General features: G+C 35.6%; 13 protein-coding genes, 1 non-coding gene and 2 pseudogenes across 28 annotated transcripts; 7 read left to right on the top strand and 9 right to left on the bottom strand.

Moving 5' to 3' along the window:
* Positions 1 to 8,835: 8,835 nt before the first annotated feature.
* On the top strand, positions 8,836 to 10,262 carry LOC147555692 (syntaxin-124 pseudogene; annotated as a pseudogene). Its single transcript, XR_015235026.1, has one exon. The product of XR_015235026.1 is annotated as a syntaxin-124 pseudogene (transcript).
* A 248-nt stretch (positions 10,263 to 10,510) lies between these two features.
* Positions 10,511 to 11,379, bottom strand: LOC147555691 (vacuolar protein sorting-associated protein 28 homolog 1 pseudogene; annotated as a pseudogene). The gene has a single exon (XR_015235027.1). The product of XR_015235027.1 is annotated as a vacuolar protein sorting-associated protein 28 homolog 1 pseudogene (transcript).
* A 1,232-nt stretch (positions 11,380 to 12,611) lies between these two features.
* Positions 12,612 to 18,011, top strand: CCDA (cytochrome c biogenesis protein family). Its single transcript, XM_086663365.1, has 13 exons — positions 12,612 to 12,863; positions 12,961 to 13,078; positions 13,965 to 14,096; positions 14,325 to 14,367; positions 15,123 to 15,257; positions 15,495 to 15,580; positions 15,701 to 15,732; positions 15,946 to 16,107; positions 16,360 to 16,432; positions 16,588 to 16,688; positions 16,803 to 16,895; positions 17,165 to 17,211; positions 17,730 to 18,011. The coding sequence occupies exons 2-13, from the start codon at positions 12,988 to 12,990 to the stop codon at positions 17,803 to 17,805; spliced, it is 1,071 nt and encodes a 356-aa protein (XP_086519491.1). The 5' UTR covers positions 12,612 to 12,863; positions 12,961 to 12,987; the 3' UTR covers positions 17,806 to 18,011.
* On the bottom strand, positions 17,279 to 17,350 carry TRNAQ-CUG (transfer RNA glutamine (anticodon CUG)). Its single transcript has one exon. It is a non-coding gene; the product is annotated as a tRNA-Gln (tRNA).
* Positions 18,012 to 18,191: 180 nt separating the features above from the next.
* LOC147555688 (ADP-ribosylation factor GTPase-activating protein AGD5-like) lies at positions 18,192 to 23,735 on the bottom strand. 3 transcript variants are annotated; one of them, XM_086663362.1, is made up of 11 exons: positions 22,691 to 23,735; positions 21,982 to 22,040; positions 21,770 to 21,860; positions 21,310 to 21,364; positions 21,120 to 21,210; positions 20,706 to 20,952; positions 19,885 to 20,092; positions 19,537 to 19,709; positions 19,029 to 19,289; positions 18,879 to 18,937; positions 18,192 to 18,536 (listed from the first exon to the last, which is right to left on the bottom strand). In XM_086663362.1, exons 1-11 carry the CDS (start codon positions 22,739 to 22,741, stop codon positions 18,392 to 18,394), a joined length of 1,440 nt encoding a protein of 479 aa, XP_086519488.1. In that variant the 5' UTR covers positions 22,742 to 23,735; the 3' UTR covers positions 18,192 to 18,391. The 3 variants fall into 3 exon arrangements, with proteins under 3 accessions (XP_086519488.1, XP_086519489.1, XP_086519490.1); XM_086663363.1 differs by having other exon boundaries at positions 20,718 to 20,952; positions 22,691 to 22,950; XM_086663364.1 differs by having other exon boundaries at positions 21,982 to 22,150; positions 22,256 to 22,895.
* Positions 23,736 to 30,674: 6,939 nt separating this feature from the next.
* LOC147555687 (uncharacterized) lies at positions 30,675 to 33,019 on the top strand. The gene is made up of 4 exons (XM_086664526.1): positions 30,675 to 30,794; positions 31,114 to 31,330; positions 32,650 to 32,711; positions 33,001 to 33,019. Exons 2-3 carry the CDS (start codon positions 31,127 to 31,129, stop codon positions 32,704 to 32,706), a joined length of 261 nt encoding a protein of 86 aa, XP_086520652.1. The 5' UTR covers positions 30,675 to 30,794; positions 31,114 to 31,126; the 3' UTR covers positions 32,707 to 32,711; positions 33,001 to 33,019.
* Positions 33,020 to 33,878: 859 nt separating this feature from the next.
* LOC147555686 (uncharacterized) lies at positions 33,879 to 36,728 on the top strand. The gene is made up of 4 exons (XM_086663360.1): positions 33,879 to 34,089; positions 34,907 to 34,977; positions 35,169 to 35,255; positions 36,435 to 36,728. Exons 1-4 carry the CDS (start codon positions 33,975 to 33,977, stop codon positions 36,456 to 36,458), a joined length of 297 nt encoding a protein of 98 aa, XP_086519486.1. The 5' UTR covers positions 33,879 to 33,974; the 3' UTR covers positions 36,459 to 36,728.
* Positions 36,729 to 36,823: 95 nt separating this feature from the next.
* LOC147555685 (uncharacterized) lies at positions 36,824 to 37,675 on the top strand. The gene has a single exon (XM_086658515.1). The coding sequence runs from the start codon at positions 36,824 to 36,826 to the stop codon at positions 37,673 to 37,675; it is 852 nt and encodes a 283-aa protein (XP_086514641.1).
* A 48-nt stretch (positions 37,676 to 37,723) lies between these two features.
* On the bottom strand, positions 37,724 to 40,674 carry LOC147555684 (uncharacterized). Of its 2 annotated transcripts, none has more exons than XM_086663358.1 (6): positions 40,035 to 40,674; positions 39,378 to 39,455; positions 39,043 to 39,077; positions 38,882 to 38,937; positions 38,530 to 38,631; positions 37,724 to 38,029 (listed from the first exon to the last, which is right to left on the bottom strand). In XM_086663358.1, the coding sequence occupies exons 1-6, from the start codon at positions 40,476 to 40,478 to the stop codon at positions 37,971 to 37,973; spliced, it is 774 nt and encodes a 257-aa protein (XP_086519484.1). In that variant the 5' UTR covers positions 40,479 to 40,674; the 3' UTR covers positions 37,724 to 37,970. The 2 variants fall into 2 exon arrangements, with proteins under 2 accessions (XP_086519484.1, XP_086519485.1); XM_086663359.1 differs by having other exon boundaries at positions 38,530 to 38,628; positions 40,035 to 40,668.
* Positions 40,675 to 42,733: 2,059 nt separating this feature from the next.
* On the bottom strand, positions 42,734 to 45,907 carry LOC147555683 (uncharacterized). The gene is made up of 5 exons (XM_086663357.1): positions 45,585 to 45,907; positions 44,683 to 44,961; positions 44,479 to 44,601; positions 43,869 to 44,159; positions 42,734 to 43,215 (listed from the first exon to the last, which is right to left on the bottom strand). Exons 2-5 carry the CDS (start codon positions 44,944 to 44,946, stop codon positions 43,015 to 43,017), a joined length of 879 nt encoding a protein of 292 aa, XP_086519483.1. The 5' UTR covers positions 44,947 to 44,961; positions 45,585 to 45,907; the 3' UTR covers positions 42,734 to 43,014.
* A 4,256-nt stretch (positions 45,908 to 50,163) lies between these two features.
* LOC147555682 (protein ULTRAPETALA 1-like) lies at positions 50,164 to 53,299 on the top strand. Its single transcript, XM_086663353.1, has 3 exons — positions 50,164 to 50,801; positions 52,105 to 52,429; positions 52,842 to 53,299. The coding sequence occupies exons 1-3, from the start codon at positions 50,564 to 50,566 to the stop codon at positions 53,014 to 53,016; spliced, it is 738 nt and encodes a 245-aa protein (XP_086519479.1). The 5' UTR covers positions 50,164 to 50,563; the 3' UTR covers positions 53,017 to 53,299.
* Positions 53,300 to 55,038: 1,739 nt separating this feature from the next.
* LOC147555681 (katanin p80 WD40 repeat-containing subunit B1 homolog KTN80.3-like) lies at positions 55,039 to 65,373 on the bottom strand. 6 transcript variants are annotated; one of them, XR_015234949.1, is made up of 20 exons: positions 64,927 to 65,373; positions 64,608 to 64,738; positions 63,183 to 63,300; positions 62,587 to 62,813; positions 62,338 to 62,440; positions 61,582 to 61,652; positions 60,898 to 60,972; positions 60,664 to 60,807; positions 60,344 to 60,434; positions 59,171 to 60,022; positions 58,982 to 59,038; positions 58,756 to 58,895; positions 57,533 to 58,219; positions 56,764 to 56,838; positions 56,550 to 56,662; positions 56,190 to 56,306; positions 56,024 to 56,092; positions 55,393 to 55,542; positions 55,250 to 55,304; positions 55,039 to 55,080 (listed from the first exon to the last, which is right to left on the bottom strand). XR_015234949.1 is itself a non-coding variant. In XM_086663347.1 (18 exons), exons 1-18 carry the CDS (start codon positions 64,949 to 64,951, stop codon positions 55,482 to 55,484), a joined length of 3,156 nt encoding a protein of 1,051 aa, XP_086519473.1. In that variant the 5' UTR covers positions 64,952 to 65,373; the 3' UTR covers positions 55,378 to 55,481. The 6 variants fall into 6 exon arrangements, 1 of the variants encoding a protein (XP_086519473.1); XR_015234948.1 differs by having other exon boundaries at positions 55,039 to 55,304; XR_015234950.1 differs by having other exon boundaries at positions 55,039 to 55,304; positions 59,180 to 60,022; positions 64,927 to 65,367.
* Positions 65,374 to 67,277: 1,904 nt separating this feature from the next.
* Positions 67,278 to 73,700, bottom strand: LOC147555680 (protein STRUBBELIG-RECEPTOR FAMILY 3-like). Of its 5 annotated transcripts, none has more exons than XM_086663349.1 (16): positions 73,352 to 73,700; positions 72,747 to 72,832; positions 72,406 to 72,535; positions 72,230 to 72,301; positions 71,860 to 71,925; positions 71,632 to 71,703; positions 71,356 to 71,427; positions 71,201 to 71,269; positions 70,963 to 71,028; positions 70,149 to 70,486; positions 69,709 to 70,037; positions 69,313 to 69,584; positions 69,022 to 69,160; positions 68,506 to 68,639; positions 68,200 to 68,356; positions 67,278 to 67,714 (listed from the first exon to the last, which is right to left on the bottom strand). In XM_086663349.1, the coding sequence occupies exons 1-16, from the start codon at positions 73,423 to 73,425 to the stop codon at positions 67,628 to 67,630; spliced, it is 2,163 nt and encodes a 720-aa protein (XP_086519475.1). In that variant the 5' UTR covers positions 73,426 to 73,700; the 3' UTR covers positions 67,278 to 67,627. The 5 variants fall into 5 exon arrangements, with proteins under 5 accessions (XP_086519475.1, XP_086519477.1, XP_086519476.1 ...); XM_086663351.1 differs by having other exon boundaries at positions 72,747 to 72,937; positions 73,352 to 73,676; XM_086663350.1 differs by having other exon boundaries at positions 69,709 to 70,046; positions 72,747 to 72,937; positions 73,352 to 73,663.
* A 7,907-nt stretch (positions 73,701 to 81,607) lies between these two features.
* On the bottom strand, positions 81,608 to 83,296 carry LOC147555679 (serine/threonine-protein kinase Nek2-like). The gene is made up of 6 exons (XM_086658514.1): positions 83,265 to 83,296; positions 83,154 to 83,211; positions 82,864 to 83,023; positions 82,630 to 82,748; positions 82,402 to 82,413; positions 81,608 to 82,318 (listed from the first exon to the last, which is right to left on the bottom strand). Exons 1-6 carry the CDS (start codon positions 83,294 to 83,296, stop codon positions 81,644 to 81,646), a joined length of 1,056 nt encoding a protein of 351 aa, XP_086514640.1. The 3' UTR covers positions 81,608 to 81,643.
* A 323-nt stretch (positions 83,297 to 83,619) lies between these two features.
* Positions 83,620 to 91,603, bottom strand: LOC147555678 (uncharacterized). Its single transcript, XM_086658513.1, has 6 exons — positions 91,528 to 91,603; positions 90,720 to 91,075; positions 84,747 to 84,795; positions 84,599 to 84,661; positions 84,447 to 84,511; positions 83,620 to 84,362 (listed from the first exon to the last, which is right to left on the bottom strand). Exons 1-6 carry the CDS (start codon positions 91,601 to 91,603, stop codon positions 83,751 to 83,753), a joined length of 1,221 nt encoding a protein of 406 aa, XP_086514639.1. The 3' UTR covers positions 83,620 to 83,750.
* A 17,920-nt stretch (positions 91,604 to 109,523) lies between these two features.
* Positions 109,524 to 111,374, top strand: LOC147555677 (sterol 24-C-methyltransferase ERG6A-like). The gene has a single exon (XM_086664555.1). The coding sequence runs from the start codon at positions 110,221 to 110,223 to the stop codon at positions 111,100 to 111,102; it is 882 nt and encodes a 293-aa protein (XP_086520681.1). The 5' UTR covers positions 109,524 to 110,220; the 3' UTR covers positions 111,103 to 111,374.
* The last annotated feature ends 5,376 nt before the right edge of the window (positions 111,375 to 116,750 follow it).

The following is a 116,750-nucleotide window of genomic DNA, read 5'->3' as shown; positions in this document are numbered from 1 at the left end:
ACCAGAGCTAAGGTTGAATTTATTGTTCAGAAATATGGAAGTGAATACTAATCGCATGATTAGTTTAGATGGAGAAAACTACTTGATGTGGAAAGCAAAAATGAAAGATTTGTTATACTGCAAAGACCTAGCTGCACCCATTGAAAATCACGGTACAAAATCGATGAAGATAGATGAAGAAGACTGGAAGGTATTAGATCGTAAGGTTGTTGGATTTATTCGACAATGGGTAGAACCCAGTGTTTTTCATCATGTATCGACGGAGACTTCCGCTTATAGTCTATGGAGGAAATTAGAAGAATTGTATGATCAGAAGACAGCTGCCAAAAAGGCTTACTTTTTCAGAAAGCTAGGAAAATTACAATATAAAGAAGGAACCTCAATTGCTCAACACTTGAATGAGATGAAAAGTCTAGTAAACCAGCTTTCTACAATGAAGTTAGTTTTGGATGATGAGTTGCAAGCCTTACTTCTTCTAAATTCTTTACCAGATAGTTGGGAGACATTGGTGGTGTCTCTTAGCAATTCTGCTCCTGATGGCATAATGCGTATGAATCACGTAACAGGTAGTTTGTTGAATGAAGAAACAAGAAGGAAATCGTCGTCAGACGAGTCTCATTCAGAGGCACTTGTTACAGAAAGACGGGGGAGAGGTAAAAGTAGAAAACCTCATAACCGTGATAAGTCAAGGGGGAGATCAAAACCAAAGAAAGAAGTTAGATGTTTTGGTTGTGGAAAAATGGGTCATTACAAGAGTGATTGCAAGAAAACAAAGAAGGAAAATAAAAAGGATGATGAAAAACAAGATAATGTTGCGGCAGTTGCCTCAAGTGATGACATTATCTTACTCTTAGGTTGTGGAGACACTTGCTTAAGTATGGCTGAGTCAGAACCAGAAACGACATGGTTGGTTGACTCAGGTGCTTCGTATCATGCTATTCCATGTAAGGATTTCTTTAACTCTTACAGAACTGGTGACCTTGGCAAAGTCAGGATGGGAAACTTAGGTTTCTCAAAAATCGTAGGAATTGGAGAAGTGAAAATTGAGACGAGCACAGGGAGTACATTGATTCTTAAGAATGTTAGGCATATACCAGATCTTCGATATAACCTAATCTCTACCGGAGTATTAGATGATGAAGGGTACCACAGTCACTTTGGTGATGGAAAGTGGAAGCTCACAAAAGGGTCAATGGTGATAGCAAGAGGGAAGAAGTGTTGTACTTTATACAGAACTCAAGTAAAACTGTGTAAAGGAGAATTGAATGCAGTTGAAAAAAATTCTTCCACTGATCTTTGGCATAGAAGACTCGGGCACATGAGCGAGAAAGGACTTCAAATCCTTGCTAAACGACAAGACTTACCGAACGTAAAAGGTATAAATTTAAACACTTGTTCTCATTGTTTAGTAGGAAAGCAACATAAAGTATCCTTTCAAAGGAATGCATCTGAAAGAAAATCCAGTGTTTTGGAGCTTGTTTATTCTGACGTTTGTGGACCTTTAAAGGTCAAAACACTTGGTGGTGCTTTGTATTTTGTTACTTTTATAGATGATGCTTCTAGGAAAGTTTGGGCATATGCCATAAAGACCAAAGATCAGGTACTTGCAGTTTTCAAAAATTTCCACAACATGGTAGAACGGGAGACAGGAAAACCATTGAAGTGCATTCGCACTGACAATGGAGGAGAATACATCGGGTCGTTTGAAGAGTATTGCAAAACCCATGGTATTCGACATGAACAGACAGTTCCCAAAACTCCACAACAAAATGGTGTAGCAGAACGCATGAACCGCACTATTGTGGAGAGGATCAGATGTATGCTCTCAGAAGCAAAGCTGCCTAAAAGCTTCTGGGGTGAAGCAATGCGTACTGCATGTTATCTGATTAATTTATCACCTTCAGCACCATTAGATGGAGATGTAGCTGAGAGAGTGTGGGCTGGGAAAGAAGTCAGTTATGGACACCTAAGGGTGTTTGGTTGCAGGGCTTTTGTGCATATATCTAAAGATCAAAGAGCAAAGCTTGATGATAAAGCCAAGCAATGCATCTTTTTAGGATATGCAGATGAGAAATTCGGGTACAGGTTATGGGATCCAGTCGATAAGAAGATTATTAGAAGTAGAGATGTGGTCTTTCTTGAAAATCAAACTATTGAGGACTTCGAGAAAGTTGAGAAGCATGAGAATCATAATAATGATCTCATTGATCTAGATCCACATATCTCTTCTAAGGTTATGCATGATAATGCAGGTGAAGAACAAAATCATGAAGATGAAGCTCATGAAGATGTTCCTATGGGTGATGATGTTGAGCAAGGAATGGAAGTTCAACATGAACCACCAGTTGAATTGAGAAGATCGACTAGAGATAGAGCACCATCTACCAAGTATCCTCCACACGAGTATGTGATGGTTACAGATAGTGGAGAACCACAGTGTTATGAAGAAGCCCTAGATGATGAACACAAGAAGGAGTGGTTGAAAGCTATGCAAGATGAGATTGAATCATTGCATAAGAACAACACTTTTAAGTTGGTTGAAAAACCTAAGAATAAGAAAATTCTTAAAAATAAGTGGGTTTTCAAAATCAAGACCGAAGAAAGAAATTCACAACCACGGTATAAGGCACGCCTAGTGGTGAAAGGATTTGGGCAGAAGAAGGGTATTGATTTTGATGAGATTTTCTCTCCGGTGGTGAAGATGTCCTCTATACGGTTAGTATTGGGATTGGCTGCAAGTATGAACCTAGAAATTGAACAACTAGATGTCAAGACCGCTTTCCTTCATGGTGACTTGGAGGAAGATGTGTATATGGAACAACCAACAGGGTTTGAAGTTAAAGGTAAGGAACACTTGGTTTGTAAGTTAGAGAAGAGTTTATATGGGCTGAAACAAGCACCAAGACAGTGGTACAAAAAGTTTGAATCATTCATGAAGGATCATGGGTATCACAAGACGACTTCAGATCATTGTGTTTTTGTTCATAAATTTCCTAATGGAGATTTGATTATACTTCTACTTTATGTTGATGATATGTTGATTGTTGGTCAGGATGCTAATAAAATTAGCAGGTTAAGGAAGGAACTAAACAAATATTTTGATATGAAAGACTTGGGTCCAGCAAAACAAATTCTTGGCATGCATATCTCTCGTGATAGGAAAGCTGGAAAACTTTGGCTATCACAAGAAAGATACATTGAGAAGGTTCTAGAAAGGTTCAATATGGACAAGACAAAACCAGTGAGTTGTCCATTAGCCAGTCACTTTAAGTTGACTCGTGATCAGTGTCCATCAACTAGAAGTGAGAAAGAAGAAATGGAGAAAATTCCTTATGCTTCAGCTGTAGGAAGCTTGATGTATGCAATGGTGTGTACAAGACCGGACATTGCATTTGCAGTTGGAGTAGTAAGCAGATTTCTTGCTAATCCAGGCAAAGAACATTGGTTAGCAGTGAAGTGGATTCTGAAGTATCTTAGAGGTACGTCTAAAGCTCGTATATGTTTTGGTAATGATAAGCCAGTATTAGTCGGTTACACAGATGCAGACATGGCAGGAGATGTAGACTCTAAAAGGTCCACATCAGGCTACTTATTTACATTTTCAGGGGGAGCAGTGTCGTGGCAATCTAAATTACAAAAGTGTGTAGCTTTATCTACTACAGAGGCAGAATATATTGCCATTACAGAATGTTGCAAGGAGATGTTATGGATGAAGAGACTGTTAGAAGAACTTGGTATGAAACAAGATAATTATGTCATTCATTGCGACAGTCAGAGTGCCATCCACCTCAGTAAGAATTCTAGTTTCCATTCCAAGTCCAAGCATATAAATGTGAGATACCAGTGGATCCAAGATGTTCTTGAAGAAAAGGTGTTGAAGATCGAGAAAATCCATACTGAAGACAATGGTTCAGATATGATGACAAAACCATTACCCAAAGGCAAACACGAGCTATGTAGCAGTGTTGCAGGTTTGGGGATGGTAGGTCTCTCTTCATAAGTCGGGAGGGGGAGTTTGTTGGGGTCCCTCCTTATAATTAAAGGACTCCTAGTTGGAATAGGATTTCCCTTATTCCTTGTTTGGGGAAAAAATAGAAGTTTCTATTTTTTCAAGCCTAAAAAGGAATTCCTATTTCTTTTGGTAAACCTCCCTATTTATCATTATAAAAGGGAATGAAAGGGAAGAGATTATACACAACAACTTCCAGAACAAAGAGAAGTCAGAGAAAGAGAGATTTCTGAAGTAGTTCTTTCAAGAGAGATTGAAAGAGCAGAATATTGGTTTGAAGAAAAGAAGATTATTAATCTTGTGAAGCAATTTAGTTTGTGGTTATCTTCTTCAACCTTTAGTAATCTAGGATTTGTTCAAATCCTAAGGAGTAAGAGATTTTATTTCTTTGTTTCTTTGTTCAGTTTATCCACCATAGGTTTGGTGAAGAGTTGTCCAAGAGTGTTTCTACACATCTTGAAGAATTGTGTAAACCATTATTTAATTATAGTGGAAGATTTCTGGACTAGGTCCCGTGGTTTTTTACCTTCTAGTTTGGAGGGGTTTTTTGTCACGTTAAATAATCTTGGTGTCTCTACTTTTACTTTCGCATCGTTTATCTTCATATTCCTGAACAAGTTAATTAGGTTATTTTTCCTAACAATATCTTCAATCTCTCAAAATATCGTTTCATGTCCGGTGGTTTAATTAAGCTCTAGAATTATCATCATTCAAGATATATTAGACAACAAAGACCATACAGAGACACTTATGGTCATACTACAGCGTCTGGAAATCTAAGACTTCGTACCTTTATTTTGTTGGTATTCTTATAATGCACATCAATAAGCAGTAGATTTTCACTTCCATAGTTAACTGACGATAATAACATAATAACTATAATACTCATTTATTCATATCTGCAATACAATCTCAAAAGAAACAAATATCTTAAGTACGATGTTATTTAAGTTTTATTTATATACAGTATAACTTTTACATTTTGCTTACTTCAATTTATTAAAAACCAAAACAATAGTTATTGATTTTTATTTGCGAAATGAAGAACTTTATTAAATTTCTAATCATGTCTATCATTTTTATTTATTAATGTCTAACAATTTAAATACTACAATAATATTAGTGTTTTTGTTCAAAAATTAATTCACCCAGGGAGAGCGTTAAACTAGAAAAAAACGAAACACCCACAGTAGTGATGTGCACGAATTATCAATTTAAGATATTAGAAAGCATGGTCTTTCTTAAGTTATCTATATTTTAAATAGTCAAATTTATCCATGTGGGAAGATGCTTCATTTTTGTTCGACTTGGTTCGAAGTGTAACCTCCATTTAATTAAGGTGAAATATTAAGTTAGTTTTATAGGTTTCTCTACAACTGTTAAAAGAATTTTCTTTTAATTTAAAAGGTTTGTTTTTCAATATTATGTATGAATTTTAGCATTGGTTGCGTGTTCCATGAAACCCGATGTTCTAGTGATTAAAATGGAGACATATTAAAACAGAAGACACATGGAAGTATAGATAGCGTCGTCTTTTTTCTTCTTCATACCTTAACGATATAAAGTCTAGATGTATAGAAATTGTGTAAAATAGATTTAGAATATTATATTAATAAATCGAAATAAAATTTTAGTTGTACTGTTGACTTTTTTTTTATTGAAAACTAGTTAACTAGATTAATTTTGAGATCTATTGATTCCCAAATTTTCAAAAGCCCTACCCCTTTTCTCTTTTTTGACTTTATTGGTTTTCTTTGATGTAATATTAGTCCACTAACAATTAGATTAGATGTGACCCCCTTAAACAATTAAAAATTTGAATCAATCATCAATCAAAAGTATCCGTTAAAATTTGAATATTGCAATTTCATCAAATAATTCAACTAGTCGTACAAAGTTTTAAAAATTTTACCTAAAGTTGTCGTTTGTCATCTGCGCTATATGAAATATTGATTTTTATTCTACAAATTGTGTAGTTAATCTAAATAGTTTGGCTTTTAACTCAATTTTGGCTTACTTAAGTGGTGAGGGGAAATAAGTAATTAGAACTTAAAAAGGGAAAAGATAAGACGACCCCTTGAATACAATACATGTGAACATCAAACGTGACTAACGCAAGTTAAGGTAAAAAAACACAGAGTAGTGAGGAAGACCGAACAAGAAAGAAGAAAGGATATCCGAGTTACCAAAAGGAAATAAATGGAGCATATGGTTGCTCTTTTTGTACTCTAACCCTTTTAATAGGACATCACATGGGGGTTCTATTTGTGTTTCCACTCCATTTTGAGTATTCATTCTTGATTCTTTTGTGTAATTTGGCCTCCTACTCTCTTATAATTTTTGCTTTCTTTACTTTTATTTGTGGATGCCCACTGCACACTAGGGTACCCCATTAGGGCAATCGTTTGCCAAAATTCTCTTTGTTTTTATTAAACTTGGATCCAATTTTATGTACGTGATGAGACACTTATTTGACTAACTTAGACCAGTTTTCGCTGCCACTTTTCATTATTTATGTCGGTAAGTAGGTAGAGAGAAAATGCGAGAATTTGAAAATAAAACTGATGTATAAAATGAGAAAAGTGAGACCACAAACTTGTCAATCTACTTACAACTTACTAACTTATATATAAGCTCTTTGAGAGGGACCGGTTTGCTTATTATTTAAATATTTTTCGGATCACCCGATTGTCCCGGCCTTTGTAGTAAATGAATACAAATACCTAAAAATGATAACATAACTTGAGCTTTTTCTGAATAAAACTGAGAGAAAAAGGAAAACTGAAAAAGCAAGCATAGAGAATGGGAGACACGAAGACATGCACCTGTGTATTTATAGGAGAGGAATAAAGAATTAAGAGGGAGTGGTTTGACACCCATAAGAAGAACAAGACACCCCCACCAAACAAAAGTCAAGTAGGAAGACTTGGAGATGAGTCTGCCCTTTCCATGTTTCTAATCACCGTATATACTTGAATAGTCATTCTTATAAATGGCCCACCATGATCATGCATAAATCTATACATAATCCCATCCATTTTTTTAATTTTCAAAAGAGGGATGGATCCCATTGAAAAGTTCTAACTTCTAAGCCGGCTAATTTGTTCCTAATGGCCATTTAGAGACTTCCCAAGTACTATACTTAGCACTAATGTTTAAAAGTCAAAATGGCGTAGAGACTTTACTAGAATAACGAATATACGAGCCCAAATCTTGTAATGTGTATAACAGAGATATGTCTCTATAAGATTCAGTAATATAATGTTGACTAGCTATATAAATAAAATATTGAACGATAGATCAACAGAAAGCTAGTCTAACCCTCAATCTTAAAACTCCCAAAACTTACATATGGGGATTTCATCCACCCAAATCGAAGTGGAATAGAAAGGGAAGTCTAGCATGATAGAAGCAAGCTAAAGTGCTAAACCCCTTGCTAAGATAGTATGGGTGGAAAAATCCTTCAAGCTTTAAAGCATTTTTGGTGTTATGGTATGATAAAGTAAGTGTAAAATAACATCAAGAATCATGGAAGATAAGATTGATGTGATGAGAATGATAAAAGCTCATAATGCTATCAGGCACCAGTCATGATGGTAGTAACCATGAATTTGGAGTTCTAAGCTTAATTAATCAATTCCTAACCCTCTTTTGATAATAAATACTAATAATATAATGCAGACATCTAAAATCTTCTTGCAAACAATCTTCTAATGAGTGCCCTATAAAAGCTAGAACTGGCTTATTAGTCATTACAATCCTATTAAAAGAATACTTGAAAGTTTGTTGAGGGGCTCTAGATATAAAATTTAGATTTCAAATTGATGGTTTTCGAAAATAGAATAAAATGATAGCATGGTCATGAGTATTCAGATCTTAGAGATATTAAAAAAAAAATGACCACAAGTATGAAGAGGGTGAAGTGTCTACCTCTCCCCTTATTATTTTTGCCGAAGAGTATTTGTAAGCAGGTATTGTGCCAATCAGAAAATGCGAGCGAACTTATGTTCATAGGTATAGAAACGTAGAATTGAACTTCCATCAAATAAATGGACGATCCAAGGGGAAGTATTAGAAGGCTCTTATGAAAGCCCTAGTTTCTTCTTGATGCCTTCAATTGAAATTTAGGTGCACATTTAGGAAAAAGAACAAAGGAAAGACTATCATTTTTGGGTTGTTGAAGTTACTCTTTTCAGACCTTCTAGTCTCTCAAACTATAGGCAAATAGGCATCCTCATTTTTATACTGGACAGGCTCTTTCCCAATTCATTACAAATTCCCACACTTCCCCTCTCTTAGTCCCACTATCTTTTCCCCAAAGAACCCATCTTCAAAATGGATGGAGGCAAAAGAAAAAGAAGAGCTAAAATATGGTTTACCAAACCCAAAAAGGGAAGTTTCAAATACAAACACGAATTGTATACCATGTTACAATTTTGACTCAACTTGATCATTTTACTAACCAAGTCAAGTATTATGCACGCACAAACCAACAGATCATCTGTTCCCCCCATTTTCTCCTGCGACCCACGAACCTCCTCCACCACTACCATCGACTACATCACCCCTTTCTCTCTCTCTCTCTCTCTCCCCTCCTACTCTCTATCTATCCCTTTCTATGAGAGCAGTTTGAGAGTTTTTAGTTTGATACCCACGTCGAGGGCAATGAGAGAGAGTCTTAGAGTTTTTAGTTTGACACCGATAGGTGAAGCCTTTGGCAAAAATGGGGAAGACACAAGTGTGTGTGTGCATGTATATTAAGGATGTGTTTGAGTCTTATTTGCTTACATTAATTTTCACATTGTATAATTGTCCAACCTAAAATTGGGTTGGGGTGAAAGGATGGGAAAATGGATTGACAAATTCAACCAAAGCACCAGTTTTAGAGGTTAGAAAAAATGAGTAAGTCAACCAAACCAATATAGAGATTTGCCAAAAAAACAGGAGGTCTTCATCTCTTTTTCATTTCTCCTGTTTTGGAGGCCATTCTTAGGTTTGTTTAGCAGTTTGATTGGTGCTAATGTTTTTAATTAACACAAGCCTCTATATTTAGTTCTACATAAAGACAACATTATGAGATTTTCCATTTTCTACTACAATGTACTTTTCTTGATGATATCTTTGCCTTCATCACCTTTTCATCTTCTTTCTCCTCCAACTCAATCAGAAAAACACAACTGGAGGAGAAGAAGAAAGAAAAGGAGAAAAAGGAAAGATCATTCATTCTTCCTAATTAGCTAAAATGAATGATTTATTCTCAAGTTCATTCAGGAAGTACACGGATTTACGACAACAAGTCGAGCTCGATGACATAGAAGCAGGAAAAGAAACAGTAAATCTCGATAGATTTTTCGAAGATGTAGAAAATGTAAAAGATGATATGAGAGTTGTGGAGAAACTGTATAAGAAATTACAAGATGCAAATGAAGAAATCAAAACAGCTCATAATGCGAAAACAGTCAAGGAATTACGTTCGAGAATGGACTCTGATGTTTGTCAGGTTTTGAAACGAGTGAAAATCGTAAAAGCAAAGCTGGAAGCACTCGAACGATCTAATGAAGCACATCGAAGTCTTCCTGGTTGTGGACCAGGTTCTTCTGCTGACCGAACGAGAGTTTCGGTTGTGGGTGGGATGGGAAAGAAATTGAAAGACATGATGGATGAATTTCAGAGTTTTAGAGCAAAAATGACAGTTGAATATAAAGAAACTGTTGAAAGAAGGTATTATACTATAACAGGAGAAAAACCTGATGAAAATATGGTCGAGAACCTAATATCAAGTGGGGAAAGCGAAAATTTCTTACAAAAAGCGATTCAAGATCAAGGGAGAGGTCAAATTTTGGACACTATATCAGAAATTCAAGAACGACATGATGCTGTAAAAGAAATAGAGAAGAACCTGATTGAGCTTCATCAAGTGTTCTTAGACATGGCAGCTCTGGTTGAATCTCAGGGACAACAGCTGAATAATATTGAGAATCATGTTGCTCATGCTAGCTCATTTGTGAGAAGAGGAACCGATCAGCTTCAGGAGGCACGAGAGTATCAAAAGAGCTCGAGGAAGTTCTATTGCTATGCTATTCTTCTTTCTATTGTTCTAATCTTTATCCTATTGCTGCCTATCCTAATTAATCTGATACCCATGTTGCTCTAATGTCTCAGAGTCTTAATATTTTGTTCTAATTGCTCTAGTTTCACTAAGATGAAGTCGTTTTCGGCGAGTCTAATAAATTTTGGTGCAGTTTTTCATGTATAATTAAGTTTTTCGATCATGTATGTCTAGGTTTCTCAACTACCCAAATGATTTTCAGGATGAGATTCTTCTACTCCTCTTTTGAACACCCAAATCAGTTTTGTTCATACTATTCATATAACAAGCGAAATATATTGATAATTCACATCGAATAGTTCTATACTTGCTTTAGCATCAACTCCTGAACAGAGATCAAATATGAAGCAAACGCCAACAAAATGGAAGGATTAATAATCACCCAAATCAAATTCAACATGAACTATTAGGTTTAAAAATCCGAAAAGTAGGTACCTTTACAAGACGAATTAACAAACTACTTCTAGCAAAATGCAACCAATACTATAATTTCGAACAAGAAGAATGAACACAATAATGGGTAGTTTTAGGTTTTCAGATACAAGTTTATTACTATACCATAGTTGTGTGATTCTTGAAAAAAAAAAAGAGATCTTGATTGTAAAATAAACAAGCTTACCCACCAAATGGATCAAGACCCAGAATTAGGCAATGCAGCCATGAACAAATTGTAAGATGATTCAAGATCAAAGTGAAGTTGTCTAGATTGTTGTTCACTTAGTTCATCAGAAGCACTCATATTAGATAACCTAGAAATCCATTCTTTCATCTTCACTTTCCCTTCAAAATCAGGTGGTAATATATTAAGCTTATTAAGAGATCCAGATAAATCATAAAGTATTGGATGAACTTGATCAACAGCAACCATATTCAGCTTCAAAGTATCCATGGCTGTGATGAAATTCTGAACACATTCAGCAACAGTAGCTGCTGAAGAAGTAGTAGAAGCAGCAGCAGCTGCCCTATGTTCAAAAGTGGCTGGAACACCAGATGAAACTAAACGGTTTAGGGCAGCAGGACAATCCATCTTGTAAATTTCAGTAAAACGTTCGATACTAGGGATTGTGCCGGCAAGAGAAGAAGTTAGGGTTTTGAACTGTGCTATAAGTTTTAAACATTCAGGTTCGTATTCAGATGAAGTGATTATATCACGAACATAAGATTTTTCAAGTTTTTCTGTTGCTTTAATGATTGCGTAGAGATCAGCGAAGTTTTCATACATCTCTCTTTCTCTCTTGTCGTTCCATAATTTGACCTCCATTAGAATACAATTCTCTCTCTAGACTTTCTCCTAATCAAAGAACTCCTTGAAATTATTGATGGTGGAGAGGCAAATCTGAACCAATTGAATGAGTGTACACAAATTTCCCCAAAAGTAGACCTAGAATAAGAAGATTCGTAAAGCTTGGATCTTTAACTAAATCAAGCTATGAGATGGAAGTAAAAAAATAAAATTGAAAACCCTAAAAGGAGTTCTGCTTTTGCAATATGATTCGGACTTTATTAGGGTTAAAGAATTGAGCTTGATTGAAAAGGAAACCCTAGAAAGGTTTTATCTAGATGAGAAAGTTAAAGAGAATAATAAAAAGAAGGTGAAGAGAGGTAATTTATGAAAGGGAAGGAGAATGGAAGAGGAAGAAGTTGTACGGAAATGAGGCTTCGTCCGGCCGTGTTGGTTCCAGGAAGGTGTTAACGGGTCGGGTATCACTCTACCCGTATTCGGAGTCTCCATCCATAAAGACAACCCGAATCAATCCAACCCGACCGGATTGGCCAAAAGTCCAAAACCGAATATTTTTCGGGCAAATTTTTTATTTTTAAATTGACTACGATGTACGATAGTCATGACAATGACGTTGATACCTCAAAGATGTGATAAGCACGATAACTGTCAAGTTTAACAAGAACAGGCTTAAAGGCCAACAGTTATGGTTTAAACCCCAACTACATTATTTATATCCTAGTAACCCTAAATTCAATAACCCAAGGATTCCACCTCCCATGGAAGACCAAAACCCGGGACCTCCAGGTTTTTTTTTTGGAGTTTATGTAAACACTTTGAACCACTCGGGCAACCAAGTGTTGACATTTTTCGAGCAATTAAACCTCGTCGATTTGGTTTGACGGTAGCAGAATCTACGAATCTCATGTTATAAATGATAGGGAACAAGAAACACCATGCAGATTCTAGACACATATTTTATGTGGATTGTTTGTGATACATTTTTTCGATGATTCTGGTCCACTAAACAACGGATCACGACAAACCACACTGTCTGAGAGTCTTCATAATTTTTCTTGTTTTCTATCATTAGCCTCACAAGCCAGAGATTTAATTGCTTCTGATTACCGTTCAGGAAAAATTGAGTTTAGAGTTTTGCATTGGAGACAAAAAAAATTGAGGGTCTCTATTTTCACCACCTAAGAGGGAGAATCTCAATTGGAACTTGACACATGGGATGAATAAATTAGTATCAAATGAAAGATCTGTCCACCACTCTTTGGTGCAGCGGTTGGACAACCCTCTTAAGTCCATAAGGTCGTGGGATCGAATCTTGGTGGAAGCAGTTCACCTACCAATTAGTCGGGATTTAGATTCGTGCTAGAACGGTTTTATAAATTTAAGTTAACGGTATAGATGTGGCTTATAAGAATCAACCAAAAGAAAGAGGAAAAATCTCCTTGTGGAACTAACAATTTTTGCAGAGTCTAAACCTGAAGATCAGAAAGTTCCATTGAATAAAAGTATGAACCCATTTTTCAATTTTGTTTGTTAATTAATTTGTTCGTATTTTTGTTAATTTCTCTAGTTTTGTTTCACTTTCTCTCTCTTAATTTATAGGTTTGTCTGATAGAAATTCTGTCAAAGATGAGTTTGGTATTTGGTCATCAGATTGGTGGATTCAATCTCAATTCCTCCAAGATTTCGACTTTCAGACCTACCCAGATTCATAGTTCCAGTAAGTCCCTCCCTCTCTCTCTCTCTAGAAATCATTTCTAAGTAGTAATATGTATCAAATCAGTTCTATACAAAAAAGGGTTTTCTCTTTTCAATCTCCTTTCAGTTAAAAATGAAATTTTGAAATGAGCCATCTATTTGATTGAAATTTTCCTTTTGGTGTAATTCAAGTAAAGTTGACACAAGAAGAAGTTGGTTACTTCTCATCCATTGAACTATTCTAAATGGTAGTGATAGTAACAGACTGAGCATCATACTGTGGATGAAATTGTAGTTTAGTTTTTTAATTTTGGGTAAGTTTCATAAACTCATGTTAGGTATTGTTTAAAGAGGTCAAAATGGAAAGGGTTATTACATATTTGTGGATAGGGTTGAATTTAGTTGTTTAAGTAGTGTTACGGTGAAGATCTAGAGAACCAAAAAAAGCAATAATGAAAGTGAACAATCCCACAGAATATAATAGACTTTGGTTCGGTTGGAAAACCTACTCCACAATGAACAATAACATGATGGTTTTCGCTATGTATGAAGAACAATATCACAGATTTCTCAAGGATTTTAGTATGTTGGCCCACTAAAACCTAGCACTCCGCCTCCACGAATTCTCTCCCAAACTGAAGAAAGCAGGAAACTCTACTTACATTGATGATCACCCTTTTTAAGACTAGGCCGTAACGTGAATGGGTCGGGCCAAAAATTTCGGCTAGGGGGCTTAAGCGTTTCCCACTTGGTTTTTTGGGGTTATATGTCGACCCATATTCAAGGCACTTTCAACAAGTAGGCATGGAAATTTTATCTATTTCAATGTTTAGAGTTCCTTTGTTGTTCAATACTTATCACACTTATTTACCATTTTACCTATCTTTGTTTTTACGCGATTCCTGAAGGTGGGAAATTTAAAGCACCTAGTAAGATGCTTGTGAGATCCTCCATCGATGACGAAACTGGCCGAGATACGACATTGGAACTCAGCAGAAATGGCAACTTTCATTTCAATGCGCTTGTTAGTGCAATCGCGGGTAATTGATGTTATTTTGTTTTGCTATAGACATATATAATCTCTTATTTATGAGTCCTACAACTGCTGTTAGTAGAAGATACTCATTGGTGTTGTTATCTTGAATACCACATTTGTAATGACAAACAAATGGATGACTTAGTTAACTAGTCTTAGTTATCGTTTATTTCTTTGTTGTTAGGAATATGATACCATAATAAGCTTTGGATTTGGATTCTACATATTTCAGGTGCAAATCTGGTAGCAGCTGATACAGCAAAGGCAATAGTTTGGTGAGATCTTAATTGTATTGGAGTTAATGATAATAGTAATAGTTTCTCCTACTGATTTTGAGAATTGCATATTTACCAGCAGATATATACTGTACTGATTGTTAGTGGTATTGGGCTCAAACCTAGCGATGTTGTCTCTGTGTGAGAGTAGTCCTTCATGGGAAAAGAGTACCCTAGTAACCAAAAATATAATACATAGGTCATGTCCACTCATCGCTAATTGATTTTGAGTTACATGACCGCAAACTTAACATGGTGTCAAAGTTAGGCTCACACGTGATAGGCCCACCGTTCACAAGTGTTCCACGTCACTCAACATAAAGATGTGTGTTAGGCTCAACGGCTGCCACGTGTGAGGGCGTGCAAGAATATTCCTAATGGGAAAAACTTGGCACTATGGTTGTGTTCGGCGTAGCAAGGAAATCTTTTCTCCTTTTCAAAACTTTTTAAGCTAAATGTTAAAGCTAAGCATTTTGAACATAATAAGAAGTTTCTTTAGCTCTCATATGTAATATGTTATGATTCGGGATGCAGGAGTTAGTTTTGTTGTAAATTTTGTTGCAACAGTTCCATTACCGTGTATATGTGTGATTTTGTGAGGTGTGTATTACTCTGCTTGTCTAAATATCAGTGTAGTGCAATTCAATTTGCTACTGATGCCCAATTCCGTTTTTAGGTAGTACTTTATTTACTAGTTCTTGGTATTTACATTATACATATATATAATCCGAGGCTTGGGTTAACGTTCCTTCTAGTCAGGAAGGAGCACAATCTATCCCCACCTTGGCTGACATAGGCGTTGGAGATTGGTTTGGAGGCCTTTTATTTTCAGCCGGACAAACAGCTAATGAAGCAGTTCAAGATCAGTTGTCAGCTCTCAGTTTTACTAGGTTTGCTTCTGAACTATTTTGAACTTTTGAGATTTTCAAGTAAATGGTGATCCTGGCCATCCTGCAAGCACCTCTACTAATCCACTGAGCGTTTTGCATGTGGGAAAGACACGTTCTTTAGACCCAAACCTCAAGTCAGGACTATCCCACCACATCCTGTCCTACATCCCTGTGTTAACTTTCGAGTTTTATTCACTATAATCACATTCACGCTGATATTGCTTTCTTCTTCCTCAGTTTAGCAGTAATTTTCGGTGCAGGGCTTGTAACAAGCCTATCTCCTTGTACTTTGAGTGTTTTACCACTTACTCTTGGATATATTGGTAAGTTTATTAAACTTGAACCTGTTGCAGTTTTCATTTTTGTCTTTCAATTTTTCAGTTGATAGTCAGATAGTCTTTTTCTAATGTTCGGTGCTGATTTAACGCTCTTTTGTCAACCAGGAGCTTTTGGATCTAATAAAAGCCGAGGTCAGGTAATGTTTCTTACAAAATGGGTTCTCATCAAGTTTTTGTTTCACATGATTAGATGATTTCGTGTAAAACTCAAGTTTAAATTCACACGATCGGATGCCTAAAATGAAGAATGACCACTTTAAGTTCTTATGTTTCTATGCAAGAACACGATTTCATTTATTGGTTTCTTTCTTCTTTTTATACAAAATTCGATGTGCTACCTTTGTGGTTAGGTTGTTGGGGATTCAGTGGCCTTCTCTTTAGGATTAGCAACAACCTTAGCAATCCTAGGCGTAGCTGCCTCGGTCGCTGGTAAGGCTTATGGACAGGTAGGACAGGGGCTACCCGTGGCTGCTTCTGGCTTGGCTATTCTTATGGGCTTGAATCTTTTGGAGGTAACTAATCATAGTACTTGCAGTGAAAGTTTTGTTAAGGATAGTTTGTAGCTCTTCAAGTTCCATCTTCAATTTTACCACTGAGACGCCGCGAAGTCTTTCTCTGTTGAAGCCCAAATTAGATGTCCATTTTCATTGGCTTCTTTTTGCATTTCTTTTGCATCTAGCTCTGTTAAATGGACCCATTTGAAAATTTAGATATTGACAAACTTGATACACTTTACGTACTGATATGGGTCGTCATTGTTGCAGATAATCGAATTAAGACTCCCCTCATTTTTCAACAACTTCGACCCTCGGGCAGCAGCTGCTAATTTCCCTTCAAGTAAACACCTTACGCCCTACTTTTCCACTACTTGCTTCACGCGATTCTCTGAAGCTGACTCTACCCGGCCGAGTCTAGACAACCCAAAACACTCTGAACTTTACAAATCTCTTTTTCTGGTGTCACTCTGAACTTTAAAAAAATCTCTTTTTCAGGTGTACAAGCATATCTAGCTGGCCTAACATTCGCATTGGCCGCCTCCCCTTGTAGTACACCCGTGTTGGCCACTCTACTTGCATATGTCGCCACATCCAAGGTACCGTAGTTCTTGCTTGCTACAAATAACCCGAGCCATGATCAAGTGATTTTTCAATCATTTTGATTGTTTAGTGGTCTTAAATTGGCATCCGATATTTGTTGTGGGCACCAGGATCCAGTAATAGGAGGTAGCTTGCTTTTAACATACACGACCGGCTATGTTGCTCCACTTCTTCTTGCTGCATCTTTTGCAGGAGCATTACAGGTATTGATCCCTTTAGCCGATATAAAAGTATAAATACGAAGATATCTGATATCCTATCATAAGTCTGTTGATTATCTTATGTTCTCGGCAAACATGGTCAAGTTTTTCAAAGAATAATTTTTAGTTTTTTTTTTTTTTTTTTTTGTTGAACTAGAATCTTTTTTCTTTTTTTTTTGTTGAACTAAAAAAAAAGGATTTTTTTTAGTTTTAGATCAAGACAACTATAACTCAAAATTAACATTTCATTTGTATATTGTTTTTGTGTGCAGAGTTTGTTATCATTTCGAAAATTTTCGGCATGGATTAATCCAACTAGGTATATTTTATGGACTTCGACGTATTCTTTTTATGAGAATTTTGGCAGAAAAAAGAAAAGAAAAGATAGGTCCCACCGAGACTTGAACTCGGGTTACTGGATTCAGAGTCCAATGTCCTGACCACTAGACCATGGGACCATTTGTGAATTTCCAGGACCCAATTACTTATTAAGTGTATTTGAACCAGCTACAACTCCATAGTCCTATTGATTAGTACTAACAATAATCAGGATGCCGATTCACCTAATCAATGGCTAAATACCATGCCAGAAGAGACTAGGCCGCTAGGGTGGCTAAACCAGAATCAAGTCTAACTGATTGGAATCTGGGTTAACCCTGATATAGTTCAGCTGGTCTGGTCGTAAATTTGTTAACTCACAATAACTGCCAATTTGATCCATTTGTACCCGATCTTTTTCACTTTTAAAGATCCACATACATTTAGATCAACTTGATTTCGGGTAAGGGCTATGAAATATTTTATTTACATTTTTGATTTTCGATTTGGTTTTTGCAGTGGAGCACTTCTCTTGGGAGGAGGCCTTTATACTTTTCTGGATAGACTTTTTCCTGTCACAACAATGGTCATGTAGTGATCTCCAATAGACATGCTCAATGAGTGATCACTGTTTCCATATTTCCCCCAACACTTTATTTTTCCATACTAGTTTACCAAGTTATGGCATTAGAAATCCATGGAAGGGATCTTCTTGGATACCATTGTATATATGTATACAGTATACAATTTCGAAACTCATTTTCGTGTATCAAGTGCTATACCGATCCTTAGATCTACAAATGTTTGTTTTGATATAGATCATTCTCATTCGGAATGGTAGGGTTATTTGGTATCAAACACCTTCCGGACAGATCATTCTCACAAAAAATCTTTCCCTCACAATGTTGTAAGCCGCTATTTGTTTACGTTCTCGCCTGTTCTCTCAAATGGAAAGATAAATCTCTGTGAACACAATCGATGTAGCTAGGTTGACCTAATCTTTTATTACTCATACAATTGAAACACCAAAGTATTTTGAAAAAAAGAAATAAGGAAATGAAAGCTAGCTCTAGAAACCACCCTCTCATCAAGTTTGATTTATATTTCCTTTAAAAAAATGTACTTTTCTTGTATGAGAATACAACACCAATATACTGTCTCCGGACAACTCTCTGAACCTTCTAGGGTTTTGAGAACATCCCTTGTGTTAGTGATGAGAAATCAAAATCTTTCCCTGACCTGGATGGAGTTGCCGAGGGGTGAGGTCTAGTCATGCCAGTGGTGGATGTGCCATTGGTAGGAGCAACTGTCCCCATAGTATACATACTGCAATAACGAAAAGGTGCACACGTTCGTTAATAAGGTTAGGAGGCTAGGGTACATAATACTTAGAAAACATGGATGCTATAATAACGCTTATACTGTATAGTGAACAGAGAATAATATGACCAGGCCTATAAGCAGATACTCCATGTTTAAAACTTTAGCTGCCGATCTTTTTGCATGTGCTTTGATGTGGTAGTGTTGTAGTGAAGATTCAGTTGTAGTGAAGATTCAAACGTTTGAACTAATCGGTGGGGACGTTAATAATGGTACGAGTACACTAAGAAGTTGCAGTTTTCTTAACGAATTACTCCTATATTCTAAAATCAAAAGAAAAACGAGTACCTGGGTGTAGAAAAATTAATCATGTTCCCAGATGCTTCTACTGGTCTAATATTCCCCATCTGGCAAAATAGCGCAAATTTACAAATAAGAAATCATCTCATTGATCCAAGGTCACAGCTAGTTTCCCGAATATTTTTCTTAAACAGTTACCTGCATTACTTTCTGAAGATCATTCTGCCCACCAACTGGCATTCCCATTCTGGGAACTTGATAGCTGAGATTTGGCCAGACCTGGGGGTTCATGCCACCTCCAACAGCATGAGCACCATTAGAACCAGGTTGCAAGTTATTGCCAGGAACTACTGGGATTCCACCTCCCGACTTAACTGCCGCAGCCATCAAAAGAGACTGTTGGTGTGCCAGCATTGCTAGTTGCTGTTGATGGATGGCGAATGGTGATACCGTATTGCCCTGCATCAAGGGGTAAGAGAATACAACAGTTTCATAATTGTTAATAATAAACTGATCAATCGAATTTTTCACATGAAGTGCTGAATTTTATTGTATGTGATACAGCAAGTCATGTTCTTATAGGCCACCCACGTTCATGTATTACAGAAAAATGGAGGAAGATAATGTCGAATAATTCAACTATCCTATAGAATATATCAATCGCTAATAAGCAGCTCTCAGAGATGGACTAGTACACAGTAATTACCTTTTCAAATAGGCTCATAATGTCTCCTTTTACATCTTTCTGGGGTTTTTGTGGAGATGGCATGATTGATGGGGAATCCTTAAATAAATCCTCAATCCCCGTTGCAGTCTGGGTTTTGCTATCAACTGAGTTGGCGGAACCAGTTTTCTCTGATGAAGTAGTTGATTCCGCAGCTGCAAGTTTTCAAGATTTAAAGTCATCACTGGTTGAAAGTGGCTGGACATAATTAAAAATTACGATGCACTTTCACGTATCTGGCGAGACATAGATTGGAAGGAAAAAAACAAATAAGAACAAAAGGATAACAATATGAATCCAAAAGCCACTTTTGGATAGTGAATCACGTACCCTGAAATCCAGCCCATGAGTTGTCATCAGCAGAAGATGCGTCTGAGCCATTTTCACTAGGTCCATCCATTGATAGCATGTTGAAAAGATCAGTAGCAAAATCAACCTTTGGAGGCGATGTAACTGATGTAGCAGCAATTGCCGATGTTCTTGACTGTGTCGGTTCTGGTTTCTGCTCGACTGGTGATGGTTTAGGTTCAGCAGGTACCTATGTATCAGGTCATGTAAGTTATAAAAGAGTTGCAAAAACTATCAGAACATTAAACCAGGTAACTTGAAAATACTACATGTGTGTTCAGACTCTTGAATTTCTTTATTAAGTAACTAAGAGGACACATCAAACCTTTGGTATTGAATTTATTCACCACGGCTCATTTTATATAAATCCACATATAGACAATAATGGACTCTCTAAACATTAACATGACTCTCTTCGTCTTTGTAATGGAGACGGACTGACGGAGTGCCTTAAACATCTAAGATTGTTAATCATAATAAAAAAATGATCATTTCGTGAAGCCCTAAATAATTTAACCTTCTGTTACAAAAATGATTAGACATTCAGCTTGAGTAATGACCAGTTGACCACGTAAGTTAATACAAGACACGAGAATAAAACACCATACTAAGGATCGAAAACTATGTCTGTAACACCAACTTCATCCCAATTCAGACAGCAGTTTCTAGATATTAATCTCTGCACGGGCATCTCAAAAAGTTTCTCATGTCACATATAACAAAATGAATAAGATCTAAGTGGGATTCTGCTCATAAAAGATTAAACAAAAAAATTGGTACAACAAAGAAAACACAAAAATTACCTGGACTGCTACTTTAGGAGGAGGACTACTGATTCTTGTAGCAGGAAAATTGACTCTAGTAGCAGGAACCCTGTTCCTCGTAACAGGGGTGGCGTTCCTTCGCTCCTCAGAAATGTCTGCATTACTGGTGTGGACATGGTTACCTCCGTTCGCGGGTCTCTGTCTATAACTAGAAGCTTTCTCTTCCAACATATTTGAAGGTGCCTTTGATTTTCCATCCCTGGGAATCCATCTTTTCTCTTCATACCTAACAGTTAATAGAACTATCATTCTTTAGTAATACACTGTATACACACAAATTACCTTCTTCATTCGCAATAAAGCAGGTACCCTCTCAAAGTTGAGTAAAAAATATAAAACGAGTTTGTAGGGCACACTGCAAGTATTTGGTGATAAACATCTACAGGAACATACTTTGCACGAATGAAGTTCTCAATGCCAACTCTGTCGTAATTAGGAGGTAGGTCTGCTTCCCAATAGCTGTTTGACTTCTCATTCCCCATAGCTGCAGAACAACCACAAATGGCATTAAGTAGGTAGTTGCCACTAATATCAACTCAGGAATACACAGTAAGAAAGGCCTGAGAACATATGTAATTCTTACATTGGATAAATGCAACCTGCTCTGGAAGCCATGTGTCTAGCGTTGCCGATCTCACCTGCATCATGGTTCACATACAAATTAGGAAGGCTGTAAAAACCACTAGTACTAGGGAACAGCCAAATCTCTATTCATCTTGAGAACAGCATATGGAAGACGAAATGTATGAAAAGGAAGTGAACAGACAGACCAAATATTGATAAGACAAGACGAAGAAAGAGCTGCTCTGTCTAAACAAGCACAATTTTCTATAAATGAGTGAACCTCTTTTCTGAGGGTAATATAGAATATATTTATTCATCTAACTTAGGTTTCAAGAATCAAAGAGAAATAAACTCATGCATGACTTTTATGGCCAAAAAAATCAATTTAAACCTATCTTGATGCAATTTTCATGCTTGGTCCGATACAAAGCATGCAATCAAAACTTTGCCAAGTATGTAAGTCATGAAGAAAATCTCACCTTCGAGATGTGTACACCGAGGCTTCTATGGATTCCAGAACACTGCATGCATATGAAGATTCCCAAATTCACACTAGCCCATCTTGGTCCTCTGTAATGAAGCAAATCACATTAACATTAGCCAGATGGACACCAAGAACAAGCTAAGGTGGTTCTAGGTCAAGTTCCACTTTGCTATACTATGACAGTAAACAAGTCCTCCGGGTACTTACTTGCTTTTACAGTCAGCGCATTCCCTATTCTCTGGCAATTTAAGAAGCCCCTCCAATATCTGTACATGAACATTTTTAGTGGAGACAAAGCTTAATAAAGGAAATACCTCCCTTTGAATTTTTTTTAACCAAATAAACGATGAAACTTAGTTTTAGTTCAAACACAGTCCTTTAAACCTCATTTTTTTGCCAAATAAAGCAACTTTTGTAACAAAAAAATCAACAAAGATTTTAAGAGAAAAGACAGTTATCCATTTGGTGATACCCTAAGCACTTATTTTGGTCAATAATGATCACTTTTGCCTCAAATTCAATTACTAAAATTGATGCCTTCATAATTTTCTAACAATTTAGATGTATAATCAACATTAGTGTACAAAAATGGAAGTATCAAAATGACCCACAATTTGATGGTTCAGACTGTCAAACAAAAACTACAAATTTCAATTTCAACAACGAAAAAGTAACAGTTTTTATAACTCTATGAAACAAAAACCCTAAAAAATATCAAATTTAACCATCAAAACCCCCCAAATCATAATAAAATATCTGAAATTTTCAAGCTTTTGTTCCTTCACAAAAATTTTGAAATCACAAAGTTCAACATGAATCAATCAAAACCCAAACACATAAAATCTCCAATCCAAAAACCTAAAGTTTTACACAGTGAAAATGAATTGCGAACAAATTAAGGAGAGAGAAAATCAACCTTTTTGTGCCTGGCATTGAGCTCTTTGGAGACTTTAGCCTTCTCATTCATGGTGAAATTAACACAAAAACTGAATAAATTTTAAGAACAGATTAGAGAGATAGAGAGAGAAAGGTGAAGAACGAAGACGACCCTCTCTTTCACTTTCTTTCTCTCTCTCTAGACGTTAGATTCCGATGAAAGAGAAACAGTCGAAGAAGAACGTGAAACATAAATAACAGAAGAACATTTTATTTTATCAGACCCATCTTTCATCTCTCATTCGATAAAACGTATACGATACGACATTTGTTTCAGAAAAACGGCGTTATTACTACATGTTATAATGACAGTGACACGATGTTACATCCCCGCCCCAAATAACAGTCACACCATTTCTCATGGATTAACGTACGGGTGAGCAGTCGCCCAAACCGACTAGACCGAACTAAACCAAATGGTTTTTAGGCCGAGCCGAATATTTCTATAAAAACAATCAACCGATCATTATTTAGTTTGGCTTCAACTTGGATATTGGAAAACTGAACTGACCGTACTATACATATCGATAATAGTTTAAAGAGTGACGTGGAATTTTAACTTTCATTCATCTTACTTAAGTTCACTGTTTTTCCTCATGTTTTATTTGATTATGTGAGTTCGGTTGGACCGACCAATCAAACTCAAGTCGAACAGTACTTAGTCCGAATCAGGTCGAAAGAAGTCGGTTGACGATTTGATCGGTTCAGCTTCGACCGATGATTTAGCCGAACCGCTATTGATTGGTTTAGCTTCTGCTTGACATTAAATGGTCGGCAACCGACCGTTGCCCACCCCTAGATTAACCACTATACTAATTTTTTTGTTGACGACAACTATACACATCGTGTTATTTATACTTCGAAAACTTACTGACGAGAAACAAAGTTACAACAAATTAAAAAAAACTGAAAAATACAACTCGAAACTTTCCTTGGTTTCCTTTTTGAAACAATCAAAATGACATGAGCATAGTAGACATATTTTTTTTTTTTTTTTTTTGTTAAGAGATACAAATATTATTAAGCTAATAAAGTGTCATTACAATAGAAAGAAACCATAAAATAAGGAATTCTGCTCCAAGTTTTCGATTTATTCTTCTTTCTGGCCCATTTAGCAAGCTTATCCGCCGGAGAGTTGAATCTACGATTAGTGTAACTGAATTTCACCATATGAATCTTGCGTTTTACCTCCTGAATTTTACGAAGATGGAGAAACGGTGTATTCATAACTTCATGTAATTTTAAATTACAATAGAAGATGGATTCCTGCCTCTACCAAGTTTTGATCTCATGATCTTCGAATTTTCATAGTGGATGCACTACAGTTTGAACGAGACTCCAAATGCAACTATCTACTTTGTACTTGTTTATAGATAAAATATGTTTTGACATGACATTAATATAATTTACAGTTAATTTGTTACTATTTTCAAATGTCGTTTATTTGTTATTTTCAAGTTCTGTGTGATACAATCTAAAAAAAAATAGTTTTCTGTGATACAAGGGGCATGAAGAAGACAAAACCAACATGATTTTTATTGTTGAAAAAACCCAACATGATTTGGGTTGGCCTCTTATTTTATAATCCTATCTTTATAAATAAGATTACGATTTCATTTGTATAATCAAAAAGTGATTAAATAACAAGAACCTGTAAAAAAAATGATTAATAACACTACAAAAAAAATGCCTAATAGGGACACACGTTTTCATGTCTGTCCCCAATAAAGTCAAAATAGGGACAATTTTATATTATTTGTCCCTAACAAAATTGTAATAGGGACAAATAAATTTATTTTATCAAAATATTTTGAGCAGCGGGAACGAAAAAAAGGCGCTCAATTTTGGCGCACAATTTTACCTAAATTTGGCCCTAATTTTCATTTCTCCTCCTTTTTCCTTCTCACAAGTCCCATAACAACCGACTTCTTCTCCACGGTGATGATTCTCAATCTTCATACAACAGGTTAGATTTTTTTTTTCTTCTCATCATCTTCTTCTTCTTCTTATTCTACCATTGTTACAAACTATTTTCCAGATGACTGATTGAATGACCGAGTTCTTTTTCTTCGTCTTCTCACCATCTTCTTCTTTTTCTTCGTGGTTTACTACTACAACAAACCATTTTTTAGATTTTCGATTGAATGATTCTAGTGAAATCGACAAGGGCAAATCGACTTGAACACACCAGAGAAATCGACTGCTTCTTTAGGTATTACTATGATTAAATTTCTTCTTCATCTTCTTTTCTCTATTCTTAACCATATTTATTATGAGTAACAATCAAATAAAACTGTCTAGGGTTTTCAAATCATAAACTTAATTTCTAATATGAGATAGAGTAAAATATTTAGGGTTTTCCTTGCTAGAAGGTTATCTCATTGTAATTGATTATGTTTATTTACATCTTGCTGCCAATGTTCTGTATTGATTATTTCATGGTTCTTTTTGGTTACTGCAAGTGCGTCTAATATATGCTTATGTATTAGGTCACAATAAAAGAGTTCAAAGAGTCTCCATTCTTATCTGCATTGTTGGCTAGTGTTGAAGTTGTGTGGTTCTCCCATAAGTACTTATATACTATGATAGTTGAACATAAATTAAATAGGAGGGGCTATGGTCCTGAAAGAAATCCCTTATTGGGTTTTAACTAACTAATGATGAAAACAATACTAAAAAAGAGAAATGAGCTAGGAATTGCTCTTCTATTTTAAGCTTCCTCTAAGGTATATTGCTTCTTTACCTTGAAAGACTAATGTTACTGGCACTTATATTTGTATGTTAGTAATATGAAATGTTTTTTGTTCCACAATGTTTGTGATAGGCACTGACACACACAAATCTTCTATAAATTGTTCTTCTATTAAATAGTCCCGCTGTAAATGAAATATGTTATAGAATTTTTGTTTATGGTTTCCTTCATTGTGATTTCTTTTGATCCTTCTCGAATAGTTCATGATTATCTATTCTTATTTACAATATTTTTGTGCGAGTAACTAGAAATTTCAGAGTTAAAATTTTGAACTTGTTCAAGAGCAATAGATGGGATGGATAATTAGAATTTACTTCTTACAGATTGCGAATGTAATTTAAGCACTCTACTTGGAGGATGTAGCCGAGGAAAGAATTCACGAAAAGAATTGCGACCAAGGTTCACTATGCATTTTATTTCAGGTTTGCAATATTCTTGTATTTATTTGTGAAAAATCATTAACTATTTGAGTTCTTAGGTTCAATATGGTAAGGGAAAGGCAGTCCCTTATTTGAATTCTGAGCAGGTTTGGGTATGTTTACTATAGATACATCTATAACACTTCTTTATTATCGCGTGAGTGCTCTATGTATACAAGTCTCTGATTTTTTGATCTTGGAATGTTTTTTTCTCGATGATCAATTACTTCAAGCAACAAGTAGTTCCTAAGGTTCGGAATCAACTACTAAAGAACTATGTTGACCAAGTACAAAATCAGTGTCGATGCTCGAGGCCCAAGAACTTTTACCAAGTAATTTTGTTCTAACCATCTATATGCATTCAAACTTCAATTCCCAAGTTGTGATATTAAATATAATTCACTTGATTCACTTGATATTCATGCCTCTTGGAACATTGTTTCATGCATGGATTGATCAATGCTTGAGTCTCGAAAACTTTAGCATAAACAAATATCTGAACTTGTTCCTTGGAAGGGAAACGAAGTTCAATTTTCAAACTAAGACTTCCTTATGTTTTCATTGTTTCAAAGCATATATTGTATTTCAATTGTATTGAGGTGTGTTAAATTGGTTTTAGGTGTCATTAGAGTGTTTGGAGGAATACAAGTTAGAAAGTGGAGGTGTTTGACTTATAAAATTCTGGTTTAGCTTCCCAAGTTTTCCTCAACAACCTTCAAATGAATAATAGTGTGGCTTAAGTTAAAATCTCATACATTTACTTAAGTTTCTTTAGATAGATTACTAAATATATATATGTAAAAAAAACAAATGTACCACATAATGCTATTTGGAAATCAATTTATTGTGCTATTTACTTAACGAATGTGATGCGGCACTGCAACAACTTATGTGTATAGTTGTAGGCTTTTTCATAATTCTATTTTTATTCCTGGTAGTGTTGGAGTTCTTATTAAATTTTAGTTGCTTACTTTTGTGGTGGAAATGTTAGATTTTTAGCTTGTGTTTTAAAAATTAAGCTATTATCTCAACTGGTTCAAAGTATGAGATTATCTTTTTGTAACATGTTTAATCTTAGTTATATGTTATCTGACAGGAACTGATTATTATCACTGGTTTGAAGGCATTGCCAACTACTGCATCAAAGTTATTGAAGATTGGGTATCGTGTTTTGTTGCTTGCGATGAATTTTATCATGGAGATTCAAGTGATTAGCATGATTAAATACATATTCAATATTTTTTTTGTTAATATTTGTTAATTGCTTTAGTTAGTGGATATTTTGGTTGACAAATAGGTACAACTTGTATATAAAACGACTATGAAATATATTATCTTTTGGTATGAACATAATACTTTGATTGTCATTGTTTGGAGCTCATTATCAATGGGTCTTAGATTTCTTTGATTTTGTCTTGTTTTGTTGCAATTAAACAATTGAAAAATAATATTATGTTTCAAAAGTAAATGTATTATCGCGGATATTTATTATAGGAGAAACGCATCAGGGACAATTCTTGTTAAGAATATCAGTTCTAAAAAACTTTGCCAAAAGCCAAAATTTAAGGACAACTATTAACCGTCCCAAAAGTAAATTATTTGAAAATTCTGCCTAAATGTTTTGGGGCAGCTAATATCTGTCCCAAATAATAGTTAGTTATAGGGACAAATGAATACTGTCCCTAATTAATATTGGGGGACGGATCACATCTGTCCCTATATCTGTCCCCAGTACTATTTGGGACGCCAGTATCAGGGACAGATAAAAACCGTCCCTGATACTTTATTTGGGACGGTTTGGGGGTTTTAGGGACGGTTTTCCGCCGTCCCAAATGGCTATGTTTTTTGTAGTGTAAGGGAACCTTGTCAAGAAAATCATAAATAAATTAATATTTGGAGAAGTTGAAGAAATCTTTAGTGATAAGTTTATTAGAAAAAGTCCATTGTCACAATACCATTTGAATGTCATTGTCCCAATATTATATCTAATTTAGTTCATTAAGAAACAAGATAAGGTTTAAATGGAGGAAATTTTGATTTCATATGGAATCATGTGTTGTATTTAGGGTCCCTCACTCTGAGTGACCAACTGGCTTAACAACTATAAGGAACAAAAGTTGTTTATCAATTATTCTTTTAGATAAGATTAGATCAATCATTAACCTATTTTAATGAATTTGAGATCAAACATGAAGGTTTGATTTCCAAAACGAATATGCTAATCTTTTTTTACGATGTACAATATAGTGATCTTTCATTTAATTTTCCTGTCACAAAACAATTAATGATCATGAATTTTAATTGTACTTCACATTTTCATTTTGAAATCATATTTACTAAATCGCTGGTTATAATGCAGATAAAAAAAGATCCCACATTAGCTTACTATTTTTACTAAATCAAGTAATGTTATCTTTTTGCTGCAACCCACAATAATTAGGGTTATTTCTCAAAAGACCTTCTACTTTATGATCAGCTTCCCGCGCAGATCCTTACTTTATAAAAAAATATCTAGATTTACTATTTTTTTCGTTACCGTTAAATGTCTGTTAAGTTTTTTGTTTTCTTTCTCTTCCATCTCATCACCTTTCTCTGCCAAGTCATCTCTCTCGCCACTTCATCATCTTCTCCGATAAGGTCGTCGGTCGGTCAAAATTTCCGACAACCTTCATACTTTTTTTTTCTCTCTCGCCTCTAGGGTTTGGGGAAACCCTAGATCTGGTTTGGCGAACCCAAATCATAGTGGAGAGAGAGAGAGAATTTTTTTTTTAGTATGAAAGTCGTTGGCCGGTCACCAGAAATTTTGACCGGTCGGCGACCTTATCGGAGAAGATGATGAGGTGGCGAGAGAGATGACTTGATAGAGAGAGGTGATGAGATGGAAGAGAGAGAGAGAGAAAAAAAAACTTAACAGATATTTTGTGAGAATAGTCCCACATGGGAGAATGGGTAACTAGCAACCAAGAATATAAAGTATAGGTCCTCTCCACTCATTGCCAAGTGGTTTTGAGTTGGATGACCACAAACTTAACATGGTATCAGAGCTAGGCTTACATGTGATAGGCTTAAAAGCCACATGTGCTCCACGTCACCCGTAAAAAAAAACACGTGTTAGGCTCAAAGAACCCCACACGTGAGGGGGCGTGTGAGAATAGTCTCACATGGGAGAATAGTCTCACATGGGAGAATGAGTAACTAGCAACCAAGAATATAAAGTATAGATCCTCTCCACTCATTGCCAATTGATTTTGAGTTGGATGACCACAAACCTAACACATTTAACCGTAACGTAAAAAGGGAGTCATCAGAGTTTTTTTTGATAAAGTAGGGAGCCACACAAGAAGCTGATCATAAAATAGGAGACCTTTTGAAAAGTATCTCCAATGATATTACATTATTGTAGTTGAATCCATCCTATAGACATTGTCATTATAAATGGCTAGAAAGGGCAAAAAGGACCAATCTAATTCCAAATAATGTTTTGAGCTAGAATTTAAGAGATAGACTTTGTGTGATGGGGCAGACAATGCCCTTTGACTTTTAAAAGCTTGCTCACCCTCAACTATCAATTTCAAGATTTATGCACTATCTTATATTTTAACATTACTTTGTTTTGTTTCTCTATTTTCATTTATTGGCTATCATAGAAGTCGCTATATTTCGCAATAAAAAATCTCTACTATTCTTGTTAAGATAAAGATACCACCGACTCGACGATATAAAGTTACGCATTGATAACAATAGTACGGCTAAAATGTTATTTTAAGATTACGTAAAATTGTAAATAATTTAAATTATCGACAGTCGTGATAATTAATGAGCAAATGGTTGAAGTGAAGTTAGGGTCATAACTATGTATAAAGATAGAAAACAAAAAAAAAAAAATAGTTTATGAACAAAAATCCTATATGGTTTGTCGTGATGCACAATTTACTAGATTGAAATCATTGGAAACAAGAATCACAACAAGCCACATAAAATTTCTATTTAGTGTTTGGTTTTTCTTGTTCGATCCCTAGCATTTTGTCCAAGATTATATGGTCAGCCGGATTAGGTTAGGTTGCTTACTCTGTTAAATAGTGAGTTCAATGTTCATTCCCAAAATAAACCCAATCCAATTGGTATTGGGTGTGGTCATGACCACACCCAAAATATACCCTTTTCTGCTTATTATGTAGGTGACTCTTGTTTTTCTCTCTTTTTTTTTGTCGAAAAGAAATGCATTCACCGAAAAAACAGGTTGCATTTAAGTAGGTGCCTCCTGTTTCGCCCATGTCATTTGAGCTCGAAAGATGTGGCACAAAAATAATTTGACCGCTGCTATCTGTAATCGAGAAACCGGCTATTATTAGCAGGCAGATTTTGGTTTGGCTCGGGGTTAATTTTATTAGCCTGAGCACTCAACAAGTACCAAGAGTTATGTTAATTTCGAATCTCCTCTTTACGCCAGATAAGTGTTACTGACAAATTGCAATTGCACACAATTTCTTAAAAGAAATTCTTCTTACTCCTACCATCACCACTGACCGTCCACTACCATCACCACTGACAGTCCACTACCACCACCAGTCCACCACACTGGGTGAGACCTCACGGGCTTTCCGTCGACGTTAGGGAGAAAGAAGTGGTGGTCGGCCCACAATTGTGATTGTGGGAGGAGAGAGAATGAAAAAAGAAATGGTGCTGGGTGCTGGGTGCTGGGTGCTGGGTGCCTACAAAAAACGTAGCAAATGAGCTGGGTGCTAGCAGAAAGTCTACTAGGTGCCTTTAGCACCGCTCACATAATTTTTCAGCGTGGGAGTAGGAGAGTTCCTGGAAGAAGTTCTTTAATAACTCGAAGAACAAAAACCTTTTCTGGAAACTTCAAAAAGCATAATATCTGAGTTCCAGTTCCTAGGGTTTCGGTTTAAACTGTAAGTTCTTTCATTCATCTCTCTGAATTCTCTTCTTCCTTTAATTTTCTGTAATTTATTTCCGTATTCATATAACCCTTGAACTGAAACCCTACAATAATTTTCAATTTTCTTCATGATTTGGTTTTCTGAAAGTTCTAGTTTCAACCACCCATGGATTTTCTCTTTAACCTTTTGGAACCCTAATTCAAGCAAAACCTACAAATATGTATCCATAAAATGTAGAAATTTTACCAATTTCAATTTTTGATACTATATATGTTATATGATCTCTTGCATGTTGATCTGGAACTAGGGTTTTGAACAATTTTTTTTGTAGGTTTATTTTGGCGATGGATTCTCAAAATGAAACTAAGGGCTTCAATGACATGGATGTTGACAAAGAGAGTAATGTTGATAAAATGGGGTTTGAAGAGAAGAAGAAGGAAGCAGTTCAAGCTGAAATTAAGAGAGTGAATCAACTCCCAGCAAATAGCAGCTATGGATTGCATCGAATGAGAGTTCTTAACAAAATACTCGAACTTATATCGATTAAGGTCAGCTACTATCATACTGAGGAATCCCTTCTTTCTGTCTAAGTAGCTTCATTTTGCCACTTTATGAAAAGTTTCCTGTTTATTGTGATAAAATCATGCTTCTATAGTTAGCTAATGAGAAACCATCCATGGGTCTGCAGTGGCTTGAGTTTTTATGTCTTTGCATAAAAGCTTCGAGATTAGGGTTCGGCAGTGTGGCTTGTGAACACTTGTAGTTAATACGATCTATCCACATAAGTCGTGTATCTCCCCTAGAAGATGTGTATCCGAAATCCGATATCAACTGCTAAATTGCGAACAAAGCCTTCTATTTTGGAGCTTCTACTTCAGTTTTACTATATGTTCATAGTATGTGCTTGGTGTTGTATTGATATAGGTCTTTTATTTTGCACATGTTTGAACCTCATGCGACTCAACATCTTCTTTGTGTGTAAAGATGTGCAAAGTCTAGAAAAGACACTATCAAAATGAAATTTATCTATTATGAAAGATTTGAGATTTCTAAGATGTGTAGTAGTATTGTAAGTATTTGAGATGCGTAAAATCTAGAATGCGAGTTTCTTAACTCGAGTTTGAAGTTTCACAGTTCAGCGAGCTTATCATAATTCAGAGGTAAATATATACTACTAATATTTGTTGGGATAGTCCCACAGATTGTGAAGGGGCAGGGGGTGAGTTTATAAGTGTGGGAAAAGCCTTACCTCTTGAGCTAGCTTTTGGGGTGAGAGAGCGCAATACCACCGAACAATATTTTCTCGAGTTCTTATCTACTTCTGCTCTGAATCCCTTACTGGTGTAACTGATCATTTGATATCAACGCATTCATTTCTATAATTCCACATCATTTATTTCTTGCTAACTTCCTTATATACAAAACTAACTTAAACCCTAAATCCCTAATATTAATGTTCTTTAGAATTTTTGTCGTGTCAGGCACTCAGATACTCTTGTCGGACAATATAGTGGGTATTTCTACTTAGTAACTTAGATTTTTATACAAATCTTGGGTGTACTTGCAGAAAAATGGAAAATCATGCTAAGATCACAAAACACGACTCTAGTTAATTTCTTCTGTGTTAATATGACAATGTTGTATTCAAAAATAAATATTAAGACCCAAAAAGTGAGAGTCTAAGACAACAGCATATGGTGCGTAAGGTTGAGATCCCGTTTCGACCTTTGGCATACACCCATATCAGGGTTAGTTTCAGTCCTACAGATTCCAAGAAGTTACTTTTTTTCAACTGGTATTAATCATACAAGTTTTTGTGGAATTTTCTAATCGAGTATTTTTGTCATTCCCTTGGCATCTTTAGCAGAGAACGACATCTCAAGATGAAGAGCTGGAGCTTCTTTTTGCAGGGCTTTCTATTTGACGAAGGTATCTAGCTTGTCCAGACACATATTCAAATGTCATTTTATTGATCTAAAATGTACTTCATTGCTTTCACAAAGTTGCAGTCAATTGCTTTAATGGTTCACTAATCTGCTCAAAGAATATAGCGCCCCACATACGAGTTGAGGCTTAATCAAAACACTTTTTTTTGGTACTAACGTGAGGGCAAGAATTAGATTAGTGGTTTTATTATTTATTCTAAAGCAAATAAGCCCTTTTTAGGGGGAGATTGATCTTTTACTTCTCTAATTTTTTTAATTGCATTTTATTGCAGATATGAGAAAAAACATAACTGAGACCACCATTTGGGCTGCTAGCGCATTCTTATACTCCAAGAAATGTGTACTCTGCTACTTTGATGCTCTATTATAGCTCATTTTTCTTATATATAATAGCCTGATAGTTGTGCTTGTGAAGAAACTCAGTACATATAGGTTTTCAACTGTAACTCTGACGTGAGAAATGTTAAAACTGGTTCTATCTTGTTTATATTTCTTTCTTTTTTTTTTTTCCGTTTTGTTCTTAGTTTTATTTCATGCTAAAGTTATGTTGAACTTTTTGGTCAAAATCGTCGAAAGATTTCAGATCCTGGCGAAGAGTCACGATATTTCTTATCTTAAGATCTGAAAATAAGTATTTGTATCAGATGCATGTATTAGATGCTTGTATTTTTAGCTTATAAAACTAGTCTGAATCTGATAAAGAAAAGAGTCATTTTAAGAAGTCTGAACTTATTAGAGAAATAAACACATTTAAGACTCAAACTATACATGCAAATTGCACATAGATAGGTCCAGATGTGGTACTCTTCTTAAGAGGTTAAACATCTTTCCCTATTGAGACCTTTTAAAACCGTGAGGCCCAGGTGTGCCAAAGCGGACAATATCACTAGCAGCCGCCTAGAAGGCTGGTCCGCACCATCCTATAACAACCCTTTCAAATTTAACTTGGAAAAATAAACAAACACTATCTAAGGAAATGGCGATTTCCCTTCAAATTTTCTTCCAAAGTGGAGATTAGAAGAACCCATTGATCTAGTTCTGGTTTTACCTGTACCTCTGTCATTAGAACCAGAAATTATTAGAACTAGAACTGAGCAGTAAACAGTAATTAAACACACTATAAGAGGGTAATAAAGTCATTTCGTTGATCTCTTCTTTTTCTTCCTTCTCGGAGTCCCCCTCTCTTCTCCCTCATTTGTTCTGAAATCTCTCTCTCTCTCTTTCTCTCTAAAACCTAAGATTAACAATGGCAGCATGGATGGTGGCAAGACAAGCCGCTTCACTAACTCGTCTTTCTGCTCCAAGATCGGCATCTGAAGCAACTACCCTCATCCAGAGACGCGGTCTTGCTGGTGGCGGAGGTACTAATCTCTCTCTCTCTCTTATCTCTCTAACCCATCTCCATTTACAAATCAAAATCTCTAAAGTGTATCTGTTTTTTGATGTTCCGATTCTTCTTCAAAATCTGATCCCTTTTATATGTTTATAAATCTAAGCTTAATCACAACTTTGGAACTCGAAATTAGGTAAATTTATTGATTGATAGGTCACGTTTAGACGAATTCAATCATACCCAATTTGTAAAGTTAAGATTTTGGAGATTCCCCATTTGTAATAATCATGTTATGGTTAAATGGGAATAACTTTTGATTGACATCTAGGGCACAAACCTATCCAAACAAGTCAATGTGTAATCCCACCTGGGACCTCCCATTTGGGATTTTCTTCATATTTCTGATTCCAGGACCTCCAATACTGTTAAATTTTAGGGTTTCTGCTAGGCAGCTAAGTTTTGTAAGTCTTGGGCAAATTAGGTGTAGACAGTCCTCTATTATGGCTCCTGGATTGTCTCTTCACTTGGTGTGCTAAAGAAGAAGTTTTCCACTTGGATGATGCGGCAATTCAAGATTTTTTTTCTTAGCTGATCCCTTTTTTTATTCACGAATCTTATTACGAAATGGAATCGTTCGTTCTTTTTTAGCTTAATGCAGTTTCAGAAATGTACATTTACTGCAAAAGGTTTGAACTTTCACATTTACAAATACTAGTACAGAGAGCTAGAGATGGTTTATACTGTTAGTCAAAATTCCCACAATCTCTGATAGTAGTCAAGATCTTCGTTTATTAAGTAATTTATCAATATGATAGCAATCGTTACTTATGCTTGGTATATTGCAGATCATCACGGACCCCCAAAGGTTGACTTTTGGAAGGACCCAATGAGCCCATCTAAATGGAAAGAGGAGCATGTAAGTCGCTTCAAACCCTATTTTTTTCATTCTATATGGTATTATGATTGACTAATTTTAATGTTTCTTTTGTGGAACTTATCTCTTGTAGTTATGTTGTTTTCGGCATTTAACGAGCTTACTTTTGAATTTGTATGTTGAGCCATTTCGGTTGTTTCTATTTAAGATTTTCTTACTTGTGAATTTTGCAGTTTGTAATCGTCTCTTTAACCGGGTGGGGAGTACTTTTCTACAGTGGGTACAAGTTCTTTACAGGAGGAAAGAAAGGACCCGAAGAGGTACTATTTTATACTCTTACAGCTTGACTGCTATCTTCGTATATTCTCTCAAATCTTTCATGGGACCTCATTGTCATCAGGGGCGGATTCACTATGAATCTACCATCAGTCGAAAAATACTTTAGATATAACTTTTAGAGCACCCTGAAATTAAGTAATAATAATAATATATTTATGCTACCATCCTACTGACCCGAGCTTAGTTGGTTGACGACGTGACTTTAGAAGCAAGTGGCGCAAGTTCGAATCCCAGCTGAAGCATATTTCTAATTTTTACTTATTATCTTACAAGCAGTACGTAAGCGCCTATTAGTATCTAACGTCTGATGACCATCACAAAATTAGCCCAGCTCAGTTGGTCAAAGCTCTAGGTGTAGAAGCTCTTGGTGCAAGTTTAATTCCCACATTTGTCAAATTTGAGGTTTTTTTAGTTTACAAAACAAAGTAAACCAAAATCACTTTAAAACCCCTAAAAACCGAAAATAACAATTATACATTTGATATGCACTCTAGTATGACATTCTCAGGATTAGAAGGAATAGTGATCTTGCTAACAAGAATTGGTGGAAATGGGAAGACATAAAGTTTATGAATTAGTTTATTTACTACTGACTTAAGCATTAATCTTACCTGTTGCAACTTCTACAGTCAGAAGAGCATTTTCAGCCATGAATATTTTTAAGAATCGGTTGCCGAATCGAATGGGTGATGAATGGTTGAGTGCTAGTATGCTTGTATATATAGAAAGTGATATATCTATACGATAAGGGAGGAGGGTATCTTTTTTACAATATACCCTCCTCTTCAATGGCTAAGATTAGACCTCCCAAACTTATCTCCAAGAGTTGAGATTACATCTCCCAAACTTATCTCCAAGGGTTGAGATTATACTTCACAAACTTATCTGGTTGAGATTATAATGAGACAATTATGAAGAATTTTGACATGATGAAAATCCAAAGAGGACAAGCATAAATGTCTTATGCTTGTTTAGTGGATTTAGTAATAAAATTTCAGCTTTGATTTTACCCTACCTTGGATTAGAATCCTAGATCCGCCACTGATTGTCATACATATCTTATATTGTTCTAATTTTTCTCCAGAGTTGAAATCATATGGAACCTGGAATCTTAGCTCTTACATCTAAAATACTTACCGAATTGTTTCATCTCTTCGCAGAAAGTCGCTGAAGCAACTCACTAAGCCTGTCTGGAAAGGAGAAGGTTCTGTGAGGCCAGTCGGGAGCTTAACGACCGACGTTGTTATCTTAATTTCAGCCTGAAATAAATGTTTCGATCACATTTGAGTCTTTTGAAGGTGGATACCGTCTTTTGTTATCAGATAAACCAATTCTTTGGGTTGTTTTTGTTTTCAATTTCTCTTTGATGATTAGGGCGAAAAGTCATTCTGTTTTTCTTCGTTATCGACTTATACTTGTACTCGGATTCATCAATAACAGCTTCTTTTGTGTTCTGAAAGGTTTCAGTTTATAGAACTTTTTATTAACAAGAGAAAGTAGTTCAGAATAGATTCAGAAGTTTAATCAACAAGCATTGAAAATTTGTGAGATGTGTAAAGAAGAAGATGAGGACTTGGATCACTTATTTAGAAAATGTAGAGTGGCTAGAGAGACTTGGTTATGCTCTCCGTTGAATTTGAGAGTAGAAGGTGATGAAAGTTTCCCGAACTTAGTATGTCGATGGATAACAAGTGATGAAGATGAGGAGGTCATAGCGCTTAGAATATATGTAGCTTGGTTCTTATGGAAAGCTCGCAACAAGTGTGTGTTCGAAAGCATAAACCCAAACCCTTATAGAATTATTCAAGAGGCTCAAACAATGTCTACTGACTTTAGATGTTCAATACCACCTCTAGAAGCACATGGTGAAACGAGTTCCAACGAACATGCACCATGTTGGGTACCACCAGATCAAGAAAGGATCAAAATTAATTTCGACGCAGCCTTTATTGATGGAAGAGCAGCGTTGGCTGCAGTCTGCAGGAATGGAGAAGGAATTTTTGTAATGGCAACTACCGCACTTACGTCAGCATCGTCAGCAATGGAAGCAGAGGCTAAGGCGGCTAAGTTGGCCATAACATTGGCATTGAATATTCCTGAATATGGAAGTATTATTGAGGGTGATGCATTGACAGTCATAAATGCGTGCTCGGACGATATAGAAGAGGTGCCATGGAGAATCAGACCTATAATTATGGAGATCAAAAGTGAATACTCTAAGCTTCAAAATTGTTCATTTTCTTATAGCCCTCGCAAGGCAAACTATGTTGCTCACTTACTAGCGCAATATGCTTTAAATTTGAATTTATATCAAACTACGGAGATCTTCCAGACTCCTAGTTGCATTGTAAGTCAGTTGGCGACAGATATAACCAACATTTCTTTGAGCTCAAGTAGCTAATAAATCGTGGCATTTGCCACCTTTCATCAAAAAAAAAAAAAAAAGTTCGGAAATAATTGCATTATATTATTTCAATGAACTATTCTGTCCCAAGATTGTTTGACTTATAAGGTTATAAGATAACAGACAAAAAAACAATGTATTAACAACAATATACAGAAGAAAACTCTAGCAGCCGATGTCTTCAAACGGTTAATGAATGATAGGTCTCGAAGCTCCTCTTTTGGTATCTTCATGAATGAATTTACTCGGAAAACAAAATATTTATCTTACGGTTCCAGATAACAGGCATCAATCAATCTGCATCACTGACTTCAGCTTCAATATCAACAACTGATTCAGAAGAAGCTTTGCCTGTATAATTCATCCCTCAGCACAAAAGTAGCAGAGATAACCATTCATGAATTTGCAGCAAATAAGAAAACGAAAGTCTGAAAGTGCTTCCTGTTCGTTCCGACTCTAAATTGATGGATTCGAGCCAATTTGGTTACAAAATCAGCTCAAGCCCACCAATTTCAAATGGGTCGAGCACTTCCTACTCAATACAACTCAAATTAGGTGGACTCAGGCTGAACTTTGTAACAGCATTCGCCCGAGTCCACCGAATTTGGGGCGCAATAACAAATTTCGGAGTCCTCCGAATTTGGGGGACCTCTTATCACAGAAACCACAAAAGCAGTCTAACCAGAATTACCAAGTCAAAGAAATTGTGGAGCGCGCTTTTAACAAGGATGGGAGGCACTTTTAAAACTTCTCATAATTAAAATCAAAGTTGAAAATTTGACATATTTTGCTAACCAAAAACAAAAGATCTTGCATCTAGAAATAAAAGCAGTGTATGCAGAGAAAATTACCTTTTGTGGCGCTTGGAGAGAAACCGTTAAATGCTTGTCCAAATGTGGCAGACCGATCGGAGGAAAATTTAGTTGGTTCACTCACAAATTCATTGCCCTCTACTGAAATGGAGACATACCAAGAATGCCTTAGAAAATAGAACGATTGTGGAAGAATCGTTCGAGTGAAAGATAAGTAAAACCACAAGATCGACATTGAAACTTAAAGTATAGGGGTGTCTAGTAAGTATTAACAAACCATAAGGTAAGATTTTAAAAGAAATGCGAAAATCTTGTCGTGTTCCTCTCATGAGTGGGACAATCAAATCAGGAGAAAATCAAAATGAGTACGAGAAAGGAGAACAAGCATTACCTGAGAACGGTTGAGTACAGTAAGGGCAAACTTGTACACCATCTTTTAGGGAAGATCTGCAAAAGATAATAATTTTTTTGAATGATAGTAACTTAAATGGAATCAAAAACCAAATCTGAAAGATCGAACTAGTTGAGTATCGTCTTCTCAATTGAGCTTACTTGAAAATTTGGAAGTCATTTCCACAATTTGGGCACTGCATCACAATTCAGACAGTCATAGAAGTTAAATCAATAAATACTTTTACGGGGAGTAATAATACAATTCTATATTCATTTTGCTCTTCTTAATTTCTTTATATATCTACTGAAAATTCGAAGTGTGCAAGTCAAGAGCATAAAAAAGTGAAGGGGTTCCATGGGTGAGAATAGTACGAAATGAACCACCATTGCGGGCAAAGCTCCGATAATATATTCCAATCCGACAAGTACATGATTTGAACGTAAGATACAAATTATCACAAGTAGGAAGAAAAATGTCAGTGAAGAAGCATTACACTGCCTTGAACGATATCCCTTCCAGCCCACCAGATGAAAGCACCTATCCCAGCAATTGGTATAAGCACTGCAAGGAGCTGCTCAAAGCATTATCAGTAAAGGAGAACGATTGGTCCAAGAAGCTCAAAGAACCCATGAATGATTTCATGCATAGAGCAAATACGGAAATCTTATCTCGACAATTTAGCCAATCACTACCATAAAAACTAACATGCCCATGTTAAACACAATAATGCCTATAATTAAGGGACCTAATCCGCCGATCGTGAAAAGGTTTTTGGTCATTTATACACTTTGTTTGCTTCATAAAACCTAGGAGAATGGAGTTTGATGCGAAAAACATCCAAGAAAGATAAGATTTTCTACTGGTAGTTCGTCGTGGTAAATTTACTACATGGGTTTTTTTCCTACTTAGATTTTGAACATAATCTAATTGTTTTCCTAATCAAACTCAAAATGCTTTCAACAAAAAAAAAAAAAAAAAATTAAACTCAAAATGGTGACAAAACATAACAAGTTGGAGTTTATTCAATTATTAGACCCTTCATATAATCATCTAATTAGAAAGGGCAATCTAAATACAAACTGAAATATGCAAATCTTTGATAGTTTAATTATTTCATTTTTAATGAAAAATCAAGAGAAATTAAGATTACCCAAATTGAAACAATTGCATCCAAAATCCATCCAAGTTGTCCTGTCATTGAAAGATAAGTTATGCCAATGGCAAAAGCAATATTGCCCAAAAGCCTAGAAGTATTATTATCATCTCCTCCACCACCACCACCTCCACCACCACCACTTCCATTAAATCCAAACCCTCCATTAGCTTTAACAACAAAAACCCTCTTCTCCTTTCTTCTTATCTTTCTCTCTACCCTCATCAAAATTTGATCTTTCTCTCTGTTCACTCCTAAGAATGACCTTCTCTCATCTAAAACCCTCAACCTAAACCCATTTTTAAGAGAAAACCAACTATCTCTTCTCCAAGGAGAATAATAATTGATAGGTTTAAGGAATTGAAGTGAGAAATAGTTTCTTGACTTGCTTAGATTGATGTTGCAAGCACAAAGGTTGATTGAAAGATGAAGATTAGTCATGGAAAGACAAGTTTTTTTGTTGACTGGTATAAGGAAGAAGAAGTGTTTTTTTTTTCTCACTCTGGGTATCTATGGAAGAAGAAGATTCATGGTGGTTAGTTTGAACTATGAAAGAACAACATTTGTTTGTTATGAACCTTTATGATGGATTTTCTTCCTTGGGGAACTTTATCCTTGCCCCATTTTATATACATACACATCCACCAAATTCTTTTTAAATGATAAAGCACTTGTATTAGGGTGGGTCCATGACACTTAGGGGGTAGTGGATAGGGATTTAGAAGGACATTCGTGGACAAAATGTCTCGTAGACATTTAGAGACATTTTAAGACATTTCGAGACATTTATCTGTAGACAAAATGTCTTTATAGACATTTCAAGACATTTGATTCATGGACACAATGTCTTTATGAACATTTCAAGACATTTGGTTTATAGACAAAATGTTTTGAAGACATTTCAACATATTGAATCCATGGACAAAATGTGTAGTGGATATTATTATTGTTACTTTATTATTATTATTATTATTATTATTATTATTATTATTATTATTATTATTATTATTATTATTATTATTATTATCTCATCATGGATGACAATTGGTAACCATTTATTTATTTAATTTTATCATTATCGTTTAATCATATGAAATAATATATTTGTACCACTATTTTAAAAATATATTTTTCGGCTTTCGTAGACATTCGTAGATATCTGTGGACATTGATCAACAATTGGTAGACATATAATAAGATAATAATAATATAACATAATAATATAATAATAAGATAATATTATAAAATATAATAATAATAATACAATAATATAATAATATAATAATAATAATACAATAACAATAATAATACAATAATATAGTAATATAAGAAAATAATGTAATAATAATAGGATAATAATAATATAATATAGTAATATGATAATAATATCATTATTACTATAATATAATAATAATATAATATAATAATAATACAATAATATAGTAACATATAATAAAATAATAATAATATAGTATAATAATATAATAATAAGATAATATTATAATAATATAATAATAGTATAATATAGTAATGGTAATAATATCATTATTACTATAATAAAGTATTATAATAATTAATATTTTTATATATTATTTATCATAAATTATTTAATCTAATTTGATAATAATGATTATTTTTATCTTTCTTAATGAAATGTCCACAAGTGTCTTCCATATTTTGAGAGACATTTTCTCTCCAAAAGCTCTCCAAATTTACACTAAAATGTCCTCACATGTCTTCAAAACCAATTTGTCTTGAAATGTCCTTAATTTCGTGTCTCTAACGAATACCACAGACATTTCAGGACATTTGAAATGTCTCAAACGAATAACACGGACATTTAGAGACATTTTAAATGTCTCCAACCAATAACACAGACATTTGGGGACATTTAAAATGTCCCCAACCAATAACACAGATTTTGAGGGACATTGCCATGTCCCTCAAAATCCCCGGCAATGTCCCTCAAAATCCCCAACCACTACCCCCCCCCCCCCCCCCCTTACTGGTAGGGAAAAATGATGAATGGTAATTCGAGTTTGTAGTCGGTCATAGACACATCAAATGATGAAATAAGCACGATATGTTAGTTAACTTTGAAGACCATTTAGAACTGAATATTTGTCCTTGATAAGAAATGCCTTCTTTTTTAGGCAAAACAACTTAAAGACTCTGGAACAAATGTCTAAAAGAAGTTGGGATTAGGCAACCCAAGTAAGTCACCCAAACTATTACCAAGTTAGAATTTGGTAATGAGATTTATCTTGTGGCATTTAACCATTCCATTGGATAGATTAGGCGGGTCTTCCGGATCTTCCGGACTAGAATAGGCTATCGAGGGCAAAGAACCCTTCTCTACACAATCATGTGTACCAGGTTTTCAGTTTGAACTTCGAAACCCTAAAGTTCTACAAAAGCTTAAGACCTTGACAAATATTCATATTCAAGAGAAGGTTTAAAGAAACCACCAAAAATGTTAAGCATGGCGGGAGACTGGTAGCTACTCACTATATTTCTAGTGGTGCCTTAAAATTTTCAGTATTGGATGTACACCAACCAACCGATGTTAAAAATGATCAGCCACCATGAGCTATGTCGCAGATCGATTGGCTTGGTGTAAAAGGAGTGTAACAATGAGTCAGTATGACGTGACAAAGACCAATATCTCTATTGTTCTAAAACATTTAATGTCAAGCTTTATGAACCTCCCGTTTGACATTCAAAATTCAATAAACTTTAACGACGAGCTACAACTGTTAACAATACCATCACAGACATAGCATAGACTACAAACACACCAAATTTGCATTATACAGATTCAGCTAAGCAGAACGATAAAACCTAATGGAAAATGTTCAAATAGTTCGTAACTGAAATGGACTCGCACGCCACAATCTCTGCACCTACAAATAACAAAATATAATATATCACTTTGCTTTGTTAATGGTACTCATTTTGGTTTTCGTTCACTTCAGAATTACTCGGTCTTCTTCAACTTGTCTGGGAGATCTCCACTGTAAGGTGAAACGTGGTAAGCATATTGCTGCAAGACCGAGAATATAACCATCTCTAGACATACCAAGATGTTCTGATAAGCTTCCTCTAAATGTTCGACGTCTAACCAGAAATGGTGAGATTGGATTATACCAACGCCAACTAGGATTTTCAGCACAATTCCCTGCAAATAGTAATAATGAAGAAAAATGATCAACAAAAGAAAACCTAGTTAGAACGAATTACTAGTGGAAATGGGATGTGAGGAACTCATAACAGTCCTTGGTAGTGATTTGACCGTTTAGATCACCATCAATTATACGGTGGGTTCTTGTTCTCACATGTCAAACATGGGTTATAAGTTGAACTCGTGACGTGCCGAATGGCAAAAGGTGATTGAGTCCTTAGCTACACATCTTTGGTATTGTAACACCGAAAAGTCATGAGGAACCTTCCCGTATTCCAAACTATTTAGAATGACCAAGGAACTTAGGTTAAAGAAATTACTTATAATGGTAATTCCATAAAAGAAATGCAGCAAATGAAGGAGAGCATTTCAGTAGGAAATCAATGTCTTTACTGGATTAGAGCAAGAATTGATTATTGAGATTGATAGAGAAGAAAGAAAGGAAGGACGGCCAGACAGTTTGTACTAAAACCCCTATTCTCTTCAAATAGGTATCCCATAATCCATTCACCCCATTTAAAAGAGAATAAATATATACAGTCTTCTTTGAAGGTCAATACTCCATGGAGGAGATTTGACAATAAGTTGAGGTGCCCAACTTCTTAAACTAGCTGATTGAAATAAAACTGAGACAAAAGATTGAAAATTACCTGCCAGAAGCAGAAGAACACAATCCCTTTAATGCACAAGAACTTGGAAAGAGGCTTATGTGGCTCCAACTCCTTACCAAACACATGGTAAAAGATCACAAGAGAATAGAGAGCCAATGAAACTGAGACATTGAGAATGATGGTAAATGTCCAACTGACCCAACTTGGGTACATCCCAAGTAGCTGAAGCATTATCATTAAAACAGAACATACAGGTCGGACAACAACGAACTGCCATGTCCAGTACTTCAGTTGCTTTAACGTTTTATGGTTCAGATGCACAGTGCGAGGCTGCAGGAACATGTAGATATATATATCAGTAAAATTTCACCAACATTTACTACTCCATACCGTATTCCTGGTTATAGACATATTTAGTGGTAGTTGAGGCAAGGTTACACATTCTAAGTCTATACCCTGAATGCCTAAAATGTGTAGAATTCATTACTCGATGGCTCTTTATTTATGTTATCAGAACCGATCGTCGCCTACAAAATAAGCACTACACTTATTCATGTCATGAAATTTTCATTTTCCATTAGCACATACTGTTTTATTACTTTCATCCAGTCGATCAAACTGAAAAATAAAAATAAAGTTATTTCAGTACCTGGAAAAGAGTCATCGGGAATGAATGGTGAATCTCTCTTCCTTTGATTTCATCAGGCACTATGTTTTTGCTTATGGATATATTCAAGTAACTATACATCAAAGCAAGGAACTTAGCAATAACCTGTAAATTTGAGAAAAAGTTTAGTACTTATGGTACGAGCAACAAAAATGGGTTACTCACGAAAGATCGGGAAAGACTTACAAGAGCCTCGTAACATTCTTTAATTGAATCCAAGAACATGAAAAATGCTTTGCTCCCTTTAATATCCAACAAACCCACGAACGAATCAATGGCATAAATTGGGGCCATGAGGATGATGATTATTATGGCCTTTTGTTCCTTTGGATTCTTCCAGTAAAAGAAATGTTGAGACAAGAGTTGTAACGTGAAGTGCATCGATGCCATTACACAAAACCCAGATCCTAGAAGTGTTATTTGTCCTCGATCCATACTAGATATATCCATGATTTATCAATTGACCTGCAAATTTTTGAACAAAATAACCCATACTATAAACCCATACTAGAAGTGTTATGATTTACACAAAACCCATGATCCATGCAAAGGCAGAAACTGCAAATTTGTGAACAAGTTCATAACTCAAGCTAATTCAATTTGAGCTTATCACAACTTGATCAAAATACTATAAAAGAGTGGATCAATTTATCTAAGCTTTCGCACGAAATAATCAAAGATTCATACGACATAATCCATAAATTTCTATAATAACAACCATTGTTAGAACAAAATGAAAACTGAAAGAGCAAACATCCATAATAAAACTTCAATTTTCAGCACCACAGTTTCAACTACTACAAGTTCATTGACCTAGTATATTCCAAGATGAGTTTAGACATAGACAAAGAATCACTACAAGATAGAATACTTGGGTAAGTACAAAAGTTCTTCATTCTACACAATTCAATAGTTTGAACTGAAGACAAAGCAAAGAACCCTAATTAGAAGACCCAGAGCAAGAATTGAACAGTACAAGATCAGATAGAAGTACAGGTAAATAAGTCCTATAAAGTGATCAGATCTTAACAAATGATGCAACCAATAAGAGAGAATGTAGAGAGAGAAATGAAGGAAATAAGACTTACAGAGAGATACAACCAGGTGGAGATTGATCTCAATCAATCTAGAGGAAGAAAAACATTCAAACCATTTTAGGGGATTGATTGAACAGCCATCAAACTTTTTGGGGGCACATGAGTAAATAGGGCGCCTAATAGCAAGCAATAATATGAGGCGCCTATAGAACTATCCTATCTGAAATCTCAAGTAATACAGTGACTCTCATTTACCAACCTTGTCCTTTTTTTGGTACAATCTCATATCCTATAGATTGTACCATTCTCCTCTAGCAATTACCCAAAATAGATGCTAGTATTTAAATACTATGTCTTGGCATACCCTCTATTCTAAGTAAACTCCTTAGGGAGTCCCTCTTTTACTCATTAGGGACTCCCTTTTTTACTCTTGTCCCATTGGGACTAGGACAATGTTGGTTTGAATAACACGGACTAGGTCTAGTCCGAGACCCATGGGGAGTGCCAAGGGCAAAAAAGATGGGACGTCTATAAGAAGCACCCAACTCATTATTATAGTTTCTTAGATTTATCTAACTAATCGTAATGTTTTAAAACCGAGTAATTTGGTTGTCTCACATCACTTTAGACATCATCTAAAATACAATTATAGCTGTACATTCAAATTCAGTAAGCTATGAGGTTTAGGGATGCGGTCGTGGCAAATGTTATTGTATAATAGTCAAATGTCTCATGAGTCTTTAACACAGGTATTTACATGATTTATGCGGATTCAAAAATGATATCGGTATCACTGTTTCAAAGAACTGAAATGTAATTTTAATAATGTCATTAAGGTAAAGTTAATGTCCGTATCACATTTTGTAAAATTTGCAGAGCAAATCGCAAAATCTAACATTCAAATGCATGTAAACTGCCAACCATGAGCAACCGGTGAATACATGAAAACTATAATCCTATATGCCTAAAATACAAAAAGGAGAAAATCTTAATAGAGTTGAGATTGGTTTGGATCTCGAGGTAATAAAAGACATCTCTATCTAATCTAGTCAAATATTAAATTTTTAACTATAATAGGTCGAGATATCAACAAAAAAAAAACTATAATAGCTCGAGAAATCTGCTAATAAAAACAATAAACTATTATTATAATCATAAAAAAAATGAAATGCTCAAAAGATATATCATAATAATATAATAAAAAAAGATGAATAGTCAAAATTTGGGTAAAGATATATATTAGTGTAATCAATAGAGTAAATAACTAGACCTATCACTGTACATAAGATTGTAGGGTTATTTTTCAATTGGCTTCTAAAGTAAGACCAACTTCTAATGCCGAGGAGAAATGCCCACTATTTTTATCAATTTTTCATGAATTATAATCAAATAAAAGCTTTCGGGTTTTATTTTTATTTTCCTCGCTTTATGTTTGGCCGCCCACCTTGAAAAAATAAGAATATTTTTAGGGGTGAAAATATTTAAAGAGAAAATGTGAAATTTGGAAGATTCTCCGGCGAAGGAAATTTTAAGGAGAAACAAAATATTTCTTCTGATTCTTCTTCTTCATCTTCGCCCGCCAACTGCGGCCACCACCATTACTCATTTACTTGCTTACGCTCACACATTCCATCTCTCTGTCTCATAGTTAATCTCTTTTTTGCTTTCTCTTTCTTACTTTCTCTCTCTTACCTCATCTCTCCCTCTCTTTCTTCCTTACTTTCTCACAATCTATCTTTTCTTCTCTCTCAGACACAGTTGCAGCGAGGGGAAAGCCAGAACCAGACCTCCTTGAGGGTTTCGTCAAACCCTCCTCGAGGATTTCGTGGCCGACCAACCATAAACCTTTCGTGGACGACCCTTCAACGAAATGTTTCGTGGTCAGAACGACCACGAGATGCAAAGCAAACATCTCGTGACCAGCCAGTCGACCACAAAGCATTTTGTGGAAGGGGCGGCCACGGAGTCTGAAACCTCGAGGAAACCCTCCTTGAGGATTAAGGTTAGGGAGCGCGAACGAATTAGTGAGAGAGTAGTTCAGAGAGAGAGAGACAAATGCAAAGACAGGGTGGGGGAACGAGAGTGTAAGAGAAAGAATGACAGTGAGAGACAAGATATAAGTGAGAGCGAGGGAGGAAAAAAAGAAAGGGTAACACACCGAGGGAGACACAGTGGATGGGTGAGAGAAGGAGATAGAGAGAGAGAGAGGAGAGAGACAAATGACGGTGATGGTTGTCGGAGGTGGTGGCCGAATTTGGTGATCAGGAAAAGAGAGATGAGAGCAAAATATTTGAAAAAAATCAAGGTCGACAATGATAGTTATCGCTACAGTTCCGTCGTGGAGAAGAAATAGTCAACACTTTTTTTTCTATAACAATTAGAAAATGTATTGGTCAACTAAAGATGACAAGTTTTTTACATAGTCTTTGCGCCCTGAAGTTTTTGTTATTTCCCCAAACCACCCACCTTATGTTTTTGACGAAGTCTTTCCGACAGATATAGTACATCAATATCTTAATCCGACTTTGATAATGTATAGGATATCCTATATCCGCAAAAAATTATTATTAAATTTTTAACCATCAGATTTAAATAATACATCTCAACCATTCATTTTATATATTACGAGTGTATATCCCTTTGCCTAGGGCATGAACAGTTGTACTAATGAATTTTGATGAAATTTTAACCTTTTATAGGGGCCTATAGTATTGCTATAGGTGCTCTCCTCAAACATACCAACCGATTTTCCATATTTATTATTACTATATTCCGGATACCCTAACTTTTTGGTATTTTACTTATTGTTTGTTTTTTTTTATTGTTTTTTTTTCTTAAATTAGTTATATTGAGAGGGATTTCAATTTTTTTTAGTAACCCTTCCAGTTTCTTTTGTTTCCTTTTTTGTTAAATTAGTTATTTTATTTCCAAGAAGGACACAGTTATTTTTTTTTTAAATAAATTACTTTATTTCTAAGGACTATATTTTAAATTTTGGAAAGGGTATCTAAATAATATCCTTTATAAAAAAAAATGTTTGTCCCAGTCAGCGTTTTTCCCTTCTGTTTTATTATATAAATTATTAATAAAATTTACATTTTTATTATTTTTATATATTACTTTCGGGTACAAATATTTATCGGATATTAGTGTATCCGAATTCGTATCCAATAAGCCAATACCCGATAAGGGATATCAGTTGACCCCCATTTTTATATCGATATTAAGACTGCACCCCTGTGTTTTTTAACTTTTGATTTACACCCGCACGTGTACGAAAAACGTTAACTTCTACTTAAATGTAAGTTGTGCGAATCACACATGTGAACCAGGACAAAAATGCCCTTATGTATGATTTTGACATTGACCCCCCACTTTTATATCGATATTAGGACTATACCCCCGTTTTTAAAAACTTTTTAATTTCAGTTGTGCGAATCATACATGTGAATCATGACAAATATACCCTTGTTTACATTTTATTTCCTTCTCAATACCTTCTTCTTCTTCTTTCTTCTGCTTTCTTCTTCTTCTTCTTTATTCGATTAATCAACTTCATCAACCACTTACAACCATTCACTTTCATCGACTCCCACCACCCCTACAAGCCACCAACACAATCTTTATCTTCACAAGCCACTAGCATCAGCCTTAGGGGTTTTAGTTAGTGACCAAAGTTGTATGCCTTCTTTGGTTGCTGATAAAAGAAATCAATTTTGAGAGTTGATTAAGAAGATGATAATGGTGGTGGTAGTAATAGCCGAAGATCGCCATAATTTCAAGACAAGCTCATTCTGGTCCATGTTTTTGAAAAGAGGTGACTCCATTTTGGGATGTAAAAGTTGTTGATACCTCTTTTCACAAAATTTCGCAAAATCATTGTCTATGTAGTGCTAATAACGATGAACTTGGAGATGATGAAGATTATAAGATTCATTATCAAAAAAATTAGTGCACGCAGTCTGTGAAGATTAAAATTGTGGTGATGGTTGCGTAGGTCGGAGAAAATGAAGACGATAATGATGATGGTGGTGGCAGTCGATGAAGAGAATAGTTATTTGTGGTTGATGATGTTGATTAATGGCACAATAAAGAAGAAGGTATTGAGATGAGAATTAAAATGTAAATAAGGGCATTTTTGTCCCGATTCACATGTGTGATACCCACGACCATCATTTACCTATAAGTTAATGTTTTCCGTTCACGTGGGGTATAAATTAAAAGTTAAAGAAAATAGGAATGTAGTCCTCTAATATCAATATAAAAGTGAAGGTCAATGTCAAAATCATACGTAAAGATATTTTTATCTAGATTTGTGTGATTCATACAACTGACATTTAATTCCTAAAAATTAACATTTTCCGTCTACGTGAGGGTGTAAATCAAATTTAAAAAAAGAACGAACCCGTAATCCTAATATCCACATAAAAGTGGGGGTCAATCACAACCTCCCATTTTGTGTTTTGGTCACAAGTGGAGAGCAATAGTACTATACTAGTATCTTTATACACCAAAACAACCTCGTCGTGGTCCCTTTCCCGCCTCTCTTTCTCTCTCTACTAATCTTCCATTTTTGTTGTCATGCTCCTCTAGTAGTTTTTGCTAGCTAGCAAAGTCGACTTTCCAACTAGCCTTTTCATCTTTCACATTTTTACCCTTTCTCTCTCTCTCTCCTCTTTATCATCTCTCTGTCTCTATATCTCTCTCCACGTTTTTTCCGCCACCAGATCCCTCGGAGGGGAGATGCGTTGTTGTCGAGATTCTCGTTTTTATGATGACGATGATGGGTTTTCTCTATTTTCTAGGGGTTTTATTAGAAAACTTCGCATACAAAAAGGGTCGTTTTTTATTTATCTCCTCCCTCTTTCTCTCTCTCTCTCTCTAGTTCATTCACCATTTTCCCGTGTTTCTTTCTTCCCCCAGATTTGAGATGAAAACTTGTTTTTGATGCGTTTTTGTTGATGGGTTTTTGTGGGTTTTCTCTCTAAACCTCATTTAACAAATCTACAGACAGAAATCTAGAGAGAGAAATGGAGGGTGGTGGTGGTGGTGGTGGTAGTTTAGAGAGAGATTCATCATCATCATGTATTATCATTTTCAGTGATGAAGAGTTGAAAGATATAAGTGGGTTAAAGAAAAGAAATGATCATATTGAGGTTACGTGTGGTTGTACTAGTCATAGATATGGAGATGCAGTTGGGAAGCTTAGGGTTTTTAGTAATGGTGATCTCGAGATCAGTTGTGAATGCACCCCTGGTTGTCAGGAGGGTCAGTTTTCATCTCTCTTTCTCTCTCTGAAAAAGCTTCTCACTTTCTTCAACTACTATCAATCTTGTAGTTCATCATCATATCTTTTGCTCCAAAATGCATGTTTCTTCTTTGCACTAGTAGTACTAGTCTGTTAGTAAGTCTTCAAATTCAGAGATGCTCTCAGAGACCACATTATCCAGAACTTGTTTTACTAATTTTTAGATGGTTTTTTGTGATGTTTTATGAAATGGGTTATCTTGTTTTTGTTTGTTTACTATTAATTTTATGTATCTATATCCCAATAAGTTAGCTCTTATCTTTCAATTTTATGAACAAAACTTAGTTTTTATAGTTTGAATGATATTAGCTTTGGCTCAAGTTATATGGTTTTTTCATGGACCATGAGTGATATATTGATTGAAAAGACTTCATCTTTTCTTCTTCTTGTTCTGTCTTGATGTCAATGGAGAGTGGGAGCCATGAACACAAGGAATGAAGTTGTACTTGTGGGTTTTTTCTTGGTTAAGTTCATTAGTTACTACTCTGGGCATTTATTTCTTTCTTACTTCTGTTCATATTAGGTAAACTTTGTTTTGCAAGTGAGAGGAATTAATCCATGTGCTAGTAATAGGACAGTATATAGTTTTCGAGGAGATTTGTTTTCTTTCTAGTTGTGAATTTGTGATGATGGATTTCGCAGAAGGACCTATGGTTTAAGGATTTTGGAAGAGAAAGATGTATATTTGCCCGTTAATCGCGGATTTAGAAATTTGATTGCATTTGAAACTTGATCATGGCAATACTATGGTTATAATTTATAAACACTTTTACTGTTTAGTGTTTAAGAAACTGTAACAACTATAATCCAACATAGCTAGAGTTGGGACATTAACTGAACCTTGGGCATGATTCACACGAAGGATTTGTATTTTTGATTTGTGTAGATTATCCAATTATGTGAGTCGCCTCCGACATTGGATGATCTTGTCTAGGAGTAACTTGTACTGGTTGTTGATCCGATAAATGACCTTCTGCCCGGCCACTTGCCGGCTGAATACCAAGTGGCCTGGCATTCTATCCAGATTGATGTAAATATGCTGTAAAGGGTAGATAGAAATATATAATTACTTTTTCGTTCTTCTTTCTTGTTTTTCTGCATCGAGTACTGATAGAATTAGATTTCATAACATCTATTTATGTTGCAATATATGGTAAATTATAATTCTTACATTTCTCTTTGATTCTATTTTTCTTTTGGTTTATTGATCTTATAAATATTATCTTGCAATTTTTAATGGATAAACGGTAATGGTGATGCTAGATAAAATGACGCCTGCTGCTTTTGAGAAACATTCTGGACGAGAAACTGCAAAGAAATGGAAAAATAATGTTTGGGTCATTCTTGAAGGGGAGAAAGTTCCTCTAGCAAAGACTGTACTACTCAAATACTACAACAAAGCGTTAAAAGGTGCTAATGGGTCTAACAGATCCAACAACGGACGACTTTGTCATCGTGATGAGTTTGTTTGCTGTAGTAGCTGTAACAAAACACGCAGATTCCGACTTAGGTCCAAAGAAGAATGCCGAGTTCACCATGATGCATTGAATGACCCTAACTGGAAATGTTCGGACCTTCCGTTTGACAAGTAAGTTCCTCAATCTAAACCAAATAAGATCTTGCACTTGGGCGGTCGTTTAGAATTTATTATCCGTCGAACAATTTTATGAGTTGTTAAGTCTTCGGAAAGTCAAATTGAATATCATTGTATATTGATTTCTATTCGGTTGTCATATCTCAAAGTACCTATTCTCGCAGAATATTGTTTTGTGATTGGTCGGAGAATCAATTCTGAAATGAATAAGCTACATACAGAAGACCATGCTTTCCTTCCTGAACTCTGATTCGAAAAGTAGTTGATAAGAAAATGAGTTTGTCATTACAAATAGCAATTTTTCGTTAATTTTTGATGAATTCAGTGTTTTCTCATCTCTGGTATTTTCACTTTCTTCGATTTTCATATATGAACAAAGTACTGATCTTGGCGTCCTATTTTTCAGAATAACGTGTGACGATGACGAAGAACGAGCAAGTCGGAAAGTATACAGAGGTTGTTCTCGTGCTCCAACATGTAGGGGTTGCACTTCTTGTGTTTGCTTCGGGTGTGACATTTGCCGATTCTCTGACTGCAATTGCCAGACTTGCATCGATTTCACTAGGAATGCAAAACCTTAAATTATCAAGATACTACTATTAGACAAGGTACATCGTCGTTTTTTTCGTATGAGTCTTGCTCGGCATTTTTGCCCATCCTTATATGCCAAGAGCTTTGAGCATATCCATCCTTTGATCATCTTTACCCCCCAGGCCCGAAATACAGATTTTGTTTGCCCGAAAGGCTCTTCTGAACTTAGGACTAATATTATTGTTAGTTTACTTTCTTCACCTGATGAATGTTTGGATGTTCATTTAAATGCATGATTAACATGATTCAAAAACAACAAATTTAGAAACTCAACCTGAAATTCTTATATGCTGTTATAATTTTCTCTGACACAATCATCCAAGTGTTGTTATAAACCTATGTAGTTGAGCAGAAAGGAAGAAATAGAAATGGAAGAAAACTGCTAGAAATTCTTATATGCTGTTGGTGGTATCTTTTCTTGTTTTGTCATCTTGAAATGACTAAAAACAATCAAATCTGATGGATATTTTTCTCTGCCACAATCATCGAAGTGTTGTTATAAACCTACGAGCAGAAAGAAAGAAATAGAAATGGAAGAAAACTGAGATTTGAATTCTCAACTCCGACCATTTTTCTCTAGTCCATGATCTGAACAAACATGCCTATTCTAAGTTTTCATCTGAGAGAACTTGTGTAGTTTGTATATCTCAACCAAATAATGCTTTGTGTTGCTCATACATGATACATAGAGGTAGTGAAGTCCTCTTGCAGATGTATTTTGATGTAATACACTTCTGAAGCCTTCGACGATACAAATTTCACCTTGGATTCTTCCCCCAACTAACGAATAGATTTTAGTGGAAATACTCTTCCTGTTTCATGACAAGAGGTTGGAAACATGCTCAATATCCATGCTCAATATCATTTGATTGAATAGTTGATTTAGTTTGTACTTAAAGAAACCACCACTTCAATAGGTTTTTTTTTCATGGAGGCAGACGTTAGATAACAAATCCAGTGTTAAACTAAATTTCAACTAGCTTTCTCGGATGGGTTTTCGGTCTTCACAGCAGGATCCTCTAACCCCAAAAAGCAAATTTTCGTAAAACTTTGCTTCAATCATTTCTTGAAACATGAAGAACCCGACAAAGGTCCAGGACAATTATATGCAGAATGAGAATTACCGTAGTGTGATAGTCATGAATGCCCTCTGGTTGGAGTCTTTGATCTCCCAGCTCATACGACCATAGGTCGACTGCACCTAATAAAAAGTTTCCCATGCAGGTTTTGTACTGCCCACAATGTCAGGCCCAATAGACCCTGTCCCAGGCTAGGTTGTGCCAAACTGGTCCAGTGGGCCAGTGTTTGTTAGTGTCATGTACCGTCATGTGCCCAATGGGTAAGCATAAGGATAATTTTATTGGCCCCCCTAAATATGTTGGTATCGCGAACTTTAGTAGTTTAGTTCTCTTAAAGTGTTTTTTGCCTGATAAATCATTGAAGCCTCTGAAATTGGGATAATCTTTACTTCATCTACCGTCCATAAATTAAAATCGTAACTACATTTTCCCTCATCTCTAATTGCTCTCTTTTCTGGGATAAATTGTTCAAGTCTCTGTAGTTGAGATAATCTTTAAAATCTCATTCTTTTTTATCTAAACTCGCCACCAGCACCAGGGGATCTAATCTTTGAAACTTTAAAATCACAAACCCTAAATGATGGAGGGGCTATTTTGGAAGAAATAATTATATTTTAAATCGAAAATGAGTAGAAATTGAGTAGTATGTGTAGAATTCAAGTCCTCTTGAAACCACCTTTGAGTTTTTTCCCTCATAGATCCCAATTTAAACTCTGCTTGGGCCTCCTAATGATCGAGCGGGCCCTACAAACAAATTTTCATCTCTATTGTCACCGTCCACCATCACCGCCGCCACCACCACCACCACCACCACCACCACCATAATAAAGTATAAACCACAAAACAAAACCAATTGTTTGTTGTTAAAATTCCCTTGTGGCTACCAAAAACTGCCAGCGAGTTGGTCATGTTCTGAGGGCTGAGTTGGTTATATTAGCTCAAATAAAAATGTTGTCTTCCTTTAGGAGAATCCGTCTACAAATCCAAAAATTTTCTTTACGACTACATTTGTAATGAATACAACAATTTACATCAGGAGAGCAAGATCTTGCGCGAAAATAAATAAATTTATAAAGGTAAATGTGAAATGGCAAAACAAAAAGAAAAAAAAATAAATATTGAGATATAGAATTGACAGTCTGACCTCTGAAACAGCTACAATAGCAACAGAAGGAGCTACTTATTTATTCAAGCTTCACCTGCCAATTTCAAAAAAAGATTGTCAAAATCATGGCTCAAAATGCAAGCATGAAATCAAAATGCAGTACAAGAAGATTAAGTGCATACTGGGTGGAAAGCTCAAAGTTTTGTACATAAGAGCTAGCTACTATTTATCTCGTGAGGATTACGAAGAATTTTGGAGAATATTAATGTTTTTATAACTCTTGAAGAACTAGATTCAATTCCTGAGCACCTTTCGCCAGTGAACCGCCTCTCCTGCACCAGAATAACAAAGGTTTGACAGATCAGGAAACACATATTAGAGAATGGTTTAAGAATGAACCCACATCTTCGAGGCAGAACCAGAAGGGTGGTCGATAACTTTCGTTCTCATTATGTGGAGAGTGAGAAAGGATAACATGGGTACGGGGAGAGACAGACACGTTACTGGCTATATACTTATCGTTCCAAGAACAATTTCTTTTGACTCCAAGTTAAATTAGGTTAGACTCGAACACAGGGAAGTGCTAATGACATAAGAATCAGAAAAGTTGATTTACTACACAGTAAAACCAAAGAAGTATGTACTTTTACTATCTCAATACGATGTCTTCTACCTCTGTGTCCATAGTTGGATCACTATTCGAAGTCAACTTAAAGATAGTATCTCAAGTCAGCTAGTTAGTTGTCAGTCTCGTGACAGAGGAACGTCGTCAAGAACTACAATTTGAAAGGTATAGTCCGATTGTTTCCTGACCTTATAACTGAAGGAAGGAGTAGCTTGATTTTCTGCAACTGCACAAAGCACTGATTGCAAATTTCACGCCTGTTGATGGAGCGATAGAAGTGAGAATTTAATCAACAATCATATTAATCTTCGACGAACCAAACAGAGAAAATTAGCTAGAACATTAAGAAAATACCTTCGGTCTGCCTGAAGATCAATCCGTACAGATGGAGAAGCTGATATGGCTGACCGAATTACAGGTCCAAATATCGCTACAAGCTTCAGTAGCATTTCCAGCGAGACACTTGTGTGCCTGTGCATTTACAGTTTAGGTTGCATCAAGGCGGTAAATTACAAGATTACACCGTAAAAGTTCAAACCTATCATAAATTATTTGCTTATAGTTTCTTTTGTCTTTTGATCATTATTACAGAAAGAGTAATAGAATTAGTGTCCAAACTCCCGTACATGACAGGTAACCGGCGGTTCAGCATCTTGTAGGTCCCAATATAAGGTTTTGGTGTTGAGAGCCAGAAATGGTGTTTAACAACAGTACCTGTCTATATCGCTATTGAGTAAGCCCATAAACAAGGGGAGCAAGCAAGTGAATAGATCTAGGGTAACCATTTCCGTCTTTTCCACAACAACGGTAGCAACATCAGCTTTGACCTGCAAAAGTAGTTGATCATTCACAAAAGAACAACGGATAGACATAAAACAAAATCAAAGACAAACAAGCATGAAATCAATTACTTGAAAAGTACACATACACAGTGATCAGGCATCTTCCCCACGGCATTAATGCCACCTTTGATGTCATTCCGTAGCCAAAAGTGCTTCACCACCTGCAGAATCTTGTCAGACCTAGTACTCTCTTCCAATTTAAGAAATACTTACAAGTAATATGTGAATGCAAACCTTTAACAAATAAAAGTTTACTTATACAAACCATTTTAGTCATCTCTCCTCATCTATGGTCATCTCTATTGATTAAAGACTTAACAGAAAGAAAATTCCCGAATATGAAAATGCAAAATAATATAACAGAATCCTAACAAAAACCAATCAATTTGTCAACTCTGATTATCATCATTTTTTTTTTGAGGACGAACTCTAATCATCAACATGTACTGCATGTTCGCTATCCTACATTTCACCAACTCCAAACCATCATCTTATACGGGCTGTTTTCTATCCTGGGGCACTCATCTTTCAGCTCCATATATAGTTCTTTCCTGTTTTCTATTTAGTCATACCTAACCTAATCAATCAGAAATTTATCATTGAGAAAGTTACAGCGATTGTATTTGAATGAGAAGCTTATCTTGTTTGGCAAATAATCTCTTGTTGCACGGGTGTGTCATTTTGTGAAGGTCACTGTGCATAGAAATTATAATTGTATGATTTCGTAAACTTATCACATGGATAATGAAATATTACTACGACTTGGAAAAACCAAGACAGGCCAACTGATGTTATATATACCTAGGCATAAGAGATTATTTACTCTGTGCACAAGGATGGTTCAAGACTTCATACCTGTAATTTTGTAAGACGGGATCGGAGACCACTTAAAAATGTGTCATGATTTTGCATTAGAGCTTTAATAATATCTTGGTCATTTGTACCGGAAGCCTCTCTTTCCTTTTCACTACCGTCCGATGTATATCCTATTTTGGTAAGTTGTTCTGCCTCTCTTCCACTTCCGATGAGTCTTGACACCTCTATTTCACTTTCAAAGAGTCCAGACGTCTCCTCTTCTATTTCAATGAGTCCCGATGGCTCCCTTTTTATTTTCATAAGTCTTGACTCCTCTCTTTCTTTTTCTATGAGTCTCGATGCCTCCCTTTCTCTTGTGACAACATTTGATATCTCTCTTTCTTTTTCGGCAAGTCTTGTTCTCTGGCTTTCTTTTCCAAGAAGTTCTGTTACCTCTTTCTCTTTTTCAGTAAGATTTGATATCTCTCTCTGTTTTCTGGTAAGTCTTGATATATCCTGTTCTTTTTCAGTATGTTTCACTGTCTCCCTTTCATTTTTAATATGTCCTGATGCCTCTCTTTCTGTTTTTGTATGACATGATGCCGCACTTTCTCTTATAATATGATTTATTGCCTCCTTTTCTCTTATCATATGACTTGATGCCTCCACATGACCTGGTCCGTCCCTTTCCCTCGTGATGTGGCCTGTTTCCTCGATTTCAGAAATTGGAGGTTGATCTTTCAGCTCCTAACAAGGACCATAAAATTTTTATTGACCGCTTCCTTGTAAAGCGAGCATGAGACAAAATTAAATTTGTACCAAGCCCAATATTGCGTAATGGTAAAGGTGGAGGTATTGCTTTAGCAGCTGAATATATAGATTATAAAAAAATGCCACTTCAAAAGAATTAAGCAAATAAGCTTCTATGAGAAGAAATTTTATGAAACCTTGTTGGACATTAAAGAAGTTGTGATTCCCGTTATAAATATTACAAGATTAAATGCCGATAAACTAGTTCCTTCCATATTTAACGTTTTGAATTTTATGAAATGCCGATAAGCATGCACATAATGATGCATACCAGTGCTTAAGTAAACTGTTTAGCTGACTACAACAACAGCCTTTAGAAGATAGAAGCAATTTTTAGAAATATGACAGCTTTTTATCAGTTTTGGAGATAAAATATTTGCAGAAAAGGAAAATATAAGAGATCGAGAATATCATATTAATATAAGAACAACTTCTTAACTAATACAAGCGAAACTAGGCAAAAATTGGCTTACCACTGTGGCAGGTAGTCTATTGGTCTCACGAATCATATCACAAACTGCATTAGTAGACGGAGCTTCTCTATCATGACATATTTCCCTCCTCTCCCATCTCTGAACAAGAGATCGCGTCCTTCCTGGCTCAACTGCCAAAACTGAAAAGGAGACGGAGGGTTCAAGTTCTATCCATCAAATACTGAGTTATGATAATTACATCAAAATTATCAAATATACCACAAACCTCCACTAACAATTTTTACGGAGCTTTCCACTGCACTGCACTTTTGCACCTCCATACCTGCAGAAAGATCAAAAAGGGAAAAACACAGATACAAAGTCAAAACTACATAAATATCAATAAGACCAGAATCAGATGCTAGGAATGCACCTAACTAACATTTATGTAAGACAAAATGGTAACAAACTTAACCATTCTCACAGCTTGAGCTCAAGGGTTCATCTGGTGATGGAGTTTTTCCAAACTTTTCTGTGTCACTCTTGAAGTGATTGTCCTCCTCGTTGATTCTTCTAGGTTCATTTATTGTCAGAAAGCTAAAATGGAATTTTGGTTCCTCCGGACTATCTGGACCACGTTTGCTGCTAAAAGTTCCAGATTCAGTTGCAATTGACAACTTTGTTTCAGATTTACTATGTGATAGCCTCGACGCATGACTTGTCTCACGTTTCATACCAGGACTGCTTCTCTCAGTGATGATAGATTCTCTTCTAGCATTGATTGTACTGTCAGCGTTGCTTCTGCGTACAGTTACAGGTGGAGTAAAAGGCCTAGTTGCCCTCTCATGCTGCTCTGATCCAAAATTTGCCTTCAGATTCGATGTATTGAAGGTTCCAAAACTTGATGATCTTCGCATGTGACTTGGTTCAAGCCGTGTACCAGCGCTGCTGTTTGTATTGCTTACAGATTCTCTTTTCGAATTCACTAAATTTTTAGCAGTGCTTTTAGAAACAATGGCCGGCGGAGTAAAAGGTCTACTTGTTATATTGCTTATAGTTCTCTCATGTCGATCTGATTTAGGAGTTGGTGGAGTAAAAGGTCTACTTGTTATATTGCTTGTAGTTCTCTCATGTCGATCTGATTTAGGAGTTGGCGGAGTAAAAGGTCTACTTGTTATATTGCTCATAGTTCTCTCATGTGGGCCTGATTTAGGAGTTGTCTTCGTAGTTGATGGATTGAAAAGTTCAAAAGTATCCAACCTGCGAACCACCTTTGGAGAATCAACTGAATTAACTCTTTCAGTGGGAACCTTTCCTACGTCACCGGCTTCACATAAAGCAACACATAAGAAGGAAAAAAGTTATGATCATACGAGGTTAAACATTATCTGTACGAGTTAACACAAAGATTGCTCCATCTAGGTGCTTCTAATACCTAAGTTTTAGACATTTTCTTGAAACATTACCATTAATCTAGCAGAGCTGGAGACAATAGCCAAAATCATCTATATGATGCAAAACACAAAAATATTCTAGGAACAACATTGTTTTCAAAGAAGAAAAAAAAACACAAGTGGATTGTCCAACTGGCTACATTAAAATGGAAGACTGATTAAAGGAAATGAGACATTAAGAGGAGATGCCTTACTATCCACATATATATTTCTAATATCTGTAGTTCCGCATTCATGAAGATCAGGTCGTGACTTTGTAGTGGGCTTTGTTTTGCTCTCGAGTTTCTACAGAGAATTTATGCCCAAAAATTAGCTTTCTTCTCCATAATGACATTGACTGAAGAGACTCCAATTTTGGAAGGCAAAGTTAACAATAAAAAATGGAAAATATGAAATCAAGTAGTTGAGTACTAAGGATAAAGCTACATGTCTCAGTAAATGAACAATAATGTATGTTTTTCTTAAAAGGGATGGACAGCCAATATTATGGCACGGAGAAGAAAAAATGAGTTACCGTAATATCTGAAACCCACACTTGAACACAGTTTCGATCGTAAGCACATGCCAAGAGCTTATCGTCACGAATACTCAGGTCACCCAATGTAGACCACCCCATATCAACAGCATCATGACACTTTATAGGCTCCCAAGAGAAAATCTAGGGTGTAAAAAAAACCGTAAAACATTTCGCATCACTTACTGTCTCACAATAATTTCACAGCAGTTCTATGATGGTAGACATCCATACCTTAAGACAATCATCCAATCCGCAAAACAGGGTTCTCCCATCTGGGTGGAAAGTCATTGAGTTTATTCCAGTAGCCTGAAAAGGGTAGAAATGAATAAGTAACGATGTAGAAGAAATTTTAAATGCACTCATACATGAAGTAATTAAATTATGTTGCCACCTTGCCAAGTTAGGAGCCTTACTGCATCTAGCAGGTTATTGCGGCCATAGTAGAAAGGTTAAGTAGATAGTAGGAGTTTAACCAAGGGTACGGTAACATTCATGAACTAAATGGGTCTAAAGTGTAGTATAAACACATAATGGCTTTGATCATGTTAACTACTAGTTTTAGATAAACATCCTGAGATGGTAAATGATAATATGCACAAACTCACGTTGGTTATGGAACTTATTTTGTTTACAAGTCTTCAATATGATTGGCGTGGGGATTATTTACGTTTTATTTTTCTTTTGATGTTCAGCCATGCAAAGAACCCCACAACCTAGTTTTCACACTCAAATCTGACTGCAGGTGTATTTAGTTTTTTTTTTTAATGCATTAATCTGACCATTTTGATCAATATTTCAACTGTCGACACAGAAACTGCAACAATCATCAAAATCTAAAAAATCAAATCAAATCCAGCAAGAAAAAGTAATTATCTATTCATTGAGAAGGAACACAGAAACAACACAGATACATACCTCAGGTCCGGCAGATCCAATCAATTCAAAGGTTTCTAGATCCCAAAATTTCACAGTTCTGTCTGCTGACCCTGTAGACAAGGTTTCAATTTCAAATGTGCTAAAGTATATACTGAAGTTGAGCTTGGAATGACATAAACTTCTCCGAGTACTCGCAGCCATATCAAATTATGCTTCTTTTGTTTTTTGCCTTGATGCCTGCTTACGTTCTAGAAAACGAACCACTTTGTAGCTAAATCATATTAGTTCGGCAGTAAGGATGTGAGTCGTGTGATTGGAAATAGTTGTAGGTTTAAGCCTTAAGGATTGCTGTGATTGCATTTCCATAGTCAACATGAGAACATAATCTAAGCATTATTTAGGCCATAACAAAAATACCAGAGATATATTTCAAAAAAAAAATATCAGAGATACAAGCAGAACCTAATATGATTACATGACAAACATAAAAGATAAAACACTTTGAAGAGGCAATTGTAAGCCAATCTGAGCTTTAGATCAGATTTTAGGCATCCCATCCATGTGGAGGAAGTGAGGAGTTTTAGCCTAAAGCGAAACTTCTGTAATGTTTACCCCTAACACATTACACACAAAAACCAAGAAATTCCAGACTTCGCAATTTTGCTGATAGAAGAGTAGCTCTGTATTTGTCTTTACAGAACAAGGATCACATGCTCTGGTGAAAAATTTGTGGTCGTTACAGCAATTAAATATACGGATGAAGAGAATTTTCACACAAAGGAGATGTAAAAAAACCTGTGGCTAGAAGGAACTCCATGGGATGGAAATCTATGCAACGAATATGCCCCACGTGAAACTTAAACTCGTGCAGAAGTTTTCCAGCTGTTAGGTCCCATATCTGCATAGCTTCAAAAAAGAGTCAGAGGGAATGCTGCATCGACCTAGTAGTGAAATACGTATAGTGATAGTGTAATTGATAGCATTTTCTGTTTCTGAAGAAATACTAATACAATTGATTACGCTGAAGCCAAGCTCCAGTACTACCTTAACGACATTATCTGCTCCACCAGAAACAACCCAGCGACCATCAGGAGTGAATTTAATGGCGTTAATTCCTTCAGTATGGCCCTTGTATGTATGAAGACATCCCTTTTTTCTGATATCCCATAACTTAAGATTAGCATCAGAAGATCCAGAGGCGAAGAACTCCCCAAAAGGATGGAATTCAACAGCAGTGCAATTCAATCTATGTCCTGTTAGACTGCGTATAGCTACACACCAACAAGGGCAATAAAAATAATCTAATTAGATTTTTCTAACAATAACTCATCCTGTAGTGAACTATATGTATGTGAAGGGTCAAATGGTATAAAAAAGAACTAAGAATTAGATGAGCTGCTAGATTGCTGGACCGAATCAGACCCAGGATTAAAATATTTCCTCACTGCGTAGTAGCTCACACTTTAAAGTCTTTCTTACAAGTGGGAACTCAACAAAACATGTCTCCGAGAGTTTAAGCAGGAAAAAACTCTCATGTATTTCAGTCAAATGAAATAAGCAATGGGTGTGACACCATTACTATATATGTGAGTGGACGTGTCACGTGTGTATATATTTATGTAGTGAATAATCTAACTCACTCTTTCCCTCATCCAAGTCCCAAAGCTTGATTGCACCAGTAGAAGCTCCAGAAAGAATTAAACCCTCAGTTGAGTCAAAAGTTACAGTTTCGACAGAACTCGTGTGACCGGACAGGCTCTGCATATTCAGAAAGGAAGTAAGCGGACTTTCTACAGAATGAGATGCTGGAGCTAGAAACTTATCTGCCACATATATACCATGTTGTCCTACAACACAAGTATATCTACTAATAAAAAACGTATAACATTCCAACACCATAGAATGATTTTGATGTAAAAATTGCCATCTACCTAGACTTATAAGTGGCCAATAATTATTAAACATCCAGATTAAACCTAATTGAAATGTATACATTATATTCCAAGTGATATTCAAGACCGGTTTGCCTTACTGTACCAAAAAAAGAAACAAGAATGAAAGAAAAATGATACACCGAGGCAGTCCGTCACCCCACGATCAAACTAGTGCATCTCGTGTTAAAAGAAGTCGGCATTTCAAGGTGGAGGCAGAATACCAACTCCATCGCCAAGGTCAAAATGGATTTTTAGTTAAATTTTTTTGATTAAATTCTAAAACAAGAGATTCCCCAAAAGATATCTTCCTCTTTTCATGCTATGCTAGTCGTAGACATGCAATGGAGTAGGTTTTATGGTTTGAACTAGCAATATTAATGTGCGTGTTTATACGTTTTTAAAATATATTCCACGAAAGCGTGTTCATTTGTACGATTTCGGCAGTGGTCATTTGTACGAGTTCGGCATAAGTGATTCCGTGGGGAAGCAAAGAAGTGTATTCCATGAAAATGTTTAAAAACCACACTTTTTGTCACAGTTTCAAGTTTTTTTTTTCCGTATGAAATAGGACTTCAACAACAGTCATTACATTTATTACATGGATACATCATGAATATATAATATGAAAATACATCTTGACTTGAATAAGAACTGTAACTGTCATTATTACAATATTTTGGGCCCTCAACGCCATAAAAAGACCCTTAAGGACACCCTCAGGGCCTCAGGGGATTGAAATCCTATACTTTCATGCCTTTACCTTATTTATACACATTGTAACACAATCAATAAACGATGGGCTTCGACCCCCACAAGTATCAATTATGTGACCTTTGGTTTTCGAAGTGGATGCACAACCAACTGCGAAGTAGTTGTGTAACACAATTTTAATTAACGAACCCACACTTCCATGGAAATAAAGTTGCAATCAAACCATGGAAACTAGCCTATTCTGTAGAATCATCCTATTATCCGATGACATGATTATATCAATCGTGGAATTTAGATATTTGATATTTATTCATGTGAACAGACATAGACGAGACGAAAAGAAAAGAAAATCACAACTAAGGAAGAACATCCGAAATCAATGCCATAATAGCACAAGGAAGGTCTAGAGTTAAAACTTACCAGCAAGGAACTTGATTTCCCAATCGTCCATAGATTCACCTTATGATCTTCTCCACCAGTTACAAAAAGACTACCTGTTTTCTTTCCTATGCTTAAACAGTTGACATTTGATGAATGAGCTACAAATTCCTCTAATAATTTAAGTTAAGCAAAATCAAGTAGTTCAAATAACTAAAGAGAATAATAATAATAATATAAGCTAAGAAATTAAACAGTATAATCAAAATCCTAACCCTAGACAAAAATTTCACCAAAATTTTCAGCTTATTGAAACCAGCATTAACTATCAGAGATTAAGAATCAATAAAAAAAAGGATACGTAACTTATAACCTCGTTTCTCCATTCAAAGTACAATTCTGAAATACTTCAACTGATCTTCTCATTAATCATCTTGAGAGAAGTGAAATAACTGGCCAAATCTATCGTAAATCGGAATTCGAAGCTTTAATTTCGTAAGAATTGGAGTTATAGTCTTTCAGAGGGAAGAACAACGATTCAACATTTCCAAGTGAAGAATCGGATTCAGTTTGCTGAGATTCACATTTTTAGATAGAGAAACAATTTTCTAGAGAGAGAAAGAGAAGAAGGAAGGAAGAGATAGTTTTTTGGGAATTTAGAGAGAGAGAAAGGATAATAGGACAGAGGAAGTTCAGTGCTTGAGTGAGGAGGCCAAATATCAGTGTTCTACGTATTCTGGTTATATTTCTTGTTGGACGAAAATGCCCCGCAGAGACTGCCGACCAAAATCCAATGGCCCAGAAAATCAGGGGGGACGAACGATGTTTTCTTTTTCAGGTAAGGGAGAGAAAACGTGGACCATATGAGTAGGCATACCTAACGTGGAGTTGGAATGGGTCCACGTCACCAATCTCCATTACGGGTAGATTAGAAATTTTTTTTGTGTATTAAAAATATATAATCCTAGAAATCACTTTTCTTAATCTTGTCTTCGCGTCTCTACTTCTCTAGTCTCTCTCTCCTCCAAAATCTCAATATCTCATTAGTAATCCAAGAATTCACAATACACCGATTCTAATACATGAGAAGAAGAATATAATCGATCGTAATCCATGAGAAATCTTAATGATTATTTCTTAATTTTGTATTCAATTGCTTTTTAGAATTGTAAAAGTGGAAGTTTAATTAGAAAGTTGTATTTAACTACTAAATAGTTTTAATTTCGAATAAAAAATTCTTTATTTGGTCATTAGTGACCGGTGCTCGACCGATACCCGGTTTACCCGACTATCAAAACGGTCATGGACGGACACTTTGTTAGAGAAAAATCCGAAATGTCTCTCCGTTTTGTCCGGAAGTCCGAGTGGACACTTAGGACTTGTGCCCGTTCTGCCCGGACTGGTTGAGTTCGTATCTGTTTTCCGCCTGTCCGGACCAATTCCCACCCCTAAATCTGTTACAAGGATCTCAATAATGGCAGTTCGGCAATGGTCCTTGCGGACATTGAAAAAAACGATGGTGGGAAAAGTATTTTGCACCAAATTCTTTTGTTACTTTTCCTAAAGCAGCGCCATTTTTTTAGGTTATGGCTATTTTCATTCCTAGAGAACACAACAAACTTATAACAATTGCATTTCACCTCGATCATTTTCTTTTTCTAATTGAGTATCACAACATGTTCTTGTCATTTAAGTTTACTGTCGAATTCACAATAGTTTGTTTGACCTGCCTGTACAGTTTTTTTTTTTACTTTTTTTTTTTCTGAACTGTCAACGTGGTTCCAACCCTTGACCTCTAAAGGTAGAAGATTAAACTTCTTACCATTCCAACGAAGAATTGTTAGCAAAAATTTATTTTCTCAAAGTCTAGGGTCGTTTCTCATAACCTGTATATATTTGCTTAGTCGGACCACAAAAACAAAATGAAATTCATACACGAATAACTCATGTACATACACAATATACAATATATTCACAGGAAAATTATAATTTTTTTTTTTTGGAAATTGACTACGATCTACGATAGTCATTACATTGGCATTGATACATCAAAGATGGATTACTGCCGAATACAAACTCTTACAAAGAACGGGCGCCAACTAAACTATGGCATTGATACATGAAAGATGGATTATCTACGATAATCCAGAGATCTTCTCTGAAGATCGAACCTGAGACCTCCAGGGACCTTTGGAGTATATGTCAGCACATTGGACCACTTGGGCAACCAATTGTTGACATCTATTTTGTCATTTCTATTTTGTTTAATAATTGAATTACCTACTTGGTAGTTGGTACTATCGTTTCCTACCTTCACTCTAAATTCTCGACTAAATATTAACGAACACAATCAAAGTTAACATCGAAAATAACATATTTAACTCTTTTGCTTGTAAAATGCATAGCGTGAACGTGTATACCTTCTGCGTATTGCATTGGATAACATAGCGATCGAGATGTATAACTTGTTTACACCTATACCACACGACTTCCTTTGAAATATCAAATATTTCATCACCACACAACTATCTTTGTCCTTGCTTCCTCAAAGGCAAAAGATAGATAAATGGTGATGCACCAAATGATTTGGACCAAGTAGAATACAAGGTTATCTGGAACAAGATATGAACTACCAAGATACCTTAGGTTATTCATATTTCAGTTAAACAAGGACAAATGGTAGTCCAACGAATAAGGAGAACCCACAAATTATTTTGGACGTATCGAAGGAAAGAACATTATATATAGTCCCACCACTATATATCAAGCAATCAGATAATTCAATTAAAAATTAATCTTAAGTGATAATAAATAATTAGAAGAATGCATTTATTTATGTGACATGAACTAATCTTTGCTATATGAGTATGAATAATTTACCTGCAACTCTTTTGGCAGAGGCAAGAACTGAAGGAGTCAAATGATATTCTAGGTTTACAAATGAAGCCTTCCTAGAAAGATTGTTTCAGGTTAGAATCTTTAACGATTAGCAGATCAAAACCTTGGATGAGTTCACCATTTTCAATTTGGATAGTTTATAACCGAACGAACTAGTCTTCACTTTAACTGTAGTTCAATGGTTCTCTCTGTATCATGTTCACTAGGTTTTCGACAATTTCAGACATAGGAGGACGGAACTCCGGCTCTGACTGCAAAATATACACAACGGTTATTTGAGTTAAGATGAAAAAAGAGTAGAACTGCATAGACTTGTTACCCATCTAGTTTTTAGATGTATACTTATATACATAGTAATTCGATATCAGGAATAGGATATTATGATTATAAAACCACATAGTTAGAATGATCTCGCCCACCCACCATTCCATAATCATACATACGTGCTTCATGTTTCGAGAAACAATGTCAAGATGAATAGATTTAGACTATCTACTGAAACAGATAAATTCCATTTGTCGTTAGGTACTTATAATCAATAATCAAGTTGTTCATGGCCTCACGACATCGAAATTACCTGATTCCTGATATAATTAAATAATGTTCTTCGAAAATGGAGAAAATCTTAGGGTCTTTTAAATGGATGTGAAGAAGGATCGTATTGCCAATTTGCGTAGAAGGCTGCTGAAACTAAACACGAAGTACAGAAAAGATAAGGCGGAGGGTATATATTTACCTGAACACAAAGTGATATAATGTCTGCAAAATGCGACAGAGATTTGGCAGGAAAATCTCCATTAAGAGAAGGATCAACCATCCTCCAGAGTGCATCAAAATCATGAAGCTGGGGGATTGCCCATCTCACCAAGAATTGCTCCCCACGAGGACGTGACCTATAAATGTTTTCCGAGCAGAGTTGATAATTCGTATGATGAGAAATGGAGGAAACTAATGAAAACAAGGAATTTGGTTGCAAAATGGTTCTCCTGCCTGTTTTACAACCATGATTCCATTGCGTATGGTTTCGCAACTACGTAATTACCTGTCATAAGACTTTCGCCCTGTGAGTAGTTCCAACATTACAACTCCGAAGCTGAAAATATCGCTCTGGTAAGTATAACTTCCCATCTCAAATTCAGGAGCACTATAACCATAATCTGATAGTTGTTCTGGTAGCTGAAACATAGATACAGTATCAGCTAACCAGGCGTAATTTGAGAACAAAAAATTAAGATTAAGGGCAGATCACGGGATTCTTCTCAATTTTAGATGAGACCAAAGATCAGACTTAGCAGCCAATATTTACTAAATTCTGCTCATGACCGAGCTGAACAATCCTCATTTCCTAACTGTATTATCAATATCATATCTCTGTGGATGTTCAGTTAACAAATCAGATGAGAATCAGGTCAATATCTGTAAGAGATTTATACATTGGTTTAATAGATGGAGGATAAAATGTGGGAAATAAATAGTGAAGGAAGATAACTGCCTCCCTTTCCACCCTATGACCCAAAATATGCAGAACTAAATAAAAAAACTTATGGTATTGATTTACCTGACTCACAGAACCGGATGAAACTAAAGGAGCCAAACCGCAATCAGAGACACGTACAGTGTCTTCATCATCAAGTAGAACATTGACGGATTTGAAATTATGGTGAACAACAGGTGGTTGGCAAACCTCATGCAGATACCTTCACCAAAAGAAAATTTGTCAAAACGGAACCCTCATAACCATTTTGATGGGTAGTGTTATCTGACAAGGTACTGTTAATCAATATTCGGATCACCTAATAGCTACGTAACCATAGTATACAGAAATGAAGAAGATAGAGGAGATACTTACTCTAGTGCTTTAGCGGCCCCAAGGGATATTCTAATACGGGCATTCCAGGATAATCTTTTATTGCTTTCATCGTCAGAGTGGAGTGCATCATAAAGCGTCCCGTTACTACAGTAGTCATAGATAAGGAGTCGTTGTCCATGTTCGCCACAGTAACCCACAAGCTCAACAACATTAGAATGTCGCAGTTTATAGACACTTGACACCAGTTCAAGAAACTGGTTGTCACTCTGCACTTCAGAAATCACATTGTCCAGTTTCTTGACCGCCAATACCTAAAGAAGAACAACAAATTGAAGGAGCAAAAGTTAGTGTTAGCAGTAATTGTATAGATATATGTAATGGATAGAAACCCTAGCTGCTATATGACTGTTTCATTACATCACTTATACTACAAACCTTTCCATCAGGAAGCTCTGCTCTATAAACACTGCCAATCATGCCTTGTCCAACAAAATTTTCTTGAGAAAAGCTGTTTGTGTATTGTTGAAGAGATGAAATAGTGAAAGACCTCACAGAAACAGGGGGATTTAGAGTTTTGACAACAGGAGGCCTGCTGGTAATTTCTTGTACATTTGGTTGTACATGGAGTTTCTCAACGAAAGGAGGGGGTACTAAATCCATATCTATCTCATGCTCTTCCGTTCTCCTTGTAAGTGTTTCCGTTTTATTGCTATCTGTCTCCTGTTCGTTGTTTTGCTTTGAAACTGCACCAATTGAGCTCACAACTGGCTCCACTGAAAATGACGACAAAATCTTTAAAATAAATATATGACAAAAGGATCTTTTAAGAAAATAAAATAGCTTAAAGACTAGATAACATATTCAGATTATTCTACCTGTTTCTGTTTCATTATTCGATCCAAAAAAATAGTCCTTATGTTTCTCTTTAGCATCTCTGTACGCTTTAGGCCAGTTGGAAATTTCCTCTGACTCTTTTTTTTGTTTGCAACAACACAACATAAAAATTGTAAGTCCTACTGCTACTACTACTAAGAACAACGCGACGCCAATCCAGATGACCTTTCTAGTTGTTCTTTTTCCTGAATCTGGACCACGGGGCCCATATGTTGGTCCTCCATGTGCAATAAAAGGTGGTTCCGCTGATGGAAACGGGGGTAGGGGAAGGATTGAGGGTGATGGAGTAACAGTAGCGTTGAATGGGTTTCCATCCTTTCTGCACAATAAATCCAACTATTAGCCGAGGTATATATATATATAAGATAGTAAAATTATTAAGATACTTACAAGCTTTTGCGAAGTTGGGAATGAAGTAATAAAATCTAAAAGGCGTAGAGGCTAGCTGATAGCAATAGGCGCATCTATGTCTAAATGACAGAAGAAGATCAGGGACATTATATATCTAAAACCAAACAACTGGGTATCCGACTGTTTTCTGTTGTCCTTAAACTAATACTAGTTTTTTGTCCGTCGGTAACTACTACGAGTTAACGTACAGAACATTTGCAGGATGGAAAAATATTAAGTTCGTAGATGACCAAGATACCCATGTCTACATGTGATATCTCAACACAAGATTGACATGGTGAACATATCAAAACCTACCATTATCAGTGCATAATGGTCCAAAAGACCCCTGTATTATAGTCTTACGACAAAAGGATAAGTTGAAGTTTGTTCTCTCTGACTCACATGAAAATAGGAATTCTCAGCAACTTCTCGGGTATAGGACCAGAAAACAGGTTATTCGCTATATTCCTGTACAAAAGAATGTAATCGAAGTTAAAAAAGAAGAAGAAGAAATCCACGTGAAGAAAGAAAAAAAGCGACCTGTGAGTAAGGAATTTCAAAAGTAGAGATACCAATGAGTAAATCATTTATAACAGCAAATCTTTAAGATCAAAAATAGAAAAGGGGTACATGAGATTACAATTCTGTCAGAAGGGGAAGATCTTGTAGAGCGTCGAGAGTCCCAGAGATCTGATTGTTCTGCAGGTGTCTGTTAGGCATAATCGGGTTGTGTAAGTTTATATAAAGAAAGTTCCAGGATTTTTTTATCCTCATATAGTAAGAAAATTAACTCACAAGGAGGTCAGTGCAGATAAGTTTCCAAAAGAGGAAGGTAGTTGCCCACTCAAGTTGTTACTCGAGAGATCCCTGCACGAGGGAACGATACTTTCAAAAACTCTTAAAAACAGATACAATAAATATAGAAATACCAACTAATCAGGGAATGCTTAAAGATTTAAGATACTTGTAAGGTTGTTATTAAGTGATCTGAGGAACACAAACAATTAAATCCAAGATTACAAACAAATGATAGATTTGGTAAGAGCACAAATGAGAAGCAAAAAATCTTACATATCTGTTAATTGGCCTAATGCGGATAAAGAACTAGGGATGCTTCCCACAAACTGGTTTGCTGAAAGAAGCCTGATATGAGTCAAAAAAACCGCATTTTCTTTATGAGACGGTGTACTTTAAGACAACAACATTTACATGTCCAAATTACAGACAGAAAACATAAAAACTGCTTAAAATGTACTTTACTATAGGAAGTTTACGAGAATAATGGAGATAGAAACATACAAGATCCTTAACGTGACGGGTAGATTGATCGGAATACCCCCACCGATGTGATTTTCGCTCAGATTTCTGCCGCACATCAAGAAAACATGAGGTCATCAAATGAGACATATTCAAACTAATTGAGATCCGTAATCACTTCCGGAAGGCAGTATCTGATTAGGAGGGAAGAAACAACTTTTGTGCCCCCTCCTGTTTGGCAATTAAAACAACAAACAGCTTGCGCAAACTAACTTATCTAGTCTTCTCTACTGTAGTTCATAGCTTAGTAGTATTGAGTTAATGGTCCTTTTATGAACAGGTCCATCTTTCAATCAAACATACAAAGAAGAATAACAAGCAAGAACAAAAAGATTGAAGTTGCACAAGTTACATTGTTATAATTGAAGAGAAGTACTCCAGGTCAACCCCCAACTCTCCTCCTAAATTTGCACCATTGAGGATTCTGTCAAGAAGATATATATATATAAAATATTAGTAGAGCTGAAAACAATAAGATTCAGTGACGAACACAAAAAACTAGAAGGTGTTTTGAAACAATGAACGTACATTGCAGTAATATTCGAGTTGACACATTCAACACCTTGCCAAGCTTCTAAACATGGATCTCCTCCATTCGGAATCCATCCAGGAAGTGGAGGATATCCCAACGAAGCATATAAGCTATTAATTGCAAACACTGAACCAAAGAAAAAAGAAATCAACCTCAACCAAAATACTCTAGTAATCACTTTTTCGTTCGAAACGGTAAAATTCAAACTCGGGTCTCTCCAGTAGGGAGACATACTGGAATCAAAGCACTAAGAATAGTGAAATCAACTAAAAAGGGTAACATTTGTTGATAAATTTGGAAAAGTAACTTAAACCGAAAGATAATAAACGAATTTTACCGTCTCCCGAGTAAGTATATCCATGGGACAAGGATATAGTAGAAATCACCATGAAACCCATCAAAACCCTTGCATACATCTTCCAGCTGAAGTAACCCATAGATTATAATTTTGCCCTACTTAATCTGAGAGCAATCACTTAGAGGCTAGTTTGTTTCTAAAATGTAATACTAGGTGAAATCCACTCAAATCTGAAAAAGGAAAAGTAGTAATTACTGAATGAATTAGACATCTCAATTACCTAATAATATAATTCAAAAGAAACAAGAAAACATAACATGACAAATCAAAAATATTATCAGAAATGTAAAATTGAATGCATATCTTTTCAATCAAAAAAATAATAGAAAGGATTGAATTCTAGTGAGAGAGATTTTAAAGGGTTTCTAGCACGATTATCTCTTCAAAATCAAAAATATTTGGAAAAACTTAACATGTAATTTCGATCAAGTTGTGAAAAAAAGTAGAGTGAATGTTCAAATTTGACTTTAGACTTGATGAAAGTTCGAAAGAAGAAATCAAAGAGAGTCGGAACCCTAAGATGAAAAGCTTTAACGTTACAGTATATAGAGAGAGAAAGTAGAGAGAGAGAAAAAGGGCGGTACCGCAGTTGAAGAAAAAGGTTAGTGAACAACGGGAAAGCAAGTTTAAGCTCTTTCTTTCCCACTAAATCAAACATTCAAAACTCTATTATTAGAGAGTATTATAAAACTCCCTTATATTAGAGAGAGACTGAGAGAGAGACAAAGCCGTCATGTCTTTCAACGGCTTGCTTACTTGCTTAGTTTTGGTTCCCCAATCTCACTACCTAAAATTAGAACCTCTTGATTTTGGATTTTTAGTAGTTATGGTGTATCTTTCAAAGATTTTATGTTACTTATTTCTTTCCATGTATTTTAGAAGGTTTGATTGTGTACAAAAAGATCCATTATTTAGTTAAAAATCTTCTAGATTACTCTTAAAAATATTCATAATTCTTCACATTTTAATAAAATATCACTGTAAAAAAACAAAAGATACATAATACACGAAGATAGTCTGCCAATTTCTTCGTTCAATTATGAGTAGTTGAATGTTTCTAATAAATTAACATTGGCAAAGAAGAAAGGACTCCAACCAAATTAAATTGATACTCATTCTGTTTTTTATTTAGGACGTTCAAGCGTCTATCAGATATTTTAAAGGTTCGAACGCGTAGAATATTATAAGAACTGTTTGTGGCATAACCACATGTTATACTTAGTATGTGCTAACTTTTTGTTAATTAATACTAGCTTTTTATGATCAATTAGAATTAAGAAATATTAAACTTGATTAGAAATTTTAAACATCAACAATTAATTAAGAATTATGTATTTGCAATACAAACAAAACAAATAATCACCTATTAGAACGAGGTATCAAGACTTCTAGTATCCACCAGTTACTCGTCCCACATCAACTCAATGGCCAGTGAGACATTAGTCATTCCAACCTGGCGATATTGATCTTTTACAGGATATAAAATGAGAATTCGGATACTAGAAGTAGCTAGAAAGGGTTGATGTATCTCAAAATCACCAAAATAGCTAATATCTACTGCCAAGATTTTAGCCCATGAATTTTTTACTCAAAAGTCCAAAAAATGGGCCTCTAACTAGGATTTGGCCCACCATAGATTATTATTACTTATAAAACCCATTTTTTCAAAAATAAATCCTAATCAAACCCAATTTCGGATCCCAATGTGCTTTTTCCCATCTCTAGGAAGCCACATATTTAGATAATCCCTCTTTTACCCTTATATATATATATATAACCTCTTTCCCTCTCTTTCTATTATTCAACCAAAATTTCATTTTCTCCTTTCTCTCTCTACACTCAACAGTGTACTCTCTCTCTAACGGAATTGGGTGATCGGACATGAAATTGGTTTTGTCGGAAACGAAGTCCGACCGTTGAACTACCGGTATGATTTCATCTTCATCTTCTTTAATGTTTCATCTTCTTTGATGTACTCATCTCTAATCTCCATTTTCTTTAATCTTCATCTCCATCTTTATTAATATTCATCTTCTTCTTCTTCTTCTTTAATCTTCATCATCATACAAGCAACAGATGTATTGTGCATCATCCATCTTTTTCTATTTCTCTCTTTTCAATCTATCTTCTTCAAATTTCTATATTATTCATTTTTTTTGCATTCAAAATCATTTTTCAAAGTTTTTTTTAAACTTTCTACAAACTATCTACATCTTTAGTTTTTTGTCTAATTTTTCTTCTAACATAGTGAAAAAGATCCACAAATTTTTTTTCTAAAAAAACAAATGTACACTTTTAGATCTACTTTTCAGTTTCTCTCTCTAAAAATTACGTTTTTAGCACATGTTGATTTTCACTAAACAGATTGACTTTTGTTCTAAGCATTTTTAAATATGTCGTCAGTACGTTGTTATTACAGTGAGCAAACTCAAAAATATTTACTTATTTTTATAGATGTTACGACAAAAATTTAGATTTTGTGCCTTACAAAGATTGATATATGTTTTAAGCATTTTAAATTTGTTGTAGAAACCATTTTAAGCATCTTCATCTTCATTGCACTTTCCTTTCATACTATCATCTTCATTGCACCTTCATCATCTTTATCATCAAAATCATTTTTTGTTCATCTTCATCATCAACACCATTTTTTGTTCATCTTTATCATCAACACCATTTAGTGTTCATCTTCATCATCTTTATCATCAACACCATGTTTTGTTCATTGAACCTTCTTTGTTCTTCATTTCTTTTCCATTTTTTTTCTTTAAACTTTCTCTCTCTAAAATTTTGTTTCTTCAGATTTCATGTTTCATTTTCCTTTTTGTGAATTCATGTTTTCTGTTTTCATAATATTTGTTTGATTTTTAAACTCATCTTTCGTTACACACCAAGTTATGTCCTAAGCAAAACCTAATATGTTTTGTGTGTCCAGTTTAAACACATTACTTTTCTTTATATTTTTGAAGGAACTCAGAAAGTTGCTTTTTTTTTAGATTCTTTTATGCTTTCCGAAGCATATATTGTTGTGTTAAGAATTAGAAAATATTCAGTGGGGTTTTCACTTAAAAATTCTTCTTTTTAAGGACATTGTATTTGAATCATGATGCATAAAATTTGTTTTTGTCACTTAGTTAGGTTTATTCTTTGCATAACCACATTTTCGAAAACATAAAGTTTATTTGGTTTCTTTCTTCATCTCATCTTCATCATATTTTCTTTAAACTTTCTCTTTCTAGATTCATTTTCATCTTCATTGCACCTTCCTTTCATACTATCATCTTCATTGCACCTTCCTTTCATTGAACCTTTTCCATTTTTTCTTTGAACTTTCTCTTTCTGAAATTTCGTTTTGATAAAACTTTCTTGTTCATCTGTATGTTTTCGTTGATGTTTCATGTTTTTCAGATTTCATGTTTTATTTTACTTCTTTGCAGGTTTGAAGAAAGAAATTGATGTGCTGAAAGCAAATCAGGTAATTTCAGAAACAATTTCTTTTTGGATTTCAACAAATTCAGATATGTTTCCATTTGGATGATCCAATTTCTTTTTGGATGTAAACATATTTAGATATGTTTTGAAATACCTAAAATATGTTACTTGCATACAAAACTTTGTTTGCATTAGCCAATATTTGTCCTGTTATGCATGAAGCATATTTTAATATGTTCAGATAATATGACATATATTTTGTAAAATATTTTACTTTGTTCAGATAATAAAATCGTTTATATGTTCTTCAAGGTTAAGGAGGAGCTGGAACCAGAGAGTGAAGAGGAGACAAGATTGTTACAATTCAGTGAAAAGTTGGTTCTTCAAGTGAATATGGAAGACAAATTATCCTTTGTGATTGTCCACAATATTTTGTTATGTATATTATCTATTTTGCCTTCTACCTAATTTTTAGATGTTTTAACTTTTATTTCTGAACTCTCTAACATATAGTTTTGTGTTCGAGTATATTATTATAACGTCAAAGTTATTTCCCTACAAATTAGGTTTTGTTCCAACCAAATTTTCAACATCAAAAATGTGTTTGAACAAATCTTTGGTTGTTCTCAATAATTTTTTAATTCCGAACAAATTCATATATGCTCCAAGGAAGTTCTCAACCTCAAACATATTTCCGAACAAATTATTTTTTTGCATGAAGAAAGTTTACAACTTCAAAGATTTGTTTGAACAAATCTTTGTTTGTTCTCAATAATTTATTTATTTCCGAACAAATTCATATATGCTCCAAGGAAATTTACAACCTCAGAAATATTTCCGAACAAATTAGTTTTTGCATGAAGAAAATTTACAACTTCAAAAATGTGTTTGAACAAATCTTTGGTTATTCTCAATAATTTTCTAATTCTGAACAAATTCATATATGCTTCAAGCAAATTTACAACCTCACAAATATTTCCGAACAAATTAGTTTTGGCTTGAAGCAAATTGGCAACTTCAAAATAGAGATCCTTCAAAATAGAGTTCCTCAATTTACAACTTCAGTATATGCTCCAACCAAATATTAAGGTTTTCATGCAACATGAATTCACTTTTCCAAACACAAACATGTTTGTTTAGATTCTTTTTTTACTTATCAATTGTTAAATGTATATTTTTGCTCTTCATATTCGGGATTCATTCTGAATGAGAATATCTTCAACATTTTCCACTTCTTCTAAACATTTTTAGAAATGCTGATAACATTCGTTTTAATGTCTGGAGCATTTTTTCGTATTCCTACTGCATATAATCATTTGTACGACAAAACCCCTGAATGTCATGGACATAACCCAAGATTAGTACGACAAAATCGTAAATCTTTGAAACAGAACCCAAAATGTCTTTAACATAACTGTAAATGTTTCCAAAACCCCCCAAAATGCTAAACGAATAAATAAAGTTTTTTTACTAAGTAAAACACTAAAAAATCATCAATATTCCCCCGAATGTCTGAAAACGAATCCAAAAAATCGTCAACAAAACCATAAATGTTTGAAACCGAAACCATAATATCTTCAACATATTTTTAAATGTTTCCCAAAGCCCCCAAAATGCTAAACGAAGAAGAAAAGTTTTTTTACACAGTAAAAATCCAAAATTCTTCAACAAACCCCTGAATGTCTGGAACACACCTCAAAATAACAACAACAAACCCGTAAATGTTTGAAACAGAACCTAAAATGTCTTTAACATAACTGTAAATGTTTCCAAAATCCCCCAAAATGCTAAACGAAGAACACAAGTTTTTTTACCAAGTAAAACACTCAATAATCATCAACATTCTCCCGAATATCTAAAAAACAAACCCAAAATGTCGTCAACAAAACCATAAATGTTTGAAACAGAGCCCAAAATATCTTCAACATAATTTTAATTGTTTCCAAAACCCCCAAAATTCTAAACGAATAACAAAATCTTTTTTACCCAGTAAAACACCCAAAATTCCCCAACAAACACCTGAATGTCTGGGACATAACCCAAAATTCACCAACAAACCACTGAATATCTGGGACAGTACCAGAAATAACTACAAAAAAATCATAAATGTTTGAAACGGAACCCAAAATGTCTTTAACATAACCCAAAATGTCTGAAAACGAACCCAAAATGAACAAAACTAGGAATGTTTGAAACAGAACCCAAAATATCTTCAACATGTAAACTTGTTTACAAATGTATTGTGGTTTTTGAAAAACAAACCCTCAAGTTTTGAAAACAAAGAATAGGAATAAATCTAACATAAAGTAACACAAAAACCAGAAATGTTTACATCACAGGGATTTTTATATGTAGATCTGAAAAACAAATCATCCAAAATAAACAAGAATTTGTTAAAACATATCAAATGTGTTCTGGGAACACCTAAATATTTCTACATATCAAATACTTCTGTAAAACAAAATCTAGATTTAAAAAACAAAGGAATACAAAATCAAAGATACATCTCTGATAAGTTTACACAAAAAAGACAGCAAAACATGATGAAGATCTTAAATATTCAACAACAAATATTTATTTTTCTCCTAAAAATCGAGTAAAAAACCCTAACTATGAAGTTACTTACACGAAACGAAACATCTTTTTTAAGATTCTGCATAAAACTAGATGTTACAAACACTTAAGAAACCAACATGCACAAAACCATACGTCTAAACAAATCTGAAATTGTTTATGACACATCTCTGTGTGTTCTAGAAAATGTGACTTTTCTTCATGTAAACAACTTATATGTTCACACATGTATAGTGGTTTCGAAGAACAAACCAGCCAAAAGAAACAAAATTTGTAGATCTGAACAAGAAACCAGAAATGTTTACAACAAAGTTACACAAAAACTAGAAATGTTTACATCACAGGGATTTTTATATGTAGATCTGAAGAACAACCATCCAAAATAAACAAAAATTTGTTAAAACATATCAAATGTGTTCTGGGAACACCTAAATATTTCTACATATCAAATACTTTTGAAGAACAAAATCTAGATTTAAAAAACAAAGGAATACAAAATCAAAGATACATCTCTGATAAGTTTACACAAAAAACACAGCAAAACATGATGAAGATCTTAAATATTCAACAACAAATATTTATTTTTCTCCTAAAAATTGAGTAAAAAACCCTAACTATGAAGTTACTTACACGAAACGAAACATTTGGGGGTTTAAATGCGAACAAAAATCTTGTCAATTTCAACATAAACAACTCTTTTATACCTTTCAGAGAGTTGCTTCTCAACCGGCGGCAAGTACAAAGGTGATTCTCACCGGAGCCGACAAAACCCTAATTTTTTCATGTTAGAATCGATGAAGTTTGCCTTTTCGATCTGGAACCCTAACAAAATTTGTTTGATAATCTAAATTTTTCTCTATTTCATTTGGTTTTTTGAGAGAGAAGATGGAGAGTTGAGCTTAAAATCGAAAAGGAAAGAGAGAGTGAAGATTTTTTTAGAGAGAGAGAGAGAAAAGGTGAAATGAATCTCTTGGGTGAAAGAGAAATTGGTTGAGGTGGGTCTTGAGTTATTAACCTGGAGTCTGACTTGATGGGATGGGTAAAAAATTGGCTCTAAAATTGGGCGGGAAATTTGGGAGGAAATTTTGGGCCAGGATAGTCATGTCCCTTGTTTATGTAAGTGAGGGTAGTTACGTACTTTTACTAAGTGGGTTTTTTCCTCAATATTATTTTAGACTGGGCCTGATCCTCTCTCTGGTCCCAACTTTTGGGCCTTATAATAACGGCCTCATTGATAGTATATCTAAGTAATCTTTTCTTTTATAGTAATAAGATCTTCAAGGCTCTTAACAAAAAAAAAAAAAAAAAAAGATCTTCAAGGATTTTAAAGAACTATTTAAAGTCATTTAGGGCTACTTAGTATGGGGATGTGAAATATCTCCAATCTTTGTAGATTCTCATGGACCCTATCATAATTTTGTAACTTTAGGAATGATATTTATTGATCTACATCCATTTGCATTATAAGGGTTATTTTCGTTTTGACCCTCAATTTTCTAGCAATTGGTTTTGGCCTTCGTAGACTCTATATACTTTTTCCCACTTCTACCCTCATGGTTTTTCTTTTGAAAAATCGACTACGATCTACGTTAGCCGTTACAATGCATTGATACATCATGAAGATGTGATACACACAATAACCGCCTAAGTTAAACAATTAATGAAAGAGGCCTAAAGTCCAACAACATGAAAGAGGCTTAACGTCCGGCAAATTTATTACATTATTTATACCTTTAATAATTCAAGTTCAATAAACCATGGATTCCACTTCCTCTGAGAATCGAATCTGGGACCTCTATGATTTTGGAGTTTATGTCAACATTTTCAACCACTTGGGCAACCAACTGTTGACACCCTCATGGCTTTTTGTAAGTTCATTTTTTCACTTTCGTAGCGTGTCTATTTCATTTTGTATTTTCTTTCATCTTCAAATTCATTTCTTAGAGTTGTAACGAGTTGAGAGAGAAAAAGATACTTCAAAATTTATTCTAACTTTAGAAGTTTCAATGAAAAAGAAGAAAATGAAATTGATGAAGTGGTTGTTGGCGGTTGGCCAACCGCAACCATAGACAGAGGCGCCTATAGTTTTTCAGACACATGAACCTTGGGCCGTTGGACGTATATATGGTCTACGGACTACGGATTAGCAATAAGTCCATGTATGATTCGGTCATCTATTTGTGGTTGCAAACATTTCATGCTTCATAAATAATACAATGTTACCACATGTTTAAAAAAAAAGTAGTTTTTTTTTTTTTTGTTAAAAGACAAAAAAAAGTAGCTGAAAACAAACAATTCAAATGGCCACTTTATTGGCGGGATTCAAATTTCTCTTTAGCCTTTTAAAAGATTTTGTTGTGGGTCTTCAATCTAGTTACAAAATAATGTGAAGACATTAAATGACCAAACTACCCATGAATGTTAGACAAGTTTCAAGGTATATAGATTGTTTACGATGAATTCGTGGAGTCAGAATGCAGCGCTCGTCTTCACACATGAGTTCCACTACGTACTCACGGACATCGTAATCCATTGTCAGTGAAGCTTGATCAATCAACAGGGTCACTCATGAATAGTGAGTGTGGATCGAATAGCACAGTCATTACTAATCCAAACTACTGCAGATCTCTGGTAGGTAGGATATGAAGTGAGACAATAGTAATGCAAAACCACTTAAGTTATGCCAGAAGAAGTGAGTGATCCTGCATAGTTTTGTAAACAAATTTGTGAAAGCAACTACTATAATTTGGTTCATGATTTAGTATAGTATTCAAAACTATGTAACATCATTCTAGTTCAACTGATATTATCAAGTAATTGGTGTGAGACACCAAGAGGTACTTCCTCGTTGGATTTATAGTGCCGGAATTTCATTGTTTCTGCTTTGTTGTAGTCTCCATAAAGCTCTTGGTTAACCAGATAGCAGTCTCCCTCGGTGAGACCTTCCCTGGACCAAATGGCTTCAGTAAAACTCCAAGCTCTTCAAACCTCTCCTGTTGTAGCAACCGTGCACTGAATTCGAGCAACCCTTCCAAGGCTTCAGCTCTTCGTTGGTACGACGAGGTATCGAACCGCCGCTGTCTGAAAACCAATGAACCACTATGTGATATCCCGGCCGTTGGATTCATGTATAACGGTTCACTACCATTCTCCCAATCCATGGGAAACGGGCTGTGTCTAATCCCTTGCCGTGCATCGGAGACGCTTGGTTTGGAAAAGGCTCTATCATGAACCTGAACTGTACATTTGTCTTTCGTTATTGATTGATCCACGAAATGTGATGAAGTTGAAGAGCCTTGTACAGATGATGAAGTTTTTCGGATGGCTGAAAGAGGGTCGTCGAATGAGGCTAATGGAAACTCAGCCATCCTGTCAATTCTAGGAGCGTTTACTGAGACATCTGGTGAATTCATTCGATGGAGGAGACTGATGCTGGGCCTGTAAGGGGATTCTTGTGTCTCAGCTCTTGTTGGTGTAGGCAGTGGTAGAGAGGCTCTGCGAGACTGGCAGACAGATTTATTTGCTGGTGTGAGTGAGGATGGAGGCTGAATAGATGAACAAAGTTGCATAATCAGGATTTGATAAAAACATCAACCACTATGCATTTATATATATGGAAGACTAATACTAGAGATTTACACTTGAAATTTTAAGAAACCGAATTAAACAATATTCGCAGTTGTTTTCCTTTTCTTCCTCCAAATTTTCTTTAAAAGTCTATAATGAACATGATTGTGTTTTCAGTGAGATACTATATTATACCATGACAAGAAAGAAAACTAAAAAACAGGCACTGCCTACTGATTTATGTAGTGTATTTTAGGCTTACCGATTCACGATTTGAACCAATAGGAACCTTTTTGGATGGCTCTGCTCGTCTCCTGGGTGTTGCAGAAGCTTTTGCTGGAGTCGATCTCGGTGTCTTTGTGCAATTTGGAGTCTTTGCAGTGCCCCTTATTAGCACCTCCCTGACTGCTGCTTACTGATAATTGAGCACCTCTTTGAGTAGAGCAATTAGACGCTCGATCAGTTCCATATGTACTTGAGTTCAAATTCATGTCGTTGCTTAAGGATCGTCTTTTCTCTCTACCTGTGACCGCAGAATCTCTCGGCATTTGGAATCTAATTTTCACCGGGCAGTTAGGTTCGGACCAGCCTGTCGGTATAATACTGGATCTTGGGTTGTCATATTTTACGTGGACCTTGAAAACATAAGGCTGAAGGTGTGGGTGAGCAAGCAGATCAGCTGCCTGGAAAAATTGGATAACATGAATGAGTGAGCAGAAATAGTTATAAGAGAAAGAAGGGAAAAAGTATATATTCTTTTCGATATTACTGTGCTTTGCTTCAAGAAATACAGCATGTAATAACGAAATGTACCTCTTGATGAGCAGACCTGTCAGTTTGGCGAGCGAGGCGAATCTTTTTTAGGACATATCTGAGAAGAACAGTAATATCGAAAAGAATGTCAGAACTTAAAAAAAACATTACACATTAGTTTCATATTCAAATTCTGGGTTCATCCTCACTTCTTATTTTCATGCTTATGCCTCACAAGAAGTGCAGAACCAAAGGCCCCTTTCCCTATTCAATCCATCTCAACAAGAGACAGCAAAAACAAATTACCGATTTAGCCTAAAAGTCAAATAAACCTAACTAGTCTTTTGATTGTTTGAAGTAGAAGTGAATAAACTCAATAATCAATACACACTAAACCAACTAGAAACTAAAGAACAAAACCTAGATAATGAGAGCATATATCAATGAGAATGCAGAATTGAAGAACAACACACTACAAGTATAAAACGGACAATCGAATCCAAAATCAGTACCAAATGAAACAGAATTGAAGAACAACACAAGTCTATCATTTAAACGAACCAAAAGTTCATACAAGTTTTAAGGCAGAATTGAAGAACACACACATAACATTGTCGTGTAAAACCTAAAGATCATAAACCAAAAAGGTCAGCATATCTAAGCATCATCATCTTCATCACTGCTGTTTTTTGGTGGGGGTGATGCAGTTGGGTGTCTACGTTCCACGTTATACTCCAAGAACTTCGCCTTCTTTGAAACTTCCCACTGTTTTCTAGCAGTCGCTTTCCTCTTTCGAGAAATTTTTCTCCTCTTTTCCTTGTATTCCTCATCTAGTCTTTCTAGTTGTTCTGTGTGTTTGTCATATCTTCCTTGTAGTTGTTCTGCTCTGTATGCATTCTGATCCATTTTCCGTATACATTCATCGCACATACTGACGTTCACCTTCCTATATTCGTCCCATTTACATTTCCGACAATACTCATCAACCTCATCATAATACACTTCCGCATAGTACCTTCTATCTTCTTCTTCTTCAGAATCAATTTCCTCTTCGACTTCAGCTTCTTCTTCCTCTTTCTCTTCCTCATCCTCTTTCTCTTTCTCTTTCTCTTCTTCCTCTTTCTCTTCTTCGCCGCCTTCCTCTCCACCATCATCTCCTCCATGATAAACTTCAGCAGCAGCAGCAGCAGCAGCAGCAGCAGCAGCAGCAGAAGCTAGAGTTCCCAGCAGAGTATCGAAATTTTCAGTCTTACCCAGCAATATCTCAATCTATGCACATAACAAAGAACATTTCAGCGAAGAAAACAGAATGAAGATAAACAAAAACTATGACATTCAAAACAAGATTTATACCTTGACTTCCTTAACCATTTTGCCCTTAGATTCGTCTTTCGAGTCAACAGTTGATGTCGATATCTCTGATCCATAAAGGAATCCCATAATCAGAAATGAAGAAACAGAGATGAGAACTGAAAATTGGGAATAATATGACATTGATTGCTTACTTTTTTCAATCGCCAGACCAGTAGTCTTTAGCATCTCAGAAATTTTCACAACAGTAATAATTGCTAAATTACAACACACAGAAAGTAAGTTGAGTTCTAAGAAGTAACATTAAACCCTAATTCGAAGAAATTAGGTTAAGAAATATACCCATTTCCAAACCAGATAGTTCAATCTCATTCTGTTCCTTCATGTATTTCTGCAAACACAACAAGATCCATATAATTAAAAGAACCAGAACCAAAATTTTTACATTCAAAATCAAGAACCAGAACCAAAAGTAACCTAATTCTAACAGAACAAAATGATAGAAACAGACTTTAGGCAATATATGGTTAATTTCGGCCGTTACTTTCTGTTAACTGACTTGGAGAGAAAGGAAAAATACTGTTGATTTTGGCCGTTATTCATTTTGTTATTTAAACTGCCATCCTTTTTAACTCAATAATGTCTTGCTACCCCCCTAAACTCATAAATATTATACATTGCCCCACCCGTTCAGACTAATTTTTAGCTCATGATCGTCAAGGAGAACTATAGACACCTTCAGACTGCTAAAGGCGCCTCTTAGTCTCTTAGATTTCTAAATCATTATTCATTAGTATTACAAGATTTTTACCAAAACCTAGCTAGCTTTTCTAATCGATCCACATATTGACCATTATTTTTATTATGCTTGCAATTATCATGTGATTAAATTTTTTAATTGATTTTTAGAGATAGTTGGAAATTTAGTTATGCCTCCTAACAAAGTTGGAAAGTACGTATGCGGGTCTGAAAAGAGAAAAAGAAGAGAAGAGGAGAAGAATTAGTTTAATCCCAAGTCGGTGCTCTGGATAGATTTATTAGACACGATGAAAGTGCGGAAGACGGTAGTCACGGTACCACAAATGATAATATGAATGGGGATAGTGTAGATGATATTGAGAGACAAATGACTGAAAATCTCAATTACTCGAAAATTATTAATGATTTTGCATCTAAAAATGTAAGAAGAACGAAAATTCAGTGGTACCACATTGTATCCCCGTAATAGTAGAGTAGTTAGCTCTTACATTCCGCTTTAGGATGTTTCTTTCAGCGTAGCTAGATTGTTGTTGTCTTTTAATAGCTTCCGGACAAAAGATTAGATGGGCATGGTTGTTCCAGTAATCCAATATGGGCGAGGAGCAGCCCGCTAAGTCCAGCTAGTACAAGAAATTCTGCAGTAAGGATATATTTACTCCGGAAAGGGGAAACAACAAAGAAACAGGACTTATAAGGTCCATGCCCTCTTTCTCCCTTTACTGAAGCTCCATCATTGTCGGGTGCAGTAGCTCTTGCTTCATCTCTCTGCTACGGTTTCAGAAGTTTCTTCAAGCTCTTTTCTACGACTGAAGGTAATATGAATGGGGATAGCGTAGATGATATTGAGAGACAAATGACTAAAAATCTCGACTACTCGACAATTATTAGTGATTTTGCATCTAAAAATGTAAGAAGAACGAATTCAGTGAATGTAGTTATTAATATTTTTTTTGAATATAAATATATTGAAAATATGTAAGTACTTATAAATTTTTCTCATATAATAATGATCTGCCTATAGTATAAAGGCCACATTTTTCGGTTCTCGCCTCAGGCCACAAAAAAGTCAAGACCAACCCTGGCACCTCCATCCACAACAAATATGGAGGGCGCCTTAGAATTTCCTTCATTCTTAAACCCACCACCACAAATATGAACAATCTAACTCAAATGATTTTTCCTCACTTTTATGAACAACTCAAATTTTTGGTCAAATAATGCTTATAAGCGATGAACACTTTCTGTGACATTTTTATCAAAAAAAAAAAATCGATACAGAAAATTGCTTGTTTATTCTACAGTTTATATTTTTCTCAAACTTTAAAGTTGTTGTGCATTTCACTTTATCTAGTTGAATCTTAATAGAAACGGAATCGAGATAAACTCACAAGGAGTCCACCTGAAGGAGGTAATATTTCACCCAAATCGCATATTTAGATCAGGTAAAGATTCTACCAAAGTTATTTCTGGAAGCAGTTCATTTCCCTTGGAAAAATTTATATCTGCGATCCATCAGGTTGAATGGCTTCGGAAGGATCTCATCACAACCCGGAAAATGTAGTCCTTATTGATGCAACAATAGATAATTTTTCTGCTCATTACCTCTTCTCCAATACAAAGTTAGAAACTTGGGATGGTATATAATTACACAATGTAAGATATTTTGTCCCAGAATGTGGAAATTTCTATCACCATGGGATATTTTAAAAGAAAAATACTCCTCAGGGTCATAGTCCTAATTATTACTAGAAGAACTTCAACTGAAAAAATGTTACTGGAAAAAACCCTTGACCATAATTACCAAAGTTACTAGAACTTCAACTACAAAAATATTATTAGAAGAAACCCCATAAGGGTCTCTTAAACAATATCTTTGACAAATTCAAAGTCTTTCACATCCACTGTTATTACTAGTTACTACCATCTCCTTTTAAGCTACTATCACAAATCAATCTTGAAATATACTGATAAAAGATCGAAAGAGTTTGTATCAAGAACATGATAGACTCATTGTCAGGGGCGAGCCTACATAGGGGCCCGTGGGGTCACGTGCACCCACGACCCAAATGTGAGCTTCCTTTCGTATATGCATTATTATATTTGGGTGCCTATATAAATAGTTTTGGTCATTAATGCAGATTCATATTCCAGCCCACTAGTTGACAAAAAATTCCCCTTCTTTATAATGGCTGGTTCATTTAGCTACCCAACCAATACTTCACTATTTTACCCTCATCGTTCAAATCCATACAAAACCTCTTAGCCACAACTATGTTAGGTCATAGAGGGTTTTCTTAGTTTTATCTTTGGATTGGGGCAACTTATATAGGATATTAGAGTTCATTTTTTTTTGGTTCTCATCCCATTTCATCGTTCAAATCCATACAAAACCTCTTAGCCACAACTATGTTAGGTCATAGAGGGTTTTCTTAGTTTTATCTTTGGATTGGGGCAACTTATATAGGATATTAGAGTTCATTTTTTTTTGGTTCTCATCCCATTCCAAAGTCACTTAATTGTTTTTTTATTCAAACTAAGGTTATTGTTTTCCATCTTAAATTTTTAATATTAATTTAGTCTTTTGTACATTAGGATTTATAATAAGTCCAATTATACAAAACATTAGTTATTAATGTTACCCATTTTTTTTTAATGTATTTAAGGTTTTTTTTATCGATTTAAAAGACATTTGATGATGCAATTAAGGTATGTGATATATTAGAAATGCTTTTAATATTACAAGTCGACAATAGAAATTTAATTTTGTTCTATTTCTTAATTTTTCAAAAATCACTAAGAGACATTTTGAGCAAAAAGTACTTGTGAATCGTAGCCACAATCTAACAAGCCTAGTACTAGTTCGATTAGAATTGCAAGAAAACACAATATAGATGAGAATTATGATGCTATTGGTGTGTCATCACCATCAACGAAACAAATAAATTGTTCATGAAATGCAAATAACACAATTGACTTTACAAAACTTCTCCCAGATTTTGGATACCGAATTCAAATTCTATACATTTATCCTAATATTAGATATCAAGTTTGAATAGCGTATCTACTTGAAAGGCCTTGTTAAATTCGAAATCGTACGTATCCTACGACAAATGTTGGAAAAAAAGAACACGAAAGTTTAGTCCTGTTTCGTTTAGTGAATATGTTAATGGGTTAGAATATAATATATTTAAAGATGTTGCAATTTGTTTGATTTTTGTATTAACTACCCTTAAATTGTGCCCCCAACAAAAGAAAAGTTCTGGCCTCGCCACAGTCGTGGGTGGTTGTGGCTCGCGCTCCGAGATCAGGTGAAAGCGAATATATTGCTCATTCAGTTTTGACCATCTATTAGCGAAGAAAAATGAAACTCTTCCTGCCACATCACGACTAAATCCCGATTGTACGTGTAAGTGCAAGATGTAGAGTGAGAAAGTATCTAGCTAAATCTTGTGCGGGCATAAACTCCTATATTTCTTTTGTCGCGAGGACTTTTGTACATATTCCTAGGAGAAAGAGTTAGCCTATTTTTAAAGGTCCAAAAGGGGTGTGAAAACACATAAACTTTTTGCATGGAAATTATAAAGAGACGTAGCTCGAGTATTAGTTATTAATGAACAAGTTATACATAATTCAACGTAAAAACACAACACCTGATTATGCCCACTAAAAAGGAACATTTGAGACAGTAAAATACTAAATTTTACTAATCTTCCTTGCTTAGTATTACTGTATTAGTTATTATTGAACAAGTTATACATAATTCAACGTAAAAAACAACACCTGATCATGCCCATTAAAAAAGAACATTTGAGACCGTAAAATACTAAATTTTACTAATCTTCCTTGGTTAGACTTTCTAAGAATTTTGACAACTCTTCGCCTGTTTGTATGAAAATTATGGATCTTACAAGGGAAAAAAAGAAAAAAGGAAAGATTAGACGTCAGCAGTCAAGATCAAGGATGACATAATCACAACGTAAGCCAGAAGGGAGAAAATTGCTATCTGAATGAAGAATTTTGGATTTTCTCTCATACTTGTCGATGTAACAGCTCTGCAAGAAGAAACCCACGTTGTATCAAGTGAGATAGATATAGTTTCGAAGATTGCAACCGTCGGAATTTTAATGCACTCACCATTTTTGTTATATATAACAGTAAGAATTTTGAAACCGTCGGAATTTTAATGCACTCATATTCTAGTCTAACCCATAAAATACCTAATTAAGGACTTCTTGTGAACTCAATTGGTCATACAGATAGCGAAAATGGCGCAAACAGTTGGCACGTAAAAATGAAGGCTCCAAAATCAACTATGTGTGCCACTTGAGTCAGATTTTAGCAGACTTGTTTTTATCAGATGATGTGAGACTTGTCTAAATGACTATTTTAAATTGAATATTTAAGTTATCACTCAGACTATTCAGATTTAAACAAGTCAGACGAACAAAATCATATTATAAAGAAAAAAACAACTAATCAACCCAAATTTACAAAAATAACTGTATCTAATCACATACTGACCTAGACAAACCCTAGATATTGTATCTAGAAAAATTTCATCCCGAAGAAGATCAAATAAACTAATTGTGTTAGACAATATATTTTATGCCCTACCCAAAACCGAATTCAAGTAAAATTGTTCGACAAAAAACGTACCTTCAAAGAAAAACATAATTGGATTACTAGATTAGAAATCGAAAAACGAGATGGATCTTAGTTCCTTCAAGTTAGGGTTTTGGGGTTTTCTTCTAAACACTCTATCGAGATAGCTAAAATGGCGCTAAAGGGTCGGTGCCAAGTAAAGGAATCAGCAAGTCAGGGGTTGAGTTAGCTTATAAATCAGCAATCCAGAGGTTGAGTAAGCTTATAAATCAGCAAGTCAGAGGCTGAGTTAGCTTATAAATCGTTTAGGCTTATTATGAGCTAGCATGTTATTAGAAAGCCATTAGTCTGATAAGAAAGTTAGGTTGTTAGCATATTTTTTAAGGCAAACATGCAAATCTTACAAACTGAGTTTGCAAATGTTTATGGATGAAAACCGTTGGAAAATTATGTTAACATATACTGTATTAAAAATTAGACTAGAACAAAACAACCCAATAATTAATAACTGATTAACTAATAGATTCGTGGTTTATGAAGAAGGAAAAATTAAAAAATATAAAACCATCAAAAGTAGAAATCCATCCTTCGTTTATGATTTTTAGGTCGACGTATACGCAAAAGTAATTCCGGTGACGTTGTATGTTGTATATTGGGAGAATCTTCTAAAACACGACGAGAGTTGACATATCTTGGAACTTCTTTCTTTATTAAACTTTGTAAAGAAAGTAACCAGTTTTGTTCTTGACTAGCTACATAAAAATTAGTACGTTCAAGACCACAAGGGCGTCTAACATTTGTTGTGAGACCCGTTTGCAAATTGTATAGTTTATATATTTCTGATTCCTCATCGTTCTTCATGCAACATAAGAAAATCTCATCACCAAAGCTCACAATTTGGATAAAATGGCGAGGCAAAGTTGAGTTTATTGAAAATAATTCTTCGACCCAAACTTGCTCATTATCTTTTTCTTTCAATGTATACAGGCGAAGTTTACCACTATAACCATCTCTGACCCTTTCCTTTTTCAAATATGCAAGGCATAGATTTCCTCTAAACTCTATTAGAGTAATAGACTGCGAAGAATATTTTTGACCACCAACACGTTTTGGTGGAAGCTTAATTACGTGAAAAGTCTCGTTGTGTATATCGAAAGAAACAATTTCACGACCTCTTGCCATCCAGTATAGAAACCCTTTACAGAAAACGAATACCCTCTTATGGATTTCCCAAGTCTCAATATAATCCATTGATAGTCCTAATAACTTACGAGGAACAACACTTGTTATTTTTCGCCATGAATCGGTTCCTAATGTAAACACCATGCACTCAAAACTATAACTAATACAGACCAGCTTATATTCGTTCATCTTTGAATCGTATCCAAATCCGTAGCAAGGAGAGCATTAAACCTGAGATAAGGAGAGGCAATGTCAAGGATTTCTCGTCTAGTTGGATTACAAATCTCTATAATGTTCTGTTCTCTAATTTGTAAACAAACAAAACCATTATAATAACCACATAATTCTCTTTCATACTTACTATGAATTTTTCCTATGTCATGAAGATCATCACTATTTTTTTCTAAATAAAAGAAGTCGTTATCTTTATTTTGACCTAAATAGACGTAATCAATATACTCTTCCTTAAAGGACTTGAATATCAAACGTGGCTTGCTTTTCGATTGAAAGAAATCAAGATGAGGGTTGATTGAGTTGTACCATGACTTGCAAACGTAACTACATCTAATCACAGACTTACCTGAAGAAACCCTAGATATTATATACTGAAAAATTTCATCGGGAAGAACATCTAAAGGATTCACTTTCTTCGTCATTTCGTTATTTGGTTTCACCTTTTTGGAAGGACTCTCTATCAACACCATAGTTTTTATGGAAACTTTCCGAAACCCTAAAAAAAACTTGGAAGTTCTAAATGGTAACGGACTAACGGTATATATGGAAATCATCCTTAGCGTCAAAAAGTAGGGTACCTCTATAGGCGCCTCCCAATTTGCTTTTCAGGCCTCTTTTCTCTAGGCACACTTTATAGGCCCAAACACGTGCCCCTCTTGCCTTTTTTTTTTGTTGAAGGGATTATATTAATATTAAAAGTCTATTACAATACAGTAAGAAGAAAATTACAAATACTATAAGAAAAGTAGTACAACAAAATATCAGAAGTGAAGAAATGCATCATATAACTTCGGTTTGTAGGGCAGTCTCCATTCTGAAGCTTGCAAGGCTGGCAACTCTTCTTGATCGAGATATAATCTTTAATGTTGAGCGTCCGTCTGGTATCTATGAAGATGAAGCTCGTATCTAACTTCGTGTAACACTTATGATGGATAAAACAAACACCCAACATTTCCGGAAGAAACGAGGGTGTCTGCAAGATGGAATCATAGGATGATTCCTGGGTATCCCGCCAGTACTCTCCATGTACAGAGACCATATCCGATCGAATTCTACAATGTAGAAACAGTTCAGACACCTGGGAAATGGGATCGCCGTCATAGCCCGAGTATGAATACCCTGCTACTTCGACAAGAGATCGCAATAAAATTGCGTCAAAGGGTGGAAGTGAACATGTTACAGAACTTGGAATTAGAGTTAAATCTATAAGATCACCAAATACATATGAACTCGACAAAAAGTGAGCTGCAGGATGGGTAACATAGACTTTACTACGGAGATGGATATAGAAGTACGAAGTGTAGTGCCGACCGGGGTCGAAAGGTAAGTTAATACTAATATTAAATCTCTTATAGGATAAACGGTACGAACTCATGAGCCACAAAGTTAATCGATGGATCCAAACTTTCCTAATTTGATTCCAAGAGGTGAAAGCTATTTGGGTGCAGTAATGGAGGGTGATAGGATGAGATCGAGGGTTGAAATTAAATTCAGTATAGATTGAAGAGATATGTGAATCTAGGGTTAGTTCATCGTTTATCATGAAAGCGATGAAAATAACTACCATTAGATGAGCACGAAGCTCGACCTCTAACGATGCACAGCTAATCACAAAAAGAGGAATTAACATAGACATGCAAGACTGATTTTATGTGTATCCATATGTCAGTATAGATGAGTTAAAAGATGTAAGAGAAATACTACAAAAAGATAACTATAAGAGGTGAAATTGCTTTTCCTGGGTTATTGATGTTAGTGATGAGTCTATGATTTAGAATTTGCTAGGATCTAACTTTGATTGCAGATAATTCTAGGTTTTGTAGAGGGTTTAGGGTTAAGCTTGATCTTGATAAATAAGAACATGAACCAAGTGAAATTAACAGTAGATTTGTTATTTCCAAAAGCCCTAGAAAACTACAAAATAGTTCAAGAGGACTTCCCTGGGTTTAGCTGATCCTTATCTTTGTTCTGAGTAAGCGTCACTTCTCAGATCCGAGTGTTAGAAGCCAGAAATGGATGATCAGTTCAAGCTCGCGTGTTGTTTATTTTGTGATGTAACTCCACTCGTTGCTTTTCTTCTTGATTCTATTTCCAAGATGAGAGTAGCTTCGAGTTATCTTCTAAATTGGGTTAGGGTTAATGATTATTATAGGGTTTAGGTGGAAATTGAAGTCTCTGCTGCAGCAAATAGAGAGAGATTGGAATCGAATTAAGTGTGAAAAGTGTTGAAGAAGGTGAAAGAGGGTAAGAGTTACTCGAGAAAGAAGAGAGGAAAAATCGTCTTGATGACGTCAGCTTAGAGCTTCTCTCTCCTAAAAAAAAAAAAAAAAAAAAAAACTCCTATTTTTTCACTTTTTCGTGCCCCTCTTGCCTTTAGTTTACACATCAAGTTTCAAATTTTAAAAGTCAATAGAAAATATAATGAGACATATATCTGTTGGCTCACGTAGATTGTGCTCTTTGTTCTTACAGTTACATGGCTGGAGCAACTAGGATATCTCTTGTAACTATTTAAAGTAGTAATATTGAGTAGAGATTATATTGTTTCCTAGTTTAGTTAGGAGAAATTAGGAAATCTTAAACCCTATAAATAAGAGATGGGTTCTAGGATCACGTCCGAACCACGTAAACTATTGTATTATTTATTCCAGTTTATGTCTTCTAATCTACCAACTAACATGAACTTTCACAATACTGAGAAGATTCTGAATGTTGGTATTTGCATTTTGCGTGGCTATCATCGAATGACAACAATTGGAGTTGCCATCTTGTTTCGTTAATCCGTCATTGTCCTACTTTAAGATCTCTAACTCTCCTTGTCGTTACTACTTTTCGAATCAGCTAAAAAATGGAGCTACCCTTAAACGAGTTTGGAGTATGGAAGATACCTCGGTGGTTTCTCCTGTAGGTTAGTTTGCTTCTTAATTCATCCTATCAATATTAAATATATCGGTCGGGTTTGTTTCGTCTCTCTGCTTGTGAATTATGGTTTTTCATTGGCTTTCTATGGTCATGCATAAATCAACAAGTCTACTACTGGAGCGTTCGTTCTTTTTCTACCTGTATTATTAACCAACTTTCTCTTGTTTTCTGCATTTTCTAGTTTGTGACAAGTAGAAAGTGGATATCTGACTCAACTTCTTCTAAGCTCTACTAGCTCACTGTGGTTCCAATTTTAAAAGTATGTCTCGTGCTCTTGTGTGTTTTTAAGGTTGGTTTTGCGAAATAGGTCAGAGAATGCTTAAAAGAAAACTTTCATGGCGAGGTTTTCTTGAAGATGAAGGTCCAGTTACAGGGATTGAATTAGGAATCCATTTCGCCAAGGAACACCATTCCTCCTTAAATGAGAATCCCGAATCTAGGAGCATTAAACCTAAATAGACAAAATCAATCGTTACCCCTTATTTCTGACTAAATCAAACAATGTAGTCGTATTGCAATAACTATGTATTGCCTTACGACATAGTAAAAATGTAAATCGAACTTACCTCGGAGAGATGAAGTATGGTGTCCTTAACAAGGAGTTAAAAGTAGTTTCTTATACATGTGTTTTAAAGTTGTGAAGGCGTGCAGTGCCAAGACAGACAGACAACATCGCTAAGAGTTTGCGAGGTTAGTATGTACAATTTTTACATTATTAGCACGACAATCTCTTATATGATATAGTCTTGAAAAAGTATTAGGGAGATGAAGTGTCCTACCCCGTAAACAATATTGCTAGCCGCTCGGAAGGCTGGTCCACACAATCTTTTAAGAGAACCAACAATTGAATCAGAAAGAACTCAGGGGGGAAGAATACTTGGGCATCTCCAAAATTCGCCAATTGGATTGAAAAACAGGAAAGTTCGAATATTCACACCATATATCTCACTGGAAGCCCAACAGACTTAGCAAGGTTTCGTAGGCGTCCATTGCATTCTGGATCTGGAAGCTAGCTATTTGACACATAATTCAAATATTCATCTCAACAAGTTATGTGAATATACGGGATAGAAATGTAATAACCGGTTAACAAGTATTGTTAAGGTATATCACCAGGCCCAAGAATACACAAGCCCACCAACATCATGGGATGACCGGCCGACTAGCAAGAGGAAGCCCAACCGGCTATAATTAGGGTTTCTTAATTATTAATAGTTTCCTAACTATTAATTGTTAATTTTATGTAATAACTTGTTAAAGGAAGCTTCCATGTTTCCTAGATTTACTTCTATATGTAACCTACATGTAAACCTATAAATACTCATGTAAACTAGATGAATAAATACACAGAGAATTCTTTCTCCCATCTCTCTCTCCCACACGATTTCTCTCTCTCTATCTCTCTCTCTGTGTTCAGTTAATTATAATCTTCTATTATCAAGAGGTGATTTACCTCTTCACATGGTATAAGAGCCAAATTTTTTTTGAAAATCAATATCTTCTATCATGACTACTACTGATATCGATTCTGGAGACTATACTCCAAACTCTCCACCTAATCCGGTGTTTGATGTTCATCACTCTGATTCACCAACTAATATTCTCATCACTCCATTATTATCCGGAGATAATTATGCCTCTTGGTCAAGAGCCATGAAGATGGCTCTTCGAGCTAAAGATAAATTCGGGTTTGTAGATGGTTCTATTCCCAAACCCACTTCTCCAACTCAATTACACTCATGGGGAAGGTGTAATGATCTCGTTAGTAGTTGGATTATCAACTCTATTGCTCCGGATATTCGTTCTTCTGTTTTATATGATGAAAGTGCCGCCGATATTTGGCGAAATCTTTATGAAAGGTTCTTCCGAACCAATGCTCCCAAAATCTATCAATTAAAACGGGCAATTTCTTCCTTCAAACAAGAAGGACATGATGTATCTTCCTATTTTACTAAACTCAAAACTCTCCAAGATGAGTTACAATCTCTCATGGTGGTCGATCCATGTATTTGTGGTCAAGGAAAATCATTACTTGATCGTACCAATCAAGAACGCGCCATGGAATTCCTTCAAGGACTACATGATAGATTTTCGGCAATTCGAAGTCAAGTTTTGTTAATGGATCCTTTTCCTTCGATCTTGAAAATTCATTCTCTTGTTAAGCAAGAAGAGATCCAACAAAACATCATGGGCGCCACTTCAACTCCACCGGAAGCCGCCGCTCTTGCCACCTACAATGACCAACGACTACCTCGCATGGACAAATCAACCGGTCAACGTCCTAAGCGACCACGTCCGTTTTGCGATTATTGTCAACAACACGATCATGTACGAGCTACCTTCTTCCAACTCCATGGATACCCGAACCAACAAGGCCAGCAACCTCGCCCACGGCAAAACCGACCAGCCGGTTCGGTGGCAGCCACCGTGACTGCCCCTGCCGATGCCGAGCTGAACACGGATGTGCCTCTAGCCACCAGCCTCACCAATGAACAGTACCATGGGCTGCTGTCCATGCTCGATCAGCACCAGAATTCTGCAGGCACCCACCGATCAGCACCTAGTCAAACCGAACCTGGAATTCATCTCACGGGTTCGGACATTAATCTCTCAGGTATTTTTTTCATCCTCCCCTTGGGTTATCGATTCTGGCGCTGCCAAACATATTTGTTGTCACTTATCTCGCTTCTCCTATTATACTAATGCCCCATCTAATTACTTTGTCCGTCTTCCGGATGGTTCACGCATTAAAGTTCATCATATTGGAACGATTGTTTTCAATAAACAATTTTTGCTTCATAATGTTTTACACATTCCAGAATTTAAAATCAATTTAATTTCTGTTTCTCAAATCACTACTTCTCTTCGATGTTTGGTAACATTCGATTCTGGTTCTTGTGTCTTTCAGGACAAATTGACGAAGGCGACGATTGGACTTGGTGATCTCCATGATGACCTTTATTTTCTTCGCACGGACCTTAAGATTTGTTCGTTTTCAGTTCCTAATACTAGTATCAATAAAGATGTTTCCGATATATGCCATTGGCGCCTAGGACATCCCTCTTTTACTTCTTTTAAGTATTTAGTTTCCAAAACTCCATGTATGAAGTTAATTTCTTTTAATAAAATTCCGTGCGAAATTTGTCCTTTGTCCAAATTTACACGTTTACCTTTTCCCTTAAGTCATACATCGACTTCTCGTTCTTTTGAACTCGTTCATGCCGATTTATGGGGACCATTCTCTGTCCCCTCTCATTCCGGCTGTCGTTATTTTCTCACTTTAGTAGACGACTTTACTCGTTGTACTTGGATATTTTTAATGTCCCACAAATCCGACACCTTTAGACTAATCAAGAATTTTTCCAATTATATATCTACTCAATTCAATTCGTCCATCTCTCAATTCAAATCCGGACAAGGAACGATCCCAGTTCCCAAAATTCAAACCATTCGCTCAGACAATGGTACCGAATTTATGAACAATGACATCCAATCATGGTTCCGCAAAAAGGGAATTCTCCATCAGACTAGTTGTCCTCATACTCCACAACAGAATTAAATCGTCGAGAGAAAACATCGACACATTCTAGAGGTGGCACGTTCTCTTCGCCTTCAGGCTCATCTTCCACTTTCCTTTTGGGGTGAGTGTGTTCTCACGGCAGTTTACCTCATTAATAAATTGCCTACACCCACTTTAAAAGGTCTTTCTTTTCATGAAAAGTTATTGGGATCTCCTCCCACATTTGATCATCTTCGGGTTTTCGGTTGTCTATGTTTTACTAGACGACCATTGGTCAAAACCAAATTCGATTCCCGTGCTTCTCCGGGTATTTTCGTTGGTTACCCCAACAGTCAAAAAGGTTATCGCGTTTTTTATCTCAATTCTCGAAAAATCATCACTTCTCGTGATGTTGTCTTCCATGAAAACAAATTTCCCATGATCACTACCGGTCGGGTCCCTCCTTTGGTTCACACACATCCGATGATCTCCATTCCGGATGATGGCTCATTCATCTTTCCTCCTTCTTCTCTTTCGGACTCAACCGGTCTACCTATAGGCACACCAACTAGGATCAATGATTCAGCTCATGCCCTTTCCGGCACTCCCGATCCGCCCTCTCCTTCTCGCCCTACAAGCACTCCCGGGCCTCCTCGGTCTCGGTCATCAAGCCCACCATCTTTCGATGATCGGCCGGTCCCTCTAGAGGCACCATCGTCCCTACCTTTAGAGGCACCGTCATCTCCACCTCATTCCCTTCGGCCTTCACGCCTCCGTCGTCCCCCGGCGCACCTAGACGATTATGTTTGTCACTCCTATCCTTCTTCTACTGTTACTTATCCACTCACTAACTATCTTCACTTTAATCAATTTTCAGCCTCTCACCAGGTTTTCCTTAACTCTGTAATCTCTACAGTTGAGCCTACTTCATTCTCTCAGGCGGTCAAATCCCCTCACTGGCGTGAGGCAATGGAAAAAGAAATTGCAGCCTTAGAGGCTAATCAAACATGGACCATTACAGACCTCCCTTCCGGAAAAAGGGCAATTGGTTGTAAATGGGTTTACAAAATCAAATTCAAAGTTGATGGCTCTATTGAACGTTACAAAGCTCGTCTTGTCGCAAAGGGATATACTCAAATAGAGGGCCTTGATTTCCATGACACCTTTGCTCCTGTCGCCAAATTAGTTACAGTTCGCGTCCTGCTATCCATTGCAGCTGTTAAAAAATGGTCCCTACATCAATTAGATGTCAACAATGCCTTTCTCCAAGGCGACCTCGATGAAGAGGTCTTCATGAAACTACCTCCCGGTTTTTCTAAACAGGGGGAGTCTAAAGTTTGTCGTTTACAAAAGTCTCTATATGGCCTAAAACAGGCCTCCCGTCAATGGTTCTCTAAATTCTCTTCAGTCCTTATCAAAAAGGGCTTCACACAGTCCCTTTCCGACTATTCGTTATTTTCTCTCTGCACAGAATCTGTCCATCTTTACGTATTAGTTTATGTAGATGACATCGTTATTACTGGAAATGACGAAATCGCCATCTCTCAACTAAAATCTTTTCTTCACACCACCTTTTCTCTCAAAGATTTAGGTCCTCTTAAATACTTTCTAGGAATCGAGGTCTCTCGCTCCTCTCACGGCATCTTCTTGTGTCAGCGCAAATATGCCCTTGACATTATTACAGATTCAGGTCTTTCTGCCTGTCGTCCCTCTCCATTTCCAATGGAACAGAAACTTCGTCTAAGTCCTTCTGATGGTGACCCTCTTCCGGATCCCACCATCTACAGACGACTGATTGGTCGCCTCCTCTATCTCAATGTCACCCGACCTGACATCAGTTATGTAGTGAATAATCTTAGTCAATTTCTTCAAAAACCTAGCACCACTCATCTCGATGCTGCTCATTGTGTTCTACGATATCTCAAAGGATCTATTGGTCATGGTCTACTCCTATCTTCCACCAGTTCTTTACACATATCTGGATAATGTGACTCGGACTGGGCTGGCTGTCCGTCCACCCGTCGTTCTACAACGGGATATTTCACTATGTTGGGTTCTAGCCCACTCTCCTGGAAATCTAAAAAGCAACCTACCATTGCTAAGTCTTCTGCTGAAGCAGAATATCGTGCCCTAGCACATTTAACTAGTGAACTTCAATTGTTGAAATATCTACTTCGCGATCTTGGTATCGACCACTCTTCCCCTATGTCAGTTTACTGTGATAATAAAGCAGCACTCCACATAGCTGATAACCCAGTTTTTCATGAACGTACAAAGCATATTGAGATTGATTGTCACTTCGTTCGGGAAAAGATTAAAGCCAACGTCATTGCTCCCCGTTTTACACCTACTTCTAAGCAACTAGCGGATATTTTCACGAAGCCACTTGGAGCAGATGCGTTCAAACATATTATTGGCAAGTTGGGCATCACGTCCCTTTCTGCTCCAACTTGAGGGGGAGTGTTAAGGTATATCACCAGACCCAAGAATACACAATCCCACCAACATCATGGGATGACCGGCCGACTAGCAAGAGGAAGCCCAACCGGCTATAATTAGGGTTTCCTAATTATTAATAGTTTCCTAACTATTAATTGTTATTTTTATGTAATAACTTGTTAAAGGAAGTTTCCATGTTTCCTAGATTTACTTCTATATGTAACCTACATGTAAACCTATAAATACTCATGTAAACTAGATGAATAAATACACAGAGAATTCTTTCTCCCATCTCTCTCTCTCTCTCCCACACGATTTCTCTCTCTCTCTCTCTCTCTGTGTTCAGTTAATTATAATCTTCTATTATCAAGAGGTGATTTACCTCTTCACAAGTACAATCGGCTAGCTAGACTTAATGGATATAGATGTGGAGCCATGGTGGTTATTTTCGTTATGGAAATATAAGAAGTTATTCCCCAGAGTCCGAGAGGCGAGTACCAACCTCCTTTCTGTAGCAAAAAAGTTTCGACACCATCAAAACAGTGTTAATATGTTTCCCGGCAAGTAAACCAAAAGTATATTAGTGAAACAACGCGAGATATGAATGAACAATCTCTAATCATGGGAATCACATTTAATTGTTCTTTTCGTTCATACTAGAGTCTCCGAAAATCCAGACCAATTCGAGAGAGAAATCCAAATCAAACAGCTTCCATTTTGTCTTGATTTGTAAGGTAAATCAAGAGAAAGTTGACCCATTAATGTGAGATTTGGAATTCTCTCTAAAGTCGATCAGTGGTGATTTTCTGTAGCTACACCATTTTCCATCCTTTTTATGACTAATAGTCATCAGTACAAGGTTGCTAATAAAGAAAAATATTTCAAAAGGTCAATGGACCAAGTCAAACAACACCATCTTAAAGGTTATGAAAACGGTGGTGCCTATAAAACTTTCTTCGGTAGAAGAAAGAAAGATGCTTAAAGATCTTTCTACCCTGGGAGGAGGTTTATGGGGTGAGGTTTATCAAATTGCCCAGAGGACTGAACCAAACCCTGTCAGCACTTGAACCAACAACAATGATTATCTTAAGTCACTTCTAGTAAAAAGATAGGGATGTTAATGACGGTCTAGTTGTCTAAGTGTTAGGACAATTTCACGTCGGTTGTGTGGAAGGGGTATGAGGTGAGTTTATAAGCGTGAAGGAAAACCTCACCCCGTGAGCTAGCTTCTGAGATGAGAGAAGCCCAAAACCACCCAACGATGGTATCTCGGTCCAAAGTATAACAAGTCTCAATTCAATAGTCTGTTGACGTTAAACCTGGGGAATTGTTGGAATAATAGCACATTAGTTGTAAAGGGGGGAGTGGGTGAGTTTATAAGTCTGAGAGAAAACCCTACTACATGAGCTACCGTTTGGGATGAGACGAGAGGGCCAAGACCACCCAATACTAGGATGGATTGCATGAAAAAACCAAGATTATATATGGTACTCATAAAGAAAAGCAACTTTCAGAAATAACGGTCCAGAAATAACGGTCCAGTAAAGTGATTTCTAGTAACAAAATGGTTTAACCAGGATTAAGATTGATATAAATTGATAATATCATAGAATATTTGTTTGATGATTTTTCCGAAAAAAAAAAACCAAACCGACTCACACCTAGGTCTGGAATTTCTCTTTTGGGAGTGATCACATATCTCCACAAAATACTATTTGTGTTTAGTTCCCATGCACCAAACACCATCTTTGAAATGCAACTTTCCATAATGATATTTTATTTTGGGTTATTTAATGATTAGACACCAGTTGTTTATCTATATTAGGGGTTCACCCCAAAATGATAATGTATCAGGAGTTAACTTCCATTTCTTATTTTTCCGTCAAAAGCTCGTTAAGTAATGCATGTGCCACTCACGTGTGTTTTTCTTACTAAATTGCCCTCCTGTAATAACATGAATAATATGACCTTCAGTGAAGGACCCCCACTGTAAAACTACTATTTAGGGAAGGACCCCCATTATAGTAAAGCTGATGAAGACCAACAGTGGCTTACCTGGTTCGTTTCTTCACTTTTAACACCTCCTTCCATCGTTTTAGCACTGACTTAGCAATATTAGGATGAAGAAATCGATTAAACATCCCTCAGTCTAAAGATCAAATTTATATGACCTTTAGTGAAGGACCTCCACTGTAAAACTACTATTCAGGGAAGGACCCCATTATAGTAAAGCTGATGAAGACTAGCAATGGCTTACCTGGTTTGTTTCTCCACTTTTAGCACCTCCTCTCATCGTTTTAGCACTGACTTAGTAATATTAGGATGAAGAAATCGGTTTAAACATCCCTCAATCTAAAGATCAGACTTATAAAGAGGGTATCTAATAGGACCGCTGGGATAGAGAGGGACAATTCTGCTACATAGTTCCAACGGATCTGAGGAGGGCAATTTCGTAAGAAAAAACACATGTGAGTGTCACACATGTTACTTAACGAACTTTTGACGATAAAATAGGAAATAGGGATTAACCCCTGAAACATCATCATTTTGAGGGTGGCCCCCTAATATAGGTAAATAACTGGAGTCTAATTACTAAATGATCATTTTATTTTCAGACTTCAAACATGTCTTTAAAATTTAATTTAGTGTCCTACTTAGATCACTGTTGTCACATTTCCCTTCTTTAATTTGAATTTGTTGGGATCTTCAAAAAAGACAATTAGTTAATGAGACTCACTTACTGACATCTCGATCAAACTCCCCTAGGGTTCTAAAAGAGAGAAGAAACATTTCTAACTTGAAAACTTCCACGCTGGAATTGCACTATTGAAATTAATATGGACAATGACATTGGAGTTGGACTCCTATATTGGGCTTTAAATACAAAGAAGTATTTGTTGATTTTCATAGTTTGTCAAAATGCTCCAAAGGTGTTCAAACTTCAAACTAGTTTTATTAAAATTTCGTCTCCTTTTTTTAGTCTTTTTCTCAACTTGTTAATCCTGCGTTTCACGGTAGTAGCTTGTTCAGATCGCGTCCCCCTTTTAGTAGACGTCACGAGTGTGACAACCCGCACGATGAGCTATTGTTGTTCTTCGAGCATAGCCCTCTTCCTGTTTTCGACAGAGCGTATTTCGGGTGACTCTCCAACCAAGGTCCCAATTAGGTTTTCTCTCTTCCAATCAATCAAAAGTCGACTTTTTTTATTGTTTAAAAGTCAATGAAATTTGTGTGGTACCTATCTGTTGCTTTTTTTCAAAAAAGAGGGTAGTCGTAGATTACTGGATGCTTATCATTTCTTGGTATCTTGAGTTTTTCCATTGCGAAATGAATCTTAGGTTGTGGCCAAATTAACAATTTGGGGGGCTCTATCTATTCTATCTCTCAAGCCCCAAAGAAAACCCCCAGCCGCGAAAGCGGTTTCACTAGTCGCGAAAAAAGCGACTAAGAGGGGCCTTCGAAGCTATATTGAAAACCAACCCCCGACCCCGTTGAACTAAGCAAAAGGAGAGGACGCATCCCCCAAAAGCGAGCCACCCTTTTGTAAGAGTTGCAAATGAAAAATATGTTACGTACACCAGGAATCTAACATCAAATCTTAATAAAACTTCTGTAACATTTTTCATATAATAGTTACTCAAATAGTCGCGGTCTAACACTTTGAGAGAATTTTACAAATATTTTTAATAATTAATAAATCTTATAAATACATATCAAAAGTTGCATCGCCGGCGTATGTGCGAAATTAATTTCATTTCAAGATGTAACATATCATATCTTGAAATTCAAATTAATTTCAAGTTTAATTTTCAAGATTTATAAATATCTACTTCAAGTTTGTACTATAACACTTTTTAATAATTACAAAAAATAAATAAAAACATTAAAATAAATACAAATATGTAAGAAAAATATTTTAATAAACATCAAAACTCTCAAAAAGTTTAAATAGTACGGAGAATAATTTATGTTTAAAAAACTTTAGTATAAATATCAAAAGTAAGAAAACGTTTTGAATATAATAAGTAAGAAAAACTCACTATTAATAGTTAAAAGTTATTATAAATATAAAATATATTAATATTTACATAATATATTTAGAAAATAAGTTTAAAGCACTTGATAAATATTATCCTTCAAGTGTTATTTTGAAAAAGTTTTAAAATATATTTACAACATTTACATTTCTTGTAAATGAGAATATGTCTATAAGAATTTTAGTTTACAAAACACAGTTATACTAAGACGGATTGTACTCAAATATAAGTGTGAAATTGATGGGAGATTAGAATTATATATTTGATACGGTGTAAAAGCTGAGGTAAAGAAACGAGAGTTTATCAAGACCAAAGAGGTTTGGGAACCCAAGTTATTAGTTCAATGCAGGCATAGAAGATAGATATAACATTGTTACTTCGACATCTTTATTATGTTAAAAACTGTATAAACTATTTTAGAAAGTATTAAGATTTTATAAATGGTTGTAAAAAATCGTCAAGAAAGATAATCTAATAACAATCGTTACACATCTTTTTCTTATCCTTATTAAATATACACGAAATAAAGGAGGACTAATTTCATGTTAATAACTTTTTTTTTGTATGCTACATCCGAATTTAAAAAATTTATTCGGTTCTATAGGTTTAAAAATTTATATATTAATGATATATCTTTCTTGTATTACTTTATAAAAAAAATATATTGAATTATATTTTTAGGTAAATATATAATTTAAGCAGAGACTAATTTCATGTTAATAAGTTTTTTTGTATACAATGTCCGATTTTAAAAAATGATTCGATTTTATAGGTTTAAAAATTTATATATTTCTTGTGTTACTTTATAAAAACAATATATTGAATTATATTTGTAGGAAAATATATAATTTACGCAGAAACTAAGATTAAAATAATAAAATTACCAATTAATTAATAACCGTCTTCTATTTCAAAATTCCAACAGAATACTAATTATAAAACAATCTAACCAAATAGGTACAAGCTTGAAATATTTATTTATATGATTTACTAAAAACGTTTATACTATAAAACTTTGTAATAATAAAAAAAAACATTGTACATGGTAGGTAAATAAACATAAAAAGGTTTAAGAAAACTTTATAATAAATAGAAAAATAATTTAAGTTTAAAAAAACTTTAGTATAAATATAAAAGTAAGAAAACCTTTTGAACAAATAAAAATAAGTAAGAAAAACTCTTCTACCATTAATATTGAAAAGTTTTAAAAATATAAAATATATCAATATTTGCCTAACATGTTTCGAAATTTAGTTTTCAACTTCGTCTCTTATATTTACCTAAAATGTGTTATCGCCGGATTGTAAAAATGTCAAAATAAATTTCTTTCTAGCTGCTAAACGAATAAAGAAACATAAATTTTAAAGGCAATGCATTTTGTTGTAAAAGGCAATTTATTTTGCAAGTTTGACTTGGTCAATTCTTTATGGCCAAATTTGATTGGAGGCAATGCGATATTTGAGAGTTACTTTAACCCACCTCGTAGAAAGGCGTAGGTCGTCGTCTCCGACCCGTACTTTCATTAAAAAGGAAAAAGTCTTTATCTTCTCCTTTCTTCCTTCCTTTTCTCACTTCTATTTCTTCTTCCTATTCTCTCTCTTCAGTCTCTCTCGACGAAACTAGACGATATCTGGTTTTGAAACAGATCTCGTACGGTCTCGTTTCCAAATCATACCTTCAAAGTTTGGTCTGTCTAGTATCTAGACGAAACTAGACATTTTTTGGCAAAAGAGTTCCTCCCCTCAGCAAGAAAGAAACGAGGTAAAGAATGTAAAGTGAGGAATAAACGAGATGTGAGTGTGTAAAACAAAAATGGTGAGTGTATTTAACATGTCCATGTAAGTAATACGTGTAATAATTGTACATATTGGTAAAAGAGATGTTTCCAGTGATACTTCACTGCCTTTCTTTTGCAACGATACTTCCCTACTTAATCAAAACAATCTACAAAGGTCAGATAAAATATAATCTTAGTTAAGCAAAGAGGCCCGTCTAATCACTCACGGACCCATAATAAAAATTATTGGTGTGCGGGTTTTTGTAATAATCTGCAAGTTAATGATTGTTGCTATTACTAAGGTATAGTCTGTGTCCATAGGACACAAATTTTTCTACAAGTATGTTACGAGAGAGTAATAAAAATAAATAAAAAATGATAATTGTGATTAAATCAAGTTTAGAGAATAATAATAGTAAAAAATTTATTGGGTTGTTTGAAGACAGAAAAAATGAAAAAGAAAAAGAATAGCGTGAGTTGGAAGTTTTAAGATAATAGAGAGAAAAGTAGCATGAAAATTTATAGAAAGTTGGTAATTATTTTGAATTTTAAATATTATATAAGATCCTTTAAAAAGAGAGGTCGAGATTTACTTAATATATTTAAACGTCAGAGATTATAAATAGAAGTTTTTTTTGAGAAATCGACTACGATCCACGTTAGCCGTTATAATGCATTGAAACCCCATTAAGATTTGATACGCACGGTAACCGTATAAGTTAAACTGATAGTGAAAGAGGCTTAAAGCCCGACAACAACTACTTTATTTAGTACCTAAATTACATGGGATAAATCTTGATGATAAACTACTTCCACCGAGATTCGATCTCAAGACCTCATGGGTTTAAGAGGGGGATGTCCTACCACTACACCAAAGAGCTATGTCATTTTTTATTAGATTATTTTGTAAAATCTAGTGGTTGTATTGGGTTCGAAAAGAGTAAAAAAAAAAAAAAAAAACTTATAGAGGGACCACCAAACTAAAATTGAGATGGACATCCCAATTCAATCAACCGCGTCTTTCTTCTTTATCCACTACTACTTAGTGTAGTGGTCAGATATTTATTTTGTAACTCAAAATTTTAAAAATCGATTCTCAGTGGAAGTGGAAATTTGTGAATTATAGAATCTCTAAGATGATTCAGCGGTAGTTAAATAGAGATATCTCAAGCGGACACTCTTGTCTAACTCATCACGTATTCACGTTTAAACTTTAGACCAAATGAAATCAAGTCTTACTATATATTGAAAATAACTAAATATTTGTCTACAAAATTATCATGTCTCCTAAGTAAATAAATAAAACAAGGGATATTTTGCAAAAGGACAAAGTAATGTTCCAAGTGATGAGTTTGGAGTACAAATTTGAAAGTTTTTTATTTTGGAACATTGACTAACTTTGACTTAATTTTTCATCCAAATATAACAAAAACTAACTTTTAACTTAACTTTCCATCCAAATTTAATGGAGACCAACGGATGTTACTATCAATTTTTCAGTACCGTTAGTTTCTAGCATCGACGACTCACATTATTTTGCATCAAATGGTCAGAATTAATTCATAGTTTACGACCAAAACTTTTTCTTCTGTAGAAGAAGTTCCACTTTTAAACGAATGCAAACTCCATCAAACTCATTAAGAAGTGGCACCAAAGTTAGTAATCGAGGTCGATGCAACCCTGGCCTGCTGAGAAAAATTGTTATTATCGATGATTGAACTTGATTAGTAATTCTTACATCTTTTGATATTTTGGATAACATAAAGATATTTAACTAATTTAAAGATTGTTACTTTCTTGGACGAGCTAAGTTTCTTTGATTTGAATGTTTACGGTTGTAATTTTTTGACAAAACTAAATTCCTAGATGGATGAATGAATGTGAACAAAGTGTTGCGAACATTTATATAAATATTTTAATATTTCTGAATGCAGTTTATGTTCATGTTAATGAATTGATGAATGCTACATATGGATGAATCATGTAATTTTGTACAACTTGTATTAAAACTAAGTAGTTTATAAAAGTTATTATGAAAGAATGGAGTTTGCATTGGTTTATAAGTGGACTTCTTCTATAGAAGAAAAAGTTTTGGTAGTAAACTATGAGTTGATTCCGACCATTTGATGCAAAACAATGTGAGTCGTCGATGCTAGAAACTAACGGTAATGAAAATTGACAGTAACATCCGTTAGTTAGTCCCCATTAACTTTGAATGGAAAGTTAAGTTAAAAATTAGTTTTTGTTATCTTTGGATGGAAAATTAAGTCAAAGTTAGTCAATGCTCCAAATTAAAAAAAAAAAACAAATTTGTGATCCAAACTCATCACTTGGAACATTACTTTGCCTCTTTTGCAAAATATCTCAAAAAACAACTTTAGAGATTTACATGAGAGACTCGTAAAAATATAAGGATCTCAATATAGTTACTTAAAAATGAGAGTCTTAATTAAAATTTGACACCTAGAACTAATAAAGCATTTTTGAATTTTCGATTGGAGATTCTTTTATGGATTTTTGAGTCAACAGTCCAAAATCTGGGGGGTAAACCCAAAAAAAATCCACTCTTGCCCAAAAATTAGTTGCAGGTCCAAATGTCAGTTTTTTTTTTATTCCCCTCTTGCCCTTGGACGGGACATGCTGACGTTTTCCTGAAAAAAAAAATGTCTGGTAAATAAAATAATTTACCAGTACACGAAAAATTCAAAGTTTCAAAATTTTTTGAAAATTTGAAATTTTCAAACGAAATTTCAAATTCCGGCCCAGCAAACCATCTCTTCTCGGTAAATAAAATAATTTCCCGTACACAAAAAATTCCAATTTTCAAATTTTTTTGAAATTTTCAAACGAAATTTTATAATGTCGGAACACACTCCCATTGTATACCTGATATGGTATGATCCTCCATCCATTCTTCACCTTAGCAAAGTAAGCATCATACAATCAAATCATGCCCCCGTAGAAACTCATATTTCTCCAATATTTGTTTTTCTTAATCTATTTTGGTTATATCTCGTATGAATTTCCAAACAAATCGGACTTTACCTACTCCAACCGTTGCAAAATTACTTCTGTTTTTCTCATTAAATTCCTAGCTTATGTACAAAGTTTAATTCCTAATGAATATTTTGCGAATCCAAACAAAATCTTTCGAGACTTCTTAAACAGGAACTTCTACTTATAGTCCAGACATTTTAAGTTGTGTTTGTTTTTTCTTCATTGCTCGAATATTACTCGTCTGATTCCTATGAATCTGGAACGTTTTATGCAATGATCTCAAAGTCAGTCGAAATAAACCATGGTGACAAGTCAAAAGTTAGATAGTTTGAATCAGACAAACACAAACATCCTAAATTTTGATTAAGTCAATTCACACTTCCAGCTAGATTTTAGATACGACAAAAAAAAAATGTATTTAGGTCTTCATTAGACTTGAAATTAAAGGAATTTATCTTTATCTGCTAACTCTCCTTTGGGAGTGGCTAAAGGCACCTGACGAAATTGTTACTAACCCCGAATGCCTATTAGCACCCATCTCCCTTAACTTGTCCTAATATTCTTCTTCATACCATCATGGAAACAACCTTGTTTTCAAATTCATCATCATCGATCTACAACGAGGAGTTAGAAAGAGAAAAATAGTAAAATCATCATGGAAAGAACTTTGGTTCCTAACCAACCTTGATCCATGATGTAGAGTTAGAGAGACAAAATCTTGATTCAAAATCACCATTTTAAATACTCTTGGAGACCCAAAGCAAGGGCTTGGACTAACCGTCTAAAACTTCTCATACTGGTTCAATTCTAAAGCCTTGCTTTGAGTATTGGACGGATCGATCCATGTCCTTTATACCCTGGTGCCAATAGATGTTTTCGGTCAAAGAAGACTTACCTTAGTCAATCTCTTTCCCCACAGCCATTAGTAAGAGGGCGTTATGCTTATAAATAGGGAGTCAAAGATAAAACCAATTCCCCTTCCTCACTCATTAAACCCACCACTTCATCCCCTTCACTCTCTCAAAGATAAATAGAGAACTTCTCTCTCTCTCTCTCTACCCTGAGCTTTCTCCCATTACTTTAATGGCAGATTACCAAATTCACTTATAATATCACCTAATTTTAGAGAGAGAAAGAAAGAAAGAATCCTCATATCAAGCCCAATTGAAGAACACATCACCTGAACTGATTCTGCAATTTCTGGTTATCTTTTAACTCATCTGCCCCAAATGATCTAAGATTCTAACTTATTAATCGATGATCTAATTCTCTCATTATGAATTATTAGACCTTAATCTGATTCATTATCAATTTGATCCGCCATTATTAGACCTGAATCGAAATCGGATTTTTTTGTTGTTCTTCAAAATGGGGAAAACTGGAAGAGATTGGACACAGATCTATACGATCTACGGTATGGATGAATGGCAAACTTTAATGTTTCTCTTAATTCAAGTTTTCTTCTTCTCCTTTCTCTCTCTACTTTTTCTTTTCTATTTCAATCCAATCTGCTCTGTTTTCAATTCTTTCTTTCCTACTCTCCCTACCGGAGCTCCTCGTTTCATCGCCGGATTCATCGGTTCAGTCACCGCAATCTTAGCTATTTGTCTCTCATTCGCCGCCGGTAACATTTTCTACTCGTCTGTTTCACTTCACTGGGAAATGGCTCAGCGAATGGTCAACGCAGTCAACGACTGGTCAAATGTCAAAACTGTACTCGACGTCGGATGCGGCCGTGGTATCCTCTTAAATACGGTGGCGTTACAGTTAAAGAAGGAAGGAAGTTCCGGTCGAGTTGTCGGACTTGATCGTCGGAAAACAACTGTTTCAACACTCCGAACCGCCGGTGAAGAAGGTGTTCAAGAATACGTAACGTGTAAAGAAGGTGACGCCCGTTATTTACCTTTCGCTGATAATTACTTTGATGTAGTTGTTTCGGCCGTTTTTTTACATAAAATCGGAAAAGAATTTGGGCATAGAACAACCGCTGCCGCGGCGGAGAGAATGAAAGGATTGGGAGAAGTAATTAGGGTTTTGAAACCAGGTGGGATTGGAGTTGTTTGGGATTTATTTTATGTACCGGAATATGTTCAGAGATTAAAAGAGTTACGAATGGAAGAAATTCGTGTATCGGAACGTGTAACGGCTTTTATGGTAAGTAGTCATATCGTATCGTTTCGGAAACCTTATGAACTGTCACTTGGATCAGGTGAGTTTAGGGTTGATTGGAGATGTAACAATCTCTGTTAAAATTTGGTAACCAAGAAAATGACTGTTTTTTTAGATAGTTTTTCTATGACCTTAACATTTTCGAAATATCAGTTTCTAAAGATAAAATAGTACTAGTTAGATTGGAAAATCTGCCGAGGCGAAGCCAGATCAGATATTTGTTTTGTTCGAAAACGAAGAACTTAGACATGTATTTGTGTGGTGGGGGGAAATGGTATAATTATTATATGTTTGTGAGTTGTTATGTGTATATAATTAGTTTATTGGAATCAAGGACATCTATTTTGATAGTATGAATTTCATTTTTAAGATCGAATATGAACTAAGACTAAATTGAGTTCAGTGACGTTGTTGAGGAAGTTTTCTTCGACAGTCCATTTGGTGTATTATCAATGACTTATAAGTGTGTTTGTCAATTGAGCTACAACCTCTTATGTATCTCTGGTCGTTGTAATGGACATATATATTATACCCTGTTAAATTCACCATCATGTGTGATAATCTTAGAGGCGCATTTTAATTTGAAGAGGCAAGACTCAGGGTTGGTCTTTTAATAGACCTGCCTATATTTTTGTGGCTTTCAAAAGTCTAAGCGTCGATTATGGTAGTGTATCTACTCATCCGATCTCCATTTGGTATTTTAATTTGTGCCATCGCGATGTGATGTAATAAATATAAGAGAATACTCTTGTAGATTTCTACAAGAAAAAAACTTAGAATAGTTGTGGTACAGTCTCTGTCGCGGGGGTTTATATCAATGTATTTGTAACCCAATCTTTATTGTTTTGGGGAGTACATAGTGGAAGTGATGTGACATTAACCTCTTGAAACTTTACTATGAGAATATTTCTCGAATATTTCTTTTCTTTTATCTTTTCTTTACTTTAATATGTTTAAATTCGACTAAAACGAGAAATAACATTTGGAAGAAGTCACTAGTTTAGTACTAATTTGAAGGGGAATTTTCTTGTTGTCTACTTTTGAAAGTAATCCTATATGAAAGTAGTTTTGTTTGTATTGCTTCCTTTCACTTTCTTTTTTTTTTGTTGCAAGTGCTTTCTTTCACTTGTTTATAGATATGATTAGTTAAAGGGTTATTTCTTAAATAGTCCTCTAGTTTACAATCACCTTCTCTCGTGATCCCCTAGTTTATCGAAAATATCCAGATAATCTCTTTTGTCGTTATTGTTAAAATATCATTAATGTCAGACTTTGTATTCCTAAATCACCCTTCCTTGTGTCAAACACGTATTTTCATAGGCATCTTTCCAAGACTCATTTAAAAACACACTCATCTTCTTCACACACAATCTCGCTCTCATAGGCGCACTCATCTCCTTACTCTCTCTCTCTCTCTTTCTCTCTCTCCCTCTCTCTCTGTCCCTCTCAAAGACTCACTCATCTCTTTACTCTTTCGCTCTCTCTATCCCTTTCTTTTTCTTCTTTTCGACAAACAGAGTGAAAAGGCCAGCATTAAAATAGAGAGAGAGAGAGAGAAATAGAATAAATTGATTTCTTGAATAAATTGGTTCTAAACAATGACAAAATTTTCACTTTCCTCACTCTATGGATTGAATTTGATGATGAAGACGTTGATGATGATGATAATGATGATGATGGTGATGAGGAGGAGGTTGAGGATGATGATGATGATGATGAGGAGGAGGAGGAGGAGGAGGAGGAGGACGTTAATGATGATGATGATGATGATGATGAAGAAGACAAACAATTTCCCTCTCTAGGTCTATGAAGAACTTGAGGTTGATGTCTTTGTTGATTTACTTAATTTTTTAGGTGTAGATGAAAATGGTGATGGAGAATTGTGGTTGTAAAGATAAAAGTTCATTTGTTTTTCATCCATGATGATTGTATTAAGGTTTAGGGAAATTTTAAAAGGCCCCCCCGTTTTTGTTAAAAGGCCTCCCCGCTAAAAGCGCCCCTCATTATAACCCATTTGGTTATAGGGCCCCCTCTACAAAAGAGCACCTCCTTCATCAATATTTGACCTAACGGCAAAGTTAACGCCGTTAGGTCAAACTTAACCCAAGACCAGAGATGTTGACCACGCCACATCATCATCTTCTCCGGTAGGTCGCCGGCCGGCCAAACTTCCGGCCGGCGACCTTCAAATTATTATTTATTTATTTTTTTTATTCTCTCTCTCTCTCCAAAAAAAAAATTTCTTTTTTTTTTTTTTTAACTCTCTCTCTCTAGATCTCTAGAGAGAGAGAGAGAGCAGATCCAATGGATCTGCTCGCAGACCCATTAGAGGTCTGCGAACAGACCCTTTGAGGGTCTGTTCGCAGACCCTTTGGAGGTCTGCGAACAGATCCATTGAAGGTCTGTTCGCAGACCTTCAATGGCTGCACTCTCTCTCTCTCTCTAGATCTATAGAGACAGAGAGAGTTAAAAAAAAAAAAAAAAAAATTTTTTTTTGGAGAGAGAGAGAGAAGAAAAAAAAAAAATTTGAAGGTCGCCGGTCGGCGACCTACCGGAGAAGATGATGATGTGGCAGAGAGAGAAAATGAGATGGAGGAGAGAAAATGTGGGTGAAATACACCTTTAAAGGGGGTTTTTTTCACCCATTCAAAGAGGGGGGCCCTTTAACCAAGCCAAGTCAAAGGGTTTTTACCAAGTCAACGAAATCATGGGGAGGCCTTTTAACAAAAACGGGGAGGCCTTTTAAAATCTCCCTAAGGTTTATGTGGTGACGAAGAAGAAGATGATTTTTAGGTCTACTGGGAATCATCAGAAAGCTAGAGAAAGAAGATGATAATTTAAAAGGGTTATTTTCAAAATAGCCCCCAACTTTGTGACTGGTTTCCTGCCTAGCCACCTACTTTGTCAAAAATACCCAGATGGCCCCCTTTTTAACTTACCGTTATAATACCATTAACCAGTCAACATTTCTTTCTCTTCCATCTCATCACCTCTCTCTGTCACCTCATCTTCTCGCCACCTCATCGTCTTCTCCGGCAAGGTCGTCGGCCGACCAATTTTCCGGCCTGCAACCTTCAAATATTTAAAAAAACACTTTTTTTTATTTTCTCTCTCCTCTCCTCTCTCTCTCTCTAGAGAAAATGAATTTTTTTTAGAGAGAGAGGAGAGGAGAGAGAAAATAAAATAAAAAATTTATATTTGAAGGTCGACGACCGAAAAATTGACCAGCCAGCGACCTTGTCGGAGAAGACGATGAGGTGGCAGAGAGAGGTGATGAGATGGAAGAGAGATAAATGTTGACTAGTTAACGGTGTTATATCGGTAAGTGAAAAAGGGGGTCATCTGAGTATTTTTGACAAAGTAGGGGCTAAGCAAGAAAACGGTCACAAAGTTGGGGGCTATTTGAGAAATAACCCTATTAAAAAAAAGGTTTATTTTACTTTCTCTCTCTAGATTTGGTTTTAATATTAAAATGATAGATCATTAATTGCCATTGGGAAGATGCGGTGAAAAAGCATGCTCCGGCACGGAGGGGTAAGTTTAGAATAAATTTTCTGTCTTTAACAATCATGTGACGGTAAGAGCCAAAAAGAGACTATCTTGATATTTTCGATAAACTATAGGACTACGCGACAAACTAAATGGTCATTTGAGAAATAACCTTTAATTAAACGGTTATTTCCCAAATGGCTCCCAACTTTGTGACCAGCTTCCTGCCTAGCCTCCTACTTTAGCAAATATTCTCATATGGCCCCTTTTTCCGTTATCTTTAACTTTATGTTACTCTCCTCCATCTCATTTCCTCTCTCTGCCAAGTCACCTAACACGACAGATCATCATATTCTCCGACAGGGGTCACCGGCCGGCGACCTTCAAACCTAAAAAAAAAAATCTCTTCTTCTTCCTCTCTCTCCTGTGTTTTCCAAGACCGACGCCCGGCGAAGGGTTCCCCGCTTCGTCGGCCATTTTAGAGAGAGTGAGAAGAGAAGGGAAGAGAGAGAGGAAGAAGAAGAAAGAGAGGGAGAGAGGTAGAAGGAGAAGAGAGAGAAAGCGGGAGAGAGAGATGAAGAAGAAGAGAAAAAAATAGGTTTGAAGGTCGCCGGCCGTAAATTTGACCAGCCGGCGACCCCTGTCGGAGAAGATGATGATGTGGCGTGTTAGGTGACTTGGCAGAGAGAGGAAATGAGATGGAGGAGTGAGAGCAACGGAAAGTTAAAGATAACGGAAAAAGAGGACCATATGAGAATATTTGCTAAAGTAGGATGCTAGGAAGGAAGCTGGTTAAAAAGTTGGGGGCCATTTGGAAAATACCCCTTAATTAAAATAAGATATCCACAAAATTCATCACAGTCAAAATTACTAACCCTTTTAATTTTGGTTTTAAGGTGTGATCCTTTAGTTATGATGTAAATTTTTAGAATTAAGGTTGCGGAGGTAAAGTACCTATAAAACAATATTTTTGAAGGAAGTAACTTGAATAATGAAAAGGGTTATTTCCCATATGGCCCCCTACTTTGTGACCAGCTTCCCGCCTGGCCCCCCACTTTACGAGAAATACCCATATGGCCCCCTTCCGTTATAACACCGTTACTCTCTCTCTTCCAACATGTTTTCTCTCTCTGCCACCTCGTCAAAACCAGCCACCTCATCACCTTCTCCGACAAGGTCGCCGGCCGGCCAAATTTCCGGTCGGCGACCTTTAAATATAAAAAAAAAAAAAAAAAAAAATCTTTTTTTCTCTCTCTCTCTCTAAAAAAAAAAAAAAAAAAAATTTAAATTCTCTCGCTAAATTCTTTCTCTTCTTCTTCTCTTCTTCTTCTCTTTTCTCTCTCTCTTCTTCTTCTTTCTCTCTCTCTTTCCCCCCTCTCTCTATTCTCTCTCTCTCTCGACCTCCGGCGAAGTCGCCGGAGGTCGAACAGAATCTGTTCAGTTCTGAACAGAACAGATTCTGTTCTGTTCAGATCTGTTCTGTTCGAACAGATTCTGTTCGACCTCCGGCGACTACGCCGGAGGTCGAGAGAGAGAGAATAGAGAGAGGGGGGAAAGAGAGAGAGAAAGAAGAAGAAGAGAGAGAGAAGAGAAGAGAAGAGAAGAAGAAGAAGAAGAAGAAGAAGAAGAGAGGGAGGAGAGAGAATTTTAAAAAAAAAAAAGTTTTTTTAGAGAGAGAGAGAAGAGAGAGAAAAAAAGAATTTTTTTTTTTATATTTGAAGGTCGCCGACCGGAAATTTGGCCGGCCGGCGAACTCGCCGGAGAAGGTGATGAGGTGGCTGGTTTTGACGAGGTGGCAGAGAGAGAAAACATGTTGGAGGAGAGAGAAAAGAAATGGAAGAGAGAGAGTAACGGTGTTATAACGGAAGGGGGCCATATGGGTATTTCTCGTAAAGTGGGGGGCCAGGCGGGAAGCTGGTCACAAAGTAGGGGGCCATATGGGAAATAACCCTAATGAAAATAACATACCTTTTTTTTTTTTTTGTTGAAAGGAAAATAACATACCTTTAACAGATCATGAGTCTACCTTGACTACGGCGGATATCTGGTGTTATTTTTTTTTGCTTCATCTCTTTTTTTTTTTTTTGTTCTGCAAAGGTCTTCTATGTAGTTTTTAGAGAGTATTGCGAAGCTCGCGACTGAAAGGTTGGATCTCGCTCTTTCCAGTAGAGTACAAAACAGGATGAGTCATATCAATTGTGTTTCTTATGGCAGATTAAATCTTCTATTGATTGTGAAAG

The sequence above is a fragment of the Eschscholzia californica genome, unplaced genomic scaffold (assembly GCF_041429995.1).
Source record: "Eschscholzia californica isolate CP2 unplaced genomic scaffold, dmEscCali1.0.p SCAF_2, whole genome shotgun sequence".
In the NCBI taxonomy this organism is placed as follows: domain Eukaryota; kingdom Viridiplantae; phylum Streptophyta; class Magnoliopsida; order Ranunculales; family Papaveraceae; genus Eschscholzia; species Eschscholzia californica.
Note: the sequence above shows the minus strand (reverse complement) of the source record. Positions and strands in the feature narration are given on the sequence as shown.

What these genes read in the sequence shown, in the direction of transcription:
- LOC147555679 (XM_086658514.1), bottom strand. Translation starts at nt 83,296, where the DNA reads ATGAACCCAGAATTTGAATATGAAACTAATGT. An exon ending in TTTGAATATGAAACTAATGT is followed by an intron (nt 83,212 to 83,264) that starts GTAATGTTTTTT and finishes TGTTCTTCTCAG; the next exon opens with ATATGTCCTAAAAAAGATTC. An exon ending in GAGAGATTCTGCGGTCACAG is followed by an intron (nt 82,749 to 82,863) that starts GTAGAGAGAAAA and finishes ATCAGTAAGCAG; the next exon opens with CAGTCAGGGAGGTGCTAATA.
- LOC147555684 (XM_086663358.1), bottom strand. Translation starts at nt 40,478, where the DNA reads ATGACTAATCTTCATCTTTCAATCAACCTTTGTGCTTGCAACATCAAT. An exon ending in GGGATATCGTTCAAGGCAGT is followed by an intron (nt 39,078 to 39,377) that starts GTAATGCTTCTT and finishes ATTGTGATGCAG; the next exon opens with TGCCCAAATTGTGGAAATGA. An exon ending in AATGACTTCCAAATTTTCAA is followed by an intron (nt 38,938 to 39,042) that starts GTAAGCTCAATT and finishes TATCTTTTGCAG; the next exon opens with ATCTTCCCTAAAAGATGGTG.
- LOC147555685 (XM_086658515.1), top strand. Translation starts at nt 36,824, where the DNA reads ATGTGTAAAGAAGAAGATGAGGACTTGGATCACTTATTTAGAAAATGT.
- LOC147555682 (XM_086663353.1), top strand. Translation starts at nt 50,564, where the DNA reads ATGGAGGGTGGTGGTGGTGGTGGTGGTAGTTTAGAGAGAGATTCATCA. An exon ending in CACCCCTGGTTGTCAGGAGG is followed by an intron (nt 50,802 to 52,104) that starts GTCAGTTTTCAT and finishes TGGTGATGCTAG; the next exon opens with ATAAAATGACGCCTGCTGCT. An exon ending in TCGGACCTTCCGTTTGACAA is followed by an intron (nt 52,430 to 52,841) that starts GTAAGTTCCTCA and finishes CCTATTTTTCAG; the next exon opens with AATAACGTGTGACGATGACG.
- LOC147555678 (XM_086658513.1), bottom strand. Translation starts at nt 91,603, where the DNA reads ATGACGAAGAAAGTGAATCCTTTAGATGTTCTTCCCGATGAAATTTTT. An exon ending in AATATCTAGGGTTTCTTCAG is followed by an intron (nt 91,076 to 91,527) that starts GTAAGTCTGTGA and finishes TGTTTACATTAG; the next exon opens with GAACCGATTCATGGCGAAAA. An exon ending in AAGAAAAAGATAATGAGCAA is followed by an intron (nt 84,796 to 90,719) that starts GTTTGGGTCGAA and finishes TTGTGTTTGCAG; the next exon opens with AAATACATGAAGGAACAGAA.
- LOC147555681 (XM_086663347.1), bottom strand. Translation starts at nt 64,951, where the DNA reads ATGGAGAAACGAGGTTATAAGTTAC. An exon ending in GGAAATCAAGTTCCTTGCTG is followed by an intron (nt 63,301 to 64,607) that starts GTAAGTTTTAAC and finishes CTGAATATGCAG; the next exon opens with AGCCTGTCCGGTCACACGAG. An exon ending in CGTAAAAATTGTTAGTGGAG is followed by an intron (nt 58,896 to 58,981) that starts GTTTGTGGTATA and finishes TCTCCTTTTCAG; the next exon opens with TTTTGGCAGTTGAGCCAGGA.
- LOC147555687 (XM_086664526.1), top strand. Translation starts at nt 31,127, where the DNA reads ATGGATTCTCAAAATGAAACTAAGGGCTTCAATGACATGGATGTTGAC. An exon ending in TCGAACTTATATCGATTAAG is followed by an intron (nt 31,331 to 32,649) that starts GTCAGCTACTAT and finishes CATCTTTAGCAG; the next exon opens with AGAACGACATCTCAAGATGA.
- LOC147555686 (XM_086663360.1), top strand. Translation starts at nt 33,975, where the DNA reads ATGGCAGCATGGATGGTGGCAAGACAAGCCGCTTCACTAACTCGTCTT. An exon ending in CGGTCTTGCTGGTGGCGGAG is followed by an intron (nt 34,090 to 34,906) that starts GTACTAATCTCT and finishes GGTATATTGCAG; the next exon opens with ATCATCACGGACCCCCAAAG. An exon ending in GAAAGAAAGGACCCGAAGAG is followed by an intron (nt 35,256 to 36,434) that starts GTACTATTTTAT and finishes ATCTCTTCGCAG; the next exon opens with AAAGTCGCTGAAGCAACTCA.
- LOC147555683 (XM_086663357.1), bottom strand. Translation starts at nt 44,946, where the DNA reads ATGGATATATCTAGTATGGATCGAGGACAAATAACACTTCTAGGATCT. An exon ending in AAGAATGTTACGAGGCTCTT is followed by an intron (nt 44,602 to 44,682) that starts GTAAGTCTTTCC and finishes TCAAATTTACAG; the next exon opens with GTTATTGCTAAGTTCCTTGC. An exon ending in TGTTCTTCTGCTTCTGGCAG is followed by an intron (nt 43,216 to 43,868) that starts GTAATTTTCAAT and finishes TACTATTTGCAG; the next exon opens with GGAATTGTGCTGAAAATCCT.
- LOC147555688 (XM_086663362.1), bottom strand. Translation starts at nt 22,741, where the DNA reads ATGAATGAGAAGGCTAAAGTCTCCAAAGAGCTCAATGCCAGGCACAAA. An exon ending in CTCCTAAAGTAGCAGTCCAG is followed by an intron (nt 20,093 to 20,705) that starts GTAATTTTTGTG and finishes CCTGATACATAG; the next exon opens with GTACCTGCTGAACCTAAACC. An exon ending in ATTAATTTTTCTACACCCAG is followed by an intron (nt 18,537 to 18,878) that starts GTACTCGTTTTT and finishes TCGTTATTGCAG; the next exon opens with TATGTATACTATGGGGACAG.
- CCDA (XM_086663365.1), top strand. Translation starts at nt 12,988, where the DNA reads ATGAGTTTGGTATTTGGTCATCAGATTGGTGGATTCAATCTCAATTCC. An exon ending in AGCTGCTAATTTCCCTTCAA is followed by an intron (nt 16,433 to 16,587) that starts GTAAACACCTTA and finishes TCTCTTTTTCAG; the next exon opens with GTGTACAAGCATATCTAGCT. An exon ending in GCATGGATTAATCCAACTAG is followed by an intron (nt 17,212 to 17,729) that starts GTATATTTTATG and finishes TGGTTTTTGCAG; the next exon opens with TGGAGCACTTCTCTTGGGAG.
- LOC147555680 (XM_086663348.1), bottom strand. Translation starts at nt 73,425, where the DNA reads ATGTTTGATTTAGTGGGAAAGAAAGAGCTTAAACTTGCTTTCCCGTTG. An exon ending in TTCTCTTCAATTATAACAAT is followed by an intron (nt 71,926 to 72,229) that starts GTAACTTGTGCA and finishes GATGTGCGGCAG; the next exon opens with AAATCTGAGCGAAAATCACA. An exon ending in CAGAGCTTCCTGATGGAAAG is followed by an intron (nt 69,585 to 69,708) that starts GTTTGTAGTATA and finishes GTTCTTCTTTAG; the next exon opens with GTATTGGCGGTCAAGAAACT.
- LOC147555677 (XM_086664555.1), top strand. Translation starts at nt 110,221, where the DNA reads ATGGGGAAAACTGGAAGAGATTGGACACAGATCTATACGATCTACGGT.